This window comes from Chiloscyllium punctatum, chromosome 10, assembly GCF_047496795.1.
Source record: "Chiloscyllium punctatum isolate Juve2018m chromosome 10, sChiPun1.3, whole genome shotgun sequence".
Lineage (NCBI taxonomy): Eukaryota > Metazoa > Chordata > Chondrichthyes > Orectolobiformes > Hemiscylliidae > Chiloscyllium > Chiloscyllium punctatum.
In genome coordinates, this window is record NC_092748.1 from 42,188,245 (window position 1) to 42,315,972 (window position 127,728).

Consider the following 127,728-nt stretch of genomic DNA (forward strand, 5'->3'; position numbering starts at 1 on the left):
AGATAGCATTAATAAAAGGGAAGAGTGGGCAGAGAGCAGATGAGCGCAAAAAAACTGGTGGCCTGAAATGCATCTACTTTAATGCAAGGAGTATAGTGTGTAAGGCAGATGAACTTAGGGCTTGGATTTGTGCCTGGGAGTATGACGTTATTGCAATCATAGAGACTTGTTTGAAGGAAGGGCATGATGATTGGCAACTAATCGTTCCAGGATATAGACACTTCAGAGAGGACAGGGAGGGAAGTAAAAGGGGAGGTGGAGTTGCATTGCTGTTCAGGGATAATATCACAGCTGTGCTAAAGGAGCACACTATGGAAGTCTTGGGTAGTGAGGCATTATGGGTGGAGCTGAGAAATAAAAAAGGTGCAGTTACATTGTTGGGGCTATATTACAGGCCTCCCAACAGTGAGCGTGAAATAGAAGAACAAATAGGTAAACAGATTATGGAAAGAAGAGTTTAAAGAATTTAAGGGTTACTACGGATTATATCTGCCATAAATGCTGTTGGTTGCCAATCTTATCAAATTGAGTGGATCGATTGGAGAGACAGATAGAAGCAATGAGGAAATTGCAACAGCAACAGTATGTGATGGATGGCAGTTATAGGAAGGTGGGAAGTCTCAGATACAGTCACATAGATGGGTTACCTCCAGGAAAGTTAAGAGAGGTAGGCAGCTAATGCAAGAGTCTTTTGTGGCTATACCCATTTCAAACAGGTATGCGGTTTTGGAAAATGTAGGGGTTGATGCATTCTCAGGGAACTTGGAACAGCCAAGTTTCTGGTGTTGAGACTGGCTCTATTCAATGAGGGGTATGTTGGGTTCCAAGAGATCAATTGTGTTAGGGGATTCTCTAGTCCGAGGTACAGACAGACGTTTCTGTGGCCAGCAGCGAAAAAACAGAATGGTGTGTTGCTCCCCTGGTGCCAGGATCAAGGATGTCTCAGAGAGGGTGCAGAATGTTCTCATGGAGGAGAGGGGCCAGCAAGAGATCATTGTCCACATTGGAACCAATGACATAGGAAGGGAAAAGGTTGACATTCTGAAGGGAAAATACAGAGAGTTAGGCAGGAACTTAAAAAGGAGGTCCTCGAGAGTAGTAATATCTGGATTACTCTCAGTGCTACAAGCTAGTGAGGGCAGGAATAAGAGGATAGAGCAGATGAATGCCTGGCTGAGGAGCTGATGTATGGGAGAAGGATTCACATTTTTGGATCATTGGAATCTCTTTTGGGGTAGAAGTGACCTGTACAAGAAGGACGGATTGCACTAAATTGGAAGGGGACTAATATACTGGCAGGGAAATTTGCGGGAACTGCTCAGGAGGATTTAAACTAGTAAGGTGAGGGGGTGGGACCCAGGGAGATAGTGAGGAAAGAGATCAATCTGAGGCCGGTACAGTTGAAAACAGAAGCGAGTCAAACAGTCAGGGCACACAGGGACAAGGTAGGACTAATAAATTAAACTGCATTTATTTCAATGCAAGGGGCCTAACAGAGAAGGCAGATGAACTCAGGGCATGGTTAGGAACATGGGACTGGGATATCATAGCAATTACAGAAACCTGGCTCAGGGATGGGCAGGACTGGCAGCTTAATGTTCCAGGATACAAATGCTACAGGAAGGATAGAAAGGGAGGCAAGAGAGGAGGGGGAGTGGCGTTCTTGATAAGTGATAGCATTACAGCTGTGCTGGGGGAGGATATTCCTGGAAATACATCCAGGGAAGTTATTTGGATGGAACTGAGAAATAAGAAAGGGACGATAACCTTATTGGGATTGTATTATAGACCTCCTAATAGTTAGAGGGAAATTGAGAAACGAACTTGTAAGGCGACTCAGCTGTCTGTAAGAATAATAGGGTAGTTATGGTAGGGGATTTTAATTGTCCAAACATAGACAGGGACTGCCATAGTGTTAAGGGTTTAAATTGAGAGGAATTTTTTAAGTGTGTACAAGAACATTCTCTGATTCAGTATGTGGATGTACCTACTAGAGAAGGTGCAAAACTTGACTTACTCTTGGGTAATAAGGCAGGGCAAGTGACTGAGGTGTCGGTGGGGGAGCACTTTGGGGCCAGCGACCATAGTTCTATTAGATTTAAAATAATGATGGAAAAGGATAGACCAGATCTAAAAGCTGAAGTTCTAAATTGGAGAAAGGCACATTTTCCCGGTATTAGGCAAGAATTTTCAAAAGCTGACTGGGGGCAGATGCTTGCAGGTAAAGGGATGGCTGGAAAATGGGAAGCCTTCAGAAATGAGATAACAAGAATCCAGAGAAAGTATATTCCTGTCAGGGTGAAAGGGAAGGCTGGTAGGTATAGGGAATGCTGGATGACTAAAGAAATTGAGGGTTTGGTTAAGAAAAAGAAGGAAGCATATGTAAGGTATAGACAGGATAGATCGAGTGAATCCTTAGAGTATAAAGGAAGTAGGAGTATACTTAAGAGGGAAATCAGGAGGGCAAAAAGGGGACATGAGATAGCTTTGGCAAATAAGGTTAAGGAAAATCCAAAGAGTTTTTACAAATACATTAAGGACAAAAGGGTAACTAGGGAGAGAATAGGACCCCTCAAAGATCAGCAACGCGGCCTTTGTGTGGAGCCGCAGAAAATGGGAGAGATACTAAATGAGTATTTTGCACCAGTATTTACTGTGGAAAAGGATATGGAAGATATAGACTGTAGGAAAATACACGGTGACACCTTGAAAAATGTCCATATTACAGAGGAGGAAGTGTTGGATGTCTTGGAATGCATAAAAGTGGATAAATCCCCAGGAGCTGATCAGGTGTACTGTAGAACTCTGTGGGAAGCTAGAAAAGTGATCACTGGCAGATGGAGTTTAATTCAGATAAATGCGAGGTGCTGCATTTTGGGAAAGCAAATCTTAGCAGGACTTATACACTTAATGGTAAGGTCCTAGGGAGTGTTGCTGAACAAAGAGACCGTGGAGTGCAGGTTCATAGCTCCTGGAAAGTGGAGTCGCAGGTAGGTAGGATAATGAAGGTGGTATTTGGTATGCTTTCTTTTATTGGTCAGAGTATTGAGGACAGGAGTTGGGAGGTCATGTTGCAGCTGTACAGGATATTGGTTAGGCCACTGTTGGAGTATTGCATACAATTCTGGTCTCCTTCCTGTCAGAAAGATGTTGTGAAACTTGAAAGGGTTCACAAGATTTACAAGGATGTTGCCGGGGTTGGAGGATTTTAGCTATAGGGAGAGGTTGAACAGGCTGGGGCTGTTTTCCCTGGAGCATCGGAGGCTGAGGGGTAACCTTATAGAGGTTTACAAAATTATGAGGAGCATGGATAGGGTAAATAGATAAAGTCTTTTCTCTGGGATGGGGGGGTGGAAGTCCAGAATGAGAGGGCATAGTTTTAGGGTGAGAGGTGAGAGGGGAAAGATATAAAAGATACCTACGGGGCAACTTTTTTTATACAGAGGGTGGTACGTGTATGGAATGAGCTGCCAGAGGAAGTGGTGGAGGCTGTACAATTGCAACATTTGAGAGGCATTTGGTTGGGTATATGAATAGGAACAGTTTGGAGGGATATGGGCTGGGTACTGGCAGGTGGGACAAGATAGTGTTGGGATATCTGGTTGGCATGGACGGGTTGGACCGAAGGGTCTGTTTCCATGCTGTACATCTCTGACTCTGGAGGCAATAGGGTAATGGTGATGGGAGATTTTAATTTTCTCAACATTGACTGGGATACACTTAGCACCAGAGATCTGGATGGGGTAGAATTTGTAAGAAGCATCCAGGAGAGCTTTCTAGAGCAGTATGTCAATAGTCCGATGAGGGAAGGGGCTATATTGGACCTGGTTCTGGGGAACGATACAGGACAGGCGGTAGAAGTTGCAGTGGGGGATTTCTTTGGAACAGTGACTACAATTCTGTAAGTTTTACAATACTCGTAGATAAAGAAGAGAGTGGTCCTAAGGGAAGAGTACTAAACTGGGCCAAGGCCAATTAGATCAAAATTAGGCAGGAGCTCAGAAATGTGGATTGGACACAGCTATTGGAAGGGAAGCCCACATTTGATATGTGGAGGCTTTCAAACATCAGTTAAAGATAGTGCAGGATAGGTATGTCCCGTTGAAGGCAAAGGATAGGAAGGGCAAGATTCGTGAACCGTGGTTGACAGGAGAAATTGTACGACTAGCCAAGAGGAAAAAGGGAAGCATACATAAGGTCTAGGCAGCTAAGAACAGAATGGGCCCTGGAGGAATATCGGTAGAATAGGACAAGTCTTAAATGGGAAATCAAGTATGCTAAAAGGGTCATTAAATAGCTTTAGCAAGCAGAATTAAGGAGAATCCCAAAGCATTTTATTCTTACATAAGAAGCAAGTGGGTAACTAGAGAAAGGATTGGTTCACTAAAGGATAACGAAGGAAAGCTGTGTGTCGAACCTGAGCGAATGGGTGAGATTCTGAATGATTACTTTGCATCAGTGTTCACTGAGGAGAGAAACATGATGAATCTTGAGATTAGAGATAGAAGTTTGATTAGTCTGGATCACATTGACATAAGTAGGGAAGATGTGTTGTGTGGGCAAGAGACTATTAAGGTGGACAAATCCCCAGGACCAGATGGGATCTATCCCTGGTTGCTGAGGGAGGTGAGAGAGGAAATAGTTGGGGCCCTGACAGATATCTTTGAGGCATCCTTAAATACAGGTGAGGTGCCGGAGAACTGGAGGGATGCTGATGTTGCCCCCCTGTACAAGAGAAGTAGGGATATTCTGGGTAACTACAGACCAGTGAGCCTGATGCATGGTGGGAAAGTTGCTGGAGAAGGTATTGAGGGATAGGATCTATTTATATTTAGAAAAGAATGGGCTTATCCGTGATAGGCAACATGGTTGTGTGTGGGGGAGATCGTGCCTTACCAAGTTAATAGAGTTCTTCAAGGAAGTGACCAAATTGATAGATGAAGGAAGGGCTGTTGATATCATATACATGGACTTTAGTAAGGCATCTGATAAGGTTCCCCATGGTAGACTAATGGTGTCCAGGATATTCTAGCTCGGTGGATAAAGAACTGGATGAGCAACAGGAGACAGAGAGTAGTAGTTGAAGGGAGTTTTTCGAAATGGAGAAAGGTGACCAGTGGTGTTCCATAGGGGTCAGTGTCGGGGCTACTGTTGTTTGTAATATACATAAATGATCTGGAAGAGGGCACTGTTGTTATGATCAGCAAGTTTGCAGATGACATGAAGATTGGTGGAGTAGCAGAAAGCATAAGGGACTGTCAGAGAATACAGGAGAATATAGATAGACTGGAGAGTTGGGCAGCAAAGTGGCAGATGGATTTCAATCCAGACAAATGTGAGGTGATGCATTTAGGCAAGACTAATTCTAGAGCGAATTATACAATAAATGGAAGAGCCTTGGGAAAAGTTGCTGGGCAGAGAGATCTGGGAGTGCAGGTCCATTGTACCCTGAAATTTGCTGCACAGGTGGATAGTGGTCAAGAAGGCATATAGTATGTTTGCCTTCATTGGAGGGGGTATTGAGTATAAGAGCTGGCAAGTCATGTTAAAATTGTACAAGACATTGGTGTGGCTGCATTTAGAATACTGTGTACAGTTCTGGTCGCCACATTACAAAAGGATGTGGACGCTTTGGAGAGGGTGCAGAGAAGGTTTACGGGGACGTTGCCTGGTATGGAAGGTGCTAGCTATGAAGAGAGGTTGAGTAGGTTAGGTTTGTTTTCATTAGAAAAAAGGAGATTGAGGGGGCACCTGATTGAGGTTTACAAAATCATGAAGGGTATGGACAGGGAGGATAGAGACAAGCTTTTTCCCAGGGTGAAAAATCCAATAACGAGAGGTCACACTTTCAAGGTGAGAGGTGGAAAGTTTAAGGGGGATACACACGGCAAGTACTTCACACAGAGGATGGTGGGCGTTTGGAATGTGTCGCCAGCAGAGGTGGTAGAGGCAGGTATGGTAGATTCATTTAAGATGCGTCTGAACAGATGCATGAGTAGGTGGGGAGCAAAGGGATACGATGCTTAGGAATTGACCAACAGGTTTAGACAGTAGCTTTGGATCAGCTCAGGCTTGGAGGGCGGAAGCCCAGGACTGTTCCTGGGCTGTAAATTTTTTCTTGTTCTTTATAATATTCTTTCTATAGCAGGGCAACCACAGCTGTTCTCCAGAAGGGGTCTCACCAACATCCTATACAACCTCAGCCTGACATCCCAACTCCTGTCTTCAAAGTTTTCAGCAATGAAGGAAACATGCTAATTGCCTTTTTAATTACCATGCCTATATGTGATGCATATTTCAAAGAATTATGTACCTGAATCCCAAAGTCTCTCTATTCTACAACACTATCCAAGGCCGTACCATTAATTGCAAAAGTCCTGTCATTATTTGCCATTACTAAAATGCTGTACCTCACATTTATCCAAATTAAACTCCTTAGCCATTGACCCAACTGATCAAGATTTCTTTGTAATCTTTGATAACCTGTTCACTGTCTAATATACCACCAATTTTGCTGTAATCTGCAAACTTATTAATCATGCATCCAATACAATTATCCAAATCATTTATATAAATGACAAAAGTGGACCCAGTACCAATCCCTGTGGAACACCCCTGGTCAGAGGCCTCCAATGTGAAAAACAATCCTTCACTACCACCACCCTCTATCTCCTACCATAAAGACAATTTTGTATCCGACTGGCAAACTCACCCTGAATGCCATGTGAGCTAACTTTACTAATTAGTCTACCATGTGGAACCTTGTCAAAGGCTTTACTAAAGTCCAAGTCAACAACATCTACTGCTCTGCCCTCATCTATCCTTTTGGTTATTTCATTTAAAAAGTTTTTGAGACATAATTTTCCTCACACATAACCATACTGACTATCTCTAATCAATCCTTGCTTCTCCAAATGCATGCAAGTCCTATCTTTCAGATTCACCTCCAACAACTTACCCATTACCAATATCAGATTCACAGGTTGATAGTTCCTAGGCTTCTCCTTGCAACCTTTCTTAAATAAAAGGCATAACTTTAGCCACCCTCCAGTACTTGATTAGTGGTGCTGGAAGAGCACAGCAGTTCAGGCAGCATCCAACGAGCAGCGAAATCACTTGAACTACTGTGCTCTTCCAGCACCACTAATCCAGTATTTGGTTTTCAGCATCTGCAGTCATTGTTTTTACCCTCCAGTACTTGACCTGTGATGATATAGATGATACAAATATTTGTGCTAGAGCCCCTGCAATTTCCTCCCTAACTTACCACAATCTCCTGGGATACACTTAGAATCATAGAATCTCCACTGTGGGGAAGCAGGCCATTTGGCCCATTGAGTCCACACCAACCCTCCTAAAAACATCCCACCCAGACCCATCAACCTATCCTATCCCTGTAACCCTGCAATTACCATGGATAAGCCACATCACCTACACATCCCTGAACACTGAGGCAATTGAACATGCCAAATCCATGTAATCTGCACATCTTTGGACTGCTGGAGGAAACTGGACACCCGCAGGAAACCTGGAAACCAATGCAGACTTGGGGAGAACATGCAAACTCCACACAGACAGTTGCCTGAAGGTGGTTCGCCTGGAGGGTGGCCCTTAGCACTGTAAGGCAGCAACACTAACCACTGAGCTTCAATTTTGCAGTACCTGGAGATTTATCGACCTTATATTTACTAAGACCTCCAGCACTTCCTCTTCTGTAACTTGAATTGTTTTCAGAACAGCACACAGTACTCCAGAAGATGCCTCACCAATGTCCTGTACAAACTTAACATGATATCCCAACTCCTGTACTCAAAGATCTGAGCAATTTCATTTGTCCTAAATGCCTTTTTAACCATCATGCCTACATATGATGCAAATTTCAAAGAATTATGTACCAGAACCCCAAAGTCTCTCTATTCTCCAACATTATCCACTACCATTAATTGTATACGACCTGTCCTTATTTGTGATTACCAAAATGCCATACCTCACATTAATATTTATTTGAGTTGTCTAGCCTCCATCTCTTTCTCAACAATTAAAACCAAACATTAATGTTACGGACAAATCTGGAGGATGAATGTATTCCTCTCTTTTCATTCCTGAAGTGTGTATAATAGTAATAATGATATGAATTATTGGGATGCCTAAAAATGTGAATCTTTTCAATTCTATATTAAAGTTATGTAGAAATAGTTAAACCATGTGTAAGTCTACGAAGCAGCAAATCAGAGAGATTGAATTAGCAGGTGAAAAGTTTGTTACCATTAGAAACTCACTTAGTTAAAAGTATAAACATTATTTAAAAAGGTAAGCCTCATCCTGAATTTTGTAATAGAGTGCAAGAAAACAGAATAAGTTTTATGGTGGGAGAGGTGGAATTTCAAAAAGAAAGTTAAGACCATAAGAAAAAAGAATTACGTTTTCTTATGTTGGTCTTGAAGTTCCAGTGGGGTTGTGGTGAAGAGTCTCTTCAAATTGCAATCAGTGCTTTTCCAACATGGGTGCTGTGGCACTTGAAAGTTTCTTCTAAAATTCTCTATCTCTGATGCACCCCAACTTTTTGAAGCTTGAAAAAAACGTGTTGAGAAAGACCTGCTGTATTATTATTCCATCCTGCATGCCTTTTTGAAGTTACTGCACTTCGGTAACAAACAGCTGATAGATTTTCAAGGTACAGATTCAATTACGACAGTGGGCAATTGGTACTTGATATAGAGGCAATCCATGTCGAAGAAGAAGTTTTAATCTCCCACTATCAGGATGCTACTTAAATAGAAAAGGAATTCCTTAGTGCCCTCTTTGCATAATTAGTTTGTTACATATCCTTTGTCTCTGGTCAATTCTTCAAATGAGAGGTCTGTTCTTATAGTCAGTTTCAACTATATTAATGCAAATTAATTCCTTGGCAATATTTTTTATGTATTTATTTTTGTAATTCCTTGTTGAATTTTGAAGGTCATTTTCTTTCAAACAGAAGTCCCAATATGAATCAACAGTATTGAATGTTAACAGTCCATACATAACTTCATGACAATAACCAACTTAGTATACTATTCTAATCAAGGTACAGTCACAATGTCACCAATATAGTACATTTGTTATATATAAACAACATGCTATGACTCTTGTGTAACCAAAATGATACAGTTGATATATACTGGCATCTTTCTCCATGCACAATTAATTGGACATTTTTCTTTACCCTTCAAATCATATTATTTTTGTGACATATTGCTGGAAATGCAAGTTGCTATTGATGTCAATGGAGAAACTGGAACCACCTGAACATTGCATCTAATTGTTTATCTCATTCCATATTAAGCCATGTAAACCTCTGCAATTTTCCTCCAGCTCACAACCTCTTTCCCACATTTCCATTAACACTGCAACCTCCCCAATCACTTCCCACCTTACACTGAATCCTGACACCAGTCAGTGATGCCTCCTTCCAAAACTCCATAGATGCTCCTTGTTTGATGTGCACTGATTATCATGTCCCTGTTACATGTGTGCATTGCCTTTGAGAGTTCACCTGTATTGTGATACCTGTTACATGTGTGTTTTAAATAAATGACTCAGAGGTAATCAATCCCTATTGAGGCAACTAATTATTAGATCATTACCATTAATTTGTCAGCCAACTTACTTCCTTTTCCCACAATCCCCTTTAATGACTTCAGCAATTGACATCACATTTTCTTCTGTAATCTGTTCAGTGTAGTCGGTAGGTGTCTGCAACTCCCTGGACCATTGATGATGAGGCCCAAGACCCAATTTTACAAGTGCCTCAGACCTATCCATTCAGCTACAGGGACAGTTCTCTTTTGTGACCCAATCAAACTTTTAAACACTGATGATTGAAAGTTTAGAATTAACCAACACACTGGCTTCCTTAAATTATTACTCAGCACTAGGACTAATCAGTATGGAAAGAATTTTATAATATGCCACATTAGAAAAGTAGCTAGGATTATGGAGCATGCAATTATGAGGAATATGGGTGTATGAATAGCAACATTTTTAGAGGGCTATTTTCACAGCAATTTGTCATCTATCCCACAATTCCAATACTTATTAGAAAAGCTGGAGACACAGAACCAATGTAAAATCAGATTACTTCATATTCTACCAATTTGCTTTCCAAAGACGAAAGCATGAATTCTGCCAGTATTTCACATTCCAAATTTGTTCTGTTAAGTCTTTATCTCGTCCAAAAAAATGTATCCTCTATTTTTTTTTTACCTAACTATGAAATTTGGCTTTTTGTTATTTTCTCCAATATTGTTCAGTGCCAATCCCTATGAAGTTATTCAGAATTACTTTTATGACTGAATCTCACCACACTTTGAACCTGTTATCAAGATCTCAGTTCTCCTTCATTCCCACATATCTGTACTCTCTGATTCACCTGAACTTGTTTCGGTATGGTCCAAGCTCTGTAACGATATCACCATTTTCTTTTCTCATCCTTGCAAAAGAAGGATAGTCACAGTCGAAGTTGCATCATCAGCATTTCTTTTGTTCTGTGTTGACTCACCAGCTCTCAAGAAGTTCGGTTGTTCCCACCTACATAAATTCAAGTTAGCTGCTTTCATCATGCCTTCCCAGTATAGTTCACGCACCACAGATAAAAAGCACACTTGAATGAAGACTAAAATGCCTTTGACTAAGTATTTTAATTCATTCCAGGTAAGATATGCTGGACATCAAGTATTAGGCAAAATTAAAGAGCATAAAAAGTATGTTCGGACCAATACTGGTGAGCTTTTTCATTGAGGACATGTTTCAAACACAATGTCCATATGACAATTGCTAAACACATACTTCATAAATTGAATTTCTATGAATGCTCATACAATCACATAGGGGTTAGTAATAATAATTTTTAAAAATGTACCTTGCATTTTCTTCTCTCAATCTCAGTACTACTGAGCAATGCATAGCCAATGAAATAAGACAGTCAATCTGTACCAAAACATCTAAATGTTATTCATTTTTCCACATTTCCTGTGGGATTTGCCCAAGAGGAAGGAAAGTTAGTCGCGTTCTGAAATCATGAAGAAAAACAGCACAGAAGGAATGCATTCAGCCATTTGAGTTCATGCCAGCTCTCTATAGAGTAATTCTGTCAGTCCCATTATTTACTCTATTCCCATAGCCCAGCAAATTCATTCACTTAAGTGCTCTCCAATTTCCTTTAAAACCATTGACCAAATTTGTGTCTGTTACCCTGTTAGGCAGAGAGTTCCAAGTAACTTCAACACCCTGTGTAAACAATTTCTTCCTCATACCTCCATTGTAAAAATACCATCTCATTTCATTTTTCTGTATTTTTGATTGTCAACTAAATTGGGAAATGGATTGTTTTAAAACTCAAGGATTATGCAAAAAAACTGCATTTTTTAAAAAAGTAGATCATTGATATTCATTGTAAGTACTAATTACACTGCTGTTTTTAATCAAGCAATGGAACAAGGTTACTTCAGACAAACAAACTAGACAATGCTTAGAAAAATAAATAGATTCAGACAGCAACAAGTAGCTTTTTTTAAAAAATTAGATTCCCTACAGTTGGCCCAACAAGTCACACCGACCTGCCAAAGAGTAACCCACCTAGACTCATTTTCCTCTGATTAATGCACCTAACACTATGGGCAATTTAGCACGGCCAATTCACCTGATCTGCACATCTTTGGACTGTATAATGAAGCTGAATCACCCAGGGGAAACCCACACAGACTCAGGGAGAATGTGCAAACTCCACACAGACAGTCACCAGAGGCTAGAATCAAACCTGGGTCCCTGGCATTGTAAGGCTGCAATGCTAACTACTGCGCCACCATGCTGCCCTAAGCCAATTTGTCATCCTTTCACAGATGATTGACTCAGGCCTTTTGCAACACTATATGATTGATTCCAGGTATCTGATCAGCTTGTGGAGGGTGAATGAGATAGTCGGAAACCTTCAGGCCTCCAGAAAGGAAGCTGTCCCTGGAGTAAAATAAAACACATACAGCACAAAAATAGCCAGTTTGTTTTCCAATATCAGTTGCTGCTTTAACTAATAAGTCAGAAACATTATAAGTTGTGAACCAATTGCTCTATGCTTCCTGCAAGAAGTAAAAGTACTTGGAAAAGAGAGAGGCCACTAAATAGCAAGTTTTGACTAGCCAAAAGGATCATTTCACTGAACATCATTTAACTGCTTCCCAGTTCTTCCCAAACCCAAAATTACAGTAAAGAGAATTGCTAACAGCTCTAGAGTTGTGGTTTAACCAGAACTTTGTAAAACAAACCAAAGCTCTTGGAAAACTCTGCCATTCAGATGAAAATTAACAACTATTTTTAAGTATCAATTTTCCTGCCAGTATTGGATGTCCTTAAACAGGGTTCCCTTTCTGCTAGGCTACTTGAATAATTTCAAAGAATAATGTTAAAGATATAGAACAGCAGCATTTTTTGGGGTGGGTGAGGGAACTTCAAATCAGCCACAGGATCAACCTAGCAGATCTGTCTAACCCTAGCAAATACGCTGAAGGAAGTGAAAATATTTTACAATTGATAGGTCGGTCATTGGTTGACTATAGAACCAGAAAGTGGTGGTATAAAGAAATGGGATACTTACCAATTAGAGTCAAGGTTAGAACCCTTCAGGAAGGGCTTTTGCCTGAAACATCGATGTTCCTGCTCCTTGGATGCTGCCTGACCTGCTGTGCCTTTCCAGCACCACTCTAATCTTGACTCTAATCTCCAGCATCTGCAGTAATCACTTCTGCCTACTTACCAATTAGTCCAAATGTGGTTTGCTTGTATCCTTTGTTATTTAATGCCTTCATAAATAATGTGTATAGAGGAGTCAAGTACGTGGCTACATTTTCAGGTAAGAAAAGAATTAAGAGTTAGAACTGGAAAGATCATTTAGAACCTTGTGTCTGCTTTGTCATTTAATAAGATCATGACTGATCTTCCACCTCAGCAACACCTCACTTATAAACACCCATATCCCATGATTCCTTTAACATTCAAACATTTGTCGAACTCTGACTTAAATATATCAAATCACTGAGCATTCACAGCTCTTGGTATTAGAAAATTGCTAATGTTCAAATCTCTGAGTGAAGAAATTCTCTTTGCACCTCTAAGATGGCCATTCCCCAATACTGAGCCTGTGACCTCTAGTTAAAAATCCCCACTGAGGGGAAACATTTTCCTGGTATTTACATAGTGTCAATCCCCGTTAAGAATATTTTATGTTTCAATTAGATCATCTTTTATTCTTAAAATTCTAGGAAATAAGAGCAAAATTTACTTGATCATCGTGAGATAACTTCCCCATCCAATTACCCTATGTTAAAGGACTCTACATTCCTTTTAAGATTGGTACATTCTTCCTTAGGAAAAGAGATCAAAATTGTACCCATTTTTCCAGGTGTGATCTCACAAAGGCCTTTGTGCTTTAATCTTATACTCAAATTCTTTTATTACAACAGTTGGCATACCATTTTCTTTCCTAATTGTTTGTAGTACCTACAAATCTTCTTTTTCTGTCATTTTTATACAATGACATTCAGATCCCTTTGAATACCAACATTTCTTAGTCTTGCACCATTTAAAAATATTCTTATTTTCTATTTTTTTCCCTACCAAAGCGAACAATTCACATCATATTCCATGTGCAACAAGTTTGCCCACTCTTAACCCATGGAAATCCTCATAGTTTTTTCCACCTGTGCAGTAAAGTTGGATGCAAAATAATCTCCTCCTTCAGCTATCTTACTAACTTAAATTGTAAATAGCTGATGCTCAAGCATTAATCTCTATAGTACCCCAAGTTACAGCCTGCTAACCTGAAAATTATCTATTGATTCTTATTGTGTTTTATGTCCATTAATTAATTTTAGCCCATACTAACAGTCTTACTTCCATCAGCCCTACTTTTGTGTAAATTGTACAAAACAGGAAATCATGGCTTTGAAAGCTGTACAGGATAAGCTACAAAAATGTTTATACTATTCTTGGGAAGTATAAAGTGCTAGGAACAAAAGAAAATCAATTAAAAAAACTGCTACTTAAGTGGTTACAAAATGTGCATGGAAAATAAAATAAATCTGGGACTCTGACAAAAAATTGATGCTATTATAAGAATCCTCAGTGACAGCAAGAAAAGCAAACCAGATTTTAGAAATGCATTTTAAAAGTTCAATATTGAGACAAGATGGAAAATTATCCTGTCACTTTATAAATCATTGGTATGACCATATTTAGAAATTTTTGCATCATTCCTATTGCCTTATTATTAAAAGGATATTGCAGCAACTAAATGATAAGAGAAGAGAGAAATCAGATTGATTGAGGGGTCAAAAAGGTTGGATATGTGGAACAATTCTGTAAACTGAACATGATTTCATTGGAAAAGAGGAGATTAAGTAGTTATCCAGTTGAAATGTTTAAGATTCCAGATGATTTTGACCACAAAATATTATTTTAAATTTGTGGACATGTGCATTGAGGCTAAGTTCAAAGCAAATCTATGGAATGCTTGGCCTTGATATTGACCCTTCAGGATGGGTACAAGATAAGTGAAAACGGAATGCTAGTTAATGTGACAGACTGAAAACTAAAAATTGGGTAATACGCCACCAACCTACTGTATTTGCTCCTGTTATGACATTGGGTTTTTATGTCATGCATATATGCCATCTTGATGGGGCAAACCACTTTGTTACAATATATAAATTTGGTTCCCAATGTGCAATAGGTTCTCAAGGCTTTCCAACAGTAACACTTTTTTTTTGTCTAGGATTGTTATCAACCAACTGATACAACCTAATTTTTATAATTGAATACGAATTTCATTATTCTTATATCACATGATTATATGGATAATAGAGAGCAAAATGTATTGCTCTTTCTTCATATGCTCCTCGTCCTTTTGTCAGACGCACAGATCATGGAAAATCTTGAAGGTTTTTAAACCAGCAAAAAACTGTTCTTTTAAAACAATCATACAAGTTCAAAATAGGTTCATCTTGTACAGGGGGAGTATATGCAGTAAAACCTACTCCCACTGGATTTGCTTTTTCCTTTAAGTTAAAACACCCACACCAGCCTGCACAGTAAGTCAATAATGAGGCCACACAATTTTAAATACCATATCCGTGGTTGAGTCACAGATGAATTAAACTATACCAATTCTTCACATCAGATGTAAAATGTGCTTCATTTGAAAGTTAAGTTGTTTGGCCTTAATTTAGTCCCTATTAAAGTACATCCACAACAATTTGGCTGTATTGACCTTCTATATCAGAGTGCACAATAATCAGTAGCCTTTCATCATGACTAATCCTCCTTACCTGTGGAGAAATTGGAATTGAATAAATATTTGCTGGGGGAAATGCAGGGTTTTGTGGAAGAGCAGAGAGAAGAAACTAATTGGAGAGATCTAGCTTCCTTCTATGCTGCAGCATTGAATGATGCTGTGTCCAAAATGTGAGTAGGCCACATCAGTTTGGTCTACTGCCATTTCTCTCAATCCAAATTCTTTACCACTGGAAAAAAATGAGAAATGTTTTCTTTTCTGTGCAACACCCAAGATGGAGATAATAAACTAAAGAACTCCGGATACTGGAGACCTGAAACAACAATAAAAAATTCTGGAGATTAGAAGAATGAAGAATCTTTACCGAACTGTGCAGGGCTCCACTTACTGGAAACAACAGGAATCTCAGCGATTGGCTGGAGACCCAGTAAAAGCCCCATGTCAGAAATATATTAACTGTTTATTTAACAGCCTTGACTGGGATTGGGACAAGATGATTGCCTATAAGCCTTGTCATCACAGACTTAATTGGGGTGGAGGTTGGGATTCAACCACCACCCTCCAGTGTAACTAAATCTACTCCCTGCTACCAACTCCCCACAGGGAATGGCATTTCATTCCAATCAATGTCTCAATCAGGAGGTGTGAATTAGAGTATCTAATTCAATGTAAAATCACAATTAGAAAGCAAAACAAAACATCGGAAAAATGATAGAGTTAAGAGAGAGACAGTTAGATAAAAGAGTCAGAAGATAAAATAAAGAATCCCAACAATAAAGTACAAATGAATGGGATTGCACATTTATAAACGTATTTTCCTTCAGGACAGAAAAATTGTTCATTAGTAACTAAAACCTATCATACTTGGAACTCCTCCTGAACTGGGCGCTCTTGACACACAATGTGGATAGTAATAGTGTAAGAAGGTGCCTCACCATAATCTTCACAAGACAGTTTGGAGGGACCTACAAATACTGATCTTGCCAATAATTTTCAAATTACATGCATGAGTAAAAAAGCACAGAATTTCCTTGAAATTAAATGGGCAATCCCTTTTTCTCTGCCTGTTTAGTGACTACCATAAATTCACGCCATTGTATGAGTATGAATGTAGATACTGTTTTAACAAAACCTGTGGAGGTAAAGCGCAACTCAGACAGCAACACGCCACATTTAACTGCACAGGTATATGTTGTATATTCAGACTCTGATTAAGCTCCATACTATTTGACAACACCATAAGGACTTGGATGGTTGAAGGCAGATAGAGTCATAGAGATGTACAGCATGGAAACAGACCCTTCAGTCCAACCCGTCCATGCCGACCAGATATCATAACTCAATCTAGTCCCACCTGCCAGCACCCAGTCCATATCCCTCCAAACCCTTCCGAATCATATATCCATCCAAACGCCTTTTGAATGTTGCCATTGTACCAGCCTCCACCACTTCCTCTGGCAGCTCATTCCATACACATACTACCCTCTGCGTGAAAAAGTTGCCCCTTAGGTCTCTTTTGTATCTTTCCCCTCTCACCCTAAACCTATGCCCTCTAGTTCTGCACTCCCCCATCCCAGGGAAAAGACTGTCTATTCACCCTATCCATGCCCCTCATAATTTTGTAAACCTCTATAAGGTCACCCCTCAACCTCCGACGCTCCAGGGAAAACAGCCCCAGTCTGTTCAACCTCTCCCCATAGCTCAAATTCTCCAACCCTGGCAACATCCTTGTAAATCTTTTCTGAACCCTTTCAAGTTTCACAACATCTTTCCGATAGGAAGGAGACCAGAATTGCACACAATATTCCAACAGTGGACTAACCAATGTCCTGTACTCAATACTCTGAAAAATAAAAGAAAGCATACCAAACACCTTCTTCACTATTCTACCTACCTGCAACTCCACTTTGAAGGAGCTATGAACCTGCACTCCAAGGTCTCTTTGTTCAGCAACACTCACTAGGACCTTACCATTAAGTGTAAAGTCCTGCTAAGATTTGCTTTCCCAAAATGCAGCACCTCACATTTATCTGAATTAAACTGCATCTGCCACTTTTCGACCCATTGGCCCTTCTGATCAAGATCCTGTTGTAATCTGAGGTAACCTTCTTTGCTGTCCACTACACCTCCAATTTTGGTGTCATCTGCAAACTTACTAATTGTACCTCTTATGCTTGCATCTAAATCATTTATGTTAATGACAAAAAGTAGAGGACCCAGCACCGATCCTTGTGGCACTCCATTGGTCACAGGCCTCCAGTTTGAAAACCAACCCTCTACCACCACCCTCTTGTCTTCTACCTTTGAGCCAGTTCTGTATCCAAATGGATAGTTCTCCCTTTATTCTGTGAGATCTAACCTTGTTAACCAGTCTCCCATGGGGAACCTTGTCGCCTTACTGAAGTCCATATAGATCACATCTACTGCTCTGACCTCATCAATCCTCTTTGTTACTTCTTCAAAAAAACTCAATCAAGTTTATGAGACATGATTTTCCACGCACAAAACCATGTTGACTATCCCTAATCAGTCCTTGCCTTTCCAAATACACGTACATCCTATCTCTCAGGATTCCCTCCAACAACTTGCCCACCACCGAGGTCAGGCTTACTGGTCTATAGTTCCCTAGCTTGTCCTTACCACCATTCTTAAACAGTGGCACCACTTTAGCCAACCTCCAGTTTTCCAGTACCTCACCTGTGACTATCGATGATACAAATATCTCAGCAAGAGGCCCAGCAATCACTTCTCTAGCTTCCCAAAGAGTTCTACGATACACCTGATCAGCTCCTGTGGATTTATCCACCTTTATGCGTTTCAAGACATCCAGCACTTCCTCCTCTATAATATGGACATTTCGCAAGGTGTCACCATCTATTTCGCTACTTTCTAAATTTTCCATATCCTTTTCCATAGTAAATACTGATGCAAAATACGCGTTTAGTATCTCTCCCATTTTCTGCGGCTCCACACAAAGGCAGCTTTGCTGATCTTTGAGTGGTCCTATTCTCTCCCTAGTTATCCTTTTGTCCTTAATGTATTTGTAAAAACCCTTTGAATTCTCCTTAACTCTATTTGCTAAAGCTATTTCATGTCCCCTTTTTGCCCTCCTGATTTCCCTCTTAAGTATACTACTGATTTTATACTCTTCTAAGGATTCACTCAATCTATCCTGTCTATACCTTACATATGCTTCCTTCTTTTTCTTAACCAAATCCTCAATTTCTTTAGTCATCCAGCATTCCCTCTACCTACCAGCCTTTCCTTTCACCCTAACAGGAATATACTTTCTCTGCATTCTCATTATCTCATTTCTAAAGGCTCCCCATTTTCCAGCCATCCCTTTATCTTCGGATCTTGAAGAAGTTAAAAAAAAAATTACATTTGGAGGTCTCCCAATAGTCTCACCTAAACTTGTACCTGATTGTCACCATCCAATAAACTACACCTTGTTTAAGCAAGAACCACTTCTTATTAAGATTTGCAGATAGTTTTCTCCTACTATTGTAAACCAATACCCTTAGATCCAATCAAGTAAAGGCAATGGTTGCAGCAGACTACTGTGCAGACACTGCAAATTACTGTCTTGCAACTTAGTAATGGTGAACATCTGTTATTCATAATATTGAATCTGGGCTATTATATGTTCAGATATTGACATAGGAATCAATAAGGAGAAAAAGATGACACAAATAGTGTGACAACACATATTGACTGAAAGTAGAGTGGCACAGATGTCGTTCAGAAAGCTTTTTAATATAATTATATCTTTATAAAAGGTTCATTTATCTTATTTATGTTTTAAAAGGTTTTGAGTCAGAGTAGTTAAAGCTAGGAGACAGCAATCTCCAATTGTCTTGCTGCGTCAGTGAATTATAGAGACATAGGCATGTTGATGATGTGGAGATGAACTTTAATCAGGTGGGCTGAACAAGCTGATTGAAAACATTGTGAAGCGGTTACTATTCCATGACTGTCTGTCTTTCTGGCCTTGCACCGGAGATCAAATCTACAATTCTATGAAATCTCTCCTTGGAGTCCAAAGTCAAGGAAGGTTTAGAAATATTGGTGCTAAACTGAGTATAGGATGTGCTTTTTCAACTTCTTTGATTAACTTCTGTGATCTGCCCAGCCAGTTTTGAAGCTTGAAATCCATGTAAAAACTTGCTTTTACTAAAATGTCCAAGCACAGAGCTGACAGTTTTGCAAAGAACGTATATGATTCGATTAGATTCCCTACAGTGTGGAAACAGGCCCCTCGGTCCAACCAGTCCACACTAACCCTCCGAACAGTAACTCACCCAGACCCATTACCCTCTCACTAATGCTCCTAACACTATGGGCAATTTAACATGGCCAATTCACCTGGCCTGCACATCTTTGGACTGTGAGAGGAAACCCACGCAGACACGGGGAGAATGTGCAAACTCCACACAGACAGACAGTCATCTGAGGCTTGAATTGAACCTGGGACACTGGTGCTGTGAGGCAGCAGTGCTAATCACCCTGCAACACTATGTGTCCAAGGAAATATGAAGAGCTATGCAATGACATTTTTAGTTATTACATGACAGGTGCTGCATAAGCAGACATTGTATGGTTAAATGTCACATAATTAAATCTTGAGGAATGTCTCCAACCAGAATAGTGTCTCCAACACTATTAACAACGAAATAAACATCTCACCTCATGCACTGTTTGGGCTAAAGGCAGCAACTTCATTTTGAATAGGCCAAAGTTTCCAACTGGGCCAAATTAAAAACAAATCACTGCAAATAATGTGAATATGAATGCAAGAAACCCACAGATCAACCAGTGTCTGTGCAAATAACATATGGTACACATTAGGGTTGTTCTCTACTTCAGCACACCAGAAATGTTTCAGTATGGAAATACAGAAGGCTTGTCCAACAAATGAGCTAATAATGGTAAACAACTATACAAACATAACAAATAAACCATTTGACTCCTTGAGCTTGACCTCCCATTCAATACGATTGTGCCTTAACTTTTCTGTCTGGCTAAATAATAATTAATTTCCTTGAGAATCGAACATTTGTCTAACTCAGCCCTGACAGTATTCAATGACCCAACATGCTGGGGCTTCTCATGACGTTATATTAGTGCCACTACCACTGAGCCAGGAGATTTGGGTTCAATTCTCACCTGCTGCAGTGATTGTCATAGCATATCTGAACAGATTATCTGACGAAAAGTAAACTGGAGAAGATGATGATATAGACTAAAGACCTTCTGAGATAAGAAATTCCTTCTCTGTTTTAAATGTTTTTAAAAATTGTGCTCCCTAGTTCTAGAATCCCCATGACCAGAAACATTGACGTTGCCCTGCGTAGGCACAGTTTCTCAGTAGTTTGTCTGGTACAGTAAGACCACCTTTTGTATTCCAATGGTTAAATGCCAAACCTGCTCAATTTTCTTGCAAGGCAACTTCCCTGTCTCTGAATTTACTTTGGAAAAATTCTCACTGCTTGCAAAGCAAATATATTCCTCCTTAAGGAAAGTGACACAAATTCTCCATATAACTCTGAGTCTGGTCTCAGCAGTGTCCAGTACAGTTGTAGCAAGAGTTCTTCAGCTGTAAAGGAGGGTCACTGGACTTGAAACATTAGCTGGGGAGGTGATAGCCTGATGGTCTTATCACTAGACTATCAATCCAGAAACACTACTAATGTTCCTGGAACCCAGGTTTGAATCCCATCACAGCAGATGGTGGAACTGGAATTCCATTAAAAAAAGGTCTGGAATTAAAAATTTACTGATGACTGTGAAATCATTGTCAAAATAAAAAAAAAATCTAGGTCACTCATGTCCTCCAGGGAAGGAAACCTGCTATCTTCACCTGGTCAAGACTTTCACCTGCCCTCCTTACTAACATCTGGGGGCTAGTGGCAAAGTTAGGACAGCTCTCTCACAGACTGGTCGAGCAACAGCCTAACACTGACTGTAAGGTAGATTCTGTGAGTTTGGCAATGTCCCAGATATCACTATCACCATTCCTGGATGCGTTCCATCCAACTGACAGGTCAGGCTCAGCAGTGGTGGAGGAACAGTGGCACACAGATGGAAGGGAATTGCCTTGGGAATCCTCAACTTTGCTTTTGGACTCCACGAAGTCCCATGGTACCAGGTTAAACATGGGCGAGGAAACCTCTTTGATTATCAGGTATCGTCCTTCTGCAGCTAATGTATCAGCACTCCTCCAAGTTGACTAGAAAAAAGTGAGGACTGCAGATGCTGGAAATCAGAGTCTAGATTAGAGTGGTGCTGGAAAAGCACAGCAGGTCAGGTAATATTTATTTTCTAAAATAAAAGGCAGCATCCGAGGAATAGGAAAATTGATGTTTCGGGCAAAAGCCCTTCGATGAAATATTATGGACTGCAGCAGTTCCAGAGGCAGCTCACCACCATCTTCTCAAAGTCACTTCCTCATTTCCCCTTCCCCCATCCAGCTTCAACCTTCCAGCTCAGCACCACCCTCATGACCTGTCCTACCTGCCAATCTTCCTTCCCACCTATCCACTCCACCCTCCTCTCTGACCTATCACCTCCATCTCCACCCCCACTCACCAATTGTACTCTATGCTACTTTCTCCCCACTCCCTTTCATTTATCTCTCCACTCTGCAGGCACCCTGCCTCTATTCCTGATGAAGGGCTTTTGCCCGAAACGTCGATTTTCCTACTCCTCGGATACTGCCTGACCTGCTGTGCTTTTCCAGCACCACTCTAATCTAGACATACAATAAATGCTGGCCAGCCACTCGGATCTCGTGAATGAATGAAAAATAAACTGTTTTCTCTCCACAGATACCGCCAGACCTTCTGAGTTTCTTAGGCCACTCCCGTTTTTGTTTATACCAAGAGTTCCCTACTGTTATACTCCAAAACTTTTTAAATAAAGTCCAATATTTTGTTTGCCTTTCTAAATATTTGCTATATCTACTTGCCAACTTTTAATGATAAATATACAGTGACACTAGGTGCTTCTGTACTGCAGAATTATACGGTCAATCCCCATTCAAATACAATTCTGCTTTCCTTCAAATTGGAATAGCCCCTCCTTTTCCCATATTGTACACCGTCTGCCTTTGAATTTACCCACTCACTTAGCCTCAGACGTAGACGCTTTATAGCCTTCTCTCCACACCATTGATCCCTTTGCCCATCTCGTTAATCCAGCTATGCCTCAGCACTGGTCTTGTGACATTTCACTAGTTAGTTTGTCAATCAAAATGATAAAATAATTACACCGTCGAGTGATTGCCCTGCTTTTCAATGACCAATGGAAAGTCCAACTGCACCCCCACAACCAACAACAACTTGCCCTATCAAGTTAACGACTGAACTTTCGGGGTGCCAATTTAGTTTTATATTCCGGAAGGTTTGATGACACTCCGCGCGGACAAACTCTCGTTTCCAAATCTTCAGTCGTTTTAATGATTAATAAAGATGATAAGACTTCTTAAAATAAAAACCTTGAATGATTTATCTCAGCAAACTAATCCTGAACTTCAAAATTCTCCTGCACTGTTGGTAATTCCGCCCAAACTGGAGCAGATCTCAACGCAGGAGTTTTGCCGCTGGGGACCAGTGGGGCAGGTTTTTCCAAGACACAGGGCGCATGCGGTTCCTGGCGAGAAAACGAAAGTGAAGGGATTGTGCGAGCGGGAAGTGAGACGGAGAAAGAGGAGCGCTATACTGTGGCTGATATTTCTGGGAATAGCGAGAGGGAGGGAGGGGGGGGTCGGAATGTGGCAATGGCAGCTCGGCAGCGCCCTGGCCACCTGGCTCTATCCGGTAGTCGCTCTGGTGATCGGGACAGGGGCACTGCCCAGAGGTATCTTAGCGCACCTTCAATTTAATCCCAAATTGCATTCTTCAAAATCCAAGGAAGCGAATCCTGGCCAAATTGTAGCATTCTTGCACCAGGTGAAGCTGCAGACTTGGCGACAGGGGACAGCCCCGACAGCCACCCTTATTGTGGACTTGGCTATTCCCAGCTACACAGGTTTGAGAAGACCAACAATTTGTATCCTCACCACTCGTCCCCCCCCCCTCTTCACAAGTAATATTCATTTCGTGGCCATGGAAATTCATTTGGCCACGACAGGAAGTGTTTTGATATGTCAATGTGGCCGCGTTCAGTCTTGGTCTTCAGATAATTATTAAAAACGAAATAGCGAATCATATGGGTGCAGTGAATTGGAAAGTGGTCAGCTGTATGCACCACCCCAGTCTGGCAGCCTCCACTGACTAGCTATAAGGTATTCTTCGACCCCCCCTCATTTTTCAGTGAACATTTATTAAGTTTAAGGAATAGAAAGATAACGTTATATATTGCAAGAGTGTTCTGATTAATTTGTGTAATTGTCCCACAACTGGAAAATAATGTAAATAGGCCTACAAGATATAATATTAAACATTAGAACAATAATTGTGAGACACTATTAAATGGTAGTATTTTAGAAATCTGTTAGAGTTTAGAATTTTTAAAACTTTATGTATTAAATACAGAGTAAGTGATCTGGTCTGCTCCAAATTTGATCAGGGAAATTGTCTTCATGACTTTATTCTTTAGTATTATAGTCATTTTATTTTAGAAGAAAGATAAATATTGTGTTGCAGTACTTCAATCTTAAATTTTCAAAAAAGGAATGATAAAATAATGTGAAGCTTCAAGTTATTGTACTATTTGTATTTTTTTTATTGTAGAAATGATATACGACGATGAAGTATACTACAAAACTGAAAAGAAGCTTTTTTGTTATGCATTTTCTCAAAAGCTTAACTTCGTGGATTATTGGTCAACAGTTGAGGTAATATACAGTATATGGTTTTCATAAGCCTTGAATGACAAAATAACTGGGAAGCCTTATAAATCCAGAGTCCAGTTCTCTGGATTATTCATTTAGTACCATAACCATTAGCCATTATTCTGCAATAATGGATAATTATACAGCAGCTCACAATTGTTCTTTTGTAAGAATTTGTTTGCTGCAAATATTTTCATCTTTTATGTTTTCAAATACTTATTTAATTACATATTACATAATTTGTTTCTCATTAATGGCTGGTAAAACTTTCCAAATTGAAATAACCCATTTAAAATCTCAAAAGTCCTTCATTCTTTCATTCATAATCCTTCGCCTTTCCCCTTTGTTATTAACTTATCAAACAGTAGAGTTCTTCACAGTTTACTCCAAATCTTTGATAATTTTGTGGCACTTACAAATTAATCAAGGGGGTTCCCCTTCGCTGAATGATCCTGGAGAGCCCATGTTTTTGACTATGACAAATTATAACAATTGTTGTATTCATTAATACAAATATTTCATTTATGCAATTATTACTTCTGAGGCAATTGCAACGCTCAGCATATCATTCCTGAGTGTGATTGATTTACAGTTAGTCTTGTAACAAGACCTGAATGCTTCAAAACCCTTTAAGGTGTCTCAACAATCAAAAGAGCTTTGATTCAGCTTTTGTTTTTACAGTTTATAATGGAAAGGCAATGGCCTAGTGACATTATCACTGGAGATAATCTGGAGACCCAGGTAATGTTCTGGCTTCAAATCCCACCGTGATAGATGGTGGAATTTGAATCCAATAAAAATCTAGAATTAAAAGTCTAAGGATGACCTCATGGTCATCCATTGCCAATCGTTGGAAACTGAGGAAAGGAAACTTCAATCCTTATATGGTTTGGCCTACATGTGACACCAGACCCACAGTAATGTGTTTGACTCTAACTGCCCTCTGGACAATAAATGCTGACCTAGCCAGCAGCAGTCTCATCCCATCAATGAATAAAAAGAAAAAACAAAGTGTTTAGAGCTATGGTATGTATAGTCATAGAAAATAGAGTCAAAAAGATTAATTGTGTTTGAAAGGTACCTGGTTTTTTTTCAGTCAAATAATTATGAATTTAGCATCATTTCTTTCCTTTCCTATGTGATAACTTAGGGCAGCAAATTATTTGAGTAACTATGTACTCTGTTGCTGTGGTTCATGTATTTGTGTATAAAAGATTCTGGTCCCCTTGAGATTGAGGGTAATTAGCTTCTACTCCAATTCGATAGATTTATCAGTCGTCTCAGAATCTAGTGCCCAATCTGCAGATTCTGCCACTTGCATGGAAGTTGGTGCTTGAATGGTCAGGCCCATGACTTTGGAGGTTTGTGTGACTGGTCCAGCACCTCAACTTCACCTCTGCATGTTCTTGATGAGAACTCTTGATATGTTTGCTACATTTGTCACTTATCTCAAGAGGGTTGGAATATAAAAGCACCGTTGTGCTACTGAGACTTTATAAAGCTCTGGTTAGGCCCCATTTGGAGTACTGACTCCAGTTTTGGTCCCCACACCTCAGGAAGGACATACTGGCACTGGAACGTATCCAACGGAGATTCACGCGGATGATCCCTGGAATGGTTGGTCTAACATATGAGGAACGGCTGAGGATCCTGGGATTGTATTCATTGGAGTTTAGAAGATTAAGGGGAGACTTAATAGAGACGTACAAGATAATACATGGCTTGGAAAGGATGGACGCTAGGAAATTGTTTCCGTTAGGTGAGGAGACTAGTAGCCGTGGACACAGCCTTAAAATTAGAGGGGGTCAATTCAGAACAGAAATGCGGAGACATTTCTTCAGCCAGAGAGTGGTGGGCCTGTGGAATTCATTGCCGCAGAGTGCAGTGGAGGCCGGGACGCTAAATATCTTCAAGGCAGAGATTGATAGATTCTTGTTGTCTCGAGGAATTAAGGGCTACGGGGAGAATGCGGGTAAGTGGAGTTGAAATGCCCATCAGCCATGATTGAATGGTGGAGTGGACTCGATGGGCTGAATGGCCTTACTTCCACTCCTATGTCTTATGGTCTTATTCTCTATTTTGGTTGGTCATCTACCCATTAATTGGTAGATATTTTGATCCTACAGCAATACTTAAAGGATCAGGAGTTTCTACAGATGATTTTTCCCTCAATAAGTGGTTATGATCTGAATTGCAATGTCTAAGAGGGTGATGGGGGCAAGTTCAATCAATGCATTCAAGAGGGAGTTTAATTGTTATTTTTAAGTCATGAATTTTCAAGGCTGCGGGGAGAAGAAGGGAGAATGGATTGAGGTGAATTGTTATCCAGTGAGCCAGCACATACATAACGGGTTGACTGCACCTCTTTTGTTATAACCATTCTGTGCAATGACTTGTTTAATAATGTTCTCCTGGAAAATTGGCTTAGCCTGACATTGTTATAATTGCTTAAATAATCATATGAATAGAATCCCTACAGCCATTTGACCACTGAGTCCACACCCTCCCTCAGAAGATCTTCCAACCTAATGAAGTTATGATTAGATTAGATTAGATTAGATTAGATTACTTACAGTGTGGAAACAGGCCCTTCAGCCCAACAAGTCCACACCGACCCGACGAAGCACAACACACCCAGACCCATTCCCCTACGTTTACCCCTTCCCAAAACACTACGGGCAATTTAGCATGGCTAATTCACCTAACCTGCACGTTTTTGGACTGTGGGAGGAAACCAGAGCACCCGGAGGAAACCCACGCAGACACGGGGAGAATCTGCAAACTCCACACAGTCAGTCGCCTGAGGCGGGAACCTAGACCCACCTTATTCCTGTAACCCTGCATTCCACATGGCTAACCCATCTAGCCTGCATATCCATGGACATTGTGAGCAATTTAGCATGGTCAATTCACCTCATCTGCAGAAATTTGGACTGTGGGAGGAAACCCACACACATACAGAGAGAACATTCAAACTCCACACAGACATTCACCTGAGGGTGGAATCAAACCCAGATCCCTGGCACTGTGAGGCAGCAGTGCTAACCACTGAGCCACCATGCCTTGTAAACTAATGTTTGTCAAATGTAGCAACATTTCTTTTTAGCCTTTTATTTGTTATTTATAGAGTCATAGAGATGTACTGCATGGAAACAGACCCTTCGGTCCATGCCGACCAGATATCCCAACCCAATCTAGTCCCACCTGCCAGCTCCCGGCACATATTCCTCCAAACCCTTCCTATTCATATACCCATCCAAATGCCTTTTAAATGTTGCCATTGTACCAGCCTCCACCACTTCCTCTGGCAGCTCATTCCATACATGTACCACCCTCTGTGTGAAAAAGTTCCTCCTTAGGTCTCTTTTATATCTTTCCCCTCTCACCCTAAACCTATGCCCTCTGGTTCTGGACTCCCCCCACCCCAGGGAAAAGACTTTGCCTATTTATCCTATCCGTGCCCCTCATAATTTTGTAAACCTCTATAAGGTCACCCCTCAGCCTCCGGCATTCCAGGGAAAACAGCCCCAGCCTGTTCAGCCTCTCCCTATAGCTCAAATCCTCCAACCCTGGCAATATCCTTGTAAATCTTTTGTGAACACTTTCAATTTTCACGACATCTTTCCGATAGGAAGGAGACCAGAATTGCATGCAATATTCCAACAGTGGTCTAACCAATGTCCTGTACAGCTACAACACGACGTCCCAACCCCTGTACTCAATACCCTGACCAATAAAAGAAAGCATACCAAACGCCGCCTTCACTGTCCTATCTACCTGTGACTCCACTTTCAAGGAGCTATAAACCTGCACTCTAAGTTCTCTTTGTTCAGCATACATTAACCACAGTAACTGATGAAATAATATCAAATCCATAAAAATAAGTACACTTAAAAGTATTCTTCAGAGTTGTTGATTGTGTCACATTGTGAGCTATACCACTTATGCACTAAGTAACAAATCTCGATACTCCATAATATCTTCAGTACTCCAGATATTATTATAAATTGTGGCAGTGATTGGATCTCTATTGTCTATGGACAATCTACAACCAACAAACTACTCTGAAATAAAACAAAGAAATGTGATGCTGGTGATCTGAAACAAAGACAAAAACTACTTGAGAATCTCAGGAGATCTGGCAGCATCTGTTGAAAGACAAGCAAATTAATGTTTTAAGTCCAGGGACCCTTTGTCAGAACTGCCAATCTCCCTAATGCCCATTGATTCCAGTTTTGCGAAGGCTGTTTGACGCCACACTCAGTCAAATGCAGCCTCGATGTGAAGGGCAATTAATCTTACCTCATCTCTGGAATTCAGCTTGTTTGTCATATTTTAACCAAGGCTACAATGGGGTCAGGACCTGAGAGGCCCTAGCAGAACAGTCAGCAAGGTTATTGCTAAGCAAGTGCTGCTTGATAGAACAGCGCTATCACTTTATTGATGATTGAAGTAGACCGATGGGGCAGTAATTGCCTCAGTTGGATTTGAGGCAAAAAAAACTGCAGATGCTAGAATCCAAAGTAAACAGGCATACACCCAAAACGTCACTTCTCTACCACCTGATGTTGCCTGGCTTGCTGTGTTCTTCCAGCCTGTTCCATGTTGTTCTGGTAAGGTACACCAATAACCATTAAACATTTACCCACCATGTGGAAAGTTACCCAGAAACTTCCTGTACAGAAAAAGCAGGACAAACCTAACCTAAGTAGACAGGCAGGAGGCTGAAATACACCCAAAACATCAACTCCTCCACCTCCTGATGCTGCCTGGCTTGCTATGTTTTTCGAGCCTCCTGCCTGTCTACTTAGGTTAGATTTTTCCTGCTTTTTCTGTATAGGAAATTCCTGGGAAATTTTCCACATGGTGGGTAGATATTTAATGGTCACTGGTGTAGCTTACCAGGACAACTTGGCGAGAGACATGGCAATTTCTGGAGCACAAGTCTTCAATACTATTGCTGGAATGAAGACAAGGCCCCGCAGCCTTTGCAGTAAGAAGTTCCTGCAACCATTTCTTGAAATGATGTGGAGTGAATCCAACTGACTGAAGACTGGTATCTGAGATGCTGGGGATCACTGGAGGAGGCCCGCATTGATCATTCACTAGGCATTTCTGGCTGAAGATTGTTGTGAATGCTTCAGCTTTATCTTTGTATAGTATGCTGGTACAGTAAGTAATTAAGAGAACTAATGGGATATAATCATTTATTTCAAGAGGAATTTAATACAAAAGTATGGAGGTTATGCATGATTTATACAGAGCACTGATAATACCATATCAAGAGTACTGTGCACAGTATTAGTCACCTTATTTAAGGAAGAATATAAATGCATTGGAGGTAGTTCAGAGAAGGTTTACTAGACTAATACCTGGAATGGACGGATTATCTTATGAGAAAAGTTAGACAGGCTAGGATTGTATCCATTGGAGTTTAGAAGAGTAAGTGTTGACTTGATCGAAACATATAAAATCCTGAAGAGTCTTGATAGTGTAGATGTGGAGAGGATGTTTCCTGTTACTGGTATAATCTAGAAATAGTAATCATTGTTTAGAAATCAGGGTTTGTCCATTTAAAACAGAAATGAGGAGAAAATGTTTTCCACAGAGTGTCATGAGTCTTTGTAATTCTATCCTTGAAAAGGCTGGGGAAGCAGAATTCTTGAATATTGTTAAGGCAAAGGTAGATGGATTCTTGTTAAGTAAGAGGTTGAAAGGTTATCAGGGTGAGCAGGTATGTGGATTTGAGATTCCAATCAGATCAGGAATGATCTGATCAAATGACCGAAGAGAATTGAGGGGCTGAATGGCCTGGTGCATATTTTTTTTTTTTTTTAGATTACTTACAGTGTGGAAACAGGCCCTTCGGCCCAACAAGTCCACACCGCCCCGCCGAAGCGTAACCCACCCATACCCCTACATCTACATTTACCCCTTACCTAACACTATGGGCAATTTAGCATGGCCAATTCACCTGGCCTGCACATCTTTGTGACTGTGGGAGGAAACCGGAGCACCCGGAGGAAACCCACGCAGACACGGGGAGAACGTGCAAACTCCACACAGTTAGTCGCCTGAGGCGGGAACTGAACCCGGGTCTCAGGCGCTGTAATTAATGAAATTTGTATGTAATTAATGAAAACTGAAATCAAGGCTGGAAGTAACTAATCACTGGGTATTTTGTTTGTCTATCTTGGAAAACACAAATTACCCTTTATTTGATTATTTTACTTCTGCACTTTATTACAAGCACTAATTTGGAGAGTTTGTTCAGCCTATTGATGAAGTTTCAACAAAAGCATGGTCTAATTTTAAAGCTAATATCTTTTCTTCACAGGTGAATATAAAGAGTTCTGAGTTAATGGAACTTACCTACCCTGCAGAAGAAAGTAGTTTTCATGAACCAGAAACACTGAAAGACTTTATTAAATATTTTTACTATCAAATTGTATCCTCTTCATATTCACCAGCTACTGAATTCATCATAAATATCGAACGCTGTAATTGTAAAACCTGTTTCAAAGTAGAACCAAAGGTGCTTCATGCAAGATACACCATTACTGTAAAACGGCAACGTAAGTTTTAAGGTTATTTGAGATTTAATCATTCTATTTTGATGTTGCAATATATGAGTTCCAAAATGTCATTTTGATTGAAGCTATATCCATGATTTAAGATTTCTTTAGTTTATCATCTTGCTCAACAGTCTTGTTGAGTTTGGTTGTGGCAACAACTCTGAACATGTTTTACTATGAACTCTACTTTTGTCCCTACCCCAGGGAGAGTTTCTTGTCTCCATACTCCTCATATCAACTATGAAAACATGTGAATTGGAAAAGGTGATTCCCATACAAGACAAAAGAGTGCATATGTTTTCTATTATTTTTTAAATCCTCTCACAATACTGCCATGACTCTTTTAATAAAACATACAAAAATATAGAGCTGAGCGCATGTTCAAATGAATTACATTATTTAAGATAGCACTGCACATATCATGCAAAATAGAGCAAAGACTAGCTGTGCTCGTATATTGTGTTTCATGAAGTAAAGCATTCCAAGATGCTCCAGATGAGCTTTCTGTGACAAAATATGGCACTCAGCCATATGAGATATTAGGTTAGTTGATTAAATCTTAGTCAATCTTTCAATTCTAGTGGGAACAGGAGTAATACCAGAGGGGCGAAGGGTTGCTGATGTTCTGCCATTATTATAAATAGTAGAGACAGCAAAACTCAGGGAACATACAGTGAATCAGCCTAGTATCAATTTTGGGGAATTTATTTGAAAAAATTATGAGACCAAATTAGCTTCCAACTTGAAAAGTGAGGTTTAATCAAGGTGCACGAGCATGGGCTTACTAAAGGTAAGTTTTATGCTTGACAATGTTGATTATATTATTTAAATTATTTGAGCTAACTGATCAAGACCATATACTAAATGTTGTATATGTGGACATTTGAAAGATATTTGACAAAGTGCCACACAAGATGCTTATTAAGAAGCATGGAAGTCCTTGGAATGAAACTCAAGAAGTTGTATAAATACAGAATTGACTCAGTGACAAAAAGTAGACACTGGTGAGGGGTGAATGTTTTTGAGACTGAGAAGTGTTTTGCAGTCATGCTCTGAGGGTTATTTGTGGTCATGTTATAATTTTCAACGTATATGAACAACCTGGACCTGGGTGCAGTATTATAAAGTTTGCAGATGATACAAAACTTGACAACGTCAATGATCACGATGGCTTTAGTTATATGTTTCTGAATAAAAGAAATAGGTTAGCAGATGATGTGAAGTGAAATACTTGGTGAGTAACTAATATAAATAGCATAATAGTGAAAGTGTGGATGAGCAGAGACACCTGGCATTCACAAATCTTTAAAGATAGCATTTCATAAGGTGATTTGTTAATGCCTTAGTTACTTGCGTTTATAAACAGAGGAATATAAAATAAAACAAGATCATGGTAAACTTTATAAATCATTATTTGGGCTTCAACTACCATGTTATAGACCATTCACACTTCAAGAAATATGCAATGGCCTCAGGAAAGGCTTAGAGGATGTTTAGCCAGAATCATTTCAAGGATAAGGAACAACAGGTATGAGAAGAAATGGGAAGAGTTGGCTAAGAGGTGATGTAATGAAGTTGTCAAGATGATAAGGTGTTTTCATAAGGAACATAGGGGATAAAAGTTTTCTCTTGAGTGGGCATTGATCCAAAGTTATGTATTCAAAATGCCTGGGTAAAGGTCTGGGGGAGATGGAAAGGATATTTTTTTCCACAGTTACCAGTATCTGGATCAGTCTATTTGGGCTGATTTCAAAAATAATTTTAAAAATGATTTTAGACAGGTATTTGTGGAAATCAGAGTTTAAGACAAAAAGACAATATGAGGTTAAGCATATCTGCTCTTTCCAACTATTCATTCTTCTTTGATCTCTTCCTGGTAAGCCTCCTCCAAACAATTCCTAGAGTATTTGCATCTTTCCTGAGGTGTAAATTGCCCACAACACTCTAAACTTTGATTGATATAATCCTAGCATAGTTTTTGTTTTTACTTTATACTCCTTTACAAGCACTGTCACTAATATTCATTTCAAAGCCACCTTGTCAACTCAGTATAGATGTGAGAGGCCAAATAGCTTCCTTCTATGCGCTCAGTTCATATGCCTGTATGCATAGTGTCAAAACTGCAAATTCACACTGAGCATATCTGTGAATTGATAAACACATCTGTGAAAATTTCAGGAAACTGTGAGGAAATATATTTTTAAACAGGCAAATTTACTGGCTAGCAGCAATGCTGGATTTAAACTATGACCACACACCAATCGGTGTATCATGTGGAAGAAGAAGAGAATGCAACACTCAGTAGGTTAGGCCAAATCTCTGAGGAATGAAACAACTGATGAAAGGTCATTGATTTAAAATATTAGCTGTCATTTTCTCTTTACAGAGGCTATCTGACCGGCATTTATTCCAGTGCTTTGAGGGCTTTTTCAGATTTTCAGCATCTTCAGTACTCTCTTTTGGTATACTTTAATGAACTGGTTCTCAAAAGACAAATGGGGCTAAGTTTTAGGGCTCCCTGCTGGTGTGTTAGAAAATTAGTGACAAAAAAAAACTACTGATGCTGGAATCCAAGGTAGACAATCAGGAGGCTGGAAGAATACAGGAAGCCAGGCAGCATCAATGAAACATCAATAGACAATAGGTGCAGGAATAGGCCATTCTGTCCTTCGAGCCAGCACCACCATTCATTATGATCATGGCTGATCATCCTCAATCAGTATCCTGTTCCTGCCTTATCCCCATAACCCTTGATTCCACTAGCCATAAGAGTTCTATCCAACTCTTTCTTGAAAGTATCCAGAGACTTGTCCTCCACAGCCTTCTGGGGCAGACCATTCCACACACCCACATTCTCTGGGTAAAGAAGTTTCTCCTCAACTCTGTTCTAAATGGCCTACCCCTTATTTTTAAACTGTGTCCTCTGGTTCGGGACTCACCCATCAGCGGAAACATGTTTCCTGCCTCCAGAGTGTCCAATCCTTTAATCTTATACGTCTTAATCAGATCCCCTCTCAGCCTTCTAAACTCAAGGGTATACAAGCCCAGTTGCTCCAATCTTTCAACATAAGACAGTCCTGCCATTCCGGGAATTGACCTCGTGAACCTACGCTGCACTCCCTCAATAGCCAGAATGTCTTTCCTCAAATTTGGAGACCAAAACTGCATACAATATTCCAGGTGCGGTCTCACCAGGGCCATGTACAGCTGCAGAAGAACCTCTTTGCTTCTATACTCAATTCCTCTTGTTATGAAGACCAGCATGCTATTAGCTTTCTATTAACTTCTCCACCTCCTGACACTACCTAGGCTTACACTGTTCTTCCAGTGTGTTACAAGGCATCTGCCTCTAAAATGCAGTGTTTGTTCTTCCTATCAGTTTCCCATCTACTCAGACATATCTCCCATTTTACTGAGGTTGGGATGATATGAGCAGCCATTAAGCTCAATTAATGGCTGTTTGTATTCCTCATTCTGCTATTTTGCTTAGGATTGGTAAAGCACTCCCTAGGTTCGTAGCCCAACATCTTTTATTGTGCAATCTAATATCAGTCAAGCTCAGGGTTCATGTAGAGAGCAAATTTTTTTGGGTCCTCTTTGGCTATCAGAAACATCTCCATAGTCTCTTCACTGCAATGTCTGGCTTCTTTTTAATTGTCTCCCAGCAACCAATCCACTCACCCCTCATTGGGGTTTGCCAGTGTGGTCCACCAGTACCCTAAAATTTAGCTTTAAGTCACACTGGATAACATCTGCTTTGTGTGTAGCCTGGCGTCCCACAAAAGCAGCCCCCACCACTCAAACCTGGCACTGCAGGGGCAAAGCAGAGCTGCCAGACAATCAGAATGACGAGCAGTTCTCTAACACGGAACTTCCCTGAAGGGGGTGAAAATTCCCTTTTCTTTCAATTTCAAAAATGTACTTTATTTGTAAAAATATCTTTATATACATAGTTACTAAAGCAGTTGGTTCTGTTCATGGCATATGAAGAAACAAACAAACATTGGAGTTTGACTATCCAAACAAAGACATTTCTTTCTTATACAAGACTATGTTTACATATTTCTGAGGCATCGGGAGGGTCCAATAACTGAACAAACCCACATTTAACTTCAGCAAGAAAAGCTCACAGTGGTCTTTCCCCACTACATCTTGGCAGCAGCTGTCTCAAGCTTTAGTGTGCAGCACGTAGACCTGGACCTTGGAATGTGCCCATTGAGGTAAACCCTTAGCCTGGATGATCAACAAGTTTTCAGCAGTCCAAAGAGCGTCTTTCACTGAGCTGATGGTCCTCCAGGGACAGTTGATGTTTGTCTTGATGTGCGTCCCATCCCATAGAACACAGAGTCCTGCATCATGTACTCAACTAGTACTGTCACATCTCTCTCCAGACTTCCTTTGCAAAGGCACATTCCAACAGGAGGTGTGTGACAGTGTCCCTCCCCCTCCCCTTTTTCGAGTGTGATGGTGCAGAGAGTCTGGTCGTACTTGAAGGATTTGACAAGTTGTCAGATAGTGCCCTTTTTACCACCAGCCAAGTGATGTTTTGGTACATATCAGAAAATTCTGGTGATGAGATTTTCTGCCAAATGACTTTGTCAGTCTGCTCAGGGAACAACCCAACAGAATCCACCGTCGCCTTTTCTCGCAGGGTCTTGAGGATGCTATGTGTTGACCACTTCCTGATGGACAAGTTTCTCTTTGCAAACTTTTTCAAGAAGGACAGGTGATATAGAACGGTCAAACTACTTGGAGCGTTCCATGGCAATGAGGCCAGTCCCATCTTTTGCAACACTGGGGACAGATAGAACCTCAGTCATTGTGTCACTAAGTGACTGCGTACCAAGGGTCTATGCAGCCACACACAAAGGTGACCATCAGGATGAGGGCAGCTTTGGGTACATTCTTCCCCTCATTTTGAGTTTTGTACATGGTGTCCCTGTGGACGTGGTCCATCTTACACCTCCAGATGAACTGGAAAATGGCTCAGGTGACTGCAGCGGCATAGGTTTTGGGAATGGACTGTGTATGTGCCATGTACAATAACCGAGAGAGTGCCTTACACCTGATTGGATTATTTCCAATAGAGAGGGAGCGGTGCTCCCAAAAGCCCAGTTTCTGTCTCACCTTGACTTCTCCCAAGATTTTGCACACACCCTGGCCTCTCCAAACCATACTCCTAGCAGCTTTAGTTAATCTGTCCCGACAGGAAATTGAATAGAGGATCAGTTTGCTCAGTTCCCAAAGAATATGTTGTCTTGGTTTACCTTGGCTCTCAAGACTAGTTCACACTGGCCATAGATGCTCAAGAGTCTAATGATCCAAGCAGAAAATGGTGACATCATCCATGTACAGGGAGGTTTTGACCTACAGGCCTCCCCTGCCTGGAATAGTTCCCCCTCTCAGGCTCGCATCTTTCCTGATGAACACAGCAAAAGGCTACAAGACACAAACAAGACAGGAGCGAGAGAAGGGTGTGGAAATCCCACCCCTGACACAGTTATCAGTGCTCCCAGTGTATAATGACTCCAGAACAGGCAGCTTGGGTAGGGTCGTGGAAAGATGAGAGTGTGGCGACCTGTATAATCTAGTTTATAGTTTTCTTTCAATTCTTTCCATTTATATTTAGGTGTGCATTTTACAAATAACACCACTGTGCTGCTGGTTCATTTGCAGTGTCCGATGTGTTCACTCATTTGGCTAACTGGTCAATTCCCACCCAGCCATTTCAATTTTTTTCTCATGCACTTCTGCAAAGAATTCAGACATTCCTCTTCAGGAAGAACAGCACAGTGCCGACTTTAAAGAAAACAACACTGTATCTCCACAGAAGAAAGAGTGCTGGAGGCAGATGCACTTATATTTAAATAATCAAGTGTGAAAACCTAAACAATTGAGATTCTATATAATCTGTATTTCTTGCAGAATTTGAACTGAAGCTGATTTCTCTGTTTGTGGCTGGAATTATCCTGTTCGTTTATGCAAAATCCATTAGCAGGTACTTGCATCTAATCTTCTTGTAATACTAAATTGTCCACAGTGTAATGGATTCATTAGCTTTAGTTACTCTAATGCAAGTGCTATCCTTATTACCAAACATCTAACACTAAACAAAAAAAGTGATTGATTTCCAATGTTTCTTACTCTTTTGTAAATCATCAAAAAGAAGGAAACAGTAATTGGGAAGAAAGATATATTTTGGTGAAGAATTAAATTTGCCACATTGCTCATGATCTGTATCATATGGTGTGCATTTCCATGGCTGAAAATATTTAGTTATTTAGTATTCTGAAATACTGAAGTAAATGCTTATGTGGTAGGGTGGGGCTAAATCAAAGAGTTTCCTGTGATAGATATTTTTGATTGAGCTGCTCAGACATGTTGTGACACACTTCTGAAGCAGGTGGGATCTCCGGCCTAGAGGTAGGGACACTAACACTGTGTCACAGGGGCCCTAGTTTCCTGTAACAAATTATTGCAACCGTAAATCATTATTTGTAAGTAATCTCTCTTTCCTCTTGCAGGAATGAATTATTTCATTATTGTGTAGGGTTTACTCTGGGAATCTTTGCGCCATTAGTTCTCCTTCTCCTCGTGTGTAAAAGAATAATACAAGTAAGGAATTCTTAAGACTCATATCATCTGTCTAATCTGTTGTTCTTTCACATACACTGTTTTCTCAGCAGCACAGATGATCTGGTCCAAATGAACATATGTAATAGAAGCAGGAATGGTACATTTTTCCCTAAAGCCTATGTAGCCATTCAATAAGATCATGGCTAATCTCTTTGTGTTTTGAACTCCACATTCCCATCTACCTCTAATAACCCTTGGTTTCTTTGTATAACAAGAATTTATCAACCTCTGTCTTAAAAATATTCAATGACCCTACCTCACTACCCTCTGAGGCAGTAAGTTCGAAAGCTGCACACACCCTTTGAAAGAAAAAAATTCTTTGCATTTTTGCCCTGAAAGGGCAACCTCTAATTTTAAAACAGTGCCCCCTTGTTTTCACCTGATTCAGAAAAGGAAGCATCCTTTCTGTATCCACCTTGCCACGACTATTCAATGTCTTCTATGCTTCAATCAAGTCACCCTTCACTCTTCTAAACTCCAACGGAAACAGAGCCAGTAGACAGCCCGTTCATTCCAGGTATCAATCTGATAGGCTTCCTAACCATGACCAATGCATTTCTGTCCTTCCTTTAATAAAGAAAACAAAGCTCCACACAGTATTCAAGATGTGGTCTCACCAATGCCCTGTACAACTGAAGAATAACATCCTTACTCTTCTTTTCAGTTCCTCTTGTTAATATCTCATTACACTTCTTGATTACTTGCTGTATCTGCAGAGTAACTTTCGTGATTAGTATGCTAGAATATCTAGATCCCTTCACATCATGGGATTCTGCAAACATTCTCCCTTTAAATAATACCCTGCTTTTGTGTTCTTACCATTAAAGCGTACAACTTCACATTTACCCATATTCTAGTTCATCTACTGGGTTTTTGCCCACTCACTCAACCTAGCTATATCTCACTTCAACTTAATTTCATCTTCACAAAGGACTTTCCTATTTATCTTAGTGATGTCTGTTAATTTAGTGACCATGCCTTTGCTCCACTCACCTAAGTCCTTGATACCCGAGGTCAGACCCCTACCTTCTGTTTTCTGCTCCCCAGCCAATCTTATATCTGTGCTAATATGTGCCTCCATGCCATGACCTTTTGTTTTCTACAATAAACATTGATGTGGCATCTTATCAAATGCTTCTAGATTTTGTATAGTATAATTACAGTTTAATTATCAATTCTGACAATTTCTCCATGACAAGCATTAAGCTAACCAGCCTAATGTTTCCTGCATTTTGCCTCCCTTCCATCTTGAATGGAGGAGTTATATTTGTTACTTTCTGTTCTGATGGAACCTTTCCTGAATTGAGAGAGTTTTAGAAAATTAACACCAATGCATCTATTAGTTTGTTAACTACCTCTTGTAAGAGCCCTGGATGAAGTTCTTCAACATATGGAGATGTGTCAGGCAGAAGTTCCATCAGTTTGCAAGTACCATGTCCCATCATGATTGTAACTTCACTAAGTTCTTTTCTCTCTCGCACCTGCCAATTAACAGCTATTACTGGAATGTTTTTGTATGTTTTTATGGTGAAGACTGAGGCAAAGTATTTGTTCATCCGTCATTTATTAGGTCACACTGCAAAGATCATACAGCTGTACAGCATGGAAACAGGCCCTTCGGTCCAACTTGTCCATGCTGATTATGGTATCCTATATTAATCTAATCCCATTTGCCAGCATTTGGCCCTTATCACTCTAACCCCTTCCTATTCATATATCCATCCAGATGTCTTTTGAATGTTGTAATTGTACCAGCCTCCACCACTTCCTCTGGCGGCTCATTCCATACACACATCACCCTCTGCGTGAAAAGTTTGCCCCTTAGGTGCCTTTTAAATTTTTCCCCTCTCACCTTAAAATAATATCCTCTAGTTTTGGACTCCTTTACCCTGGGGAAAAGACCTTGGCTAGTCACCTATCTGTACCCGCCATGATTTTATAGACATCTATAAAGCCATCCCTCAGCCTCCGATGCTGTAGGGAAAATAGCCCCAGCCAATTCAGCCTCTCCCTATAGCTCAAATTCTCCAATCCTGGCAATATCCTTGTAAATCTTCTCTGAATCCTCTCAGGTTTCACAACATCCTTCCTATAGGCAGGAGACCAGCACTGCACACAGTATTCCAAAATGACCTAACCTGTGTCCTGTGTACTTCCTAAGTCTAATACTCAAGCATAACAAATGCTGCCTTCAGTGTCCTGTCTACCTGCAACTCTACTGCACATTGTGGCCCTGGTTGAAGGGTGTGGTGATTCAGGAGAAACATGGACAATTCAGTCCCATGAGACTGTTTGGTATTTAATTAGATCACAGCTGATATTAACCCACCTGTGTCCAAACCTTGACTGCCAAAAATCTATCAATTGTTTTTGTATTTTGCAATTGACCTATCCTGAACAGCCTTTTGATTGAAAAGTGTCAATTTTTACTAGCCTCTTATGTAGAGAGCTGACCCAGATGTGAAAGACCAAGTGGCCTCCTTTTGTTCAATAACTGTTCTATAATTCTATGAAGACGTGCTTACTGACACCACCCTTAACTTTAAAATCAGAAAGAGTCAATTTATGTCTCTAGTGAATACATATGCTATTTATTTTAAATTTAATAAAAGGAAGTATGATTGTCAGAACCTTAAAGTGAGGTATATATTATATGGCAGTGAGCTATGATGCATGTCCTCATGTGTGGAACTAAAGCACATGCTATATAACTGCTACCAAAACACATGCATCTTAAGTGATCATAAAAATGACTATTTTCAGAGCATGTAGGAGGTGGAAACAAAATATGTTTCTTATCCAGTTTTGTAGCACGATGACATTTTCAGTGGATTAGAATGTTCCCTAAACTGCCCAATTTTATTGTTTCTGTAATTAGCTATGATCTAATGTTCGAATAAGTTAGAACTAATGTTCTCCTCTTCAGATTTTAACTTAACTTTTACCTGAATTGTTCCTGACTTCAGTCTTCATTTTGTCTGTCTCAAATGGAGGGTTTGAGCTATATGAGATTCTGAATTGGCTGGGGCTTTTTTCCAGGGATCGTCTGAGGCTGAGGGATGACTTTATAGAGGTTTGTATAATCATGAGGGGTATGGTAAGGGTGAATAGCTAAGGTATTTTTCCCTGGGTGTGGAAGTCCAAAACTATGGGACATAGGTTTAAGATGAGGGAGGAAAGGTTTAAAAGGGGCCTGAGGGGCAATTTCTTCACACACAGGGTGGTGCATGTATGCCAGATGAGATGGTGAAGGTTGGTACAATTAGAATATTTAAAATGTATCTGGATGGGTACATGAATATGAAGGGTTTAGAGGGATATGGGACAAATGGGACTAGATCAATTTGGGATATCTGGTCAGTGCAGATGAATTGGACTGAAGGATCTGTTCCATGCTGTATAACTCTAGGACTGTTTCATAGTAGTGACTCCACCTGAAACCAGGAAAAGCAAATTCAAGTGAATTAAAACCAACTTAAGTCAAAAGGGAACACACTGTGCAGTGCACCAATTAGTTTTGTCAGTCAACTGGAAAGCATCTTCATCTTGGGGTTTTGACTTTGAATACTTTGTATGCAAATATTTTCTTGTCAATCATTATAACATTGGTGTTATTTTTTTGAAATGTTTTCTGCTTGATCAATCTGCAATTAAAATGTCATCAAGCTGTGTGGAGGGAAGAAGTAGTCTCACAGCTGGTTGAAGGAGATCAGCCACAGATTTCACCTGTACTTAGTTAATTTCACAAATAGGAGCAGATAGTCTTTAAGAAAAGTAATGGTTTATTCAAGCAGGATGTACTTAATACATATCAGACATTAAACGTACACTCAAAGTACAGAACAACCTTAGTTATCCAAACGTTAATTATCCAAACAAGATCTCAAAGTCTCGTAAGAACATTATCCGTTATCCGACCAATTGGTTATCCGAACAAAGTACTCCCCGCCTGTCTTGTTGGGATAATCAAGGTTGTTCTGTAATCTGTAGTTCAGAATTGGATTGTAGTAACTCTGTTTTATGCAGCTTTAGTATACATCAGTTTCTCCTGTTGTTTTCTATTTGTACCATATGTTTGTTTTTAATTTAAAATATTTACTAGTTTATTATTTTTCTTATAGGGATCTTGTAGTTTTCTGGGACTCTGAGGAATGATATTAAGCTTAAAGTATATTGTTTAATTTTTCCAGAAATTGATTTGTTCTTTGCTATATATTGATAGTGGAGGGGAATGTATGTGATGGAAAGATATGTAAATGGACATAATGTTAATTCAGTTATTCTTTTCCATTTAATACTATTTATACAATTTTGTTTTATAGAGAAGAACTTTCTTGTTGCTGATGATTGCAAGTTTTCCAACCTCAGCGTTTCTGATTTATTCATGTGTTATAAATCAATCTCAATACAGGAAATATTTATATGGTAAGTAGCGACATAATATTATTGGTTAATTAGTAGGACAGAATTTGAGTATTACTGAAAAGGCACTTTGTCAAACGTTTTGTTTTGCATTTGTCAGGGCAATTTTCAAGAACATCAATAAAGGGGAAAACCAGCAATTATACTATGAGAGTGCTGGTTGATTGGCAAGGTGGACTCTGGTAGAGATGTTGTCATGAGAATGCAGCAGTTAATGGTGATTGACAGGTAACTGCCAGGCTTTGTTTAGCTTTCAAACCTGGCAGGATGAGTCTGGTCAGGGCTTTGCCCTGAAATTTGAACCAGCAGGTGGCTACTGCCTATGTTATTGTGTAAAAGCAAGTGTACATATTCTTTCTGTTCATGATAAACAAAGCCCTGTGCATTAATGAATGCAACTTCCAGTGCTGGCAGCAGCATCCCGTTAGCGGTGAACAGCACTCATGTTGCTACTGCATAGTAGCAGTGTGAAACAGGTAGCTTCACCTGTAAGTTTTGCATTTATACTTAAAAGATAGTTGATAATGAAATATATTGTATTACTTAATTCTGTAGAAATTAATAATTGCCGGTTTAAAAAAAAAGCATAGGGACCCGTCTTGCAAGACAAAGGGCTGGATTCTGTCCTTGTGCCTTTTTTGAATTTAAAAAAGGCCAATATTTCTTTAGTTGAAATGTTGTCATGAAGAACGTACCAGTCAGTATCCTTTTCTTATGCAGAATAAATTATTGCTAACTTTGAAATTTGATATTCTCTCTCTCTGTCTTGATGACTGCAAGATGAAAATCATCAATAGTATGCCATTTTTTTCAGCAAGATCTTCTATTAATTCCTTTGTTATGCTAACTTCTTAATGGGACTGTGTCAGTTAATCAGTCTAAAATTGATCAGATCGTCATCCAGTTCTAATTTTTTTCTGTTTCTTCTACCTTGCCCTTAACAGGTTACCTTTTTGTGGTTAGTTGTCTTAGTTATGTTATTTTCAAAAGGCATAAGCCGTTGTCAGATGAACATAGTATAACTCTGCTCACCTGGACCCTACAGTTGGTTGCATCAGTACTGATATACTGTGGTGTTACATTCAGTCAGTGTGCTTATGCTGTCATTGTAATTCTCTTGTGTGGAAGCAACCTTCACCACCCAATTAATTTGATCCGCTACATTTACAGGTTAGTGTTTATTTTAATGTCTTGCTTTCAGTTGTTTGATATTACTGCATGTGAAAATGTGTAAATAAATTCATTCAATGGGTAGAAATGTCAACTGATTTCTACTGAGTATTGTAGTTTGAACGTACATGCAGGAATAATTATATTTGTGTTAATTCTATGTATTGGTTGAATTCAAGAGATGCTTTCATGTAATTCACTTAATGTAAAATAAATAATTATTCCCTTTCTATGATGTATTTCCATCTGTGTTCCCTGGAGGCATTGACACACTCAATAATAAATGATCTCACAGGTGTGGGTTCCATTCAGTATCTTGTGTAAGTGTGAACCTTACACTGAGTGTTAACTTGCAATTTGATCAAGCCTAAGGCTATCCTCACTAAGGATTGTTTGTCAGTTACTTTTGCTGCAATACTCTGTGTTCATATATTCATACAAACATCAAGTGTATTTGTCAATAAAATGAATTTCATGGGATTTCTAATGCATGCACAAAGCTTCATAAAGTCACAGTTGAGTACATTTGGATAGGTCTTCCAGTAGATGGTGCTCTGATTCAAGTAAAACTGAAGTGAACAAAGTAAAACTAGTATCAATAAAACAATATTTAATTGCAAATAACCAGCTCTGAGGCATCCAAAAAAATCATGAAGCACAATCTGCTTATTGAGATTTAAATTGATATTATTGTTACGGATTGGCATGTTGAAAAAAGGGAGTGTACCTATGACTCATGCATTATAAACTGGTTGTAATAGGCACTGCAGGCAGACGCATTATATGCTTTCTGTGTTGAATTAGCTTTTTCATTTATTTGCTGTTATTATTTGACTTTATTGTTGTTTCAAACCCACCCAATAGGTCTATATTTCCGCCTATTGTCCTGCTACATTAAGAAAGTTTATTAATTGACACATTCTCCAGCTAATTGGATTAAATGTGCACGTTTTCAGCCCATTCCCCCTCCCCCCTGCAGGGATATTTGCCCCTCCCTGATTTGAAACAGAAAAAAGGTGTTCATTCCAAATTTCTGTCGAAGTTGTATACCGCATAGCCATGCAGCAATTTAAAAACTATCATGCACTGAAATAAACAAGTTACTGTCAGCTCTGTGAAAGGTCAAACCACCAACCCCACCCTCAGCACAAAGACCATTTGCAGGGAACATTGGTTCCATCATGATAGCACATTCAAATGTTTTGTCAGGAAATGTTAAAAACAAAGCTCAGAACAAAAAATAAATTTGCTTCTCGCATATAGATGGCATATTTGCTGAAACTCAAGTTGTAAATATGCTGGTGATTTTACCATTTTTCCCCTCTTCACCAATACAGTCCATTTTTTGGCCCTCCTTGTGACCAATTGCATATTATAACTATTTTTACTCTTACCACCATGAGGTGATTCTGTGATCTGAAGACAAACAGGGAAGATGGAAAAATTGATAGTTTTCCTGTCTCAACGTGCAAAACAACATTGTTGAAAAGTGTTTAACACAGAAATGAGGCTGGGAGTAGTCCTTGGTATCAGGCATAAGTGCCCAGTTGGGAAGATGGCATTGTTGCCAGTGTGCTGATCTGGTTGAGCTTCCTATCTGTATACTTTTCAATATGAACACAAAAATGCTGGAAATATTCAGCGGGTCAGGCAACATCTGTAGAGAGAGGTGCAGTTAGTTTCACAGGTTGCTTAAAATTCTAACAACACATCTGAGATCTTGGAAGAGAGCAGAGGATGCTGCAAAGTATTTTGGGAAAGGTCAAGTGTTAATCAGGAAGATTAAAGATCACTGAAAGGAGGGCACTGATAGTCAAGTGAGGTTATGGATGAGATTCGGCAAGACCAAGGTCATTGGATGTGGGCAAGTGGAAGTGGGCTTTGTAGTCCTGGATCTTAATGACTGTTGAAGAACCCATAAGGTACAGGTTTTTGTTTTAGTTTCAAGATCAGATCATCATGAGAGGGTGATTCTTTTCTGGGGTCATGACCTCTGTTGAAGTTTTGAGTGTACTGTACCATTGCTCCTGAAGCCTTGGTTGGAGAAGCAATAGTAAAGAGGACAGATAGGGCCAGCTAACTTAAACAGTGGGACCAGATTCTGACTATGGTCAGAAGAGAGCAGGCAAGGGACCAGTCTTGCACAGATTAGTGGCATTTCCCAGAGTCTGCTCCTGCCTTAAATGTCTGAAGATGTCAGAAAGGAAGAATCAGTGATTGCTGAGAAAGTCTACAGAGACAGTAGCTAGCATGTGTGTATGTTAATTTTTATTTAGTCTTACATGGGATATGAGATTTTCTGATTCAGTATGTGGATGTACCTACTAGAGAGAGTGCAAAATTTGACTATCTCTTGGGAAATAAGGCAGGGCAGGTGACTGAGGTGTCAGTGGGGGAGTACTTTAGGGCCAGTGACCATAATTCTATTAGATTTAAAATAGTGATGGAAAAGGGTAGACCAGATCTAAAAGTTGGAGTTCTAAATTGGCGAAAGGCCAATTTTGACGGTATTAGGCAAGAGCTTTCAAAAGTTGATTGGAGGCAGATGTTTGCAGGTAAAGGGACAGCTGGAAAATGGGAAGCCTTCAGAAATGACATATCCAGAGAAAGTATATTCCTGTTAGGGTGAAAGGAAAGGCTGGTAGGTATAGGGAATGCTGGATGACTAAAGAAATTGAGGGTTTGGTTAAGAAAAAAAAGGAAGCATATGTCAGGTATAGACAGGATAGATCGAGTGAATCCTTAGAGTATAAAGGCAGTAGGAGTATACTTAAGAGGGAAATCAGAAGGGCAAAAAGAGGATATGAGATAGCTTTGACAAATAGAGTTAAGGAGAATCCAAAGGGTTTTTACAAATACATTAAGGACAAAAGGGTAACTAGGGAGAAAATAGGGCACCTCAAAGATCAGCAAAACGGCCTTTGTGTGGAGCTGCAGAAAATGGGGGAGGTACTAAACGAGTATTTTGCATTAGTATTTACTGTGGAAAAAGACATGGACGATGTAGAATGTAGGGAAATAGGTGGTGACATCTTGAAAAATGTCCATATTACAGACAAGGAAGTGCTGGATGTCTTGAAATGCATAAAGGTGGATAAATCCCCAAGACCTGATCAGGTGTATCCTAGAACTCTGTGGAAAGCTAGAGAAGTGATTGCTGGGCCTCTTGCTAAGATATTTGTATCATCAATAGTCACAGATGAGGTGCCAGAAGATTGGAGGTTGGCTAACGTGGTGCCATTATTTAAGAAAGGTGGTAAGGACAAGCCAGGGAACTATAGACCAGTGAGCCTGATGTCGGTGGTGGGCAAGTTGTTGGAGGGAATCCTGAGGGACAGGATTTATATGTATTTGGAAAGTCAACATGGCTTTGTGTGTGGGAAATCATGTCTCACAAACTTGATTGAGTTTTTTGAAGAAGTAACAAAGAGGATTGATGAGGGCAGAGTGGTAGATGTGATCTATGTGGACTTCAGTAAGGTGTTCGACAAGGTTCCCCATGGGAGACTGGTTAGCAAGGTTAGATCTCACTACAAGGAAAACTAGTCATTTGGATACAGAACTGGCTCAAAGGTAGAAGACGTAGAAGCGGTGGTGGAGGGTTGTTTTTCAGACTGGAGGCCAGTGACCAGTGGAGTGCCACAAGGATCGGTGCTGAGTCCTCTACTTTTCGTCATTTACATAAATGTTTGGATGCGAGCATAAAAGGTATAGTTAGTAAGTTTGCAGATGACACCAAAATTGGCGGTGTAGTGTACAGGGAAGAAGGCTACCTCGGATTACAACAGGATCTTGATCAGATGGGCCAATGGGCTGCGAAGTGGCAGATGGAGTTTAATTCAGATAAATGCGAGGTGCTGCATTTTCAGAAAGCAAATCTTAGGACTTATACACTTAATGATAAGGTCCAAGGGAGTGTTTTGAACAAAGACATCTTGGAATGCAGGTTCATAGCTCCTTGAAAGTGGAGTCGTAGATAGGATAGTGAAGAAGACGTTTGGTATGCTTTCCTTTATTGGTCAGAGTATTGAGTACAGGAGTTGGGAGGTCATGTTGCGGCTGTACAGGACATTGGTTAGGCCACTGTTGGAATATTGCATGCAATTCTGGTCTCCTTCCTATCAGAAAGATGTTGTGAAACTTGAAAGGGTTCAGAAAAGATTTACAAGGATGTTGCCAGGGTTGGAGAATTTGAACTATAGGGAGAGGCTGAACAGGCTGGGGCTGTTTTCCCTGGAGCGTCGGAGGCTGAGGGGTGACCAAAATTATGAGAGGCATGGATAGGGTAAATAGGCAAAGTCTTTTCCCTGGGGTTGGGGAGTCCTGAACTAGAGGGCATAGGTTTCGGGTGAGACGGGAAAGATATAAAAGAGACCTAAGGGGCAACTTTTTCATGCAGAGGGTGGTACGTATATGGAATGAGCTGCCAGTGGAAGTGGTGGAGGCTGGTACAGTTGCAACATTTAAAATGATGGGTATATGAATAGGAAAGGTTTGGAGGGATATGGGCCGGGTGCTGGCAGGTGGGACTAGATTGGGTAGGGATATCTGGTATGGACGAGTTGGACTGTAGAATCTGTTTCTATGCTGTACATCTCTATGACTCTATTTGTTGCCCAATTGCCTGTGATCTGAGTTGCTTTCAGGCCATAACAGTTCAGTGCTAACCATTTGCCTAGACATTTGAAGTTATATGTAGGCCAGACCAGGTGAGAATGGCAGACATCCTTCCTGAAAGGCCATCAATGAACTAGATGGGTTCTTACAGCAATCAACAATGGTTTCATTTTTGCCATTGCTGAGACTAGCTTTCATTCCAGATTTACTAATTTAATTTTAAAACTTCCCGGTTGCCATGGTGGAATTCGAACCTGAGATCTCACAAGATAAGCCTGGCTTTTGCTAACATAATTGAGCTAATCCCAATATGCCACCACCTCCCCCAGGAAGACTTGCAGTCCTTTGGAATAGGGGTGGGCTGGAGAAGAGTGTTCAGTATCAATGGCTTTAAAAATCACTACAACCTTAACTTCTCCATCAATGTCTCTTTTCAAGGCTCCAGTGTAGAATCTCATAGACAGCCACACATCACTGCAACAAAGCTGTGAGAAATGCCTTCTTTAAGGGCTAGAGAGTTTGTAAAATTCAGAATGGATACGGAAAGCCAGGCCCAAAGACATGTGCTGGGGAAGTTGTATTAGACAAATTAATGGGGCTAAAGGCGGATAAGTTCCCTGGCCTCTGAGCTTGTATCCTAGGATTCTAAAAGAAGTCGCTACAGAAATAGTGGACGTATTGGTTGTAATTTTCCAAAAATCATTGGATTCTGCAGAAGCACCAGAGAGAGGGTTAGAAAACTGCTAAAGTGACACTCTCTTATTCTAAAAGAGAGGGAGGCAAAAGTGGATAACTATAGGCAGATTTGCCTAACATCTATTCTTAGAGACGTATTGGAATCAGTTTATAAGGAAATAATAAAATATTTGGAAAATCAATCTAAACAAGTAAAATCAACATGCCTTCTAGAAAGGGACTAATGTGTCTGCCTAATTTATTACAGATTTTTGAGGAAGTCTCAACCAGAATGGATAGAGGGGAACTAATAGATGAGTTGTATTTGGACTTCCAGAAGGTGTTTGATAAGGTATTTTGCAAAAGATATAGGACTCCATGATGTTGGAGGTAGTGTACTGTTATGGATAAAGAATTGGCTTATAAACAGGAAACTGAAAGTGAATGGAAAGAAACCTCTTTTCCAGGTTGGTGACCCATGACCACTGGGTGCCATAGGGATCAGTGTTGGGACCACAACTGTTTACAGTATATATTAATGACTTGGAGGAAGGAAGTGAATGTACTGCAGCCAAATTTACAGATGACAGAAAAATTGTGAGAGGGATGCACATTGTTTACAGAGAGATATTGATAGGTTAAATTAGTGGACAGAAAATTGGCAAATGGAATATAATGTGGGAAAATGTGAACTTACTTATTCAGGAAGAGAGAACAAAAGAACAGTATTACTGCAGAAAAACTGCAGAAAGTTGCAACATAAAAAGGGATTTGGGGGCACTAGTGCATAAAACAAAGAAAGCTAGCACAAAGGTACAGCAAGTAATCAGGCTAATGGAATGTTAACCCTTATTTCAAGGGATTGGAATATAAGAATAGAGAATTCTTACTGCAACTGTACAAGGTGTTGATGGACTATGAGCAGCTTAAGTCCCCTTATTTAAGGGAAGATATAATTTCATTGGAGGCAGTTCAGAGTTGGCTCTCTAGGATGATCCCTGGTATGGAGGGATTGTCTTATAAACAAAGGTTAAACAAGTTGGGATTCTGCTCACCGGAGTTTAGAAGAATGAGAGCTGATCTCATTGAAACATACAGGACCCTAAGGGGCTTGAAGGGTAAATGCTGAGATCATGTTTCTCCTCATGGGAGGGTAAGACCAGAGGGCATGGTCTCAGGCTGCCAATTTAAAACTGAAATGAGGAGGAATTTCTTCTGTCACAATTCTTCCGTCAAATTTGGAGCTCCTTGCCACCAAGCTATGGGAAAGAGTCCTTGTGTATATTTAAGGCTGTGTTAGACAGATTCTTGATAAGTAGGGGAATCAGGGATTATGGGCGAAGACCAGGAAAGTGGACATGAGGAATGTCGAATCAGCCATGATCCTATTAGCTGACAGAGTAAGCTTGAGGGCTGATTGGATGAATCCTGTTCCTTTTTTTTTAATTGTGTTTTGTGAACATTGTGAGTTTCCCATATATATTGTGATCCAAGCTCACTGGGTAAAGCTCCAACCTTTATACATTGTAAAGGGTTGCAATTTATTGAGGTGAATTTCTTGTTTGAACACAGGAGACATAAGCTCCAGATGTGGATTTCTCTCTCTAATGGAGGTGTCCATAGTGCATACGTTATTCAGCACTCCCAGGAGCCTACCCCCTACTCCCCTTCCAGGCCCACTGTCATGGACCAGGTCAGACCCCCTCAAAACACTTCAATAAAGTAGCCCAGACTCTAACTTTGTTAGTTGTTTTAAGCAGGTGAAATGTGGATATTCCAGGAGGGATGCAGTTTTAAACAAAACACAATTTATTTACAAGATTACAGAATGAAACACTAACAAAAGAGAACAGAATACTGAATAACCAAACCAATCTGAAAATCCAACAAATTATACCAACTTAATGATGCAGTTTGAAATACTTACAACAATCCCCACAAACATCCCTGGGCACGAAAGGTAAAATCAAACACTGGTTCTTAGAGGAGAGACGTCAGAGAGAGAGTACCAGCCTGGACCTACTTCTTTGGGTCTAGCAGCTTTTTCCACACTACTGCTAAGAACCACACCAAACCAAACCAGAGAAAAGTTAAATTGGGAGAACTGGCCACTCACCTTTCATTGTACAAGTGTTTTTTTTTAATTGAAAGCCTTCTGCCTGAGGCAGTATCTATTAGTTGTAGTCAAATTGGCCCTGACACCCTTCAACCCCAGTCTTTTCAGAGTCTGTGTCTTTTACGAACTTTCTGGGAAAAAAAAAAGCCAAGAACAGCATAACCTTGTTAAAGGAGCAGCATCGTCACACCAAATCAATGACTTCTGGGTGATACAGGCCACCTTCTATGACCTGGTTGTTGCCACTGGTCAGGAACCTTTGAATTCTATCTATGACATGTTATAATGAATCCCACCATTTCATAAGGACTACTTTAGAGCAGGCCATCATTGTTAAAAATGAAATTGGGCTCCCTAAATTGCCTTCAAGAAGCTCTCTAATATCTGTGTCAAATGTTTTCCAGGATTTAACTTGCATCTTTCATATTGCACTATGTAGCACAGCAGAAGGGTTGCTAACCATGTTTAGTTGCAGCAGAAAGACAGCTTCTCAACTGTTCTTTGTAATTGCAGAAAAATAAAACAATTATTTAAAAAACAAGAAGTTCGCTTCCTCACTGAAGAAGAGTACAAGGAACAAAGTGAACTGGCAACTATAAAGGCTCTTGAGGAACTCCGTAGATACTGCAAGAATCAGGATTTTCCTACATGGGAAGTCATATCTAAAGTCAGTTCTCCAAAAAGGTAAGTAGTATCATATCATTGTCCCTCTAAAAGAAGTTATTTGTCTTAATCATGTATTTTTATGTACAGCCAGATGGGCATTCACTTGCACATAAGAAATATGAGCAGAAGTAGGGCATTTCTCCCTTTAAGCCTGCCTTCCCAACTGTTTTTGTATTGTCAACAATGTGACCCCTTCCAAATCATTAATATAGACAGTAAAAAATGTTGGAGTACTGTATTAGTTACGTCTTTCCAACCTGAAAAAGACCAGTTAATTCTGACATTGTCATCTGTGTGTTAAACAATGCTCAATCCATGTGACGTTACCCCCAATCCCAAGAACTCCTATCTTGTGCAGTAATCCTTTACACGACACCTTATCAAATGTCTTCTGGAAATCCAAACAGAAGACTAGTATCCAAACAGAAAACTAGTATCTACTAGTTTCCTTTGTCAACTCTGCTTATTATTTTCTCAAAGGACTCTAGACAACTGTCTATCAGTCATAAAATACCTTTTGACCTTTGCTTCCCGCCACTGAATTAAGTTTTGATCTGATTTGCAATTTTCTCTGTATCCCATCAGTTTGTAATGTTGGGCCTTCTCAAAAGCCTTGATAAAGCCCATGCACAATGCATCATGTAGCAGTTTTCAGCCCAATCTGCTGAATCAACTTTCAGCTGAGTAAAATTGGCCATTTTCCAATTTAGAACTTATATTCAGTCAATCTTTTATTTCTTCCGATAATTACATTATCTAATTGAATTGTGATCAACACCAGTTTAAAAAAAAACCTTTCCCACTGAAACCACTTCCACCTATCTCCATCATTCCCTAAAAGTCTAGAACTGGCCGTTTTCTTGTTGAACTTGTTCAATTCAAACTACATTAGTTCTGTTGTTGCACTTTAAGAATTCTGTATTTCTGCACTTTTACACTGAATTACCAATTCATATTAAGGTATTTGAAGTTCCCTGCTATGACTGCACTTTTATCTGTATGCTTCTCAGCAATCTGTTGACACGTTTGCTCTTCTAAACTGACGTGTATTTTTTTAGAATCTACTGTACACTGCCCTAAGTGTGAAAACCCTTTTTATTTTGAAGTTCAACTCATTTGGCTTCATTGGATGCTCCTTAGAGACATAGAGTCATAGAGATGTACAGCATGGAAACAGGCCCTTTGGTCCAACCCCTCCGTGCCGACCAGATATCCCAACCCAATCTAGTCCCACCTGCCAGCACCTGGCCCATATCCCTCCAAACCCTTCCAATTGATATACCCATCCAGATGCCTCTTAAATGTTGCAATTAAGCATGTTATCCCTCAAGATTTTTTAAATCAATAGTTTGACCTTATCTTTAATATTTTCTTTGGACCTATCAGAAGATCTTGTAATCAGGAATGTTCAGCTGCCATTACTTCAGCCACATTTTAGACATTCATGGCATTGATATCTAACTTCCAACCATCCTATTTGTGCTCTTACCTCATCTGCCTCATTCATTGGGTTCTGCATTGCAGTATACACCACTAAGCGTCCTTTGATGTCTTTTTCTAGCCTTTGGCTCCTTGATCTTACGTGTTCGGTTAATTTTCTGCTCACTGTTTCCCAGTCTTGTTTCTCTTTCTTCTAAAGCCATGTTCAGGTTCCCACCCCTCTGCCAAGCTAGTCTAAATCCTCACAAACAGATTGATCCCAGTCTTGTTGAGGTGCTGCAAGAGTGGTTGTACAGGTCCCACCTCTCCCAAAATTGGTCTGAATGCCCTGTACTTTCTCTCTAGCCATGCATTCAGCTACACTTTCTTCCTACTTCTGTACTGAATTGTGTGAAGTTGGAAGTTACGCAGATTATTATGTTCGTAGTATCTATTGAGGACAGAGTTGAGCCGTATTGTAATGCCCCATGCCTTTCATTGGGCTGTCAGTTTTAATTGAGACTCGCATACGGGCAACATGGCTGAGTCACAGAAGGGTGTGTGGTGCAGTTGAAATAGTTAACACTGCTGTCTCTCAGCGCCAGGAACCTGGGGTCAGTTCTACCCTTGGGTGGCTGTGTGAAATTTGCACATTCTCCCGGTGTCTACACTGGTTTCCTTTGGGTGCTCTGATTTCCTCCAACTATCCAAAGCTGTGCAGGTTAGATGAATTGGCCGTGCTAAATTGCCTATGGTGTCTAGGGATACATAGGTTAGGTGGATTAGCCATGGGAAATGCGGAGTTACAGGGATAGGGTGGGAGGGGATTGCGGCGGGTCTGGATGGGATGTTCATCGGAAGGGTTGGTGTAGACTCAATGGGCCGAACAGCCTGTTTCCACACTGTAGGGATTCTATGGGAATGAACTCATCATGGTATCATACAGCAAAAGTGGGGACAAAATCAGCAAGATCAAAAATAATGTGGTATTCATGGGAGCGAGTGCCTTTGTGACTTTTTTACTTTTGGATGTTTATTAAATTGAAATCCTGTCTGCTCAATCAAATGTTAAAAATCCCATATTTCTACAGAAATTGCTGTAGAAACTCAGCAGGTCTGGCAGCACCAGAGAGAGACCGGCAGACAGACAGAGTTAACATTTTGAGGCCTGTGATCATTTGTCAGACATGCTGAATCCCTCAAGTGTTTTTTTGTTTTTATTTCAGTTTTCCAGCATCCACAGTTTTTTGTTTTATTTTGGTATTAAAAATCCCACAGCATTTTATTCAACGGAAACATTGCATTCTCCTGGCCATGAAACCTGGCCAGTCACATAACTGCAAAAAATATTGCCGCATTTATCTGGAAAACAATGTCAGTGTTTCAAAACTAATTGTTTATCTGTGAAGTACTTTGGGTTTACATTGACAAAAGAGTGAATTATCATACTTATTCATTATTTATTTTAATTTTGCTTCTGAAACAAAGATTATAAACTTAGAAATGTAATTTTCCGCAACTGGTTCTTCTAGTCCAGTAAGCATTACTCTTCAGTATACTTATTGTTAATTCTGTTGTATTAGTAGTAATATTTGCAAAGTAATAACAAGCAGATATTTGCTGAGGTATGCATGTTTACTCTGCCTTCCCCAACTCACTGACATCAGAGTCACTATGTCATAAATTTGACAGTACATGTGACAATACGTTCTACTACAGATCCATTTATTGGAAACTTATGAAGACAATTATCTGGCATGCCTTGCTATTTCTGGGTGAATAGAATATATTTCCTATGACAAACATTTTGAAAATGATTCCAAAATTGGTACTAACGGCTACTAATATATAGCGTGCACAATACTGCGTAACATTTTTGTTCATGTAATTTCAAATTGCCTTTTTCTTGCCTCCCACTTGCAAAATCAACCAGGTTGGAGATTCCAATTCTGTCAAAAGTTCATCAGAGCAATCACTATAATTTATCAGGGATGTGGAAGAACAGGCTTGCAGTTACCTTCCTTGCTAACTTTTCTTCAAAAAAAGTATAATTTACTGTTTCACTATACAGTAAATGTGGAGTTGAAATTCAGTCGTCTGATTCAAAAGTGGAGCAATCTGCTGTTACATCTGATCAATGAAGTTTGCGTCACATGTAGACAGGGTGATTAAAAAGACATTTAGCACACTCTCTCTGTGTCATTGCTCAGACCCTTGATTATAGAAGTTGGGGCATCATATTGAAGCTGTACAGGACTTTGGTGAGGACTCTTCTGGAGTGAGTTCTTGTCCTGTTACAGAAAGGATATTATTAAATTGGAGAGGGTCCAGAAAGATTTACCAGGATATTACCAGGAATGGAGGCTTTGAGTTTTAAGGAGAATCTGGATAGGCTAGGACTTTTTTTCACTGGAGTGTAGGAGGTTGAGGGGTGACTTTTATAAAATCACAAAGGGAATAAATAAGGTGAATGGCAGGTGTTTTTTTTCCCTTGGGTGGGGGATTTCAAGACTAGGAGCCTTATTTTTAAGGTGAGAGGAGAAAGATTTAAAGACTGAGGGGCAATTTTTTTTTTTACAGAGAGAATAGTTAATGTGTGGAAAGAATGTCTAGAGGAAGTGGTGGATGCGGATACAGTTACAACATCTAAAAGATGTTTAGATAAGTGCATGGATAGGAAATGTTTACAAAGATTTGGGTCAAGCGCAGGCAGGTGGGGCTAGTTCAGTTTGGGATTGCGGTTGGCATGGACTGGTTAGACAGAGGATCTGTTAGGTAAAAACAATGACTGCAGATGCTGGAAACCAGATTCTGGATTAGTGGTGCTGGAAGAGCACAGCAGTTCAGGCAGCATCCAAGTAGCTTCGAAATCGACGTTTCAGGCAAAAGCCCTTCATCAGGAATAAAGGCAGTGAACCTGAAGCATGGAGAGATAAGCTAGAGGGATGCTGCCTGAACTGCTATGCTCTTCCAGCACCACTAATCCAGAGGATCTGTTTCTGTTCTGTATGACTCTATGCACATCCCTGTTCAGCTTTTCATTTAATTTGCAGACTTGCAGACTTCATCCTAGGAGCTTATCATATTACACCAGAGGAAATGCAGAACCATGAGCAACACTACGGAATTGGTGGTTCATTTTTGGAAGCCCAACTCTTTGTCAAGGAAGAAGATAATCATCCAGTCTCAGAGAATGGGGAAATGGCAGCTGCAGATGGAAATGAAGCTGCTGTGTTAATGAATTAATCTTGCTTCATTCACATCTAATTAATAACTTGAACTGTTGTTATGACTAGAAATTGACCAATGTCAAAAGATTGATAGCTTGAAATTTGAGAGTACTATCATCACTGACTCTGATCACTCCGACAATTGAATGCGCAGACACTAAGAAACCTGTGAGTTGTGCTGCTTAGTGCATACATAGAGCACATTAAGTTTATACTTTTTACAGGAAGGTTTACACGAAATGGGTATAGTTCGGTTTGAGGAATCTTTGACTACACCAGTAGATCCTATCATTATTGAAAGGCTTTCAGTTGAAGCTGAGACAATGGGGCCCATCTATACCACAAGCACGAAGAAGACATTATTTGAACTGGATGGCTCCGGCGGAATCTCCAAGTGATTGTGGTTTTTCTACAGTGACTATTGGGTTTTTTCCCCTTGATGAGAATTTCTGTTTTTGAAAATGAAAGACAAGGAAAGTTAGGCATCTCATGGTCTTTTTACTGACAGTCAGTCAGTTAATTGTAGGGTTTCATTGATGGTTTGGTTATAATCAGTACTTCAAACCATCTTGTCCTTAGTTTTTATAACAAGCAGCTAGCTCTACTTGATAAATATAGAAAACAGGTTGTGTGGAGCTGAGCTGCAAACTGGTGGTTAGGTTTATTGTGATATGTGTTGTGTTCCCCTTAAATCGTTGTAATATAAATATTGTTTCTTTGTCCAGGATTGGAAGTAGAGGCCATTAGATAAATATAATTATTGTATTCAAACAACAATATTAATCGGCAACTGACTTCGCTATTCACATTTTAATGAAACGGATTTCTGTTGAGCTGTACCATGTAATTTTGTTTAATTTTACATCCAACTCAGGTTTAAACAAAGGGCTGTTTTGTCTGAAGTTTATATGAAAATTGATTTGAGATGGGATTTGTTCCCATTTTATTCAGAGCAAAGTAATAAATTGTATTGAATGACCTGTGAAAATTAAATTAGGATTATATTCTGTAAATGTACTTACTTCTGTGTCGGCCAGCAGAATTTGTCTTCCAAGTCTTATTCGTTGCCAGTGGACAAGCACTTTGCCTCATGATGACTGGAAGCCTGTAGTGGAGAATCGTGGATACAAAGCCATTTTGTGATAATGCAGATTTAGGCATGTTTAATTTTTTTTTGGTGTGAGACACAGAATAACAAAAAAAATTAGAATTTTTTTTTCCAATAAGGAATTCTTCATTCGAAAGAATGAAGATGTATGTAGAAAAAAGACTGGAATCTCAAGTATTTTTGAGACAATAATGCTGAAAATATCAATTTAACTCAATTATGAAGTTGTCTTTCAAGCTACCGTCAGTTTGGCATAGGTGTTCTGCTGACAATTTGCCCAAAATTTCCTCTTTGGGAAGTTCAGCAGCTTTCACTTCAGAATTTTCATCCTGTTAAAATAATAGCTTAAGATCCTGTTCCTGAATATCTTATACAAATATTAATTTTTAAATGACATAATTCTTTTTGTGAGAGTTTATTTTTCTGGAAAATATCTTTACTTATTGTTGAGCTCATTCAAACATATTTTAAGTTTAAATGTTCATCTACAAGTATCTATCTTTCCTACAGTTTTTGTTAGAAGTGATATCTAAGTTGGAATTTAACTCTCATGATAGTTTATTTATAAGTAAATAGGACTATGTTTCATCTGGCAAGTAAGCTGAACAGAAAGCATTTTGTGCATTACTCTTCATTAGTGTCTGACTTTGACAAATGTGGAGGAATGATTATATGGGTTTAATCTATGCGAAGGTGTTAAGAATGATATTTGTTTAGAAGAAAAAGAAATTAATGATAAATCTTGCCCTCAAGGTTAATATCATCTGGATTCCATGTATAAATTTATTATTGCTCATCATTAAAATATTACATACTGATGAATATTGTTCTAAGATGTATCTCATGGTAAATGAAATGGTAGTTTGTGTTTGTCCAAACTGGCTAAACTGTCAAGTTCAGAGAGCACGAGAACGGCCACTCTTCTTAAAAAAAGTTTGAGGTAAGAGCTCCCTCCTATGGAGGCACTCATTATAGACACCTGTACTATTATTACAGCATTTTCCAATTATTTCAATAGTCTGGACAACTTGAGGATTTTATTAATGCAGTCTTAGTACTTTCATTTTGAGTTAATACCAATCTTCTTGTGTATCTTGGTGTAATTGTTTATAACAGGATGAATCCAGTCTAATAATTACGTGATTGGACTAGGTTTTCACTTTTCATCAAGACTAGTGCTTTAACAGTCGAACATATTTTAGAGAAGTTTGTTTTCTAATTTTTTATGTGTGTATTATTTTATTAAACATTGCAATTTAAATTGCTTGGTAAAATGTGATCACAAAGTTGGTTTTGTATAGCATTTTATTAATAAAATCATGAATTTTAATATATTAGCAGTTCTTTCAGCACTGGGATAATCAATGTATAATTCAGCAACATAATTTACCTCGCCACATTGTTTCTAAACAATCTAAAAATTTCACCAGTCAAGAGCCCACAACAAAATCAATATATTTTATACATAGTGCTATTTGTAATACATTGAAGGCACTAACAATTGTACAGACAACACAATGAAGCACCCTACATTCGAGCAAAAATAGGTCAATCCTCAATATTGAAAATTAGTAATGACAATTTGCTATGCTTTTAGGTCTTTAATACCTAGGAGCAATTCAGAAGGGACCTGAATAAAATAGTAAAGCTTAAAAATAAACCTTATTTCTTTTCAAATGACTGTGGCTTTCCCACAACTCTCTCAAATCGCACGCTGAAACATTCACTGGGTCTCTTCTTGCCAGTTGACAGAAAAAGAATAAGAGAAGCTGCAGTTCCCTTGTAGTCCATTGCCCCTCTTTTTGTTTCCATTTTGACCTGAATTCAGCATTCCTACCCCTGCCAAAACCATACTGTTTGGCCTTGACTTGTTGCTCAATTTAATAGTGGGACTCTAATTTTTCATTTTTAAAACAAGGTTTAATTGTATATTTCATTCTTGGGTGAGTCACTTATTTCAAAGTAGAAACCTTCAAGAGAGCTCCTGCATTTCAAATTCTGTATTTCACTTACTTCAGGCTGACTCAGCAATGTAACACTGTAAATAGCTGTCTTTTTAACTGATTCAAGAGTTTTGTATCCATAGATACATCTGAATTGGGTTTTTGCAGATTTACACAAAATAACCTGATCTTCAGTTGAGTTTTACTGTAAAGGTGTACATCAAGACATTTGGTGACCAATTTAAAGTTTAAATTTAAGCAAATATTTAGAAGCATGGATTTGTGTGAGAATAGATAACTGGTTGTAAGATGTTTACAGGTTTTTGTTTCTTTTTCCTTGTCGAAACGTAAGTGAGTCAGAAGTGCTAGATAACTTGTTAATTGCTCTGTTTTGAGTTCTGGGGTGAGAATAGGAGTTGAGGTTTCATAGTTTAGAATCAGCCAGCTTACTAAAATAAATTAAATTAAAAATATTCTACCTTTCATGTACTCTACTGATAAAGTTCAAAAATAGAAATATCTCCATTAAAATACAGTGCAAGCTTTAATTGCCTGTGCAATGTTCACAGAGGAATTTGGAGGAAACTTAAATATACTAAATTACAAATTTTAAATGAAAACTAGGCTAGTTCTTGAATCCTGGTATAAATAGTGGCTACATGTTGAATTTAAAAAACTATTAACTCAAAGATGAGCTTTATTATTCAGTTATTTCCTCCTTCAAAGCATCTATCCTACCAAAACAACATCATAATGAAAGAAGATGGCTTCCTGCATGGAGACCGCTTGTGATTTCTTATTCAAAAGATGCTGCAAGCCAATTTTAACACACTAACTGTGACAAATGTCAGTAGTTATTCGACTTGATAATCCTAATTCAACATAACAAATCATATAGATTCTATAAATTCAGATCCTGAACTGACTACATTGCAATAAAATCACTTACACTCAGGCATTTGACCTTTTCTTAGTTGCAGTGTAGTGCATTGTAACTTTACCTCTGTTTGATAGTTTAATCCCAATTGTTCAGCAATTTAGCTACATTTTAAACCGTTTTAATGCATGGTTTTAAGAATTCATGTGAATGTTTTGGGTGAAGAATGTTATGTCCTTCATACAGGCACTTAAATTCTGCTATAGATGCTCTAAATTCACTGAAATGTGCTGTAGAACCTTTATAATCTCTGAAATTTACACTATTAGCTGTCAGTGTCTTACTGATAATCTGGGAATATTGTGGATCTATTCTTCAGTAACTTTCCTGTGTTTGTTGTTAAAAAACATTCATCACGGAAAATTATGAATTCATTTCTCTCAACGCTTTCAAGTGCTTTGTAATCTTTAAATTTGATCATCACGAGACATCTTTTTGACTTGGTTGGATAGTGCTTGTTTGCTGAGGCAATTCTGGATCAATGTTCTGGTTCTCATTTCCTGGCAGTGGTATTAAATTCCTAGGCAAATCTGACTGGTGTAATCCATTCTCAGTGCCTTGTGTGGAGCTGATGCTGATCTCATCAGGTTCAGAGGCAGCTACTGGGACTTCTACCTTTTCTTCCTTCTTGGAAGTGGGTGATGGTTTAAGATTTGGAGGGCTCCCAACTGGCCAGGTGTCTGCAGCTATTGGACAATCATTTTCCTCCTAAAATGAACATAAAAATGAATTCAAAGTATAACTGATGATTGCGAGATCCAGATAAATTATGAGGCTTTAGCTGGAAGGACTAATTAAAATTACTAGTTATTATCACTTTAAAAATACTGGAGTCAGAGTAAGTGGAGCCAAGGGAGAACAGTTTTCAGAGTCCAACATTAACAAGTGTTAAGGGAGAGATCACAGTATACAAGTCTTGAGAACAGTAGAGGACACTCACAGGTTAAATTGAAGGGTAGAAGTCAAGGGGAGTTAGCAAGACAGTCAGCCTGAGAACAGTGCAGAAACCTCATGGTAAAATGTGATAGACAAATGAAATCAACAGGAATCAGAGCTTGTGAGCGAGCCCAAGAATACTGCCAGAGTTCCATAGTTAAAAGCAGCAGGGTAAAAGTCAGAGGAGGTACAGAGGATGTAGCTTATGATGGCTTTGGCATTATATTTTGAGGACAGGCACAATTAAAGTATTACTTACTACTAACTAAATCTCAAAATGTTTTCTGACTAAAACTTTTAGTTTTGCAGAGTATTTATTCATAGTTAATACAACTCCGCTTCGTACAACAGTAAACCAAAAATTGTAACATTAAAGTATAGGCAGGGTGAGATTCGTAATATGAAATTGTCAATTAACCTGTAGCACTTGATGCTCAATAGTTGCATTGGTCTTCGCTAATTTCACCATCTCCATAACCTGATAAAAAGCGAACGCAATAGTGACCCATGGCGATGAGCTGATGGCCCAGGCGGGTTTTGTAACATCTTCTTGTTCCTCTTGATATTTTGTCTTTTTTAGAGGACGCTTGGTTTCAAGGTGGGGCATCATACCATCGGAGTGGTGTTGGACGAGATCAATGGTTGCTATGGGAACGGGACTAGATGGAACTGGAATCCGTTCTGCAAGCATCTTCTTTTCTAAATAGTCAAAATGAGACAAAATAAAAACGCTCCATTTGAATTTCCATTCAATAAATTACAAGATGCGACAGAAACTTAAATTTTCCATTTTTAAGCAACATAGTATTGGAGTAAGTACAATTAATGGAAAGGTTCAGGGCATGTTGTTGAACAAAGAGACCTTGGAGTGCAGGTTCATAGTTCCTTGAAAGTAGAATTGCAGGTAGATCAGATAGTGAAGAAGGCATTAGGTATGCTTTCCTTTATTGGTCAGAGTATTGAGTATAGGAGTTTGGAGGTCATGTTGCAGCTGTACAGGATATTAGTTAGACCACTTTTGGAATATTGTGTGCAATTCAGGTCTCCCTCCTATCAGAAGGATGTTGTGAAACTTGAAAGGGTTCAGAAAAAATTTACAAGGATGTTGCCAAAGTTTGAACTATAGGAAGAGGCTGAATAGGCTGTTGTTGTTTCCCTGGAGTGTCAGAGGCTGAGGGGTGATCTTAAACAGGTTTATAAAATCATGAGGGGCATGGATAGGGTAAACAGATAAAGTCTTTTCCCTGGGATGGGTGAATCCAGAACTAGATGGCATAGATTTAAGGTGAGGCAGGAAAGATCTAAAAGGGACCTAAGGGGCAACCCTTTCACACAGTGCGATGCATGTATGGAATGAGCTGCCAGAGAAAGTGGTGGAGGCTGGTATAATTACAACATTTAAAAGGCATCTGGATGGCTATATGAATAGGAAGGATATAGAGGGATATGGGCCAAGTGCTGGCAAATGGGATTAGATTAAGATTTCTGGTTGGCATTGACGAGTTGGGCCGAAAGGTCTGTTTCCATGCTGTACATCTCTATGACTCTTAAGTACATCAACTGTGAAGCACGATCATTCAATTTAAAACATTTAATACTTTAATTATTTTTAATAATACAAGATAAAACAATAACAGAACAAATTGAGAATTCAGGAGGAATTTTGTTAACATCTAGAATGATTAAAGCAGGTCCAAATTATGGGAAGATTTTATATGATTGCGAGGGAGAAGAAAATGGAAGAACACATGGGCAGAGGGGTAAGAATTAATTCAAGTGGGAGAAGCATAAATAAACATTCAAGTTAGTTAAACATAAAGATTGGACCAAAGAGTCTGTCTTGTGCTATAGATTCAACATAATTTGCAATAGTTGAACTCTGTTTAAAAATCCTTACTCCTTGTCATATATTCAGGTTTACTGCTCTGGTTAAGTGGATGATCTTTTAAAACTAAGTATGAACCTGCTGGGTGATGTGCAGAAGAACACACTGTTAGTCGTTTGCAGCCTAGCACACATTCAGCAGTAGGTTAACCACAGTTACACTTCTGCAAATATCATTGGCCAACTGTTGCCTTAATGAAAACAGAAAATGCTAGAAATAGCAAAAGCAGCACCCATGAAGAGAGAAATAGTCAATGTTTCAGGTTGGTGTTAACTCTGCTTCTCTCCCCCACAGATGTTCCCCAAACTGCTGCTGAACATTTCAATCATTTCTGTTTTTATTTCAAACTTACAGTATTTTGCTTTTACCACAATAAGTTCACTGTAATGCTTCCCTTCAAATCTTCGACTTCTAAGGAATGTAAATGTACTACCGAACATGAAATAGACCTTTGTACTATTGGACAGCATTTTTTATAGTAAGATGCTGTATGATCCAGCTATAGTTGATCTTGTTACATTCTTCTTTTACATGACACCTGTCAGAATTTCCTGAAAAATTCCTTCCATTACACACCATAACACCTCAGTTCAGTGAAGTTCTCTAGAGTGCGAATGTGAGTCCCTTAAAGACCATCTTCTGGACTCAAACATTTACTCAGTTAAGATGATTCATGCTAGTTACTTATTTTATTCTAAATTTTTTTACAACTCATTTGTACATCTGCCTTACAAGGATGGCTTGGCTCGATGTATCTTTACAGGTATTGGCACTTCCATTCAAAGGGACTGTTGTCTTGGCCTGAGATAGTAAAATGGATTTTACTCCACTGCACACATGCTACAAGTTTGGAGCTTAGGAATTTGCAGGTCATTACTTCTACCTCTACAAGGTGGTGGATTGGGAAGGATAGGAAAAGCGAGTAAACTATTTCCTGTAGCAACTGTCACCTGGCTGACGGTTTTACTGAGGAAGGGAATTAAAGACTGGATATGCTTTGAACATATTATTTAGTAGTATTTCAATTAAATGCTAATCAGGATTGTCATGCTTCCTGTAACACTCAATGTTGATAAATACCTTCATCTTCATCAGGCACTGCTAGCCATTGGATCAAGGCAAAAAGTAGGAGAATTACGAGAGAGGCCATACCAATTCCACGGAATGTTTCTGGAGCACCTGAAATCCACATCAAATGATATTGCTGTAGTTATATACAAATCACTTATGAATGTCTTTCATTTATATTAGCAACTTGTGAGGCTATGAAAGACTGCCCCAGCTAAAGACAATATCATTCTTCCTTGACATTTGTGTACATGCATGTTCCTGTTGGGGTTGTCTCGTGACCTGGAATACACTGTCTGAAATGGTAGTGGAAGCAGAGTTAACGTAACTTTCAAAAAGGAATCAGAGGTACACTTGACAACAAAAGAAATACAGGGCTATAGGGGAATAAAAAAATGGAAGTAGATCTAAATGGTAGTCCCTCAATATTGTTCTGCTTTTCAATGAAATCATGGCTAAACTGTAACCAAACTTCACAAACCTGCCTTTGCTCTATATCACTTAATGCCTATAGCTAATAGAATCTTCTGTTTGATAACTTTGGTATGGGTAAGTAGCTTTCTATCCCAGTGTCTACAGTGTTAATGAGTACTGAGTGGCTGAGGCCCCAGTTTGATTCCTTGCTGGATGGCATTGGTCACATCCTGTCAGTGAAGGTACCTATTCTCTACCCTCACACTCTGTCTCCTGCCAGCCAGCCAAATTCCCAACAAGGGAGTTGTGTTTGATTCTACAAGCATCAGTTTTAGGTAGGGGTATCTTATAAAGGATTTTATCAAATATCTTCTAGAAGACGAAGTGAATTTCTATCTCCCTGAGCAATACTTTAATTACCTGTTCAAAAAATTCAAATCAGATTCAAAATGAACGATCTACTCTTTGAAAATCTACCAATGAGCCACCACAACGTGATGGAACAAATAATTCTCTGAAACAATCTCCCCAGTCCAGTGGGCACTAATCATCACACCTTAAAAACTAATCGGACTGATATTTACCCATTGAGCACCAATTGGATACGTACAATACCTGGGACTTTGCTTGTTCATTAATCAGTTCATTTACCCAGTGATCTTGATCATTTTTACTTCCCTTTTTAAAAAAGTAGATTCTGGTCTGGCAGTATGGAATATTCATAGTTTAGCAGCCTCATGTTGGCTTTTAATCTCTCTGATCAGCTGAATAACTGTTAATGTGGTCCACTAATGTGGTCATGAAGAGGAACTGAAAAGGTGCATTCCTTTAACCACTGAAACATTAATAATCTACACAAATTGTTCTGCTAACAATTTTTTTCTACAACATCCACATTTAAATTCTCCAAAAGGCAAACCAATTTCATTTAGAAAACAGAAGAGAATTCTTAAAGATCAGGAGAGACAGTTTAGCAGCATTTAATGGTCATATACTGCAGTGAAGCATAATGTAAATAAAGAACTTTTTTTCCCAAGGTGACTTGATTATCGTAAACACATTGAATACTATATTTACTAACTGTTCTATTTATAAATGTAACATTTTTATTAAAATAAATGACATGCCTACCTCTAAATTAGCTGAAGCACATCAAATGCTTTTATGTTCAACACAGCTTGAAACAAGATAATGAGGATAAAAAGCTGCTGCTGATATATAACTAATAAGCTACTTACACACAATTACTGATATGCCAAGTTAGGAGATAGGGGAAAAAAATTAATCACATCAGTACTTACCAAAGGCATTTACCATTACTCCCCCTACCATGGCACCACAGCCTCGGCCCAGACCCAGATGAAGCCCTTGTAAAATTCCTTGGGTAGAAGTCCTTAATGCAGGAGGTACAGCTGCACTGAGATAGGAGATGCATGCAGCCCATACAGATGCATGGGTAACACCTACATATAAGAAAAATCTTATCAACATATTTACATAATGACATAACAGTTTTAATGATCAGACATGGATTGCTTTACACAATTGAAAGAAAATGCATGCTTTTATAAGGCAACAAGAAAACCAAAACAGAGGGAAAAAAAGGTGTTTGGTTTCAATTGAATGAACTGCATCTCTTTTTTATGATGCGTGCAACTTGTATCCTTGACAAGGTACAACAGAGAAGGAAGCCTGCCACTTGTGCCTGTGGCAGCTCTTTTAAAGAACTATTTAGATAGCCTTAAGCTCCATAGCCACATACTATTTTTCCCTTTGAAGCACTTTGTGGACATTATTACTTAATCTACTTCTGCCACCCTTTCTGGCAGTGAATTTAAGATCATAACAATGTGATGTGTCAACATCAGATAATCAGTCCAAAACAGGAAAGAAAGGAGGATTTCTTCCCCATCAGAAGTGAAAATGATGGTTCAATTTACCTAATTCTGCTCATCTAATGGGTAGCAGGCAGAGGAACCATTTTACTTGGTAGCTTTAGTACTGATATTTCACGGAAAAGCATTTGTTAAGGTTTGCCATATGTTAAGGTTTCGAAAAGTTCTTAACGTGGGCCTTACCTTGCAACACCTCCATGGGGAGCACGTACCATGCATTTTCCAAGTAGGATATATACAAAAAACGAGCTGTATTACAGGCCAAGCCAATGTACAATACCCTGGGACACAAACAGAAGCATAGTTAAATATAAATCAATAACCCCTATGGAAATAATCCCAAGTGTGTTAATCCCAGTTTCAGTGAAATCTAAAACACTAATGAGAGAGATGTAATGTGTCTTTGAGACCTGTGTTTTCCCTTCATGTATTTATCCTCAGAAAGCTAGTGGTGACAAGGTAAACAACAGCTACTGGCAGACAGATTTTGTCCACCAAACTGAGTCTGGTCACAAGTGGACTGATCTTTTCGCTGGCCTGTCCACATACCAATGGCATGATAAATAATCGATGCAAGATAAAGTTGTCTCACGTGGTAATAGACTACACAAAGGGATCATGTGCAGTAGTGGTATAAGCATTGCTTTTAGTTTTATTTCAAGCATCTAGTGTAAATTACTTTAGCCAATCCCATTTCAGTTACTAGTTGAAATAGGCCTAAAGCACAATACTGTCTGCAAACATGGCACAAATTGGAAATGCCAATCACAGAGAATACAAGGTAGTAGGTGAGGGAAAAGAGCTGCTACACTAGTACAGTAGAGATATGCTACTGATGTTAGAGCATAGTGGAGGAAACTTTCTTCAGGATATAGCTGTACTTGATGGCTGACATTGAGCACTCCACTCCCCAGTATTAACATTCTTGATGAGTTGAGAACAATGGAGCAGAATGGGACATGGCTTAAAATGGACAGGATAAAATCAGCTGCCATTAAATGCAACAGCTTATACTGAATTCTACTGACTCGAATAGAATGAATATCAGGTGCTGTGTATATCTGTGAAAACTGTATGAAGTCTGATGCAGTAGAGGAATGTTGACGTAGAAAAATGGGCAGTTTTGTATCAGCTGGGAGAGTTAAAGTCTAAAAAATAAATTTCCCAATGCAAATCTATCTTCAACCCATTAATTTGTCTGTCTTTATTTGAGGCTAGCACCCAAACGGGGGCCCAAACCACGCCAAAGAAAATTTTAAGTATGATAATGAAGCTGCTAACCTTTTTGTCATTTATATAATTGATAATAATTGCAGTTAGCTGTGTTTTCCAACCCTTGGCTGAAAGCTTCCTCTGGGAAGCATGAGGTGATGGGAGTCAGGAGATAAATTCTTTTTCACCTATTTCCTGGAAGAAAATGCTTACCTGAGGCATCTTCAAAAGCAGTCACCAAACCAATGCTCTCTGTAGCCTTCACCCACAGGTGAAGTCCTGGCAGATAGCATTTGACCTCTCTCCACTATAGGTTTCCAACATATACCGCTCCCCCCTGCCAACCCACACCTCCATGTAGACTTCTGATTCCTCTCCAAAGCAATTAATGATCCGCACGACTCCTCAAAGAAATGTGATCTCTGTCTGACACTTGCAATGCCTCAATCACACAGCCTCTGGCTTTACCACTTTCAGAACCTCCAGGATCAAGAGCCCACATGTTTGAATGCCTCCTCCCCCATAATCAAACATCACTCACCCTGCTTTCACCCTGACTGAGGTCCCAGGTAAAATCCTCCGATCTGACAGTGTCCCCCTTCCTCCAATGGAGTCTCCCCTCTTGGGCCCTTCCTTCAACTAGTAACTCATTTGGCCTGAGGAAATCATTCCTGCTTCTCTTGGACAAGACAATAAAGGTCTTTGACTAATGCACACAGGATGAGAGTCTCTAGGGACCTCGAGAGCCTTCTGTCATCATTCATCAGCTGGAATTCCTCAGTCCAGGGAAATCCAGCTGACTGTGGTTAGAATCAGACTTATTCTTAAAATGAGACCACACTATTTCATACATATACTTAAATGACAAATCAGCTCCTGACTAGAGATTGTTTACCAAACCTTGTCCTGATTCCATCAAAACAGGACGCAAGCAATTCACATGTTTAGCTTTTTAATGACCTCTCCCCCCTGCATTTCTCATGGTTAATCCACCTAGCCTGTACATCCCTGGACACTATGGGACAATTTAGCATGGCCAAACCACCTAACCTCAACATTTTTGGACTGTGGGAGGAAACCCACGCAGACATGGGGAGAATGTGCAAACTTCACACAGACAGTCAGCTGAGGGTGGAATCCAACCCAGCTCCCTAGTGCTGTGAGCAGTGCTAACCACTGAGCCACTGTGCCACCCCCGTTCATTCTGGTAAGTCAAATGTTAATAACATTCAGATGCTTTCACTGTAGATAAACAAACATTGGCCTAGATTTTTATGTAGTTGTGAAGACCTCATAGCTTCTCCAAAATGGAGCTGGGAACCCAGATCCAAAGATCCCACTGCTATTACTGACATCAACAGCTCTTTCAAACTGCAATCTCTATCACCAGAAGGTGAAGGGCTGTAGATGGTGGGAACTCTACCACCTTTAAACCACACACTATCCTGACTTCAAGCTATATTGCCGTTCCTCGCTGTTGCTGGATAAAAATCCTGGAATGCTGTTGCTAACAGCGCTGTTGGTGTCACTATACCAAGGGATCTGCAGCAGTTCAAGAAGGCATCTCACAATCATCATCTCCAAGGCAATTAGAAATGGATAATAAACTCTAGTTTAGCTAGCAATTCCTACATTCCATGAACAATTTTTTAAAAAATCGTATTTCCACCAGTAGGGATAAAAAAGCAAGACATTGCTGATACATAAGGGAAATTAATAAACACCATTAACTGAGTTCAAGCAGACCCCATTTTTGCTGGACTGAAGATCCTACCAGGTAGGATTTTTTTGAGTGGATATAAATGTTTGAATAGGGTGGAGAAGGTCTGTGGAGCTGTCAAGTTGAGAAGTATTTAAATCCCTGTCCTTTAACTTCCCGAGAGAAGAAAACATGTGTCTACAAATTGAAAATATCTATCCTTGTCAGTTCAATAGATATTTACGACTGCACCTTAAATACCATCCTAGTAGCATTATTTCTGCTTGACTCCTTTCCACAATCTAGCATTGTCACAATGGTTAGACTGTTAGGTCACAGTTTGAATAATAGCTCCAAGAATATTTTAAAGGATTAGTTGGCTTTTATGTGAATACACATGGATTATAAGACATTTTTGTTTTCAGAAAGGATTAAGTATTTGAAAAGTTTCAAATGTATTCAGCTTTTATGAATGAGACTGGTTTTATATGGTGCAGACTAGAGTCATACAGCAGAGAAATAGACCTTTCGGTCCAACCAGTCCATGCCAAACATAATCCCAAACTAAACTAGTCCCACCTGCCTGCTCCTCACCCATATCCTTCCAAAACTTTTCTATTAATGTACTTATCTAAATGCCTTTTAAACATTGTAACTGTGCCTGTATCTAACACTTCCTCAGGAAGTTTATTCCACACACGAACCCACCCTTTTGAGTAAACAAAATTGCCATGTCTTTTTTAAAAATCTCTCTCCTCTCACCTTCAAAATAAAACCCAGAGTCTTGAAGTCCCTCATCCGAGGGAAAAGATACCTGCCGTTAACCCTATCTATTTCCCTCATGATTTTATAAACCTCTCTAAGGTCAATTCTCCATCTCCTGTGCTCCAATAAAAAGGTCCCAGCCTATCCAGCCTTTCTTTATAACTCAAACTTTCCATAGACAGCAACATCCTGGTAAATTTCTTTTGAACCCTCTCCAGCTTAATAATCCTTCCTATAGCAGAACTGCATACAGTACTCCAGAAGACGCCTCACTAATGTCCCGTACAGCCTCTTCATGACATCCCAACTCTTATACTCAATGGACAGAAAAATGAAGACAAGCGTGCTAATTGCCTTTTAACCATCCTGTCTGTATGTGATGCAAAGTTCAAAGAATTTTGTACCTGAACCCCGAGGTTTCTCTGTTCTACAACATCACCCAGGGCCGTACCATTAATTGTGCAAGTCCTGCACCACTGTAATAATGCTTACGAGTTTCACTTTGTCTCATTTTAGCCAGGGTGGATATTGGGTGAAACGGCATTGAAGATGTCAGAGCAAAGGATAGTGAGTAAGGCATGGTTTGGCATGAGTTAGCACTAACTTGGCACTGGCCCTACAAGAAGCTATAGGAATGAGTAGAGAGCATGGTTAAGTATGTTGGCATGAATTAAGCATGAATGAGTTTGAGAGGTGATGGCTAATATTGAACAGACACAACTGGGACCAAGTTCTAGGTAACTGAGGCAGACCAGTTAACCACCCTGCCTTATCTCTTGACAGTCCCTGTGGCTGCCTCCAATCTGCATCCAGGAGCAGTGAGTCCAACTGTATCTGACATCTGTCCGCTCCCTAGAACAAAGATGTAACCGCTTGTGAAACTTTTCCTAAGATGGGTGCAGCAAGCCAGAAAAATTCCCTCCACCGCACATTACCTCAGGAGTGAAAATCCAGGACACATTAATAATCTGTTAATGAAATTTGTTTATAATTATTATTTTGACTGAAAATCCATGCTGTTTCTGGGTTTCAGTTTAGCCTCAAACAAATGAATTTACTTGCCCTGAGCATAAATTTCCTTCCGTACAAAACTACTTTCTTTAAGTCTCATTTGTAAGTCTTTTTTTAACTGTGTACTGTACCAGACAAGGGAAGTGAATATAACAGCTTACCTGATGTGACCGACCAGTTCAATCAATTTATGGCTGAAGAAGTAAGCAGTCAGTTCTGATACATGACTTAGGACTGAGCAGATTCCAAAAAGTGTAGTTGTCCCATTCAAGTCTTCCAGATGCCAGTAGAGAAATGTAAACACAAAGCCATAACCAAAGCCCATGAACCAGGCCACAAATAGCACAGAACCATATTGCACACTGCAAATTATTCTCAGAAGCTGTCTAAATTCAAATTTTTTTGTTCCCGTACTCTTGGACTCTTCAGCATTACTTGTGACTCCAGAATCTTCCACTGAAGGATTCTGAGCCACTCGCTGAATTTCAATAAATTCTTCACTTTTATTTTCCTCAGGTTTTAAATGACTGTAGTCAAATCTGAATTGGGTTGATACAATTAGTGCTATAGACATTAAAACTCCAAAAACAATAAAGGTTATCCTGTAATTCTTGTAATCAGGTATTTGACAGCCCTGACCCTGAACAAAAACCTCAATGTGCGTGTGATCAATTGAGATGCCAACTGCCAGCATGGTAATACCCCATCCTAAGGACCCCCACATTCGCTGCAATCCATAGCGATCTCTGTGTTTGCCGAGGTACTGTAGGGTAACAGTGTCTACGATAGTGACCGCTGGTGCACTGAAAAACTCTCCGACGATAACAACCAACAAAATTAGTAAGAAAATATTTTCAACTTCTGCCAAGTTGTAAGTGATCAATTTGTCGGGTTGCTCAATTGCGGCAGATGTACTGCTGGCTGTGGTGGAATGTAATGTCCTACTGGAATTTATGGTTGCTGTTGAATTCTCAGCACTTGGAACAGCTCTTTCCTGTAAAGCATGACCTCCTTCTGTATTGACCACGGGAAACGAAAAGCTAAGATTACCCGTGTATCCAAAAGGTTGGCTTGTGAAAATGTCTCTCTGCATCCGACTTTTATTTGACTCGGTTGAGAGAAAGTGGTTTGTGGACGCAGTAGTGGGTAATGCTGAGAGAGTAGAGTAATTTGAAGCTGATGTGGTAGGCATGGGATTCTTTGACTCACATTTCATGGAGGCAGGTTTCACGAAACCAATTCCCAAGTTGAAGACAATCCAACACATAACTGAAAAGAGAAGGACAATCTTGCCTTTTCTAAAACGATCTGCTATGACTCCCCAGAATGGTGCACTGCAGAATTCAATAAAATACCTTATTCCCACCAGAAGTCCACCTTGGCTGGCCAACATACCAAGTTGTTTATAATATACAGGTAGCAATGGGTACAATGATCCATACCCAGAGTAAAAGAAGAAGTAAAACACTTTGGAAATAAGGAGATCATTACTTATTTTTATACAACGTCTCTCTAGCCAATCCTGTTCCTCTGTTTCTGTAGCTTCTGTTTCTGAATGGATAGGATTAGAAGGTGGTTCATTCCTTGCTTCTCTTGACACAGTGTTGAAAGGTTCAGAGAGAATATATTTTCTTTTCTGTTCCTCTTCATCATCAGAAAGGATAGCAACTTTGTCATCACTCGCCATAGTTAACTGAAGTGGTGTTCAGATTCCTTCACTGACCTACAAAGGAGAAGAAGACATTTAGAAAAACCTTTACATGAATTTAAAACTAAAGTATTAAATTCCATAGAGTATTGCTTGCAGATTTCAGGAAAAACTGCCTTATTTGTAATTGTCAGGATCGCATTGGTTGGCTAAAAAAGAAAAATAGTTCAATAAATGACACATCTATTCCATTTATTGAACGGAAGTCATGTATCTGTGTCTTTAATTTCTAAATCAAAAACACGTTTTAAATGTACTTAGACCAAGCTGAGAATCAAACATGGTATCTGTCTGGCAATGCATACCCTAGCTTCCCACTATCACAGGCAGTTAAAAATCTCATTTTATACATTAAGTTCCCCAATTAAAATTGACATTCCTCCTTTAATTATATCAGTACACATAAACAAAATCACAAACTTTTCCATTGGTTTTAGAGTTCAAACATAGTGCTTGTAAACAATGTACTCTTTTGTTTTTATCTGCCACCCATTCATTTCAGTACACAGAATCTTTAAAAGTGCCGTGTGATAAAGCTGATTTGTTGTTGGGCAGTGCAGGAAGTTTTGGATTGCTCTGCAGCTTTGAGAGAACATTTCTTGCAGCCAATCATCAGAACTAGAAGAATCAAATAATTCACCTTCAGATGAAGGGCTTGATGAAAATCCAATTTTTAAAATAAAGAGGACATTATGTGTTTCTCAATAATTAATGATAGTCTAACAAAATTGTAGAATAAAACCTTCCAGTGAAAATAAAGATTGATATGTGCCCTTGCGCTATTGATTATGGAGAAACCAGAATTCTCCTTTATTATCTTAAAGTTGCAATTTCAACCCTGGTTGGGAAATTGAAAAATAATAAATGAATTTAATGCTATGGTTTAGCTTTTAAATGCAGCGAGTGACTGTTCCATATAGATCAGTAAGGTCTTAGACCATACCACCAGTCTGCCTGAGTGAACAGAACTTGTCAGTGAAGTTACAAATGGCCTTGGTCACTTGGGATAATGCCAGGGAATTAAGATTTTCGATCTTGAAAAATATTCACCAATTCACATATACAGGATATGAGGTCGAAATCAGAGTTGGACCTGTTTCCCATGGTGAAACAGCCTGTTGAAATCATCAAATGAATGACAGACGATGATTAACTACTGTGTTAAGCATTGAGTGTGCAGTGTCCACTTAGTTTTACATTGGCACTTTCACTGTAAGGTGAAGAGGATGGAAGATATTGGAGGAAGATGTCTACAAAAATAATCAATTCTAAGTGAACAGCCATAATCTGCTTCAACCAAGCAACAAGCAGCACCCACTGTTGGTTAGATTTAGCTTTGCCCTTTTTTTCAGAATGATCTTGGGTACTTCAAGTTTGAGATGATAATGTAATTGCCAGGGAAGAGAACATCTGAATCCAATCAATAGCGCAAATAACAGTGTACCCCATAATCAATCAGATTGAATGACTGTAAAATTAACAGTGCAGGAGGAGAAGGAAGTATACGTTACAGTGGGTGAATATTATACTACATCAGGTACAGAAAAAGCAATGGGGGGAGTGCAAAATTGACATAAGGAGGAGAGAAAATGAGATTGAAAATTAAAACTGAACACTTTTGAAATCTCTAACAAAAATTCAAATTTGAAGAAAGATAATTCCATATTAGTCATTCTAAGTATCAAAGAGGTTTTTCCTTAAAATTCATTGATGGGATGAGGGCATCACTGGTAGGCCAGCATTTATTAGCCAGCTCAAACTGTCCAGAGGGCAATTTAAGAGTCAACCACATTGCTGTGGGTTTGGAGACACATGTAGCCCAGACAAGGTAAGGATGGCAGTTTTCTTCTCAAAAGAACATTAGTGAACCGGATGGGTTTTTCTGACAATGGACAATGGATCATGGTCACCATTAGACTCTTAACTACATTTTTTTTGTTCAATTATTTATATGAAGTGTAGGAAACAAAGTTGATGTGCAGGAGAGCCAAAGTGGAAGATGATATTTTGACAATGTAGGAGGCTTGGCTCAAAGAAAAAGTTGGACAGAGAACAAATATTCCCTGATATAGAAAAGATCGTGAAGTAAAGAAAGAAAGAGGCATATTATAGTACTGAGGAAGATAAGACAAAGCTGGAGAGATTGGATGTTCTGGAGAAGTCAAGGACGGAATCTGTTTGATTACAATTAATACACAATAGAAGAAAATCACTCTACAGGCCAACAAATTGTGGAAAAAATATAAAGCAGTAAGTTTGCTAGGAAATTAGGGAGATGCAGTAATTGTACACTAGTGATAATAGAGTACTTAATTGATCCAAATAGCCGAACACAATAATTCTAAAAGGGACAGGGAAAGGGAGTTTCTGAAAAAAGGTACAGGATAATTTTCCTGAGCCAAATAAGAGCATGTGAAGTATCTGACAGTTAATATAAAAGTCTTTAAAGGCATGTAATTAGTAAAAATATATCAAGGGGAAGACTAGGTCCATTAAATATCAATAAAAGGGAATATACAAATGAAAGCAAAGGGTACACCTGAAGGATTAAATGTGTATTGTCTTTACCAAGAAGGGATCTTGCCATGCTGAAAGAGGAGGTAGTTGAAGTACTGATGCTAAAAATTGCTGAAGAGAAGCTATGAGAAAGGTTGGTTATACTTGAAGTGGCTAAGTCACCAGGACCTAATAGAATGCAGTGTAAGGGAAAAGACTTAAGAGAGTAAGGGTTGACAGTAGAGATGTACTAAACATAATCTTTCAATACTGCTTAGACAGTGAGAATTGGCAGAGGACCACAGAATGTGCAAATGTTACATTCTTATTCAAAATAGATGTGTGCATAAACACAGAAATTAACTTCAGTGCTAGAAACATTTAGAAACAATAATCCAGAACAAAATTAACAGTGTGGATAAGTGTGGATTAATTAAGAAAAGCTAACATGGATTTGCTAAAAGAAATTCATATTTAATTTATTTGAACATTTTTTTTAAGATGACAGATAACATTAAAGAAGGTAAGGTAGTCGATATGGTATACATAGGCTGCCAAAAGACATTTTATAGATTTGCTAGTAAAAGGTTGGCTTAGTGACAGGAACCAGGATAGAGGTGGATAATTATAACTTGGTCTTGGGTAATGTATGCAGAGGTGTACTCCAAATGTCGCTTCTAGGTCCAGTACTTTTCTAGAAATATAAACTTATATGTGTTGTGAACTGAAAGATTTCTGAAGGACCTACACTGATGGACTGGATGGACATATTGCAGGTGACATTTAATGCAACAAACTGCTAAGTGATACATTTCTGGTAAGAATGAGGAGGGGCAATATAAATTGAAATTCTCTATGGGAACCAGGAATGGAGAAACCTAGTTTATTTGTACACAATTCACTGAAGGCAGGAGGACAGGTTGTGGGATGTGGGATCCTGAGAATTATAAATTGAGACATACAGTACAAAAACAAAGAAGTTTTTCTATGGATATTTGTTAATCTTTGGAACTACCTTGTCTAGAGGATTGTGGATGGTCCAACATTGAGTATATTCAAGACTGGGATTGGCATATTTATAGAGTCATAGAGGTGTACAGCATGGAAACAGACCCTTCGGTCCAACCTGTCCATGCCGATCAGATATCCCAACCCAATCTAGTCCCACCTGCCAGCACGCGGCACATATCCCTCCAAACCCTTCCTATTCACATACCCATCCAAATGCCTCTTAAATGTTGCAATTGTACCAGCCTCCACCACATCCTCTGGCAGCTCATTCCATACACGTACCACCCTCTGCGTGAAAAAGTTGCCCCTTAGGTCTCTTTTATATCTTTCCCCTCTCACCCTAAACCTATGCCCTCTAGTTCAGGACTCCCCGACCCCAGGGAAAAGACTTTGTCTATTTATCCTATCCATGCCCCTCATAATTTTGTAAACCTCTAGAAGGTCACTCCTCAGCCTCCGACGCTGCAGGGAAAACAGCCCCAGCCTGTTCAGCGTCTCCCCAAAGCTCAAATCCTCCAAACCTGGCAACATCTTTGTAAATTTTTTGTGAACCCTTTCAAGTTTCACAACATCTTTCCAACAGGAAGGAGACCAGAATTGTACGCAATATTCCAACAGTGGCCTAACCAATGTCCTGTACAGCCGCAACATGACCTCCCAAATCCTGTACTCAATACTCTGACCAAGAAAGGAAAGCATACCGAACGCCTTCTTCACTATCCTATTTACCTGCGACTCCACTTTCAAGGAGCTATGAACCTGCACTCCAAGGTCTTTTTGTTCAGCAACACTCCCTAGGACCTTACCATTAAGTGTATAAGTCCTGCTAAGATTTGCTTTCCCAAAATGCAGCACCTCGCACTTATCTGAATTAAACTCCATCTGCCACTTCTCAGCCCATTGGCCCATCTGACCCAGATCCTGGTGTAATCTGAGGTAACCCTCTTCGCTGTCCATTTCTTTGGTCTCTCTCAGGAAATCAAGGAATGTAATGAACAGGGAGGGAGGGACAACTGGGATAGAAGATCAATCATGAATGCACTGAATAGCAGAGTAGGCTTTGAGGCTGAATAGTTTGTTGCAGCTCCTATTGTCTTTGTTTTCATTTCCAAAGAATGTTCAACCTTTATAAAATACTGGTTTGACCTCAGCTACGCTACTGTGTTCAATTCTGGACATTACGTTTAAGAAGGATATGAAGGCGTTAGAAAAGCTGCAAAAAACAATTTCACAACAGTTCCCAGGATGAAGTACTTTAGATATATGGATGCATTACAAAAACTGGGGTTGCTTTTCTTAGATGAAAAGATGAAGGGTAGTTTTGATAGAAATGTTCAATATCATGAAGAGTCTAAGCAGAGTAAATCACAATAAACTGGTCTCATTGGGTCGAGAACAAATAGCATTGCTTTAAGGAATTGCAAAAAAAGTGTGATGAAATGAGGAAGGACCTTTAACACAGTGAGCACTGAGGATCTAGAGTCAAAGGTTATGTGGAAGGAAGTGCAACTGAACTTTCAAAAGTAAACTGGGCAAACACCTGAAGAGAAAAATAATTGGTGTTATGTTCAGCACAATATCATGGGCCAAAGGGCCCATTCCTGTGCTGTACTGTCCTATATTCTACATTCTATTTCCAGGCTTATGACGCAACAAAAAAGCAACAAACAGGACTAACGGCAATGGATTTCAGTCAGACTGAATTGAGGAAAGTAAAATCAGCCAGAGATCATGATTTCGTCTGCAAAGTGAAGATGTGTGGGGAAAGAATCAGCTTTGGCTTTGATGGCTGCATGTTTATCAATATACTGATGTTCACCGTCTAGCCTCAAGCATTAAGGATTGCCAGTTGGATGAATTAGCTGTGAGCTGCTGACTCCCATGTAACTTTGGTCTAATATCAGTTGTCAGCATAAAATGAGGTGAGATAACTAGGGAAACTTCTCGACAATCAGATTAGAAAATCCTCATAACTGAATCAAAGCCTCTCTTTCGAAACCATCATTCTGTACTGCCTTCCCAAGTACAGTGAACCTGTCATCACCAAAGCATTTTCAAGGCTTCCCTCATTCAGCCTCTGCACCCAATGACTTCCCATTCTCAGTGACTGTAATATCCATCTCAGCTCATGTTCTCTCTCTTCTGAGTTCACAATCACACTCCATGTTAACATCAGCACCATTATTCACAGCCACCCCCTTGACCTTGACATCTTATGTGATCTTACAAGTTCTTGTGTATCAATTACAAATAAGGCCTTCACTGATCACTTCCTTTTGTCACTTTCCACCCACATCCCCCTTTCATGCTCCAAACCAATCTTCCATATCCATTCCTGGGGAAAACAAAAACCTAATTCAGCTTCAAAATCCCCTCCATGCACCACAACTTTTCTGTGGCTACTGGGTTCCTCAGCTGCACTTTCACCTTCTCCTTTGATGTATTAGTTTCTCATCCATCTCACTCTCAAGTCCAGTGGATACAGACTTGAAAGGACATGGTGGACAACTGACTTAGCTATTCAAAGGTAGCTCTGTCTGTACCATTGAAAACCTGTTCTCGTCTGGTAAACCTACTCACTATTCTGGAAACATTGTGAAGTGCAAAGGAAGTCCCGTCCCTTTGCTTTCTCCTTAATGTAAACCAACTTCTTAAACCTTCCTCCTATTCACTTTTGCTTCCAACAAGAGGCAAGGAGATAATGGACTTCTTTGTCATGAACACTGAGACAATCCAATCAGTTGCTTCTGCCACATCCCTCTTTTCCACAAGATGCATGACCATATGACCAAAATAACATAAAGCATTATAAGACATAGAACTGAATCTGGCCATTCAGCCCAATCTTCTCTGCCATTCGATCATGGCTACATGTTCCTCAACCCCATTCTCCTTCCTTCTCCCATTACCAATCAAGAACCTTTCCATCTCTATCTTAATTAAGCTCAATGACTTGGCCTCCAAAGCCCTCTGTGGCAATGAGTTCCAAGCATTCAATACCTTCTATTTGAAGTAATTCCCCTTATCACAGTTCTAAAGTTTCCTTCACTCATAGGCTGTCTCCTCAAGTCTGTCCTACTGGTGAAAACATCTTCTCCATGTCCATTCTATTCACGCCTCTTCTTATTCAGTAAGTTTCAATCAAATTCCATCACCATCCTTCTAAATTCCATTGAGTTCAGACCCAAAGTCCTCAAGCGCTTCTCACATGACAGGTCCTTCATCCCTAGGATCATTCTGGTCACTGTCCTCTTATCCCTGTCCAATGCCAGCACATCCTTCCTTAGATACAGGGACCAAAGCTGCTCATAATATTCCAAATGCTGTCTGCACAGTACATTTCTGCTCTTATATTCTAACTTTCTTGAATGAATGCTAACATTGCATTTGCCTTCCTAACTGCCAACTGAACTTGCATGTTAACCTTCAGAGGATCATGAACTAGGACTGCCAAGTCCTACAAAGTGTATAATCTCACACTTTCCCACATTGTATTCTGTCTCCACTCTCCTAGCCTGTCTAAGTCCTTCTGTGGCCAGCCCACTTGCTCAACACTATCTAAGTCTCCACATATCTTTTTGTCATCTGCAAACCTAGCAACAAAGCCCTCAGGTCCTTTGTCCAGATTAGTTGTGGTCCCAACAATAACCCCAGTGGAACTCTACTAGTCACTGGCTGCCAACCTGATAAAGACACCTTTATCCGCACACTCTGACTTCTGCCAGTCAGCAAATCCTCTACCCATGCCAGTACCTTGCCCCTAGCAGCCTCCTTTGACAAGTGCGGCATCTTGTCAAAGGTCTTCTGAAAATCCAAATAAATCATGTTCCTTGGCTCTCCTTTGTCTAACTTGCTTGTTACCTCTTCAAATGACAAAACTTTCTTAAATGATCCCCATTATCCTAGCCCTTGACTCAGCTCATATTTTAGTTTTCTCCCATCTTCCTTCATGCTCTCTGAGTTCATGATATCATGGTCACACCTCCGGTTCACTCAATTCTATTAAACCATAACCATAAGATATAGGAGCGGAGTATGCTCAATTAAGATGTTGAGTATCCAACTTCCCTTCATGACCTCCATGTTAGTCAGTATTATGAATGGTTCTCTCTTCAGATGCTCTCCCTTTTCACCTTTAAAACTGCCATTATCACCCTTCTCCTCAAAAAAACATTGACCCCCATCATCCTCCCATCTCAAAACTCCCTTTTCTCTCTGAAATCTTTGAATGCCTTCTTGCCTCACAAATCCATTCTTTTCTTCCTCCAACTTCATGCATAAATCCCTGCATTCAGGGTTCTGCCCATGCATTGGTAATAAATGAGGTATTTTCAAAGCCACAAATATGAGTGTGAGAAAATAAACTTATCCTCCATAATCTTCTTGACCTTTCTGTAAACTTTGGCATAGTTGGCCATATCATCTTCTGCCATCAACCATCCACTGTCATCTAGGATTGATCTCAATTGGTTCCATTCTTATCTAATGTAGCCAGAGAATAACTTGTAATTACCATTCTACCCTTACGCATAGTATAACCCATGTGTTTCTCCTGGTTCATTCCATGGTGATTTCCAATTTTGCACTAACATGCTGTCCCTCAGAGATATCATCCAAAGGCACAGCATTAGTTTTCATTGAAATGCTGATGATATCCAGCTCTATTTTACCATCTCACTATTTGAATTCTCTGTTGTAGCAAAATTGTCGCATTGCTCGTCAAACCTCCAGTCCTGGATGAGCAGAAATTCCATCCAATTCATTACTGGAAAGACTGAAGCCATTGTTTTCACAGCCAACTCCAAATCTGCTCCCTCGCTACCAATGCCAAAACTCTCCCTGTCAACAATCTGAGAATTAACTAATCTTTTCCCTACTTTGATGCTATGTTTGAGCCCAAGATTAGTTTCTGTCTTCATATGCAATCACTAAAATGTCTATTTCCACCTCCCCAACATTGCCTGTCTTTGCCTCTGGTCTCAATTTATCTGCTGCCAAGACCCTCATACATGCTTTTGTTATCTCTAAACTCAACTATTCAAATGCTATCTTGCTACTCACTCACATTTTATTCTCCATAAATTTGAGGTCATCCACCATACAGCAGTCCATGCCTTAACTTAGCAATAAGTCACATTAGTGGCCAAAACAGCTCAGTTGGGAGAGCTTCAGACTGAAGATGAAAGGGTCCTAGATTCAATCCTGGGTTTCGGCACGCTGCACAAGCCCTTTCCATTTCAGTGTTTATGGGGAGATGATGGCCTAGTGGTATTATTGCTTCGCTATTAATGCAGCGACCCAGGCAATGCTCTGATGACCATGGCAGATAGTGCAATTCAGTTAACGTCTGGAAATAAAACCTAATAATGACGATGAAATCAATTTTGGAAAAACCCAACTGGTTCATTAATGTCCTTTTGGGAAGGAAACTGCTGTCCTTGTCTGGTCTGACCTACATGTGACTCCAGACCAACGTGCAATGTGGTTGACTCTTTACCGCCCTCTAAGTAATTAGGTATGGGTAATAAATGCTAGATTAGCCAGTGATGCCCACCTCCCGTGAAAGAACTGAAAAGAATCTGTGAGTCTATGACTCTATAAAAAGGGGCTCACTTAAGACCTTGCCCCTCTAGATCTCTATAATCTCCTACATCTCTACAACCAACTGCAAGAGAGTCACTGACATTAAACATTTTTAGAAAAATAGCACAGGGGCACTACAGATATTGGTTTCAGAAGTTAAAGTTAAGGCATGCTGTTGGAGTACAGTAGAAAGATAGTTTAACTTCTGAATCATGATATAACTAATCAGGACGAATTTCAAGTCAATACTAGCTGCCAATGTGCTGGGATATTTCATTCTAAACATAAGCAAAATCCATTTTTATAAACACAAAAAAAATCAACAATAAACATTTTTTTTAAAATCCTGGGAATGTGGGCTTCACTGGCAGAGCAAGCATTTATTGCCCATCACTATTTAGCCTTCAGAAGGTGGTGGTGAGTTGCCTTCTTGAACTATTACAGTCCATTTGATACAGGCTTGGCTGCAGTAAGGTTAGGGACAGAGTGCCAGGCTCTTGATCAAGTAAACACAAGGAACAGCGATATTTTCATCTCCATCTCCACTAATGCACCTCCCTCCCCTTCCTGGACCTCTCCATCTCCATTAATGACAACCGACTTGACACTGACATTTTTTACAAACCCACCAACTCCCACAGCTACCTGAATGACACCTCTTCCCACTCTACCTCCTGCAAATATGCCATCCCGTATTCCCAATTCCTCCACTTCTCCGCTTCTGCTGTATCTGCTCCCAGGAGGACTAGTTCCACCACAGAGCACATCAGATGGCCTCCTTCTGTAGAGACCACAATTTCCTTCCCCACGTGGTTGAAGATGCCCTCCAACGCGTCTCATCCACATCCCGCACCTTCGCCCTCAGACACCCCCCTCCAACTGTAACAAGGACAGAACACCCCTGGTCCTCACTTTCCACCCCGCCAACCTTCGCATAAACTGCATCATCTGCCGACACTTCCGCCACCTCCAAACGGACCCTACCACCAGAGATATATTTCCCTCCCCACCCCTTCCGCAAAGACCATTTCCTCCATGACTACCTGGTCACGTCCCCGACCCCCAACAACCCACTCTCCCGTCCTGGCACCTTCCCCTGCCACCGCAGGAACTGCAAAACCTGCACCCACACCTCCTCCCTCACCACCATCCAAGGCCCCAAAAGAGCCTTCCACATCCATCAAAGTTTCACCTGCACATCCACCAATGTCATTTATTGTATCTGTTGCTCCCGATGCAGTCTCCTCTACATTGGGGAGATAGGACACCTTCTCACAGAGCGCTTTAAGGAACATCTCCGGGACACTTGCACCAATCAACCCCACTGCCCTGTGACCCAACATTTTAACTCCCCCTCCCACTCAGCCGAGGACATGCAGGTCATGGGCCTCCTTCACCGCCGCTCCCTCACCACCCAACGCCTGGAGGAAGAACGCCTCATCTTCCGCCTCGGAACACTTCAACTCCAGGGCATCAATGTGGACTTCACCAGTTTCCTCATTTCCCCTCCCCCCATTTTACCCTAGTTTCAACCTTCCAGTTCAGCATCTCCCTCATGACCTGTCCTACTGTCAATCTCCCTTCCCACCTATCCGCTCCACCCTCCTCTCTGACCTATCATCTCCATATCCACCCCCATTCACCTATTGTACTCTTTGCTACCTTCCCCCACCCTCCCCATGACCTATCACCTCCATCCCTACCCCCATTCATCTATTGTACTCTTTGTTACCTTCACTCCAGCCCCATTTCTGCTGTTTCCGCCCCCCCCCCACCAACCTATCTCTCCACCCTGGAGACTCACTGCCTCCATTCCTGAAAGAACTGCCCAAAACGTCGATTTTCCTGCTCCTCGGATGCTGCCTGATCTGCTGTGCTTTTCCAGCACCACTCTAATCCAAACAGCGATATTTTACCAAATCAGGATGCTGAATGGCTTGGAGGGGAATGTGCACAAGGTGTAGTTCCCACATTTCTGCTAGGTAGAAATAGCAATGGATTTGGAAGGTGCTGTCAGAGAGCCTTGGCAAATTTTTGCAGTGCCTTTTGTAGATGTTACACCTACTGCAAGTGAGCGCCAGTGCTGGAGAGGGTGAATGTTTGTGGATATGGTGTCAAATCAAGTGGGTTACTTTGTCCTGGATAGGTCAAGCTTTTGAGTGCTGGTGAAGCTGCACCCATCTAAACAAGTGGGGAGTATTTCATCACACTCCTGACTTGTGCTTTGTAGATGATGAACAGGGGGGAGAGGAGCTGAGTCACTTGCTGCAGGACCCCTAGCCTCTGACTTGCTCTTGCAACAACAATACCTAAATGGCAAGTCCAATTCAGTTTCTGATTAATGGTATTGACCAAGATGTTGGCAGTGAATAAGTCAGCAATGGTAGTGCATGTTTTACTCCATTCAGATACAGATTCCTTCAGTTTCCCAGGAATCGCAAATGATGCTAAATATTATGTAAGCATCAGTGAACATTCCCGATTGCTGACTAGTTGAAGGAAGGAAGATCAGTAATTAATCAACTGAAGAGGATTGGGCTAAGGACATTTCATGGAGGAACTCCTGCAGGAATGTTCTGGAGCTGAGATAACTGATGTCCAAAACCTTTGTGTGCCTCCAACCAGTGTTGAGTTGTCTCCATGATTTCTATTGATGATAGCTTTGCTAAAGCTCCCCTATTTCATGTTCAGTTAAATGCAACTTTGACCTTAGGGACAGCTGCTCTCACCTCCTTTGTTCATGTTCGAACTAAGACTGTAATGAGGTCAGAAGCTAAGTAACCTGGTGGAACCCAAATTGAGGGTCAGTGAGCAGGTTATTGCTGAGCAAGTGCTGCTTGATAGCACTGGTAATAACCCGTTGCTTTATTGAAGATTGTGAGTACATTGATGGGGGTGGTAATTGACCAGGTTGGGTTTGCCCTGTCTTGTTACACACAGGACTGATAATTTTCCACACTGTCGGGTAGATATCAATTTTGCAGCAATACTAGAACTGTTTAACTAGCAATGTGGCAAGTTCTAAAGCACGAGTATGAACATTTCCAAATGTTCCACAAATGTTAAAAATTCCTAAACTAAAGCACTAAAATAGCAATATTTTGATGCCCTCCTAACATCATTGCTTGACTATTAGCATGAATAATTAATTACACATTCCTCCAGTCTGCCCTCATTTCCAAGGTAGATTTTGGCAGTTAACATTAAAAAAAACTTGGTGCCTCTTAATTTGATACATTTCAAAACTGTTTTCTCTCTAGACAAGACAGCTGTAGATAGGGTACCATAATAAGCTTTGAAGTCATAATCTAGGCTAATAGTCCTGTAAACTATTGAAGATTTCATATTAAACAAAGATCATATTTGTCTATTGTTATGAATATAGGACATTACAGGAGAATTACGTTTTAGAATGTCTCATTTAACTTAAGGTAAAATAAAATGTCCTGGATAGGGGGATGGCAATCATATTAACTCTGTCCCAGAGGCAGGTCCATGTGAATCATACCTTTTGAAAATTATGTATCAGGTTTCATATTTTGACATAGAAAGAGAAACACTTTTTTATATAAAGAAAGAGAGGGACAAAGTTTTTAATACCGTGGGGGAGAAGCAACAACTTCACATGTGAAAGGTGCGGTGAACATTTTTGTGTTAGCAACAAGGCAAATTCCTTATAAAAGGTTGAAAGGAAAGAACTGGACAAACAGGATTTTTCAAAACAGAGGGTTGCCAGGATGCATCTTCTTGGTGGAATTCTGTTCCAGAATGTTCAGTTTCAGTTAAATAATTTTTTTTAAAAATTAAGAGAAAAGGTTTGGCCTGTTGTGGTAGAAAGAAGTGGGCCTGCTTGAAGGTCGGGTTTATTTTGAGACTTCTCCTTGCTTTGCTACATATCTGCCATGTCTTGCACTGCAAATCTTGGTTGCATTAGTTACTTAATATATAAATCTCTTCTTTAGTTTGGAGTGTTCTTTTATTCATTAGTAAAAGTTTAATCTATGTTGATTTTAGTTTGTCATGGTAAAATGGTTAAAGAAAAAACTTGTCTTGCAATTCTCTCAATCGCCGAGAATTCCATCTTCATTTAAAACTTATCAATCTGTATAGGGATTGTACTACTATGGTGTTAACGATCCATAATTCTATTCAAAGCAGAGGAGTGGAAAACCCAGCCATTGGCTTAGTTAAAATTCAACCCTCTTTAAGTGATCATTCATCCCATGGTTGTTTGTATAATGGTTGTGCAATTTATTGATATAAACGTAGTTAATGTATTTTAAAATTGATTATTTCAACATGACATGGTACAATATGAAGACAAGGTTTTTCTTGTAATTCTACTGATGGTAGCAATGTGGTAGTGCCTTTTTTTTAAAGCAGTAAGTTAACATACAGTACTTCTGCTGTATGCCAAACATTTAAAATAAGGACACCATGTTCCTTGGACAACACCAATGCCACTTTAAGTACAGTCATTGCTGACTTCATGTGGGTGCAGAAGGTAATATCAAAGCTTATGCTTACCAAGGTGATCTAATAAAGTTTGAACACTTGTTATTATCGAGGTATGTCATTTGTTCATTTAACTATCTTTGCATTTCCACAGGACGTTATTATTTACATATTTCTTTATAGGTTGTGATGTCATTTCTAAGCAACAAGGGACATCCATTAATGCCCAAAATAACAATCTCAAATTGTTTCAATAACTTTGTGTTACAATGAAACTTAACTTAGATTTGCAACATCTGTAAACAATTAAAACTCAAGAATAAATCTGGTTTGTAGTAGAAATGCTATCAAACAACATGAAATAATAATTACAGTGTAAAACTTATTCACATCTTCAGTTTACTGGCTGACTAAAAAACAGCATATACAAACTGAGAGTTATAACTGGAAATGCCACTATGGACTTTCTATTAATGAATGTGCTCTTTTATGAAAGCTGTTTTCTAATCAACTTGTTCAGGGATGTTAATATCCACCTCTGGAACTGGTGGGACTTGAATCCAGACTTCCTGGCTCAGAGATAGGGATATTACCACTACACCACTTTGGACTTTCTAAGATGATATGACCAGCTCTTCTCAAACATCCTTTACCAGTAGTTCAATAGCTTGATAATTGCCAGGGGTCCAGACAGCTGGATTTGCTTTGTTGAATATACCAACTAATAATAATAATTTTCCTTCTAATAATTACTAGTTTTAAAATTGTTCAGGCTTTGGCCATGTCGTGCTGTTTCCAATTTCACTATTGAATAAAGAATAAGGGAATGAAGCTGCAAAGGAACTGTCAAACATTGCAAGCCATTATGTGGATAAAATGACATAATTATAAAATAAATAAAATTGTAAAAATGTCTTCTACCAAGTAGTTACTTATCTTCCAAAGTGAAAGCTCTGATGTTCAGTACTTATTAACAGTATGATATGTTTTGATAAGCCATGAAACAGGAACGGATACATTTACATAAATCATGACCTCACTGTGGCAGTCACTGTCAGTTCACATCAAATTTGTTTGTTCATTAACACTGCCTGCATTACTAGTCATGACAACTAATGCCAGCTGCTAACCAGTTGCTCACTTGCAATAAAAATGACATCTGCCGCATCAGTACATTTACTAAACACTGGATAGACATCAAAGTCAATTTCGTGTCACGTATATCACGTCCTTCTGATACTGTGGCTGTCTAGTGACAAAGTGCTTATGCCCCAAAAAACAAAGAACACCTGTTACAAAGGCGACTTTCCTATATGTTTACAATAAATTATAGAGAAACTAATAACTATTTTCAAAATGAAAGATTTTTTTCTGATTAATAGCATTATGAAATTGGGATTTAAGTATTTCAAGACAGATTAGAATCTCTTAAAGCTGTTATAGGACAGTGTTATCTCAATTGTCTCATCATCCTAAATGTAATGATTGAAAACATCATACTTACTGGTATTTCTAACAAACTATCAGCTTATGTGCTTTAAAGGTTGTGAAACTGGTTGCTCACAGGCATCCTGGAAAAAGATACTTGTTTTAGAATGCTCCAGCCCCTTCACTGACATCATGGGATTCAACTCCAGTGACATCATGAATAGGCAGCGTAGGCCATCATTCTACTTCTAGAAGGAGTGATAACAGTATTTATAGTTAAAGGATAAGTCATAAAAGAAATCCCCACCCACAAGTAAAATATGCACATTAGTTCAAAATAATACCACAGAAGATTTTGATTTAAAGTTTTGGACTAAAATCCCCAAAATAAAGATTAAGTCTTTTTTTCTCAGTTTTCAGAAATTGTACTTGTCATAAGTAACAGATACCATGGTACATCAGCAAAGTATAGTTATTTCCACTGGACTGATGATCACACCCTATACATGTCTTGGCCAACATGACATGGAGTTTTGCTAGAAGTTACTGCTGTAGATGTACATGCTAAGGGGTCTTTTTAAAATATGGTCACTCTCACCTATGATGTAGCCACACAAAAATAGCATACCAATGTTCACTGCCAAAGGCTCATCAAGGGAATAAAAGTAGGTAGGACACTACAATTTTCTTTGCCATTACTGTCTACTCTTGAGTTTCAAATCCATTCATGATGCAATAGAGTGTCAAATAATTTGAAACCAAAAGAGAAAATGCTGGAAAATCTCAGCAGGTCTAGCACCATCTGTAAGGAGAGAAAAGAGCTGTCAAAGCTAAAAAAAAGGGAGAAATAGGGAGGTATTTATACTAGGCTGAGAGAAGGAGAGTCATGGCTGCAGAAGCAAAGGTAGCAATAAAGAGGTGATAATGATAGTGCATATAGAGCTTATAGGGAGATTAGGAGCTGTGAATGACCAAGGCTGAAGCCAGTGCTATGTGACAAAATATGTGGGGGATGGGGGGAATGGGTGAAGCAGAAGCAAAATGGAAAACAGGGGAGAAGGATAGCAAAGGGAGAAGAGGAGAAGAAAAAGGTGATGAGAGAGTGGGGAGCGAGAGAAAGAGAGACAATCAAGAAATAAGAGGTACAGAACAGTGAAAAAAATATAAGAAAGGTAAATAAAATAAATGAAATAAAATTATGGAGCAGAATGAAAACAGAGGGATCGAGATGGGATAATCATCTGAAGTTGTTGAATTCAATGTTGAGACCGGCAGGTTGTAACGTGCCTAGTCGGAAGAGGAGATGCTGTTCCTCCAGTTTGCGCTAAGCTTCACTGGAACATTGCAGCAGGCCAAGGACAGACATGTGGGCATGGGAGCAGGAGTGTATGTTGAAGTGGCAAGCCACGGGAAGGTCCGGCATCTGCAGTAATTTGCTTTTATCCAATGTCCAATAATTTGAATTGAGTAACATAAGTAACACAGAAAAGTGGAAATTAGTTCTAAAAGGTTAGACAAGTTGAACAAAATGACTTTGAATTAAATGACTTTGAATTAAATGACTTTGAAGTAAGGGAAAAGATTGCTGCGCCTTTGGCAGTGATCTTTGCGTCCTCACTGTTCACTGGAGTATGCCAGATGATTGGAGTGTGGCAAACGTTATTCCTTTGTTCAAGAAAGGAATAGGGATAATCCTGGGAACTTCAGACCAGTCACTCTTACGTCTGTGGTAGGCAAATTATTGGAGAGGATTTTGACAGACAGGATTTATGATTACTTGGAAAACAATAGCTTGATTAGAGATAGTCAGCATGACTTTGCAAGGGGCAGGTCATGCCTCACAAACTTTATTGAATTCTTTGAGAATGTGACGAAATACATGGATGAAGGTAGAGCAGTGGATGCGGTGTATATGGATTTTAGCAAGGCGTTTGAAAAGGTTCCCCACCGTGGGCTCATTCAGAAAGTAAGGAGGCATGGAACATAGGGAAATCTGGCTGTCTGGATACTGAATTGGCTAGCCCATAAAAGACAGAGAGTGGTAGTAAATGGAAAGTATTCAGCCTGGAGCTTGGTGACCAGTGGTGTTCCACAGGGATCGTTCTGCGACCTCTGCTCTTTGTGATTTTTGTGAATGACTTGGATGAGGAATTTGGGGGGTTGGTTAGTAAGTTTGCCGATGGCTCAAAGGTTGGTGGAGTGGTGGATAGTGTGGAGGGCTGTTGTACGTTGCAATGGAACATGACAGGATGCAGAAATGGGCCAATAGGTGGCAGATGGTGTTCAACCTGGAAAAGTGTGAAAAGATTCATTTTGGAAGGTCGAATTTGAATGTAGATTACAGGATTAAAGGCAGTATTCGTGGCATTGTAGAGGTAAAGATGGATCTTGGGGTCTATGTCCAGAGATCCCTTAAAATTGCCACCCAAGTTGATAGAGTTGTTAAGAAGGCGTATGGTGTGCTGGCTTTCATTAGCAGGGGATTGTGTTTAAGAGCCGTGAGGTTATCCTGCAGCTCTGTAGAGCCCTGGTTAGACCACACTTGGAGTATTATGTTCAGTTCTGGTCGCCTCATTATAGGAAGGATGTGGAAGCTTTAGAGAGGGTGCAGAGGAGATTTACCAGGATGCTGCCTGGGCTAGAGGGCATACCTTATGAAGAAAGGTTGAGGGAGCTAGGGCTTTTCTCATTGGAGTGAAGAAGAATGAGAGGTGACTTGATAGAGGTGTACAAGATGATGAGAACATAGATAGAGTGAATAGCCAGAGACATTTTCCCAGAGTGGAAATGCCTATCACGAGGGGGCATAATTTTAAGGTGATTGGAGCAAGGTTTAGGGAAGATGTCAGAGAGTGGAGGGTTATGTGAATTCACTGCCAGCGGTGGTAGTAGAGTCAGATACATTAGGGACTCTTGGATAGGCACATGAAAGGTGGTACAATGAAGGGAATGTAAGTTAGTTTGACTTCAGAGGACGATAAGAGGTCAGCACAACACTGAGACCTGATTCGCCTGTACTGTGTTGTACTCTTCTATGTTCTATGTTCTGTTAAAGAAGACTGCATTGGTCCCTTGGTGGATTCGTTTATTAAGGCAACGAATAGTCTGAACTATACGGGCAACATGGATCCCAGGTTAGATCCCTGGTTTGTGCTGTTAAGAAATCACAACCAGAAGTTATATAACTGACTACAGTCCTCCAAGTTAAGAAGAACTGAAGTAGCCAAAACTATTACCAGCAACCTCCTGCTCAAAAGGTCCTTATGCAGGCAACAAGTGAGAACTGAATTTGTGATTGTGACACTACCAAGGTAGAAGAGCCTGCTGAAGCCAAACACCTGGATTGACTGATAAAGACTGGTTAATTGAATACTATATTAGGTGGAGTCTGAAGCCCATGTTATATTAATCAATCTGTTTAGGCATGTTATGATACATTTCTGAGGCAGGTGGGATTTAAACTTGAACCTAGAGGCCCAGAGTTAGAGACATTACCACTGCATCACAAGAGCCCTTATCTTCTTTTGCATGCTCAACAATACTTCTTTTGTTTCTATGTCAGCTCTGTGTAGTTTGAGATATGGGGTTATTATCTTGTGACTGAAAATAGCTTTGTCCTTCACATTCTTTAAATAAACGTAATACGTCTATTTCATACTGCAGAAAAATGACAACAACATGGAAAATAAGAGTCATTGGAAATTTCTTCAGCTAATGGCACAGGAACAAGGTTAAAATTGAATGCAGCAAGTATACTGTTCAAACTAGAGCACATGCTGACTCCAAACACATTTTTCACCAACTCTTCACATTAATTAAAGTGAAAAATATGAGGAACATATTCAAATTGTAAGCATATACTTATAGACCATAGAAATAAGAATTGTCTTTTTAAAAGAGATTTCCATTGCTTTATAGCGATTGGGGCTATCCTGACAGATCATTCACTGATCGTGCCAGTGCATGTTGAATAAATTATTTGGATATGCATGTTTATTGGATAAGATTCTTATCACTAGGACTTTGCATCTAATGATAGTCACAAAATTGAACAGAAACTTCAGAATCATTCTCAGCAAACTAACGACCAGTACAAGACAGTGAATGACAGTGGCTTCTCCTAGTGTTTCCATAACAACAAAGATATAGCCAACGAATGTGAGACACAATAAGGATAACACATTACTCATAACTATCTCTCTGGTTTTCTGGTGTTTACTACAGAGTCCTCCTCTCCTGACATATAATCGCACCAATAGCAAGCATTGTCTTCAACAGGGAAGCTGCATTGTTAATGTGGCTAGCAAGTATTTAACAACTCGATTATTTAAAAAAAGCTAAAATTCTAGAACAAAATCATCAATCTTTATGACCATTGCTGGTTATGCTCACAAAATAAACACTGGCAGGGATTTTTTTGATCAAATTCACTTAAAGACACCATAGCCCCTCCACCTGCCCCCATTTCATCCATGCTTTTTCTCTGGTAGACTCACCCTCAAGAGTTAGTCTCTGTTTTTTGTTTGTTGTTAATTAGAGTTGTTAATTACACACCTCTGGAGCTGATGGGACTTGAACCCAGATCTCCTGGATCAGTGATAGGGACACTACTACTGTTCATTATTACTATTATAAGCTACTAAACGCCAATGTTGCTAAATTATTTGCCTCATTTTAAATTCCTCAACTACTGTGGTAGGATTACAAACTCAAATCTCCCAATCATTGGTCCATTGGGAAGTGATGGCCTCATGGCATTACTGCTAGACTATTAATCTAGAAATTCAGCTAACGTTCTATGGACCTGGGTTTGAATCTCACTCTGGCAAATCATGAAATCTGAATTCAGTTTTTAAAAATTGGCATTAAAAATCTACTGTAATCGACTACGAAATCATTATTGATTGTCAGAAATACCCATCTGGTTCACTAATGTCCTACAGGGAAGGAAATCCACCATACTCACCTGGTCCAGCCTATAGTTGGTTGGTTCTCAATTGCCCTCTGAAATGGCCTAGCAAGCCATTCAGTTGTACCAGTCACTACAAAATCTTAAACAAATGGAACCAGACGGATCACCTAGCATCGACCAAGGAACCGAGAAAGATAATGACAGAAACAGCCTTGCTGACCCTGCAAAGTCTTCCTTACTGACATCTGGGGGCGAGTGGCAAGATTAGGAGAGCTGTCTCACAGACTAGTCAAGCAACAGCCTGATATAGTCATACTTATGGAACCATAACTTACCGTGTTCCAGACCCACCATCACTATCCTTGGATGTATCTTGTCCCATTGACAGGATAGATCTGGAAGACGAGGCAGCACAGTGATATACAGTTGGGATTCCTCAACATTGACACTGAACCCCATTTAGTCTCATGGCTTCTGCTTAAACATGGTCAAGGAAGCCTCCTGCTGATTACCACACACTGCCCTCCCTCAGTTGATGAATCAGTACTCCTCCATGTTGAACAACACTTGGAGGAAGCAGTGAGGATGGAAAGGTCACAAAATGTACTCTGGATAGGGGATTTCAATGTCCACCACTAACAGTGGCAGTGGTAATAGTACGACTGATCGAGCGCATTGGCCCTAAAGAACAAAGCTGCTAGATTGGGTCTGTGGCAGGTGGTGAGGGAACCAACAAGGAGGAAAAATATGTCTGACCTCATCCTTACCAATTTGCCAGATGCATCTACCTGACAATATGGAAAATTGCCCAGATACGTCCTGTGCATAAAAAAAACACAACAAATCCAATTCCACAGTCCTTGTGGACATGAAGTCCTACCTTCACCCTGAGAATACGTCCATCATTCTGTTTGGCACTAGCACTGTGCTAAATGCGGCAGCTTTTGAACAAACCCAACAACTCAACAACTCAAAACTCGGCATCTATGAGGTACTATGGGACATTGATAGCAGCAGAATTGTATTCCAGCACAATCTGTAATCTCATGGTCCAGCATTACAGATACCAGTCTTCAACCAATTGGATTCACTCCATGTGATATCAAGAAACGGCTAGAGACAATGGATATTGCGAAGACTATGGGCTCTGACAACATTCTGGCAATAGTACTGAAGACTTCTGCTCCAGAACTTGCCACTCCCCAAGCCATGCTGTTCCCGTACAGTTATAACACCGGATCTGCCCAACAATGTGGAAAATTGACCAGATATATCCTGGTGCATAAAAAACAGGCCAAATCCAACCCAGCCAATTACTGCCCAAAAACATATTCTCAAACATCAGTCAATTGATGGAAGGTATCATCAACAGTGCTGCCAAGCAGTACCTGCTCAGCAATAACCTGCTAAGTTATGCCTAGTTTGGATTCCACCAGGACCACTCAGCTCCTGATCTCATTACAGCCTTGGTTCAAACATGGACAAAAGAGCTGAATTCGACAGGTGAGGTGAGAGTGACAGCCCTTGATATCAAGGCTGCATTCAACCTGAGTATGGCATCAAGGAGCCCTAGCAAAACTGGAATCAATGGGAATCTGAGGGCGAACTCTCCAGTGGTTAAAGTCATACCTGATACATAGGCAGATGGTCATGAATGTTGGAGGTCAGTCATCTTAGCTCCAGGATATCTCTGCAGGAGTTTCTCAGGGTTGTGTCCTAGGCCCAACCATCTTCAGCTACTCCTTCAATGACCTTGCCTCCATTATAAAGTCAGAATGATCGCACAAGGTTCAGCATTATTTGCGACTCCTCTGATACTGAAGCAGTCCATGTTCAAATGCAATAAGATCTGGACAATATCCAGGCTTGGGCTGACAAGTGGCAAGTAACATTTGCACTACATGAATGCCAGGCTTTGACCATCACCAATAAGAGACAATTTAACCACCACACCTTGGCAATCAAGAGTGTTACCATCACTGAATCCCCACTATCAACACCCTGGGGGTTATCATTGACCAGAAACTCAACTGGACTCACCACATAAATATAGCGGCAGGTCAGAGGCAAGGAATACTGCGGCAAGTAACTCACCTCCTGACTCCCCAAAACCTGTTGGCTATCTACAGGGCACAAGTCAGGAGTATGATGGAATACTCCCCACTTGCTTGGATGAGTGCAGCTCCAACAACACTCAAGAAACTTGACAGCATTCAGAACAACGCAGCCCACTTGATTGGCACTACATACATAAACATCCACTCCCTCAGTTGTGGCAGTGTGTACTATCTACAAGATGCACTGCAGAAATTCATCAAAGATCCTCAGACAGCACCTTCCAAACCCACAACCACTTCCATCTAGAAAGACAAGGGCAGCAGATACATGGGAACAGCCCCACGTTCAGGTTCCCCTCCAAGCCACTCACCATCCTGACTTGGAAAAATATCACCATTCCTTCACTGTCACTGGGTCAAAATCGTGGAATTCCTTCCCTAATGGTAATGTGGATGAACTGCAGCGGTTCAAGAACGCAGCTCACTAACACCTTCTCAAGGGCAACTAGGGACAGGCAATAAATGCTGGCCAGCCAGCCATGCCCACATCCCAGAAATGATTTTAAAAGTCCCAATTACTGGATCATTAACTAATCGCACCCTTATAGTAATCAAATAACCTCTTGAAGAGTCATCTACCAATGAACAAACCAGCACTGAAATTAAAAGGGATTCATTCTTCAGGAGTTTTGACAAAAATTGTCTACAGATCATATTTTAATATTAAAAAGCCTTTCACTAGTTTCTGTGGAGACTGCAGCATGTTTGTGACTAATATTTATCACACTGGATCTCAGATATAATCAGACATTAAAGTGCAGTTGACATATTGCACTGAAACAGGATATCCAAGTACAGTTTATTTCTACCCTAAAGCTTAAAATAAGAGTCTGCAATGTAAAAGGGAAATCATGTGATTTCCTCACTTGCGACTTCACCCAAATATCTCCAATTAAAAGAGATATAGTCTATTAAATAGAGACATGTTCTCATAAGTCCAAACTAAAGGATAAATGTACTATTCTTTATCAAAAATCTACTTGTTTGTTTTTTTATAATGATGCTGTTAATTTTAGGTACTTCGCCAGACTAGATATATGATGTTTCCCTCATATTAAAGCAATTTTACAAAGAAAACACTTACTATAGGAAACAGGCCTATAGGTTGACCAAGTGGCATGTTAAATATGAATAAATTATGTAAAGCCTCATTAATTTTTAGGAAAAAAAATTAGGCTGTAATATTTTACAAAAGAAAAATAAAAGGAGTTCACATGTTTTGGATGAATTAAAGTTGCCTTGAACCTTTTCAGATCTGGATAAGAGTCAGAATTTCTGTTACAATTCTATGTTTAGTAACAGTAATCACTAGTGATGTCAGATCAATCATTTTATTACTGGAAGCAGGACTTGCAGCTGAAAAGGACTTTATGCAAATTAAGAAAGAAAAGAGAATTCAAATGAATAAACAGAGATATGCGGAGCTAAAATATATAGAGAAAGCCAACAGAAATGATTTTCAATTTTGTATTTTGAAACTTGGAGAGTGAGGTACTACGTAATATGTAATTTTCAATCTCAGGAAGGTTGTTTGGCAGTAATTAACACCTATCAGTAGATACATGGACTGGAACAGACAAGATTTAGTACCAGGTAAAAACAATGACTGCAGATGCTGGAAACCAAATTCTGGATTAGTGGTGCTGGAAGAGCACAGCAGTTCAGGCGGCATCCGAGGAGCAGTAAAATCGACGTTTTGGGCAAGAGCCCTGGCTCTTGCCCGAAACGTCGATTTCGCTGCTCGTTGGATGCTGCCTGAACTGCTGTGCTCTTCCAGCACCACTAATCCATGATTTAGTACCAAACAAGTTTCACAGAAGCACAGAAGAGTTACAGCACTGAAGGAGGCCATTCAGCCCACAGCGTCTGCACCAGCTCTCCAAAGAATATTATGACTTAGTATAATTGTCTTACCTTTTTCCTATACCCTTGTACATTTTTTCCACTCAAATAATCATCCAATATCCTCTTCAATGTCTCAATTGACTGTGTCTCCACCATACACCCAGGAAGCACATTCCAGATCTGAAACTTCTTTGTGCGAGAATGTATTTTCTCACATCACATTTTCTGGATCAGATAAGACACCCTCAATATATTTTAAAAAGGTAGCTTACACCCTAACTCTTTCTTATTTTAAAGGCAAATGTAATGTGCTGTTTCCTGGTGCAATTCAACTGGTCAAACTACATGACATTAAGCAAAATACACTTTATTTAAACATTACAGTTAAAATACACCAAAAGAAGGAAGAACTTAGAACAACATAACTTTACAGGAAAACCTAATAGAGTAATAGATGTCGCAATTATGACTAATTAACTGTTCCATATAGTAATAACCCATAAGCATACCCCTTCGCAAAAAGACAAATTCAGAAAAATACATTTGTCTCACAGGTAACCTAGCAGTAGAGAGAAACTCCAGCTTCTAGCCATAACCAAGAGAAGGATAGCTTCTACTTCTTTAAGCAGCTTCTGCCCTATTGAGACTCCAACAGCAATTGTTTAAATCTAAACCTAAAAACTAAAAAAAAACTAGAAAGACTGGTTTGTGAGAGCTGGCCACACCCAGCCAGGCTGCGTCTATTGTTCCAACGTTTAAAAAAAAAGGCCTCACAAGCTGCTTACTTTACTGACTTTCCGAGCAGACAGCTCGTTACCCATCTTAAAACATCTCTTGAAAGAAAAAGAATAAAATAACCTTTTAGAGCCACAGCATCATCACACCATTTGCAGTGTTTACAAAGCAATACGTATGTGTCCTCTCGCTCACAATCATTTCTCCCTACATATTCTTTCTAGCTCTCTCTTAATTTGGAAAACTGCTAACAGACTTTGTATTAACCTTTTCCTTTACAAGAGAACAGTCCCAATCTGTCTAACCTGTTCTCATACTGAAGTTTCTCACCCCAGAAACACTTTTGTAACTCGCTTCTGCACTCTCTCTAATGTGTTCACATCCTTCTTAGAGTGTGGCACCCAAAACTATACACAATACTCCAGCTGAGGTTGAACAAGCATCTTGCAGACGTTCAGCATAGCTTCCTGGTTTTAGTACTCTATGCCCTGATTAATAAAACCCAGTATACTGTATATTTTACTAACTTGGGCAGCACGGTGGCACAGTGGTTAGCACTGCTGCCTCACAGCGCCAGAGACCTGGGTTCAATTCTCGCCTCAGGCGACTGACTGTGTGGAGTTTGCACGTTCTCCCCGTGTCTGCGTGGGTTTCCTCTGGGTGCTCCGGTTTCCTCCCACAGTCCAAAGATGTGCAGGTCAGGTGAATGGGTCATGCTAAATTGCCCGTAGTGTAGGGGTATGGGTGGGTTACGCTTCGGCGGGGTGGTGTGGACTTGTTGGGCCGAAGGGCCTGTTTCCACACTGTAAGTAATCTAAAAAAAAAATTCTGTTATGCCTCCCTCAGTGATCTATGCACCTACAGGAGTACGGTGTACTCCTGCACACCACAAAGTATAATACAATGCCCCTCCCCTCCATTTTACATTGTCAGTCTATGTTCTTCCTATCAAAATGCATCAACTCGCAATTTTCAATAATACACCTGATCTCCCACCTTTGTGCCTCCTGTTGACTATGTCATTTTGGAGTTTTACAATGTCCTCCTCATAGTTAGTAATACTTCCAAGTTTCACTTCAGCTGAAAACTTTGATTTTATCCACTGCCCACCATGATGGGATCATTAATAAATATCAAGAAAAGCAGCTGTCCCACTACAAAACTCTGGGAATACCTCTACAAACCTTAATTCAGCCTAAAGAACATCCACTGATCACTCTTTGTTTCCAGTAATCAGCCAATTTTGCATCGATATTGCTCCTGTACCTTTTACTTGATAAGCTATAACTTTTCTCACAGATGTGTGAGACACTGTTTTTAATGCCTTTTGAAAATCCATATACATCAGATCAGTAGCATTGCCTTCATCGACTCATTCTGCTACCTCTTTCAAAAACGTCCAGCAAGTTAGGCAATCACAAATTTCCCTTTAGAAATCCATGTAGCTGTTCCTAAACAACCCACCCATTTCCCCGTGACTTCTAGTTTGATCCCAAATGTAAACTTAGTTCAGACCTGCTGTACAAATACAGAAACTTTATGTATTCAATGCATTTCAATGGTGAGACGGGTAGTTAGACGTTGTTATAGGTGGAAGCGTGTAATCAGGCACCAATGTTTGGATTTCCATGATTAACTGCATATCTGTCTATACCTGATGTTGCTGTAGTATTTGCACATTAGTAGCAACAACTGCAATTAGCTTTGCTATTATTTCAATAAACATGGGTCAATATGTTCCCTATTTTCTAAAATGATTTTAAACCCACTGAGATTAACTAATAAATGTTTATATCAGAAAAGCTGTCAAGCCAAAACATTCAAACTGTATAAATACATGATCTAATGGTTATAATGTCTCCTGCACAACAATGTCAAATCACTGCTAGGACAATTCTTTATTGCTCAAATGAAGAATTACAGCTCAGAGACACTTGAATTCCGACTTTAGTTCTGGCTCCAATGCAAAGTCTAAATTGCTTCCAGGCGAAAGTGAGAACTGCAGATGCTGGAGATTACAGTCGAGAGTGTGGTGCTGGAACAGCATGGCAGGTCAGGCAGCATCCGAGGAGCAGGAGTATTGACGTTTCGAGCAAAAGCCCTTCATTCCTGACTAAGGGCTTTTGCCCGAAACATCGATTCTCCTGCTCCTCGGATGCTGCCTGACCTGCTGTGCTTTTCCAGCACCACGCTCTTGACTCTAAATGGCTTCCAGACAGTTATATTAACTTTAGAAATTAAAAAGAAACAAAATGTAAATGTGATAGATCTGAAATAAAATGCTGAAAGTGAACAATTGAAATGGTTTGGTGAAACATAATGTTCAGACAACAACTGCGGGCACCCTATTGTGTTAGCTAGCTGGACTCTTGGTCACCATCAGATAGATTTGCTGCTGCCATCCCCCTTTAGTTTGGGATCTACTTTGTCTAGTGTGGTACAGAAAAACCTTGAAAAAAACTTTGTGAAACAAAATGTTGCTTATTATATGATGATCATCAGACATAAACTACACTGGTATGTCAGACATTGTTACAAAGACTCAAATGAGGCCTGGATGATAGGTTCTCTCCCTCAAAATCCAAAGGTGTCCTTTCTCCTCCCCAAAGAAGTCCTCATTAAGTAATTTGATTGGATGCAGCTTAATACAGTCTTCAGCATTCACTTTTTCAGAACCATTATCTTATACAACACACAACGCTAGAAGCTATTAGCTCAATGCTTCAGGCAATGTGCTTTATCAGAACACTACCTTTCACCCACGGTTACTCAATGTAAAGTTCTTGAAGTTTTAGAAATGGCACAGTTCAAGTTTCAAACATGCACACTCACTGGCAAATCAACATTCCCGAGCACTGCACCTTTCAATGCAACCTGTGATAACTGGATTTGGTGAAGAAAACCATGACACCATCTAAGCAAAATGAAAGGATCAAAACTGACACACACTAATATCAAGTACATTAATAAAAAATACCAGTGTTGAATGAAAACACATTAATTCTTTCAGTTTTCTGAAGGCATTGGACAGTTAACAAAGTGAGGATAATCAAACCTTTCAATAGGGGTTCAGATACTGCAGCAGCCCATGTCCATATGTAATAAGACCTGGAAGCTTGGCTGATAAGTAAAAACAAAACTTACACCATACAAACATCAGTGAATAACCATCTTTATCATTGGGAAAAAAAAACATTTCACCTCATCCCTGATACCACAATTGTAATGGCCTGGTTACGAATTTGAAAACAAATATCTGTCCCTATTTCCCACTCTCTCTCTTTGTGGACTCTGACCTGTAAAGGCTGAATCAACACTGTTATAAAGTTAAACAGCGGTATGGCTTATTTCTCACACTGTTAGATATGGGGTGGGGCGGGCGATGATAATGTGCAAAACAGACATACTCAGGTACACACATAAGAAGAGATCAATTTGGAAAAGATGAAAAGATGATTCAATTAGCAACAACTAAAGTACAAAATCCAGGATACCAGGTGATCCAAAATTCCAACCTGCAGTGAGCAGTCTGGAATTCTTTTGTAGGGAAAGACATGATCCCCAAGTTTTAAGGACATGAAATAGTTAACTTCAACAGAGGGGTGAGTTAATTCAAGTTCTGGCTCATTATAGAGTGAGAAAACAATTACACTGACAAGACAAAGTGTGAATAACTCCTTCCAGGAAATGAAGGAGTATTTGCACCCCAATCTGCTTTGAGCCAAGCGTCCCTCACCATGGGGGAAAGGATCATATTGTCATTTTGTTGTATGGACAAGTAGGAAAATTGTCTATGACCTTGCAGTGGCCAAAACACTAACAAGCCCAAGGTAAAGCGGTATGAAAAACCAGACAATCCAATGGAATGTTTACAGAATTTGCGCCTGAAACACAGGTGTCTAACAATAAGACTGAAATACTTTAATAAAGGCACAACATTGAAGCACGGTCATTATAGTAAGGGCAAGAAGGATGGAGACCAGTTATCGCCAGGACAAGGGCTACAATAAATTCTGGTGAAGACTAACAACATATCGACTCTAAGTTTCAGTCAATTGTGAAGAGGTTTGTACTAGAACTTTTTTGTGTGTTCAATAAACAAATAAGTCTAAGATTGATCCAAAACCTGTTATTGTATATGAAGAAAGGGAATAGAATTTCTTTACAGTGATGGTTGGTTAAATGGCTAGCCAGCACTTTAGAAGCTGTAAACATTTTCTTCTCTATAATATTCCTTTGAAGGTCATCCGGGGAACACTGCTGAAAGTGTAATTTCTGCCTTACTGTTTTGACGAATGAAGGTTGATTATTTACAAACAGCCCAAATAAAAGTTGTTTCCTGCTTTTCACAAGCCAGAGTCTTTTCCTTTATAGCCCAATATCAGGGGTTTTGAAATAATCAGGTGTTGTACGAAGCAGCAGTGACCCTTTAACTACTTGCTCTTTCAAAGTTGGATTGTTAAAAGGTAGTTGTGTTCAGCACTGTGGGAGTCATGTCATTAAATGTCCTTCAGAGGGATGGGAGTTCAGTTACCACTGAGACTAACACTTGCATCGTAGATAAACAGCTGACTATAGTCAACATCGGATTTTGAAGTAGAAATTCACTTATGTCAGACAAGGGTAACTTCCAATTCTTTTGTGTTGAGGTTTTCTTGGAGACAAATGCTCTCTGGGGCAGGTTATAATGCATTGCAGTCGCATAGAAAGTTCATGAGGCGCTGATGATCCAACTGTGACTTCTGCAAATCTTCTGGAAGGACATGACTATGCTCAGTCACATGATATTTGAACTCGTCATGAAAATCGCATAATTGATCTCGTGGGCCTTACATTGGAGGTAACCAGTAGAATTGATGTTAATGACTGAACAGTAGATGTTACAATCCTTGGTTTCACTGATTGGTTGAGAATCTTTAATTCAGATCCCTTTCAACTGCAATGAAATTCCAGTATTCAGGGTGTAATAACCCAAGAATCCTAACTGGAATGGAACATCATTTATTGTTGAACACCAAAATAGAGTCACTACACAGGCTAGACCCAGCCTCGGACAGAAAATTATTAGGTGAAGATATGGTCCATATAAAGAACATCAGTGACAGCTCTCCTGGGATCCCAGGAGTTATCCTTAAAAGAATGGGACCTGTATTGTAAATGGCCAAAACCAGGGAGAAGAGTGCAAAAAAGAAAAGCAGCAGGAACCTTCCAAAGGGATGAGTGTTTCAAGAGACATGACATCACTAACAAAGCTTCTACAGTGACTCTTTGATGGTCTTCACTTATCCCGGGTCTGTTGTATGGATATTTTCTACTCAATCTGCACAGAGTTGTTATTACATGCCTCTGCAGCAGGTGGGACCTGAACTCGGGGCTCCTGGTTCAGAGGTAGGGACACTACCACTGCACCACATGAGCCCTCTCTGCGTCAGCTTTATTAATTCATTTCTTTTACATCAACTTGTTCAGGAATATTTTACGCATCTCTGGAGCAAGTGGGACATTACCACAATGGCGCTCTAGGAGTGATCCAGCTGAGCAGCCTGTTGCCAAGGGAACTCATACTCAAAGAGCTCCACAAGGAGTTTAATTAGTGATTCCCCATGAACCTTGTCAGGGTTTGTTTGTTATTTCTTGTCCTTTTGTCTGGATGCCTGCTAGCTGAATTCTAGCATGGAGAGCATGGTCTTTACTTGCAAGACAAGGTGATAATGTGCAATTAAGATCATAGTTCGAGAACTAGTGTTTGAATCCCAGGACACATAACAATATTCGGTCCCGCTGGCACACTCCAGTAGAGTTGAAACTGTCTTTTTAACTCGTGTCCTTGTGTACTCCTCAAAAAGAAAAACACAAATTGTGTGTGCAGTTTTAGACATAATCACCAGCTTGCTTTGAGCAGCAGCCTGTCAGCCTCTGGTTATCTTTGTAGTCATATGAGATTACAGCTCAGTCTGTTTTGACTCACTTAGAACATAGAGAACATAGAACAGTACAGCACAGAACAGGCTCTTCAGCCCACGATGTTGTGCCGACCATTGATCCTCATGTAAGGTAAACCTAATGTACGAACCCTCAAATTTCTGTGACCATATGCATGTCCAGCAGTCTCTTAAATATCCCCAATGACCTTGCTTTCACAACTGCTGCTGGCAACGCATTCCATGCTCTCACAACTCTGTGTAAAGAACCCGCCTTTGACATCCCCTCTATACTTTCCACCAAACAGCTTAAAACTATGACCCCTCATGTTAACAATTTCTGCCCTGGGAAAAAGTCTCTGGCTATCAACTCTATCTATGCATCTCATTATCTTGTATACCTCAATTAGGTCCCCTCTCTTCCTTCTTTTGTCCAATGAAAAAAGTCTGAGCTCAGTCAACCTCTTTTCGTAAGATAAGCCCTCCATTCCAGGCAGCATCCTCGTAAACCTCTTCTGAACCCTCTCCAAAGCATCCACATCTTTCCTATAATAGGGCGACCAGAACTGGACATAGTATTCCAAGTGCAATCTAACCAACGTTTTATAGATCTGCAACAAGATCTCATGGCTCTTAAACTCAATCCCCCTGTTAATGAAGGCCAAACCACCATATGCTTTCTTAACAACCCTGTCCACTTGGGTGGCAATTTTAAGGGATCTATGTACCTGCACACCAAGGTCCCGCTGTTCCTCCACACTGCCAAGAATCCTGTCTTTAATCCTGTACTCAACTTTCAAGTTTGACCTTCCAAAATGCATCACTTCGCATTTTTCCAGGTTGAACTCCATCTGCCACCTCTCAGCCCATCTCTGCATCCTGTCAATGTCACGCTGCAGCCGACAACAGTCCTCGATACTGTCAACGACACCTCCAACCTTTGTGTCATCTGCAAACTTGCTAACCCATCCTTCAATCTCCTCATCCAAGTCATTAATAAAAATTACAAAGAGTAGAGGCCCAAGAACAGAGGCCTGTGGAACACCACTCACCACTGACTTCCAGGCAGAATACTTTCCTTCCACTACCACTTCTTGTCTCCCTTTGAATGTCTGTTGTTTGAAGTACCCTTTCCGCCCATAGGTGTGACATTCCATGGGGGTCTCTCTCTCTCCCTCCTGACAGCCGCTTAATCTTTGGCTGTATCAACTCTCTTAAAATCACAACTGCAAGATCAACTATCTGCTTTCAACAAACAATTCAGAGACAGATCCATGTTTCTTCTTTAAACATTTACTAATTTGAGCTTACCTCATTTCTACACTGTGTGCTTGCATCTTGGGATACAAATTGTTCTCACATTTAATGAAGAATAAACTAACCTCTTTTGTTAATTAAAATTGAACTCTGTTAAAATGGCTCCTTTTCAAGCATCGGTTCATCTAGATCTTAGGAAAAGATGTCCACAAGGGAAGCGATCCATTTTTAAATTAATTTCTCAATGACTAACAGAGAAATGGATGGAAAAGAAGAGGAGCCAGTTCATTCCTCTTTGCCTGCGAGCTTTTAATGATTCATGGTATCCCAGCTGAAACCATAACAAATTGGGGAACCTCACCCAGGATCTGGAGATAATAGTATTAACATTGGCTTTTAATCCATTTGCAATATTTTCAACATCCTGAGAACTACCACAGACCAGAAACAGACTGGACCAGCCATGTAAATTCTGTAATTACAAGATATTCAAACAGGTACATGAATAAGAAAGGTTTGGAGGGATTTGGGCCTAATGCAGGCAAATGGGACAAGTTTAGTTTGGGAAACCTGTTTGGCATGGACAAGTTGGATCAAAAGGTCTGTTTCTGAGGTGTATGACTCTAAAACAGCAGTTTAAAGACTAGCAATATTGAGGCTAGTAACTTACCTTCGCATCCCCAAAACCTTCCACTATCTCCAAAGCAGAAGTTAGGAATGTGAGAAAATATTCTGCTTGTCTAGATAAAGGTGACACCAATAACAGTCAAGAAGCTCGATACAATAAACTTGCCCGATCGGTACCCCATCCTCCGACATAAACATTCACTTCCTCCACCACCAAGACACTTCTTTAAGGTGAGAGGGGAAAGATTTAGGAAGGAGCTGACAGGTAACTTCTTCATGCAGACAGCAGTGCAACTATGAAATGGGGGGTCAGAGAAAGTAGTTGAGGCATGTAAACGAGCATCATTTAAAAAACATTTGGATAGGTATATGGGTAGCAAGGGTTTAAGGAATATGGACCAAATGCAGAACAATTGGAACTGGCTGAGTCGGCACCTTGGTTAGCATGGACCAGTTTGGGCCAAAGGGCCTGTATCCATGCTGTATTACTCGAGGAGTCTATGATTCTATGACACAGTGGCAGCATATACAAAATGCAATGCACTGTAACTCACCAAATGTCCATCACAAGCACCTTCCAAACCCAAACTTTTACCAGCTAGAAGGACTAGGGCAACAGATAGGGACAGTACCACCTGGAATGTCACCACCATCTCTAAGTCACACCATCCTAACATGGAACTACATCATTTTTCTGTTGTTGTCACTGATTCAAAATTCTGGAACTTCCCTCCTTATAGTATAGTGGTTGCATCTGCGCCAGATGGGCTACAGCAGTTCAAGAAAGCAGCTCACCTTTGCATAGGCAAATTAGGAATGTGCAATAAATACTGCCTTCCCAACAATGCCCATATCTCATGAAGGAAATAAAACATTGGCTTCTACTCCATGAGCTAGGGTGGGAACTGTTGTCCACTACTTCTGCTGCAAAGTCAAGCAAGCACAATATTTTTAACGTTATGCTTCCGCTCAGTTTTTCAAAATATAACTCTGACTTCCTGAATATTTTTCAGTTGAGTTCACCTCACAGATCAACTCTAACGTGATGCGACTTAACAAATATGACAACAGGTGAAATGCCCTTCAATACAGTTGCATTCTTATAGCTAAAAGAATGTCATTATGTAAGTGCAAAGGTTTTGGATGGTCACTGAGCAATTTAATATTTGTGGGTGCAAAAATGGCAAAGTGTAGACAAATGTCACCAAGGTGATGACTCATTTGGATGAGATTTACAATTTAACTTTTTTTCCATCACCTTCACTCACTTTAGGTTTGATAATGATTTTCAAGATGTTATGAATAAACGTTTGTCTTGCAGTTCCCTTTTGTGCATGTGTTAGCACAGTTCAACACGAGAAAATCTGTATTATACAAAATTACTTGTTAATAGATATGCTGCGTGCCTTTATTTTGTCCTTTTATATCAAAAGCCAGAGAATGCACATTGTCAGATTGCTACAACAAGTTAAATCTATATCTACATTTACTTACAGATAAAGACATAAATAGAAAGATTATTAATATTCTACTTGGTATAATTATTACATTTGAAACACAAGTTTAATTCACAATGTTAAAGACAGACACTGAACTCCTTCCATGTTTTAACTAAGCTATTTAATTTTGATGTAGTATTTTCACAAAAGTATTTAGTACAATTCCTTTTCTGTTGAACTTAAGAATGTTATGTAGTGAATGATGGACAGTAACTTGTAACGTATCACTCTATGCTCCTCTCACTTTAGAAACATTCTAAATAAACCTGACCCTGTTCCTAACTGACACCTTTGTCTGGATTTTGCAGTAGATTGATGATATAATTGGCAGCATTTCTTGTCATTACACCTTTGAAACTGACAGCAACTTCTGGAGTTCACACATATGTAGTTAAATGCTGAAATCCATAAGTTGATGTCAGTGGTTCTATGTTTCTTCATTTGGAACACTGTTGAAATCTCCACAAACTAAACTATTCAAAGTTACTGAACTGTTAAGAACTTGCTCTTTTAGGCTACTGGTCTTCTTTTAAAATCCTTGAAAATATTGGACCTTGTTTAATATGCGATAGCAGCATTTTTAACCATGGATTAGATTCATAACTATTGCAACTGCTTCAATAGCCTACAAACAAATTTTATATTTGTGGAATGTCAAAGTTTTCCATTGTGCTAAAACAAATTCACAACATTTTCAAATGATAAATGCTACTTCCAGTTTTGTTCTTAATATTTCCATTTCTATCTTAATCCCACATGAATATGTCAATATTTTATTTTGCTCTCTGTAGAAGGGTTCAGAAGTGAAGGATAATCAGTGCATGTTACTTCATGGTTTGCTATCTATGAGAATACTTCAATGTGAACAATACTTCACCCCTTAGATGACATCACTATTGCTCGATGCCAGGACATCCCCTTTTCTTGTTGGTTTAAACTGATTTTAGGAAAATACTGCACAGAGGCTTTTGAACCTTTGTGAAAAGTTTTCTTTAAGGTTAGCAACAAATACTGCCACTTCATTGCTGACTGCAAAATCTGGCCCATATTTCCATTCAAGAATCCCTAAACAAATATTTCTGCTTATGACAAACCCTTTGACCCTCTCAGCCTTAACTCAAACTGCCACAAAAGCTGCAAAATATGGAACCCAGAATTGTCATTTTATTAACAATCCAAATTATATTCAACTTGTAAACACACATACATAATATACTTTGGTTGATTTTACCACAAACTCGGAATTATTTCTACTCCATCACAATTTGAACTGTACGTTTAAATTTCTGGATGCATGCACACAACATTTGTGTGCAAAGCATTTCACAGGATGCAATGGAGTGAACAAAAGGTGCTACAGATAGCCTGTCCATAGATGAATGAATCATCACAGCACATAAACTGGTCTAACAAGCACTGCAGTTCCACCAGCTGTGTTCTTATTTCATTTACTGTACTGTGGAAGCATCATGCTAAATGACTATGACATGGACTCAGCCTTTCATTTGTTAAGAATGACAGAAACCATTAGCACTGAATCAAACAAAATGATCTTTAGAAATCTGGAAGTATAAGCAGAAATTATGAGCCAAGTCGAAATCAAAGCATATTATATATATATTATATATATATATATATATATATATTTAAAAGGTTATTCAGACCATAAACATCATTTTCTGTTGTCATTTAAAACTCAGGAAACAATCTTCTGCATACTTTCAGATCACAGGTAGCAGTAAAATGTTGAAGTGTTATATACAGATAGAAGAGAATGTGTACACAATACTGGGAGACCAAGTAGCCATTACTTTGGAACAGAGACTATTCAATTTCTAAACCCACATCTCACCACTAAGCCTGCTTGGATCTTCAACATCACAAGGGATTACAGCAACACTGTATTAAATGTTTTTGTAACTTGGCAAAATTGGCTATATAGCCACACCATTCTACCACTTCAGAGGGGTCACTTTTGGTAATCCAGTAGTTCAGTTTCGGCAACTTGCAATGCTACATCGTTCTGCGGTTTTACTTTGCTTGCCAAAGTAGATAACAAACAAGTCTCAGGATATCTTAACGTGAAATATACACCCCTGATCACCACCTGCCCAATGCAGACAGCATCTTACCCCCTCATCTTTCAAAAATGTTTTGCATACAATTGTGTCCTTAGCTATTGACTTTAGGAGGTACATATTTAAATGATTGATAATTTCATGGAGTGCATAAAGGTTCCACAGTATTTACTGCTTAGTTCTGTTCACACGACAAATGTTTAAGAAATCTTGTATATATAAAGCACTTATCATGATCTCTTGATGTGCCAGGGCAGAGCCAATTACATATTTTTAAACTGTAGTTGCTCTTGTAAACAAATTAAGCAGTCAATCTGGCACCATCATGAGATTAATTTAATTATAATAGGTTGAATGATAAATATTGTGCAGGACATCTGATCCGTGCTTCCTCAAATAATGCTGTGGCATCTTTTTAATTCATTCATGTGACAAGGGCAGCACTGGTTAAGCCAACAATTATTGCCCATCCCTAAATGCCGAAAGGATTGTCAGGAGTCAACCACATTGCTGTGGGTCTAGAGTCACATGTAGGCCAGTTCAGGTAAGGATGGCAGTTTCCTTCTTTAAAGGACGTTAGGAAACCAGATGGATTTTTCCAACAATCAACAACAGATTTGTGGTCATCATAAAGGGGAAATCATGCTTGACTAATCTTCTGGAATTTTTTGAGGGTGTAACTCTGAAGATGGATGAGAGCGATCCAGTAGATGTAGTGTACCTGGACTTTCAGAAAGCTTTTGATAAAGTCCCACATAGGAGGTTAGTGAGCAAAATTAGGGCGCATGGTATTGGGGGCAAAGTACTAACTTGGATTGAAAGTTGGTTGGCTGACAGGAAACAAAGAGTAGTGATAAACGGCTCCATTTCAGAATGGCAGGCAGTGACCAGTGGGGTACCGCAGGGATCAGTGCTGGGACCACAGCTTTTTACAAGAAATATTAATGTTATAGAAGATGGTATTAGTAATAACATTAGCAAATTTGCTGATGATACTAACCTGGGTGGCAGGATGAAATGTGAGGAGGATGTTAGGAGGTTACAGGGTGACCTGGACAGGTTAGGTGAGTGGTCAGATGCATTGCAGATGCAGTTTAATGTGGATAAATGTATGGTAATCCACTTTGGTGGCAAGAACAGGAAGGCAGATTACTACCTGACCCTGTTCCTAACTGACACCTTTGTCTGGATTTTGCAGTAAAGGGGCAGTACAAAGAGATCTGGGTGTTCTTGTACACCAGTCAATGAAGGTAAGCATGCAGGTACAGCAGGTGTGAAGAAGGCTAATAGCATGCTGGCCTTCATAACAAGAGGGATTGAGTATAGAAGCAAAGAGGTGCTTCTGCAGCTGTACAGGGCCCAGGTGAGACCACACCTGGAGTACTGTGTGCAGTTCTGGTCTCCAGATTTGAGGAAAGACATTCTGGCTACTGAGGGAGTGCAGCGTAGGTTCACAAGGTCAATTCCTGGAATGGTGGGACTACCTTACACTGAAAGACTGGAGCAACTGGGCTTGTATACCCTTGAGTTTAGAAGACTGATAGGGGATCTGATTGAGACATATAAGATTATTAAAGGATTGGACACTCTGGAGGTAGGAAACATGTTTCCGCTGATATGTGAGTGCCGAACCAGAGGACACAGCTTAGAAATACGAGGTAGACCACTTAGGACAGAAATGAGGAGAAACTTCTTCATCCAGAGAGTGGTGGGTGTGTGGAATGCTCTGCCCCAGAGGGCAGTGGAGGCCCAGTCTCTGGATTAATTTAAGAAAGAGTTGGATGGAGCGCTCAAGGATAGTGGAATCAAGGGTTATGGAGATAAGGTAGGAAAAGGATACTGATTAAGGATGATCAGCCATGATCATATTGAATGGTGGTGCAGGCTCGAAGGCCAGGATGGCCCACACCTGCACTTATTGTCTATTGTCTCTTCGACTCTATTCCAGAATTTTATTGAATTTAATCTGACTGAAACGCAAGATCCCAGAGCATTACCTGGGTCTTTGGACTGATAGTCTATTGATACTACCACTCAGCCATTGCCTCCCCTTATGTTCACCCAAGAGAAATGAGCTTTTTTTGTGACATTTCATCCAACTTCAAATGTATTTCATTGGTTCTAAAGTCCTGTGCAATATCCCAAACTTGAATATACTTGATGATGCAGTCTCAACAGCCTTCAGCAGTAAAGAATTCCACAGATTTACTACACTCAGAAGAAATTCCTCCTAGTTTCTGTGTTAAATGTATGACTTTATTCTGAGATTATGCCATCTAGTCCTACACTTTTTCACAAAGGCAAAGAACTTTATCACATCTTTCTTGTCAAATTTCCTAACAATCTTCTATATTTCAATCAGGTTACCTTTCATTCCTGGTAATTCATATACTCTGAAACACAGAATTCTTCTGGCATATCAAGGGTCCCACTGTATAAATGAACACATTGCAGCTTCTGCAGCAATCTAAGCTGTTGGATATCTTGACTAGTTGAGCTTTTTCCTCAAAATTAATATACATAAAGGGAACTTTCATAAGCCAACCTACTGTACCCACTCAAAAACAATTCAAAAGCCAAAATACTTAAAATATCCTTTGTAAATAGGTGCTTAGAAGAACTAAAAATGATGGGAAAAAGCATTAAATTTGCAAAATTTAGCCATAAAGCATTTTATACGACATTTTAAATGCACAGCCAAATATAGCTTTTATGTCCATTTTATTTGACTGGGTTTATGACTCAGCATTATGGAGGCATAAACTCTACAAAACTGTGCGGATATCCAAATTACATCACCAAGGCTGCATTTAAATGTTGCAAATAGCTAGCTGATGTATACATCCAGCTCTCTTGGAAGGTGTGAACTTCAGTATGAAGGCATTAAATGGAGAAGCTTTAAAATTAAATGCTAATATTCCTCATCCATTATGCTCAATTTGGAGCCCTAAACCTTGCAGCAGCAATCAAACCATACAAACAAAAATCCCAAAAGTTATGGGAGACTGGCACAAACTAGTACAATTTAGTAGTTCAGGTGGCAGTGGTTTGAATTCTTTTTGTCCTAAATTCACCACCAACTGTTCAAAGGCAACTGGGATGGGCAGCAAATGCTATCCTTGAATTTGATGTTCATACCCTGAAGATACTTATAAAAACATCCCTATGACATGGCTGTTGAGTCCAAGTTTACTAGGAAATCATTAAATAACTGTATAAAGCCTTCTGAAATGCCCACAAGCAGAAGGGCTGTTTAAAATTCTAAACAGTTGCTAAATAATGTAGAACCAGTGTACTTCACATTGACAGATACAGTCTGCAAAAAGAGCAATTGAGATCATTGGCAGTCTATAAACGCTCCCCTTCCTTAAACATTGCAAAGACTGTTTATCTTTCTTTCATCTTGCTGCTCTTACGTTTGCGGAAGTCCGGATTGAGGTTTACATTATAGGCGTGTTGCTTAATCATAAACTCAACAAGACTCAAAAGGAAAAAAAATGTCATTTTTTTAAACCCACCCAAATTTCTGACAGAATATTTCAAAACGTGTCCATTTCAAGGCAAACCTGCAGCGTTACATTTTTTTTTGTTCAAGGTTATGTTTCCCCCTGGTGTCTACCAGTTTTCAACCTGCTGCTGTGCTGCTGGACCCGTTGTGGGAGATGAGAACCTGCCCCTATGTTTGGGACCATCACAAACATACAAAAGGTTTCGTGATCCGATTATCACTTTTTACAATGCACTGGAACAAAGCAGATCTTACTAAGGAAACAAAAGCAAGGTTTCCAATTAAAACACAAAATTAAGAATTTAATCTCTATAACGCGGAAGTCTTTAAAAGTATATTTTAATTGAATAAACCCTATTAAAATAGTAAAACTCTCTTTTTAAAAAGTACCATTCCCCAGAAGGCTCCAAATAAGTGATGGCTTCTAATTTCTACGCAGCTTTGCTCACAAATCACATTTAATTAGCTTGCGGCATTCATATTCTTAACTGAACAATGTCTGAACACACTGGTATTGCTTTAAATTGCAAACAGCATTCACCGCACCAGATCCTTGTGATATTTAACCAATTGGTCCAAATTGCCGGACTTCCCCCTCCTCCGGCACAAACCAAGAGATCTGAGACATCTCACCTTACAGGAAAGGTAAAAGGGAGCTGAACCGTCCCCCTGTAATATTCGGATAAATGCTCCTACCAGTCAGTCACTTTCAGGCTACCCGTTTACGATCTGACAGAAATACGCAGCACTTAACGCATCCATAACAGCGAATCGGCCGCTTCAACAAGGAGTCGTCCTTTCTCCTTGTTATTATCAATTCTCAGTGATGGGTACCTTGGGTGCGTCCTGAGTACCGAGACGTCAGAACCGGCGTTACGGCCCACCAGATTTCAGTAAGCTGCAGCGGCAGGAAAGGAGCACTGCATCCTGCGCACTGTGTGCGAGTAAAAAAGCAGAGTGCAATGCAAAACAATGCATCGCAAGTCGCAACACCGTGAAAGAGAACACAATGCAAATCTTGCCTCGAGTACATGGCAGTTACACACTACTTGCAACTCAACATAGTGCAATGCACAAGGAGAGATTTACTAATTTTAAATAACAATGTCACACTAGAGAGAGAGAGAGAACCCCAAATGTGCTGCACAACGCAATATTTCTCATGCACAAAGCCAAACATAAAACATTGCACCTCATATACTTCCTTACTAAACACTTCACAAACCATGTACTGTCCTCCATAGCATATTACAAACCATGTCTGGCCTAAACAATACATGAATCTTATGCATAAATATTACATAAAATCATTTTTGCAAATAGAAAAGAATATTGAATCTTGCCTACAGAATTTGCAACAAAATGTTTGCACCAATTTTTCAAAATTCCAAAATTTGCAGTTGAGCTTATTTGCTTATGTCATATGTTAAAAAGTAGCCTTAAACAATCTCAGATGTTTGGTACCAACAGGCAGTATATATTTGCTGCAGTCTTCAATGGTGCCTCTCTTTCAGAACTGCTTGCACAGTATAGTCATCATCCTATCCTTTTCTTATGGCATGCAGGATGTTCCCCATTAGAAGGACATTATACTTGCTTGGGGCGGGACGGTGGTGGAGGATTCCCAGTTATATTGTAATATCTGATGTTGTAACCGAAGCCGCCTGAAAGAGCCTTGGCTGATGAAATATTTTTTAACATGTGATTAAGCTTTTTCAGCAGTAAGTAGTTAAGCTTTGGAACCACTGTCAAAGAGATATAAAGCCATAGACGCGTACAGCACAGAAGTGATTCTTCAACCCATCAAGTCTGCACTGACAAAAAAAAAATCACCTACCTTCACCTATCCCACTTTCCAGAACTAGGCCTATAGCCTTGAATGTTATGATGTGGCGGACCTGTTGCACTATAACCTGATGTTGAGTGATCTGTAACCTTGAATGTATGACATTTCAAATGCCCATCTACAAACTTTTTAAAGGTTGTCAGGTTTCCAGAATCTACTATTCTCCCAAGCAATGCATTTCAGATTCTCACCATTCTCTGCATGGAAACAAGATTTTCAAATCCCTTCTAAACCTCCAGCCTTTCACCTTGTTATTTACCCTTTAATTAAGGGAAAAGCTGCATCCTGTACACCCTGGCCATGCCCCTCATTATGTTATATACCTTCATCAGGTCCCCTCAACATTTTGTGCACTAATGAAAACAACCTGAGCCTATTCAGCATCTCTTCACAGCAAAAATGCTCCATCCCAGGCAACATCCTGATGAATCTCAGCTGTATCCCCTCCAGAGCAATCACATCCTTCCTATAATGTAGTAACCAGAACAGTACACAGTGCTCCAGCTGTGCCTTAACCAAAGTTTTGTCAGCTCCAACGTGACCTCCCCAGTCTTATGATCTATGCCACGACTGATAAAGGCAAGTGACCCCTATCCCTTCTTAACTATCCTATTCACCTGTCCTGCTGATTTTAGGGGTCTGTGGACAAGCACCCCAAGATCCCTCAATCCCTCTGAGCTTTGTAGTATCCTGCCATTCATTGTGTGCTCCTTTGTTTTGCTACTTCTTCCAAAGTGTTCTTCTTCCAACCACCTGATGAAGGAGCAGCGCTCCGAAAGCTAGTGTGCTTCCAAATAAATCTGTTGAATGTGTTGTGTGAGTTTTAACTTCTTCCAAAGAGGATCACCTCATAATTTTCAGGTTAAATGTAATCTGCCATTGATCTGTTAATCTGACCAAACCATCATTATTTTCTTGTGACCTAAGACCTTCTTTCTCACTATTAGCCATCCAGCCAATCTTTGTGTCATCCACTAGCTTACTTATCATCCCACATTCTCGTCTGTATTGTCTCATTTCGCCTGAGAGTATAGTAAGAACAGGTTCAATTGATGCACTTCAAAGAGAAATAGGGAATTATTTGAAAGGGAATTATGTATGGGGTGAAGGCAGGAAATGGCACTTAGTGAAACGTTATTTGTAGATCTGGTGCAGGCATGATGGGCTGTGTGCTTCCTCCATGCTGCAATCATTCTGGGATTGTGTAACAAAGGGCTTCTGAATGTTGGGTGGAGGGTAGAAAGGGAGACTGAAAACTTTACATGTACCAAAAGTGGTAGCCCTTTCATCTGGTTACTGGCCTCTGTATTTCTGGGTCCTCATCTAAGTCTTTCTGGAATCCTTATGGTAAATATATTTTCACATATGGGGTTATCTTGCAAAAAAACATAAAATGTTCCTTTGAGGAATGATAGCAGAATTTGCATGCTATTAATCCTCACAATATTAGAGTGTTAATTACTAATGAACATATATGAAAAATGACACTGAAATTATTATAACTGATTGCAAAGTCCCATCTTGTTTTATAATTTCCAACTATTCTTTTGCAGGAGGGTTTTACTGCACTCTACTTTAAACGTACTATTTTAAAGTTAACTGTGGGGCAAAAGGCCCAAATTCACATATCAGCAAAGTTGGAAGATGGAAATTAGGATTCAAATGAAGAGTTTAAATCATAATACTTCAGTCAATGAAAATCAGTTTAGAAATACCAATAAAAATTCGCACCTTCTAAAGCGGGGAGTTTCCATGCATTTCGGCATTGCAGAAAGTATCTGCTGACAATAAATTTATATCAGTCTAGTACCTTATCTAGCCGACTCAATCACATCCCACCTCACACTGTCTCACCCTTCAAGTACATGCATACAGTTCTCCCTGTTTATTCACTTCTTTATCTCCCCAACTACCATGGACACTCGCTGTCATTCTTACACAATATCTTACCTCACAACGATAATTATCCTAAATGCATGCATTCAATTGATTGTTAAGACATTCCATTACACTTACTTTTCTTTCCCTAAATGCAGTAGAAGAGTACACAGGACATGAGTAAAGGCAGAAAACTAGAGATAACTCTAACCATTTGACAATTTGCAGAGGAGGGCACATTTGAGATCAATAAAATTTCAGCATGTTTAATCATTAGAGATGCTATGATACCTTAAAGTTACCTGGTGACAGATTTCAATATCAAACAGACATTAAGCATAGAATGTGAAATCAGCTTGACTTGATGTTAGTGATAAAACATTATCATCCACATATTGGTCACTTAGAAGTCTCGTATCTTCATAAAGTTCTTTCTCAGCTTTAACCTCATACAGGACCTTCACGTTTGTGACAGGCAGTAGTTCAGGAAGGCAATGGCAACAACTCAGAGGTGGTATCTTCCTTACCGAGGGTGCATCATTACAGAATTTATGCACCAAGTCAAATGCTCAAACAAGTGAAACCAATAAAACAAAGAAGAACTGGATATTCACCTGATGACTTATGCATCTCACGAGAGCTTTAATAAAAGCAAAAGAAATAAGAGTTGCAATCTGTTCATTGGATACCATTCAACACAATCACGTCTTGTCTGCTGCTACAATTGCACTTTCCATTTATTCTCATATCCCTTGATCTGCTGAGATATCATAAATCTGAAATAAAAACAGAAAGTTCTGGATAAATTCAACAGGTCTGACTGCATCTGTAGAGAAACAGAGTTAATGTTCCAAATCCAATATGACTAGTTCAGAACTCGCCACCTCCAAACAGACCCCACTACTAGGGATATATTTCCCTCCCCACCCCTTTCCGCCTTCCGCAAAGACCGTTCCCTCCGCGACTACCTGGTCAGGTCCACGCCCCCAAACAACCCACCCTCCAATCCTGGTACTTTCCCCTGCCACCGCAGGAACTGTAAAACCTGCGCACCCCACACCTCCTCCCTCACCTCTATCCAAGGCCCTAAAGGAGCCTTCCACATCCATCAAAGGTTTACTTGCACATCCACCAATATCATTTATTGTATCCGTTGCTCCTGATGCGGTCTCCTCTACATTGGGGAGACTGGGCGCCTCCTAGCAGAGCGCTTTAGGGAACATCTCCGGGACACCCGCACCAATCAACCACACCGCCCCGTGGCCCAACATTTCAACTCCCCCTCCCACTCTGCCGAGGACATGGAGGTCCTGGGCCTCCTTCACCGCCGCTCCCTCACCACCAGACACCTGGAGGAAGAACGCCTCATCTTCCGCCTCAGAACACTTCAACCCCAGGGCATCAATGTGAACTTCAACTGTTTCCTCATTTCCCCTTCCCCCACCTCACCCTAGTTCTAAACTTTCAGCTCAGTAACTGTCCCCATGACTTGTCTGGACTTGTCCTACCTGCCTATCTCCTTTTCCACCTATCCACTCCACCCTCTCCTCCCTGATCTATCACCTTCATCCCCTCCCCCAATCACCCATTGTACTCTATGCAACTTTCTCCCCAGCCCCACCCTCCTCTAGCTTATCGCTCCACGCTTCAGGCTCACTGCCTTTATTCCTGATGAAGGGCTTTTGCCTGAAACGTCGATTTTGAAGCTACTTGGATGCTGCCTGAACTGCTGTGCTCTTTCAGCACCACTAATCCAGAATCTGGTTTCCAGCATCTGCAGTCATTGTTTTTACCTAGTTCAGAACTCACGTAATTCTGAGGAAGAGTCATTTGTCTCTCCACAGATGCTGCCAGACATCATAATCCATCTGCCAGACCCATGCCCAATCCCTTATCCTATCTATATTTCTCTACAGACTTTCCGTCTCCCCTGCACACTTTGCTCTATCACTTATTTTAGTGACTGTAAACTTTGACATACTAAACATGCTCCCCAACTCCAAACCATCTATTAAATTGTAAACAATTGCAGTTCCAACACTGTTTCCTGAGACAGACCAGTAGCCACTGATTCTCAACCAATAAACACCCATTTATCCCCAATTTTTGCTTTGTGTTAGTTAACCAATGCTAATACATTACCTGCAATAGTGTGACCTTTATTTATGCAGCAGCATTTTTTGCGCAGCTTATCAAATGCCTTTTGGAAATCCAGACACACCTCATCTATTGGGTCCCCATTGTCCACTGTGCTCCTAATGTCCTCAAAGAATTCCAGTAAATGAGTTAAACATGACCTGCCTTTCACGAACCCATACTGCATCTGCCTAATTGGACAATTGCTATCTAAATATCTCCAAACAGATTAGGTTAGGTTACTTACAATGTGGAAACAGGCCCTTCGGCCCAACAAGTCCACAGCGACCCTCCAAAGAGCAACCCACCCAGACCCATATATTTACCCCTTCACCTAACACTATGGGCAATTTAGCATGGCCAATTCACCTAACCTGCACATTCATGGACTGTGGAAGGAAACCGGAGCACCTGGAGGAAACCCACGGGGAGAATGTGCAAACTCCACTTAGAACTGAGGTGGGAAGTGAACCCGGGTCTCTGGCGCTGTGACGCAGCAGTCCTAACCACTATGCCACCGTGCCGCCTATTCAAGCATTTTCCCCATTACAGAAGATAAGCTAACCAGCGTATAGTTACCTACTTTTTGTCTACCTTTTTTAAACATGGGCTTCATATTTTATGATTTCCAATCTGCTGGAACTGTCCCAGGGTCCAGCAAATTTAGGTAAATTATCAAGAGAACATTTGCTATTTCTCCCGGCAGGTTGAATTTCTCCAGCATTTTCTGATTTTATTTTACAGTTCCAGTATCTGCAATATTTTGCTTTTTGTAGGCCAGAAATCAGTTTATCTAAATAATAGAGTATTCATAACCCACCAGAGAAGAGAATTCCATAGATTTATTTGCATCAGTATTCACTGAAGAGTGGGACATGGCGGACATTGAGTTTAGGGATAGATCTTTGATTACTCTAGGTCAAGTCGGCATAAGGAGGGATGAATTGTTATGTATTATAAAAGGCATTTTAAGGTGGACAAGTCCCCAGGTCCGGATGGGATCTATCCCAGGTTACTGAGGGGAGTGAGGGAATAAATAGCTGGGGCTTTAACAGATATTTTTGCAGCATCCTTGAAAATGTGGGAGGTCCCAGAGGACTGGAGAATTGATAATGTTATCCCCTTGTTTAAGAAGGGTAGCAGAGATAATCCAGGTAATAATAGACCTGTGAGCCGATGTCAGTGATACGGAAGCTACTGGAGAAGACACTAAGGGATAGGATATATACCCATTTGGAAGGAAATAGCCTTATCAGTAATAGGCAGCATGGTTTTGTGTAGGGAAGGTCATGTCTTACAAACCTAATAGAATTCTTTGAAGAGCCAACAAAGTTGATTGATGAGGGAAAGGATGTAGATATCATATACATGGACTTTAGCAAGGTGTTTGATAAGGTTCCCCGTGGTAGGCTGATGAAGAAGATGAAGTTGCATGGGATCCAGGGTGTTCTAGCGAGATGGATAGGGAACTGGTCGGTCAACAGGAGACAGAGGGTAGTAGTGGAAGGGAGCTTCACTAAATGGAGATCTATGGGGGGGGGGGGGAGGTGGACCTGATTGAGGCCTACAAAATCATGAAAGATGTAAACAGGTGGATAGCTAGAAACTTTTTCCCAAAATGGAGGACTCACTTACTAGGAGTCACGAGTTCAAAGTGAGGGGGAAAGTTTAGGGGAGATATACATGGAAAATTCTTCATGCAGAGGATGGTGGTGCCTGGAATGCATTGCCAGCAGAGGTGGTAGGGGCGGGAATGATAGCATCATTTAAGATGTATCTAGATACATGAATGGGCAGGAAGCAAAGGGATACAGATCCTTAGACAATAGGCGGCAGATTTAGATAAAGGATATGGATCAGTACAAGCTTAGATGACCAAAGGGCCTGTTCCTGTGCTGTAATGTTCTTTGTTCTTTGTTCTATGACTCTTTGTATGGAAAGGCTTTTCTTATCTCAGTGACTGAGCCTTTAATCTGACAATGTGCCTTCATGTTCTCGATCACTCAGCCAGGAGAAACAATCTGTCAGCAGTTGATGGATCCGGGACAACAATAGATAGTGTATCCTGTAATCATGCAATAGAATCACAAAGTATGATTGTCTATAGTGTTTTTGGAACTGAGGCCATATGATCAGAGGAAGAATGAGACAGATACGTGGACTCAGGTGACTTCTTTAACCAGAAAGAAACAATATGGCTTTATGCTTACCAGGAAGTAGTAAAATTGTAAATAAAGTGTGTTCAGAACCGGATGTAACACTTTTACATACCAAGGATGGATTGGAGATCCTAATTCAATTTATAGACAGAGTTTACAAAAATGATGACTCATTAGAAGCCAATAAGGTGTGGTCAACATCTGATAAATTTAAGATGATGGACAAACAGTCCAAGGAGGAATATAACTGAAATCTGTGCTGATGCTTAACCTATTAGATTGTACAGAAATTTCATCCATAGAGAAACTTTGAATTTAGAAGGGTGTTCAATTTGCTGGTAATGATTCTCTTCAATCTGTTGCTGCCCTACAAAGAATTTTTGGAAGACAATTGTTTCCAGCTATTTTCACGGTCTTTGATGATACAGAGAATGGAACACCCTGACTCTCAAAGTCAAAGAGACCTTTGTTGCAGGTGATTTTAAGAGGACCATTAATACGTTTTTAAGAATTAAGAGAAAATGCAGAATTGGATTGATAGCTAACAACAAATGAATCTCAGAAAACCATGGAAAATAGTTAACAGAAGTTTCCAATGTGACTCTAAATATCACTCTCTCAGGAATTGCCCAAGGATAAGGATTGTAGAACTTGAAACAACTTATGAAACATTGGTTCTGAAGGTAAGTACGATGAGGAGGAACAGGAATAAAATATTATGTTAGTGGGCCAGAGAGAGCATATGAGTATCTTAATTGCTGATACATTCAATTGTGCCAGCCGACATAATGGAACATACCTCAACTTTGTATGGCATTGATTGGCTGAACAGTTATTTGAAATCCTAGACAAAACAGACAAAAATTGGTCAAAGAATATGAAAGCTCTACCTGCTTTTGTTTCAAAGATAGTAATTCATTACCATTTTAAAAGGAGTGGTTCTCTGCAGTAAAATTGCAGGGTTGTATCATTTCACAAGTACTGATGTCTACCGGAGAGACACACATTATCACAAAGTCTTTGATTAAAAAAATGTTTTTTGGAAGTGAAGAATGATAAAAAAAATTGTATTCAGTAAAAAGGTAAACTTACAAAATGCAGTATTTGGACACTATAAAATTCCTTTGAGGGAATCTGAAGTTTCTCAACAAGAAATCCAAGAAGTGTTATTGATCTCTGCAGATAGGAGCCTCACTACTAAGTCAAGGAGTGTGTGGAAATTGCATATAAAATGTGCTCGTTACTCCTCACAAAAATTAAAGCTTTAATTAAAAGAAGCAGGAACTGTGGATGACGAATATGCGTCCCTGTAGAACAAATCGCATTACAATTACATGTGATGTATGTATTAAGTTTCATAAAACACTGCTATACCTGGGAGTAAGTGTTCCTTTAAACCTGATTTATGATGAAGTAATAGCCATGTGTTTGAAAGGATGAGACAATTTCAGAATTATTATTTATTCCATTTTGTACATATAGTGACCAGGTTTAACATTTCCATGGTAATAAACAATAAGGACAGATGGACTGTAATGAACCAGTTGGTCAGCATAAGCCTGGGATCATCAATGAAAATTCTTAATGGAGATCAACTTATGAATGACATATTTTAAGACATGTGTGAGAGCTTAAATATTACAGTAATGCATGCTGCTGCAGAAGGTCCATTCAGCAATGGCTTATGTAAAAAAAGCTATGCAATAATTAATGAGACAGCATATCAGTGGTAAGTTACAAATGACACTGGCATGGCAGTACAGGACGACTACTGTTTCCGCGGTTTCAGTAACCCGTGACTTGCCACAGCCCGAACATGTTTCATGGAACATTCCAGAACCAGGGACTAAGGGGCTGCTGGGGAAGTAAGTTTCCCATTTAAATGAATGGGTTTGCTAATATCTGCGGTTTTGGGCTTCCACGGTAGGTCTTGGAATGTATCCCCCACAGATATGGGAGGGACTGCTGTACCTGCAAACAATTCCTTATAGATTATTAAGGGATATATCTGTGCAAATTATATACTCAGAAGCTAAAATTGTCACCAATACTGAATGGCAATGTTTGAAAATGAAGGCAAATGCTTCAGCATTGATTTTGCATTGATGTGCCTGGCTTGCTGTTTGCAGTGGGGATATTTGTGGAGCCTCCACCTCCTGTTAATTGTTTAATTGTCAACCATCATTCACCAGCGATGTGATGGGACTATGGAATTTAGATCTGAATGTTGATTATAGGTTTGTTTAACTCTGTCTATTGAATACTGCGCCTGCTCTTTGACATACAAGTCGTCCCATGTTTTAACTTCACCAGGTTGCCATCTCATTTACAAGTATGTCTGATTCTACTCCCGCCTGCACTTTTCAATGAACTGGTGTTGATCTCCTAAATGGATGGTAATGATACAGTAGAGGATACTGTCTGAGTCATTCTAATTTTGGCACAAGTCCCCTGATGTTGATAAGAAGGGCTTTGGAGGATGGTTGTGTCTGCCATTTGTGTCTCCTGTGTGTCTGTCAGTGCAACAAGAACAACCCAATTTCATTCCCTTCTTTAGACTTTGTACCAGTTCAATACAACTGAGTGAATACTGGGACAAATCCAAGATGCTGGCAGAGTAGGGCTCCTCACCTGAGCTTATCCGTAACCATCGCTTTTCTTTCTTCTTTTCTCACTTTTCTCTTTCTTCCTGTTGGTTCTTTGGTCTTTGGAGCTCGGTATTGGATGCAGCAATGGCGGTGGCTGGGGGACTTTCACAGTCAGCCATGAGGCGGCTGGTCATAGTCAGCGACATTGCTGCTGCATCAATGTCTGGAGCGGTGCCTGAGCGGGACACTGTAGTGAGGTGGCTGATGTGGCAACAGAGCATGGCAGCAGGTGGAGCACGGTGTAAGCCTGGATGGAGGCAGCAGCGATCAGTGATGAGGCAGCAGTGGTCGGCAGCGAAACTTGGTAGCAGCAGTGGCCAACGGCAAAGAATGGCAGCAGCAGCAGTCAGTAGCGAGGCGGTGGTTGTGGTTGAGGCCTTGCGAGAGGCGGCAAGGCCTGGCGTGCCTGATTAAAGTTGGCAAAGGCAGTTGGCAGTGAGGGTGGCTGGCAAACTCAGGCAGGTTGTAGCCCAGCACAGGAAAGCATGCCCAGCGTGGGGGAGAGCAGGCCCTTTTAGGGAAATCCCAGCTTGGAACGTCAGTAAACCCATGGCTTAAGAAACGACTGTAATGTTTGACTGTTTAACTTTATTTCTGTATTTTCCACTTTTATACTAAGAAGACTGTAATGCTCAACTTTATATCTTATTTCTTGATTATTCTATTTCTGTTACTAAGATTTTGTACCCAAGATGGTACCTTGTATGGCGATATTGTGCACTTTCAACTGTACTCAAGTACACATAAAACCTAAACCTAAATCTAAATCAAAGACAGCAGTTAAGTATCAACCATGTTGCTATAGATCCAGAGTCACATGTAGGCCAGACCAAGTGAGAATGGCAAATTTCCTTCCCTAAAAAATATTAGTGACCAGATGGGCTTTTATTTCAACTGATAGTGGTTACATGGTTATTACTAAGTTAGCTTTTATTTCCAGCTATTTTGTTGAATTAAAATTTTGGCATCTACCGTGGTGGGATTTGAATTCAGCTCTCTGGAACATTAGCCTGGGGTTCTGGAATACCTGTCCAGTGAGATTGCCACTACAAGTGCAGAGGTTTGCTAAACTATTTCAGTGGGTAGTTAAGGGTCAACTATACTATTGAGGAACCTTAAAGAACAGTGGATGCGGTAAATCAGAAACAAAAACAGAAGCTACTGGTAAAGCTCAGCAGGTCTGGTAGCATCTATAAGGAGAAAGCAGAGTTAACACATCAGGTCCAGTGACCCTTCCTCAGGACTGTTTTGAGGAAGGGTCACCAAACCCAAAATGGTAACTCTGATTTCTCTTTACAGATGCTGCCAGACCTGCTGAGCTTTTCCAGCAATTTCTGTTTTTTGTATATTGTTGAGGATCTGGAGTCACATATAGGTCAAGTGGGGAACTATGTTTTTTATTTCTACAGGTGGAGCATATACACCTATTACCTTGAAAATAATGCATAAGAAAAGTCACACATTTCTAGAAAATATTAGAGGAAACGTTGACGTGGAAACTCTGACAGCATTCAGTACGACTGCTGAATGGAGACACAGAGAGACTGAAGACAGAGGATAAAATATTACAATAGAGACAGATAGCAGACACTAGATGATACATCACAAGAGAGAAAACAAGAGCATGGACACTGGATAAAACACCACACAAGAGAGAGTGAGCAGATTAAACACTGTGTGAGAGACAGAGGGAAAGAGAGAGAGGAAACTAGATGGAACACAATGAAAGCATGGTCACCACATAAAACTCTGTGAGACAGGAGAAAGAGTAAACAGTACTCTGCAAGAGAGAACAAATACAAGGTAAAACACTGCGAGGGACAGAAGGAGCACAAATACCAAATAAAATACACTGAGAGATGGACAGAAAGAGCAAAGAAGAGATCAACTGCTACAACAGGGACAGAACAGACACCTGATAACATACTGCAAGAGAGAGGGAGTATGCAGACACCAGATAAAATACCATGAGAGTGAGAAAGTGAGCACTAATAGCTATAAGTCATGAATTGAGAAGGGAGGGTCTCAAGAAAATTAGAATTACCGGGGAAGTAGAACTGAGTAAATTGTTGGAACTATGAGTTGAAAAGTACCCAGGTTGTGATGGATTTCATCCTAGAGTCTTAAAAGAAGTAGCTAGAGAGAGAGTTGATGCACTGGTTTTAATTCACCAAAGCTCCTTAGATTTGGATAAAGCTCCTTGAGTTTGGAAAATAGCTCATGTAACTCCTTTATTCAAATAGAGAGGGAGGCAGAGAGCAGGAAACAACAGGGCGGTTTGGTTAGGATCTGTCATAGGGGAAATGTTAGAAGCTGTTTTTTTAAAGACATAACAAGTGTAGCCATATGGTTAAGAGCTAAAATGTTGAAGAAATATGGACAATGGTGAATGGCTAACTCAAGTTTCTCTGTGACTGGCCCTGGCCTTAGAACTGTGGTGGCAATCTGCTGTTTAGATGATCAATGCCAGGAAAGGGCTCATTATTTCGCCAGACACTGTTGATATCAAGAGGCATCATTGAAAAGGAGGGACATTGTTCCATTGAAACCTGATTAATCACAGCAGAGATCCCAAAAGGGCATCTGGGAAGGTGTCCCATTGAAAGGGAAAGATTTAACCACAAGATCATAAGAAACAGGAACAGGCATATGCCATTCCTGCTGAGAACTATGGAGCCACAGTGGCTACAATGTAATGGGTCAGCCTGATAAAACACATGAAACTACTTAAAGACAGCTGAGGAAAACAAACAACAGGCAGTGGCTCTATGAATGACCAGGGGCACATTGAGTCACATGGCCATGGAATATCCTGAAAAACTGGAGCAAAACCATAGAAAAGCTCCAAGTGAGCTAGAGGCCAACCATGGCAAGGAGGAAGTGGAAGCTCAGGTTAGGGATCTGAGTGTAGACAGAAGCTTCCCTGTGGTAGAACCTGGCCAGTTTAGTTGTGAGTGGCTAATATCTAATGTCGATCAAAAAGTGTTCCAAAAAGTTTTGCATGTGCTTTTGTAAAGTGCTCTACTTAAGTGCTTCAGTAAGGCATTAAGTATTACGTGAGAGATACCGATTAAAGTGGCCTCCTTAAGTGCTCCAATAAAGGTATTGAGTGTATTAAAGGGATCTTTAGGAATTCAATATTAAGAGCCATTCAGAAAGTGTGGAGTGTGCTCTATGTAGTTACTGTTCATTTTTTCCAGACATCTGTAAGATGAATACAGACAACACAGGATATGTCAATAAGTTTAAGATACTCAGGCAGAGCTCACGTGGTTACGTCAAAAGGACACAGGAATCAAGGGCAAAAGGGAAAGGGTACGAAACTGGAGGTGAGGAATGTTGGATCAGTCATGATCTTATTGAATGGGGGAGGAGGTTCAAGGGGCTGAATGGCCTATTCCAGTTCCCATTTCTTATGGTCTGATATCATATTTAACTCAGCTATTGAAGTTCTTTGATAAAGGGTGATAAAGGAGAACCAGTGGATGTGTTCCATTTAAATTTCCAGAAGGTGGTTAATAAGGTGCCACAGCAGAGTTTACTGCAGAAAGTGAAAGCTCATGGTGTTGGTGGTAACATACTTCCATGGATTGAAGATTGGCTTGCCAATCAGGGGCGGTTCGGTGGCACAGTGGTTAGCACTGCTGCCTCACAGCGCCAGAGACCCGGGTTCAATTCCTGCCTCAGGCGACTGTCTGTGTGCAGTTTACACGTTCTCCCCATGTCTGCGTGGGTTTCCTCCGGGAGCTCTGGTTTCCTCCCACAGTCTAAAGACGTGCAGGTTAGGTGAATTGGCCTGGCTAAATTGCCTGTAATGTTAGGTGAAGGGATAAATGTAGGGAAATGGATCTGGGTGGTTGCTCTTTGGAGGGTCGGTGTGGACTTGTTGGGCTGAAGGGCCTATTTCCACACTGTAAGTAATCTAATCTAAACAGGAGGTAGTGAGTTGAAATAAATTGGTCCTTTTCAGGCTGACAGGATGGAATGAGTGGTGTGCAGGTGTCTGGGCTGGAGCTTCAATTCCTTACAATTTACATAAGTGATTTAGATGAAGGGATTGAAGGTATGGTCACTACATTTACTGATGACACAAAGGAAAGTGAGTTGTGAAGAGGATGCAAGGAGTCTACAAAGGGATATGGATAGGTTAAGTAAGTGAACAAAATTTGTCAATGTGGATAAGTGTGTAATTGGCACAATTTGCAGAAAGAATAAAAGAAAGCATATCATCGAAATGGTGAAAGGTTGCTCTGAGATGAAGAGAGATTTGAGTTTTCTCGTGCATGAATTTCAGGAGGTTAGTCTGCAAGTAATTCGGAAAGCTAATAGACTGATATTTTATTGCAAGGTGAATTGAATGTTAGAGTAAGAAGGTTATGCTTTAGTTATACAGGACATACAGCATCTGGATTACTGTGTATAGATCACTGTACTCACAGAAGGAAGTTAACGTGGAAGCAGTTTAAAGAAGTTTCTGTAGACAAATACTTGAATGAGTGGATTGCATTATGAGGACAGGCTAAACAGTCACTGGTGACTTAATTGAAACATATAAGATCCTGAGGGAACTGTGGAAAGTTATTTCCTCGTGTGGAAGAATCTCGAACTATGAATTGTAGTTTAAAAATAACGGTCATCCATTTCAGGCAGCGATGAGGGAAAACAATTCTCTTGGAGGGTTGTAGGCTTTGGTATTCCTTTACTCAAAAGGAGTGGATGCAGAATCTTTAAATATTTTTAAGACAGAGGTAGACAGAGTTTTGATTACCAAGGGGTGAAAGATTATTGGGAATGTGCAGGAATGTAGAGTTGAGGTTAAGAATTAAGATCAGCCACAATCAAACTGAATGGCAAAGCAAGTTTGAAGAGCTACTCTTGTTCATAATTTCATATTACTATCTATTCCTAAAAACCTATTCATCCCATTGCTTAGCAAGATCTATATGATCAATATTAAATATAAAAATCTTAAGTATGATGGTAGCTTGTTTCTTTTTCCTCAGATACTCCTGTTTATTTTAAAAACATATTTTTTTCTCTTTTCTTTCTTCCCACACTACCGCCTAACTGTGGTAGTGCTTATTTTATGATGGTAGCTTGTTCAGTGAAATATCTAGTTGGCTGATACTTGCCAGTCTAATTGCTTGGGTTCCTCGCTAAGGTTATCAAACACATTTAAAGTTAATATCCCTTGTTTCTGAGCAGTCATTCAGTAAGTTTTTTTCGAGGATTGAAGAAATCAGGGAAAGTGCACTGCTGCAGGATTAAGGCATCAAAGCATTGGTTCAAAAATCTTCTACACACCTGCATAATTTTTTTTACTTCAT

General features: G+C 39.9%; 2 protein-coding genes across 7 annotated transcripts; one reads left to right on the plus strand and one right to left on the minus strand.

The window, feature by feature from the left end:
• Positions 1 to 22,967: 22,967 nt before the first annotated feature.
• Positions 22,968 to 58,119, plus strand: nemp2 (nuclear envelope integral membrane protein 2). 3 transcript variants are annotated; one of them, XM_072578985.1, is made up of 9 exons: positions 22,968 to 23,350; positions 24,055 to 24,158; positions 30,493 to 30,730; positions 36,656 to 36,728; positions 37,255 to 37,345; positions 41,689 to 41,791; positions 42,733 to 42,958; positions 50,880 to 51,050; positions 55,505 to 58,119. In XM_072578985.1, the coding sequence occupies exons 1-9, from the start codon at positions 23,092 to 23,094 to the stop codon at positions 55,695 to 55,697; spliced, it is 1,458 nt and encodes a 485-aa protein (XP_072435086.1). In that variant the 5' UTR covers positions 22,968 to 23,091; the 3' UTR covers positions 55,698 to 58,119. The 3 variants fall into 3 exon arrangements, with proteins under 3 accessions (XP_072435086.1, XP_072435087.1, XP_072435088.1); XM_072578986.1 differs by having other exon boundaries at positions 22,971 to 23,179; XM_072578987.1 differs by having other exon boundaries at positions 23,217 to 23,606.
• mfsd6b (major facilitator superfamily domain containing 6b) lies at positions 58,077 to 120,597 on the minus strand. 4 transcript variants are annotated; one of them, XM_072578983.1, is made up of 8 exons: positions 120,553 to 120,597; positions 116,073 to 116,234; positions 70,716 to 72,277; positions 66,051 to 66,148; positions 65,274 to 65,435; positions 63,571 to 63,669; positions 61,024 to 61,304; positions 58,077 to 60,377 (listed from the first exon to the last, which is right to left on the minus strand). In XM_072578983.1, the coding sequence occupies exons 3-8, from the start codon at positions 72,239 to 72,241 to the stop codon at positions 60,090 to 60,092; spliced, it is 2,454 nt and encodes an 817-aa protein (XP_072435084.1). In that variant the 5' UTR covers positions 72,242 to 72,277; positions 116,073 to 116,234; positions 120,553 to 120,597; the 3' UTR covers positions 58,077 to 60,089. The 4 variants fall into 4 exon arrangements, with proteins under 4 accessions (XP_072435084.1, XP_072435085.1, XP_072435082.1 ...); XM_072578984.1 differs by lacking the exons at positions 116,073 to 116,234; positions 120,553 to 120,597 and adding an exon at positions 112,569 to 112,641; XM_072578981.1 differs by lacking the exons at positions 116,073 to 116,234; positions 120,553 to 120,597 and adding an exon at positions 112,431 to 112,558.
• Positions 120,598 to 127,728: the final 7,131 nt, after the last annotated feature.

Coding starts and splice junctions, on each gene's coding strand:
- nemp2 (XM_072578985.1), top strand. CDS start 23,092: ATGTGGCAATGGCAGCTCGGCAGCGCCCTGGCCACCTGGCTCTATCCG. Junction 23,351..24,054: donor GGCTATTCCCAGCTACACAG/GTTTGAGAAGAC, acceptor TTTTTATTGTAG/AAATGATATACGACGATGAA. Junction 41,792..42,732: donor ATACAGGAAATATTTATATG/GTAAGTAGCGAC, acceptor TGCCCTTAACAG/GTTACCTTTTTGTGGTTAGT.
- mfsd6b (XM_072578983.1), bottom strand. CDS start 72,241: ATGGCGAGTGATGACAAAGTTGCTATCCTTTCTGATGATGAAGAGGAA. Junction 66,149..70,715: donor GAACTGGTCGGTCACATCAG/GTAAGCTGTTAT, acceptor TTTGTGTCCCAG/GGTATTGTACATTGGCTTGG. Junction 65,436..66,050: donor CCCCATGGAGGTGTTGCAAG/GTAAGGCCCACG, acceptor TCTTATATGTAG/GTGTTACCCATGCATCTGTA.